The following is a 121,896-nucleotide window of genomic DNA, read 5'->3' on the forward strand; positions in this document are numbered from 1 at the left end:
GCCATGTGAAAATTCATTCTTCTTTACTTCTGTCCTGGAATTATGACGACTGTCGTTATGAATGCCTTCAAAGGGTGAATAACAAATATTGTATTGTCTTTGAAAACAATTCTGTTAAACAAAAGTTTTACAATCGACATTGGGTTAAGAAAAGTGATTCTTTTGGTGGGGTTTGCAGTTGCTTGTGGTCCGCCATTATTTTGACTTATAGGAATGAATTTTAGCCCTGGATTGCTCATATTTTCAACTTCCTCCCCATAAGAAGTACAAAGACTTTAAAGCGTCTTGGGTAAGCTGGAGTGGTATTGTCTAGAAATATCTCTGTCTGTTCATGTCTCTACTGTTGTACCTACATGGGCTTCTGTTTTGGACAAGAAAATGCACATTAACAGAGAATTAAAAAACAAAAACTCAATGCAAAAAAAATACAACTGGCTTTTTTTTTTTGTTTTACAGACATTCCAACACCTCCAGGAAATTTGAACTCCTACCAGAGGGTCTGACATTCATTTGCTGCTACATCTGTACTGGAGCACATGTGCACACACAACAGAGATGGAGCCACTACAATGGAAAAAAACGCCCTGGCCTTGAATTACAGCACCCACATTCTCCTTCCGAAACCACTGCGCTTTCGCCAAGGACTAATTATTCGGAGTCACACCAAAACGGATTTAACCCTGCAGGTCACGAATGAGAAAAACATATTTTCAAAAAAGAACCATTAACTGCAGTTTGAAGGATATTGCTGATGGTACTTCTACGTGACAGCAATTTAAAAGCACAATTAAATATATATTTTTAATATTTGCTTGCCATAATACTATTTGTGTGTTTTGTATGTGAGAAACAGCAAAATCAATCACAACTTAAAACGATTAACTCAGAAGTGCAGTAATCTGCTGGTTAGTGTAGGAGTTCATTTCTACCTACTTTTAATAAGACTTTTTGACACTGCACTGCACAGTGCATTTCACAAATTGGCCTATTTTTATTATAATCTGATTTTTCTTTACGTATTGCTCATTTAAGAGGAATTGATAACAATATCAGCCTATATTGATTAATAACTGCATTTGATTGGACTGCAAATGATAACTGCAAACTCATAACATCATGCACATGCTGTCTTGCATTTATTCATCAAACCTGTGATGTGTGCAATTTTAAAAGAATCCTTGGGTGTAAGAGTCATGTCTAAAGCGTTGGGATTTCGTGATGAGCGCTTGAATACTGACTGAGGCTGGTTTAACTAGAAATGGGCTCTGTGACAAGCAAGTGGGGAGGATGTGTGGGGTGTGAATCATTAATTCTCATGACAGCACAGTTGTCAAAAAACTGAAAAAAAAATAAAGAAAATAACACATGCTAATGATTAATGATCATTAAGACACCCAAAATTCTCCTTTATGTCTCCAATTTTTTTTATACTCCATTTGATGGCAGTGCTGTTCTGTTGAGGACTGATTAAAGAACGACCGCAAGAAATGGCCAAATCCTTGCCTAGAGAAACAGGCAGAGCGAACCGACAGGCTGGAAATCTTCACATGTTCCTCAGCGAGATGGAAATAAGAGAGCAATGATATTGGGGGAGGCGGGCGGGGGGGGGGGGGGTCTTATTTTAAGATCTTGGCTAATTCCCACAAATACAAACAGATGTCTGTAATATTTTAGACGTCAATATGTGTCTTAGTTTAGTGCTATTAGCAAAGGCAATAGAAGGGACATCCCTATTTGCTTATTGATTAAAGATCTTACAGAAGATTCACAAACCTTGGTTCCCCATTATTTTATTACTGACAAATGTTCTTCTGAGTCCCGCGTTTCTTTCATTTGACCACTGACTGAAGTTGTTAAAGTAGATGAAATATCAAAGACATGTCCTGACCTTATCAAAAATTGTTCTTTGATAACGCACTGTTCCTATTCTCTGGAAAAGCAAGGTTTCTGACTACTAGCAGGATAGAAAGGAGCCACAAGGAAGACCTGGTTATGGTTTCTATTTATTCTTACATTGGGTGTACCTGCAGCACACAGGGCGTTAATTGTGAAACAGTAATGGATAAATGTGGGTGAAACATGTAAGATGTTGGGAGTAATTCCATACTGAGAGACCAAAGCATAGCATGTGGGACCTCTAAGCAGTTTTCTTACAATTAACCAACTCTGAATGTAGCGCTGCGCTTCGGTGAAATTTATTGATCGCCTACAGTTCTAATTGGTTGCTCTTGACTTGACCCTGCATAGATGTGTCTTTCAGCTGTTGTCCTCGTGTCTCGCAGGCCACAGCCGGCATAGTTTTGGGTCTTGTGAGCAGTATTTATATAACTGCAATAAATCCTTGGTCGTAAGTTAGTTAATGTCTATATTATATAAATGATTTTGTCAGCATACTGTTGGGTGTAACAGAATACTTTCTAACCAAAGTTTATGTCATTTCCTACTTTCAGACCAGATATTACAGTATTGCTAAGGTAGAGATGCCAAACTTAAGTCTGAGAATAGAGGGACTTGCGCTTAATTTAATTAAAGATGTAAGAAAGAGGCCCTTGAAAGTTAGACAGCTCGGCCAGTGTAATAGAGTTTTCCCCAAACTATGTACCACAAAATATTATGTGGTAATGCCTGACCATGTAATTCTTCCGGAGAAAAAAAAACAGGACTCTTTCTAACGATGAGTGCCACATCCACCAGCCAAAGACCAGAAGGGATCAGCAGAAGAGGACGCCTTATGATTTATGTCTCTGCTCTCAGACACAGAAATTAAACTGGCAATCCGCGTAAGAAAATCTCACATTTATTGTGCTGGTTTAAACATTTTTTATTGGTAAGATTAGTTTCCCTTTCAGATGTCAAAGTTATTTAAATTTTTGTTTTACAGTACCATTTGATGATGGTGTTTTAATTAGGTTTGAATATATTGTTTTCACATTTTAAGGGTCTGCAAGAGTGTGTTAAAAGATTTAACAAAACAGCATCTACTGCAAACTCATAACTGTAGTTGCATGAGTAAATCTAATGAAAGCAATGCTGTAAATATGTTCATGCTGACTACGTGTAATGTTAAGAACTAATTTCTGTTAAGGCTGTCTGATGTGTCATAGTGTCCTGGTACTTGCTGTATGAGTTTTAATTCAGAATTCGACAAACACCATGTGGAAATCATGGGTGAATTGAAAAGACTCACTTGATAGTTATCAAGATGTCAACAAGACCAGTTATTGTAAAATAATAATAGTGAGAGTCAATTTGATGTGTGATACACTTTGATACGTCTATAATGCACTGCATTGTACTGGTACCAAAATAACAGATCTTTTCTGCTGATAGGAATGTAATTGTGTTCACAGAAGAAAAGGTTATGTTTTTGGAGTACTTCATTCCTATAGTCAGGTGTTATCTCTACCATTAGCTACCAAAACTGAAACCAGCTTTTAATGACATGACTTAAAGCTTTTTCACAGCTACTGTATTTCTTTGTTCAATAACCAAGGCTTCCAAAGAATATTTGTACACCACATTTTCATGAGAACATTAATTTGGTTATAGTCTTTATTGCATGTTCTGGGTGGCACAACATAATGAACAAATTCTTTCGTCCTATACAACGAGCTTTGCTACTGCAAAATCACATATGTTTGGCAAAGCCATTTGGAAGTGAAGGGAACAGGATTGTTTGCATTGTTTTTGAAATTCCCAGACATCTGAAGTACATTCTGCAGTCTGGGAAGGGAAACCAATGTCTACCATGTCAATCTCAATACCAGTGTAGGACATGATATTAATATGTATAATGAGTGGGCATCTGTCTCTGAACACCTTTCCAGTTTATGATGTGTTTTAAGAGCAAGCAGTGCCTATGAATTATGGGAATGAATAGTAATTCACTCTCACCCTCTCTTTACATGCTGGAAAGGACAGCTACATTCTCATTCTGCTTTATTTATATAAAGTCAAAGTTAGCAGCTACAGACAACTGTTTTGAAGCTTTGACTGTATACACGTTTATTTAAATATTTAAATAACATCTGCATAAGAACACAATGGGGTTGCAAACATGCAACACTTTGTTAGTAGTTAATTGATCCAAGGGTCTCGGCCAGCTCTTTGTTGGAAGATTCCAGGGTTCATCGGCTTCAACAATATGGCTGGGAAGCTTGTTCCACACTCTCACAATCCTGTGTATGAAGCTGTTCCTCCTGTTCTGGGTTTTTAATGCCATGTCAGGTTGTTTCGATTTGTGTTCCAGGTCCATGTTTCTAGAGGACAAAGTGTGGAACCCAGGACATGAAACCTGTAAATCATGAATGGAGTATTTATCAGATATTTATCAGGAGTGTTTATCAGAATAAGGTTCGAATATATTGTTTTCACATTTTATGAGTCTGCAAGAGTGTGTTAAAAGATTTTACAAAACAGCATCTATGCAAACTATATAATATACAGTAGGTGGAACCAATTTTGAATAGCTGGCTGAAAACACATACAGTACGTGAATTTAGTGACAAAGCTGTGAAGACGGGTGCTTGTAGTAAAAAAAACGTCTTGGCTGAAATAGGAGACAAATTTAAAACAATTGGATAAATCAAAACACTGGCCAAACAAATCACAAATGGGATCTACTATCCCCATGTATTGATCTGATTCTGCTGAAGAACTCACTGACCATGCTGAAAGTTTAGTATTGCCAGTAAATGAAGCCCCGGTTGACAGTGTCAGTATTTTCAATGAGCGAGCAGACTGGATAGGGAGACTGTATTTATTAAATAAATAACTATAAAGGCATGACTGCTATTTCCATGGATTATGGACAGTGTGCTTTTATTCCAAGTATGAGCATTATGCAGAGTTGTGAGCATATTGGGGGTTTACTGATGAGTTCATTACTTAAGAATCTCAAGACGCACAGTGTTTACTTTATGTATGTCTCTCATTTTGGTTTGAAGAACCTGTCTTTCAAATCGAATGCAGATTCCTCGTGATTATTCCTGTTGCATCTGGCAGCACATTAAAGGGAAATCATCATCTAATAAAAAGTCAGACACTGAAACGTTGGCGATCAATGTGTTAGCGTGGTATCTCAAAGGGAAAGACAGTGGAGCAAATAAAAGAATGATGCTGAAGGAGATGCAATCTACCAGACAAAGATATAGCAGGTCTTGCAAATTTAATCCGCTCCTAAGTGCAAGGTTATGTCAAGTACTAGCAACTGCTTTTCGCGTACTGTCTGGCACAAAGGTCACTGAAACCTCTGTGTCCTTCACAAGTGTGTTGGATTGTCTCCCTGAGCTTGAAGGAGACTGACGCACCCCATTTCTCCCACTGAGTTAGGCATCGCATGTGTTTCATTAAAATAGGGAAAAAATCTGACGTCTAGGATAATAAAAGATTGTACAAGACAGGGAAATCGTTTGCAGTCTACCTCCTATCCCATATTTTTTATGCGTCTCAACCTTTTATTTTTTCTTTTGGTATTTCTTCTGGCTTTTGCTCTGGATTTTTTTATTACATATCCTACTTTTACTTTCATCCTACTGGCAATGTACCACCCAGAAGACAAAATAAAACTGAAATACAATTGAAATGAACTAGAGAATTTTACTCCTTTTCCAGCCTAAACAAATAAATCAATAGATCAGTTGAAAGATTATGAAGATGGTCAGACCTAAGGCCACTCTAAATGTAAATTTCAAACTTTTTTCTTTCACATATATAATTATGTATAGGATAATATTTTTAGATTTTTCCTGAAGCATTCCAAGAAACCGATTTATGACTCTGTGTTTAATGATGTCATTAAAAAAGGTGAAATATAAATTGATGATAGACAAAAAGGCACATCTGATAACTTTTCTTCTCTTTTATAAATGTGTGTTAATGAAAATAAATTGTGGATTTAAAATTATCCATGTGAAATTAATATATTCTTGTTAATGTACAATATAAAGCTGATGCCTTTATCAAGGGTGAATTAAAGGAAATGTAAAATATTAACCATGCAAAATGCAATACATAGTGTACGATAAAGAAAAAAATATGACATAATACTGGATCTCATGATGAAATCACTGTAACATAAAATGACCACAACATTTAAAAAAATAATTTACACATATTATTATACTCCAAACGTCTAAAAGTATTGTTTACATGAATGGAATCATAAGAAAAATGATATGAAGCACAGATGATATACTTTTAAATCACGCAATCTAAAGGAAGTGTCTATGTATATATGAATAATAAGGAGCAGAATGTAGTATTGTTTCATATTTTATGTTCAGATTAGTCTAGATTAGTCTTCCCAATGCACATTTATTCATTTATTCATTTTATATCTCTAAATACAAAGTGATATACTGTATATCTGCCCAAAACTCACAACATTCATACACTTGGATAAAGAGCAAACAGCTTTTTTATAGACAGGAAAATACATATAATAGAGGGGAATATTATGCAAATAGCTCATTGCTCTCTCTTCCAAACACTTTTCTTTCCTGGCGAGGGCTGTCCTGTGAACACGTAATAAAATACAGCAAACTTGTGTATGTGGATGCTACAGAAATCAGAAATTTTAATGGCATAACCATTCTTCAACTTGAACATGTTTAAGTGATTGAAATTTATTTGATTAAAACATGCCAGATGGTATAAAATACCAAAGACCGTAAAACCCAGAGCCTTTTTTCCCTGATCTCCTTTCTTGTGGAGAGCACTGAGCAAACAATTCATGCCCTGTTTTAAGTCAAAGGTGCCACAAATTTTATTTTTTAAACTGTTTACAAAAACATGATAGTTAAAAATGATGTAGATTTATAACATATTTACTTCTGAACTCCATCCGTGCATTCTTTTCAACTCTGAAAAAGCTGATTAACTCAGATTAAACCCACGCACTGTTCCTGACACATAAACAAGTCACGAGCAAAATATAATCAGTGTAAATGTTATAATTTTGGTTTCGTAATTAGCACATTTTCAACTAATCAGGCCCTATCTAGTTTAACGTAAACATGGCAATATTGTATGATACAGTCCATTTACAAAGAAAATCGTGCATTGTGCTGTGTTTGATCGCGAGTTTGCAGCGTTATTTACAAGACTCACCGCAAGTATGGTAAGACTGCACAAGTTCTGCTCCAACGTTTGTATCTTTTACCAAAGCTGATTTTAAGGGAGGGAGGGATACTAAAGAGCTTTTTTACAAGAAGAATAACAGAAATACAGTACTTTGTGAAGAATAAATGGATAAATAAATGAGAAAACACAATGTTTCGGCTGAGAAGCCTTCTTCAGAAACCTTGTGTTTTCTCTCTTCTCTTTTCAGCATGGAATAAACCTATTAGAGTGTATTTAAACAGGTGCAGCAGAATATGCAACACAGTGTCCAAAAATGCCCATGTACAGTATAGGAGCTCACTTAATTCCTATCATAATTATTAAGAACCATGCTTTTCAATCTCTCGCAACAAAAATCCACTGTTTCTCTTCATCGAAAGTATGGATCTCAGAATAATATTCCAGCTGAAATAACAATCTCGCATGGAATTGCAGCTGCCCTCGGGATGGAACACAACAGCCATTTCTGAGCCAGGAGGCTGGACAATAGCAGGATCATGGGAACAGCTCCAGCAAGGAGTGGGCTGGGAAACTAGCAGTTAACCAAATCAAGCATGTGGAATTCAGGCCACATGGATTTCTCCAACCTGAACTGGGTTTGGCCATGACACCGGGGACAGAAACCCCCTGCTCTTACGATAAGCACAACAGGATTTTTTTCAGCCCTGAACAATTGATGGGGATCTTGTTTTCTCACTTGACCATTTCCTGAAAGAAACCGTGGTACATGTTATCAGCTACACCAGCATGGTTGAGCAATTATTTAACTTATTAATTAGTCGCATTTATGCGGCATGTTATGTACGTACGGCACAGCAAGTACTGCAGGATCCCTGAGATGGAAAACATTGAAATACCGGACAGTGTGATGTTAAGTCCTCTTTCATAAGAAGCTTCCCCACCCCTAGTGTTCCTCATCTTATCTCCAGTACCTCTCCACTTTCTAACCATTTTATCCAGTACAGGGTTGTGGGGGAACCAGTGCCTGTGCTGGCCGGCACTGGGAGCAAGGCAGGATTCACCCTGGCTGCGTGTCCTTTGCCAGCCCATCGCTGGACACATACTCATTCCAGGGCCAAACTACAATTGTGTCTCTGGACTACGGGAGGAAGCCAGAGCCCCTGGAGGAAACTCAAGCGAACACGGGGAGAACAAGCCAACTCCACTCAGAGAGCACCCCAGGGCCAGAATTGAACATGGGGGGGGCCCGGCGCCCCTAGGCAGCAATGCTAACCATGGTGATGCTGTGCTAGCCTTATCTGTCGTATATTTATAGATGACGTTTCGGCTGTCTGCTTGTGACAGTCCGCACTTGTTGAATGTGTTATCCCAATCTTGATTTGTAGTGTTTGATGAACCTCCAAAATCAGTATCATCTGTGGGCCTGACTACATTAATTACTCAGGAACAAGTAATAGGTTTATATCATGCTGGAAAAAAAGACGAAAGAAAACACAACGTTTCGGCCGTGGAGCCTTCTTCGGGTGTGAACGCTCAGAATGGAATAAACCCATTACTTGTTCCTTTGCAGCCTACGCATGCTGATGCAACTACCCACCTGAACAACATTATTTACTCTACCAGCATACGGATTATGGATATAAATTAGGAAGAGCAGTTGTCCTAATGCAGAACCTTGTGGTACACCACTAATTACATCACTCCAATTTGAGTATTCAGCCTCTTCCCATATCTTCTGTTTCTTATCCGTTATCTGGTTCTCAGTCCAAACTTATGCATTCATTTAAATGCAGAAATTCCGCAATTTGAGAATTAATCTTTTATAAGGACATTTATCAGGTCTTATGAATTTCCGTTTGTATCCAATACTTTGGAGCTTGTTCAAAGAACTCTGACAAGGTAGTCACTTTATTAATCTCTGCATTTTGCATTCTTTTGCAATACAGATGATCCTGTAGTTTAGTTTTAATTATTGTTAAAAAACAAATCTTACAATTTTATACCTGTAAAAGAAGAAATAATTGTGTCATTGCTTGTTTTGGTATTGTCATATTGATACATATGAATGCAAATGTAACACCTTTTATAATGAAATATGAATTACAACGCATTTAAAGTACTATGGATATAGCTGGATAACATCAAAGTAAAATTAAGTTTGTGATTCCAATACTTGAAATTTATTTTTCTTTAACTGTGCCCTGTTCCTTTTTTAATAAGGGCCCATTTTGTAAAATCAATCATACAATGCTTTCTTTCTCCTTATTCCTAAATGTTGTTCCAAGATGATCAAGTCATTACTTCTTAACTATTTATTTAACTCCTCATGAGGTAAGTCTATTCTATGGTTCCAGCGACACAATATATGAACTCTCTGTCTCAGTCCTTCATAATATTCTTTCCTGAAATTATAAACCTGTGTCACTGCATTGTACTCTGTGTAATTCCAAAAAATACTTCAAAGACAAACGACACTATGATCACAGTTCCATAACCGTTCTCTCCCCTCCATTTTCCTTACCCTTTCTTGATCTTTTGAAAACCCATGCTCAATACAGACATCCTCTGTCGTACTCCAACAATGAAGTCTATACGCATGTCTACCAGGCAGTTTCTGCAGCTGACATTGTTTTTTATTTGGTTTTGTCCCAGTCTACTTGAGGAAAATTACATTTTCCCATGATTACCAATTCTTTTGTTCCACATATGTTCCTGGTTTTATGATGATTACACTTCATAGTCCTACTGAATACATTTTAAATATTTTTATTGCCTCTTAATTCGTCTATGTTGACAAAGTTCCTTCCTTTGCTTGACTGCTCTTTATAATGTATAGAGATACACCCCCCTCCTCTTCCATCTTTCCGGTCTCCAGTAATGTTGGTTTCATAACCTTTGCTCTCTATTAGCCATTTTAGTGATTCCAATTAAATCAGAATCATATGCTTAAGCAATGATCTCCATTTGTTGCATTTTGGTATAAAATAATCAAATTCAGTCAATTACCATTATCTTTTCTGTGGTTTTTTTTTCTGTTCGACAACAGTATTTGAAAGGATTTGTTCATTTATAAATATTGAAGATCTGTGTGTCTGTGCAAAGTGAAACAAAACCCTAAAACTACATCCGAGAAGTCAGGGGTTTGTACTCATGCCTTATTTGAAATAATCATGACACAATAACTATATATAATTTCTAAAAACCTCCATTGTCAGAAAGCAGTTTATTCCCCCAGAGCCATGCTCTGCAAACACAGGGCCCAGGCTGGCACTACACACCTGAGGGGACACCAGTGCATTGCAGGGCACACACACACACACGCACGCACGCACGCGCACGCACGCACGCACGCACGCACGCACGCACGCACACACACACACACACACACACACACACACACGGACAGTTTCAAGGCATCAATTAACCTGTCCAGCATGTCTACAGGAGACTGGAGAAAATCACAGCAGCTGGAGAACGTTTTTGGAACATGAGGAGATCCAGCAAGCTTGGCTCAGAAGGTGCATCCATCTCCAATCACACCCAGGACCCAGGAGCTATGAAGGAGCAGTGTTAAGTGCTCTGCTGCCCCTAAAAACTACATGATTGAAATTAATTCTGACTTAAATATGAATATATCAGTAGAATTCATGATATAAAAGTGTCTTTTATTTTGAGGTAAAACGAATCCTAAAAATGGTTAAGCTTAACCTGACCAGTGCATCCTAAAATTACATATGTTTGTGAGGAAAGTATACAAACAATTGCACTTTTCGGAAGAGGAGGAGAAAGTTTAGAATACCAAATGCAAACTACATGAAACAATCAAGACTGATTATTGACTGGAGAGACTGGCATAATTGTTTAAGAAACAAACAGTTTCTGATGCTGATTGCGGGGCTTTCAGAAATGGTAATGGTGTGAGATGCAACAATAACAGCTGTCATTAGCACTGCTTGGGTTTATATACAGTATCTGCTGGAAACTGCACCGTCAGCTCTTGAAAGATTGGTAAGCAAAACAATGTTTATTTGTTTAAAGGGGTGTGAGAACAATGAGCTATGAAAATGCCCTTTTCCTTATAAACAGTTTTATGCCTTTTCAGTGTCACTGACTTCTAATCCTTTACGTGTAAACAAATCTTATATGTAAAAAGCAACAGTGAGTGTGGTTGTAAGCAGAGGGAAGAAATGCACTTTTGCTTTCGATTAAGAACCAGTCTCTCTTCTTATTTGCTTTCCCTTCATAAATATTTCATACTGCACATACTGAAATTTTTAGTGACATCACTTAAGGGCCCATGTGCAAACCTCTCTCCAAGTACGGGTTCTTTCAAGGAAAATGTCTTAAATATCTTTAAAATCTTTTCCTTTATAGACGAATGACAGAGTGGAAACAGTAAGTTAATTGATGCCTAGAGTACTAAAGGTACTCTTGGCTAAATGTCAGAATTTCAGACTCTAAGCAAAAGTGTGCAGGATAAAATTCAATTTCCTCCACAGAATTACCTGGAAAAATAATTTTCACATTCTGTACATAATTTAAACATACATTTCATAGCCACTATTTCATAGTACACAGTACACAAAAAAGCACCAACACTGGAAAATCTTATGTACAGTACTGTATACAACAGTGAACATCCTGTATGAGATACCACACAACACTACACGAACTATGCCATGTTTTAGAGACAGGTTTTGAATTCTGTTCAGAGCAGAACTGTGCTTGTGCTCTTCTTTCTTGTGTACTACACCATCGACTTGAAAGCACTATGGTTTTACTACAAGAAAATTATATTAGGGCAGCGAAGGATGTAGTTTACATGAATCTTTCATTTTTTGTCTGTTAAATTAACATTAGATTTTAACATGAATAGTGATTAATGAATAATAAAAATGATTTCTTTTTTTAAGCAAGCGTGGACCCGAGAAAATAAAAGAGTTTTAATATTTCCCTGCAGAAATTTAATTTCTAAGGATAAGTCATCTAAAATGTCCTATTCAAAAAATATCAGAGAGACAATTGCTCAGTGTTTTGTACAGCATGCTACTAAAATAAGATAAATCAATATATCTGTGTATTCTTTTGTATACCTCTGTTGAATTAATAAAAGCCGGCACACAAAAATGCATACTGTATGTGAAATCCGATGAGGACAAGGACCATACTGTCCCGTATTCAGCCTAATTTCTATGGAATTTGTTTTGGTGTCTTGGTTGCTTTTTCCGTGATTGTTCATGTTGGTTTTGGGACGGGATAGTGCAAAAGAAAAATGGTTACTTTTGGGCAATGAGGTAGAGGGATAGTGTTACGGTGTTACCCAATCTAGGCACGTTGTAGGCTGGGCTTCCTGAAATGTGCAAGAGACCGTATTCCCTCCATCTCTGACAACATCCCTATTGTTTCCTATTGTGTGATTAATGTTCTACTGTAACCATAACACTTACGGGCTTTTTTCTTTCTCTCTTCAGTCTGTTTTGCTCTGGTAGTCCAGACAGTACTGACCCTGGTTGTCTGCGATGCTGCGGCAGGTTCACGCTCCTGCTGCTTCGGGAGAGCTGTGCAGATGGTGGCCTCAACAGGAAGTCCTCCCCCCTTCCTTAATGAAACTCCAGGGACTGCAGAGAATCCTGGAGCCGAAGCTATCCTTCCCTTCCAAGCCCTCCTCCCCAGTATCCCACAGAGCTGAAATAAACTCCCAGCATCGCTTGCACACTTGCCTGGCCCCAGCTCACTCCTGCGGAGCTGTATGGAAAGTGCGGTTTGTTGTTCCCTTACAGAAAAACCGAATAGCCGTGTTACAATCAGGAAGCGAGGTGGTGAGGCCCTGCTTTTAAAGGGGTTACTCTTCAGGTTCGAACTGCAGCCCTCAAAACATGACTTTCTTCATGTGAAGGGCATTAGATCTGCACATTGAAGTTAAGGCCGGACCCATCGTGGACCCTATACGCTGCAGAATCACATGTAGTGCAAGATTTGATTATTGAGTGTGACTGGCTGGAACACAAGCCCTTTAAGGGTGTGGGAAGGTAAACTCCTGAACCAATGAATCACAACGGGTTTTTTTTTTTAAATGTAAAAAAGGCCACAAATCTGTACGCTGTTGCACTTGGCTGGGATAAAGGCATCACTGAGATTCTTTAATTCAAATGGAGAGAAAAAGCTCTGGTTTGTCTTGTGTAGCTAGAAGCTCCTTTCCTGGCGGTGCACTGAGCAGGAGGCATCTGGCTGCTCTCTGACAGTCTGTCAGACTATGGGGCAGCTCTAGAGACGCTCCAGCTAATTATACAATTAAGGGAAGAGCCACAGTTCATGGAAGAGTATTTTCAACAAAAAAGAAAAGATTGTTGGGAGACTATTAATTTTAGCAGGGGAACCAGACGTATTTGTCCAATCCTGGTCGCAGACAGTTCCCAGTGCACTGCTTATTAATAGATCTGTAAATCACAAGTTTAAAACCTTCATAAATACAGTATGGAAGTACTGTAAATGATCAATTTGCATGTACAAATAGGTCAGAACGGGTCACCTCGGGGCATTTCGAGACACGGGAATTTAATTGTGTGAATTTAATGAATCTATTCACAATCTTAAGAAATGGGTAAATTAAGGACAGCGCATAAACCTGATAGATTGAGGTTCTGCTAGTTCAGATCTAGACATCCCCGCCTTGGGTCTCTTTCAATGAGAGGCCTCTGGCCTGGCAAGAGGCACCACATACAGTAGGTCAATAAAAAAAAAAAGAATAGACCAAATGATTCTTTAAAGATCAATTTAAAGTCCCAGAAGGCTTCATTCGTATCTTACTCAAAAGGAACCGTAACTACTGTATAATTCATTTCGGTGATGATTGATTTCATTAGATTTGGAAGCAGGAAGTTATGGGAGTTCTGGCAGAGTCTGTTCAGGGGAAGGAGGGAGAGGGGAAGCCCAAGAAACTTGTGCAAAAGACAATAATGTAATAATTGTAGCTGTCACAAAACATCAATGGAAACACAACAAATGAACGAAGATAATAGTGACTGTATATTAAACAATTATAACTGCTAAAGAGAAAAGAAAGCACACACACAGCACAGAAAGCTACACAGGATGTCCGGTTGTTTTCAATGTGCTGTAGTATGGTCTTCTTGAAGTCTGAGGGCTCGTTGAAAGAGCTGTGTGGCATTTAGGAGCTTCACCAGCATCATTTAACTCTTCTTTCTGCTGAACACTGAGGATACGTTCCGATTAACAAACATCCTCTGAGATATTGTTTCCTTTGCAAAGTATCCAAGGAAGAATATATGTCTGTACTGGTGTTATCTTTACTTTGTCCTTTGCTAAAATGCAGTATGTTGATATACTGTGCTTGAAATATGGAGTGAGACCAGACTGAGGTAAAATCATGTAACTCTTACATAAGGTATTAGTACACTTTTTAGTACATTACATACAACTATTACAACAATATTAGTACTCTTTAATGAATCCTAACTGAAATGATGGAAAACAACTAGATTTGTGAGCTCACATTACTGTCCAGATACTGTGTAATGGTTCAGTCCAGGTCTCCTTCCATAAATGCCTTTTAAGACGTTATGCTCACATCCAGTATATTATTGGATGAATTACACATAACCGCATACAAATTTAAACAGCTTTCACTAAGTGGAATAACATTTGTTCAAAGTGGAAAATCTCAGACTGAGGATTCCCAACTGGAAAAAGAAAATGAAAAAAAAAAGTATGTATCTAAAGAATTCATAAAAAAGGCTTAAGGGGAAAGTTTGGCTTTCTGTGATATAATTAATCTAATTATTTCAAGATGTCAAGACTGCTTCTGCAAGAGCCCCTAAATTCTTGATGGGGTTCATGGGTGTCTACAGTATTACCTTTATGTAAAATTGTTATAAGGAATGTGCCACAATAGTCTTGACTTTGTTTAGGAGGTTCTAGTATTAATCTGATCTATAAATGTAAGAGATGCATGTATCTTGTGAAAGACTAAATGTATTGCATGACAATAGAATGGGATGTCATTATCTTTTTTGATGAATCAGTGAGATCCACTGTGGATCCACAGTGAGAGGTACTGTGTGATGACTGATCTTTGCTGCTGCAGATGTGACAGAAGTGGCTGGCCAGAAGCAGTGCTCTCCTCACTTTACACTGCATTCATGCTATGTTGACTAACATTTCAAAATGTGTCATTGGCTAAAAGATATAAGTAGTTGCAATATATTTGAATAAAACATTTAGCACAATTCAAAATCTAAAAGCATAATTAACAAGATTCAAAATATAATTATAGAATTGGATTTTGCCATGTGTTTTTATGCATTTTTTCCTTCTAAATTAGCCACTTTTGGATGCATCTTCTTGTAAAGGCTAATGAAAACGAATATATTCTTGATGCGGTCACGTGAGGTACTGTACCCTGCATGTGAGCTTCGAGCTGTCGTGAGCGGAGCAGAGCAGGGGGTTCGAATGGAGGGTCCGAATTCCTGCTGTTGTACCCTTGAGCAAAGTACTGTACGTCACTCAAATTCTTCAGTCTGCATTCTGCTGTACGAGGAAGTCTCCAGGTTGTCCTTGTAAATGGTTGTTTCTGTTGTTCTCTTACCTGGCTGAATAAAAAATAAATGATATATTTCTAGATGGGCTGAAAGGTTTCCTCTTGTTTGGATCTTTTTTTATGTGTGTAGAATACTTCTACTGGAATGCAGTAACCACCTTGCATGTAAAATAAACTTATGTTTCTTCATACTGTGTGCTGTAAGCTGAGCATATTTTGCGTTCTGCATAAAATGTCACATAATAGCAAAGAGCTGACGTGTGATTTAGCAATATTACTGAGAGGCCACATCATTTCAATGTAAAGGTTTTAGCTGTGGTAGCAAAATACTGCATCTTTAATTGGAAAAGTCTTTAAAAAATACATTTAAATATGAAGCACGCAAATATTTCAGAAATGGCCCATGATATTGTATCTATTTATACAATATCGTAACAAGTTCACTTCTGTCAAGCCTCCTGGGCTTCCTCATCTAGAAAAAAGTTTGGCCTAATATCCTTCAATTGTTAAAAATTTGCGTCATCGTGCAATCATCTGGAGACCTGGAATTACGAGCTCAATCTTGTTTGATTGTGAAGGGATATGATTGTTCTACATTCGGGGTGGAAATGCTTGAGAACTCTGCTTCCCAATGTGTGTTGTGAATGAAAGGAAAATTGCCCCCCTGAGTCAAGTCAATGACCTCAGTGAGTGAAAAATATGCAGAGGTCAATAAGGTCTATCAGGCAACAGTTAAATGTGACTGACACCGATTGCAATAAACATTCTGCTTTGTGATCGTCCGTTCGTTTTTAAGCACTAGCTTTTCAATACATTATGAACAACCTTATCTGTTTTTATTTCTTAACAAGTGCGCTCTAAAGAAATGAAGAAATGAAGAAATGAAGTTCCCTGGATGAGAACTGTTACATCGACGTTAAAGATGAAAAGTATGATCCCGCATTAAAGATTCAAGCAGGAAAATCCTGTAATATTAAACCGCCCGAGGTGCGACTTCAATGACCCCTTAATGAAATATTTGCTCATGGTGCACTGCACAGAGCCCCACATAATTGTAAATGCAAAAAAAAAATGCAGACTTGATTAACTCGCGCAAAAATGAAAGTTTTTGCGCGATTTAAATCGCTTATCACCAAAGTAATGAAAGGTTCCTATCTGTAGGCAAATCTGCACCTAATCAAGAACCGTAAACTAGTCCTCGCAAATTTAGAAAGAAGCCGACTCCCCACAAAATCTCAGTTCTCTTTAAGAACGCATGCAAGTCTTTTTTAACAGGCATAATCAGGGCAGGAGCTCTACGTATTTTATTATCACTTAATTTTCTTTCTTTTAAAAATTACTCAAAAGATGTTTCTTCACCGCCACATTGTTAAAATCAAATCTTTCAAAACAGGACTAAGAATTCCGATTTTTTTTCCACAAACCACGGAGATGATCAATTAAGACGACACGATTTAGTCCGTGTACCGCCTCTCCACGCTTGCATAGCAAGTGACTGTGCACGCTATGAATAACTAGATGGGGCATAAAAACAGCAGATGCGAGGTAACTGCATTTTATGACAATCGTGAAACAGCGAAGAATCCAAAAATGTCAATGGTTTGGAAACTCAGCAAGGAAAGGGAAAATTTAAACTGGCTCCCAAGACAGATAATCAGACGCACAGGGTGGAAAATAGGAAAATGAAATTGTTTGTTTTCTGGATCAACAGAAAAAGTTGCTCCGCCAAAGACGGAACCGGCAGTAAGACTTAGGAGAGGCAATAAAAAAGGGTTAAAGATGAAGATTGCAACACATGACTGTATAATAATGTTTGTCGAGAACAATATTTTTTTTTCAGTTTGGGAAAAAAAAGTCAGCAGAATAAATTATGTCATTATGTCGTTAGTATTGGCAGTGTAAATTAAGCAGCTTCAAGAAAGAGATGCAAATTAAATTTGAATCTGGGGTGGTATGATAATTACAATATTCCCTGTGAAATAAAAAGGTTAAAAAAAATCAGGAACTCAACAAACTGAATGTAAAACAGGTGACCTTAATTAAAAAAAAGAACTTGTGGTAATTACAAAAAGATTTGGGCCACACTATAAAAAAGGCAAAAGAATGTAACATCACCAAAACTGAAGGATGAAGTACTAGACAATCTGAAAACTGCACTTCCTACCCCAAAACAAGTTTGTTTACACTTTCGGCACATTCAGTTTTGCAAAATCAGTAAATTGTGTAGCGGTGTCAACTATAAATACTAAAAATTAAGAGTTTTACTTGACCTCTGAATTATCCATCTCCATCTCCTGCTACTGTAGGTCCCCCAGGCCAGCTCTGGGTAACTCCTTGTCTAATTGTCTTGCCACTCAGCTCTGCAGCAGTGACTTCCACACACTTTAGGAGGTGAGAAACTGCTTGAGTTCTGAAGCCAGAACCATTCAAGGTAAAGACTCTTCAAAGGTCAAATAATACCAGTACGCTATCACTGCTGCCTACACCTTGCAATAGAGTTATTCATAGCATATGACGTTTTGGCAGTGCAACTTTTGAGAGAAAAGTCAATCTCTTTCCCACCTTCCCTTGCTTCCATGACGTCACCAACGACCCGTCTACACAACGTGTGAAACGAGAAAAGAACCACCGAGGTCTACCATCAGGTCCTGTCCCACGAAACAGGACAGTTTTAAAAAAGTACCACTCCGGAGAGAAAGAGTGCTTCTGACATGCTTGGCCGCTCGTCTGGTTTACCCGATGTGTTGCAGGCTCCGCCCTGCTCTACAGGAGGTTGGGATGGGTGGAACATCTCTCTCGCATGTCGCTTCAAGCCTGCCGGGGCCAGCTGGCACCCAGACACCTGGCCCACTAGACCTGAGCCCACCATGCAGGGGTCAGACTACTGTGTCCTACCCTTTGGGGGAATCCTGGTCACATAGGGTGCCCGTTCAAACCCTTGATGTCAGAATCGCAGAATTCCTAAGACTGGCTTTAAAAATTGACTGCTTCTTATGATTAGTATTTCTCCAATGGCAGCAATCTCCCTGCCATTTATTTTTATTGGTACTGTATGAACACTGTTGCAGACTGATGTGTTTGTCTTTATACTGTATGGCAAAGATTTGTTTTTAAAATAAGTACATCACAGTATACAAGTACAACACATATGGCTGGGTGTCCATTTTATGGACTGGGATAGTTAGATCCAGAAAAACAGACTCTGCATTCAAGGGACCATTCAGAGGAAGTAACCCCGAGGAACTGAGCCAGCTTCTCTAGAAACTAAAGAGACAAGGAAGCTGTTAAATAAAATGTTGACCTCACTTTTCTGAGTTATTAGCCATATTAAAAAGTTATGTTTCACTGGCAAGAGGGAAATACTGGGTGATGCAATTGGCTTTTAGCAAATTCAATACAAGATCGCATAAGGAATCAGAAAACAATACATTTATGCCTTAGTGATATCAGACATAGTTCAAACTGTAATGCTTTAAATAATTTAAATTATTCAGAACTCCCCACATGTGTGCAGTGCTGAGGGATAACTCAGGTATCAATCTGAATCTGAACAGTTTTATTGCCAATTACAATATGTGTCCAGCCATGACCCTTCTTCATGTGAGAGATACATCGAAAATTATCATCAGTACAGGTTTTGTAGATATATCCTGTCACACTCTGTCATGTCACTTAAGTTGAGAATAAATAAATACATTTAAAAATATAAAGCTTTGAAACAGATCTTTATACATGAAATGCCCTCTATGTCTTGTTTAGAAAAACACAATACTGTAGTGCCAGGAATGTTTGACATTCAGCACTTTCATATTTAATAAATAATGTAAGAGCAACAATGTAAGCACTAAAGATAAAATGTCATTATAAGCACTGGGTTTTTCAGTGGTACTGTAGGTTTTGTTAAAGTAGTATATTTATATTTATTTTACAAGATTTAAGAGTACTGCATGAATACGAACAATGTTAATTAAAAATGCTTGTTATCATTGTTTAATAGGCAGGAGTTAACATGCTTAACTGTAGTTAATTTTGAACTGCAGCTGCTGTAAAAATAAAACTCAATTCATCAATAACATAAGGAGGGAAATTAAGAAAAACATAGATCTACCAAACTGGCTTAATACTGTAAATTAAAAAAGAGCATGGATCTACCTGCAAGATCTAGTGTTGTGTTTTTGTCTGAAATGGAATGGCATTTATTATAAATAATGTGACACTGCAAAGGCAAAATAACTCATCAACAGCCATGGCATTCACATGTTATGCTGTTTTTATTCATGTTCATGATCCCATATTGTGACATTTCTGAGGGACGGTTTTCACAGCATTGTTGTAAATATAAATGTAGCAATCCAGCATAAACATTAAGATATTCAGAAGAGCTACTGATGGGATCATGATGTAAACTTCGCCACCCACAGTGAAGGGTGTGCTGCAGAACTACAAGCTGGTGTTGCACACTGGGGTTACACCTCCTGAGTGTAGCCTCTGGGTCCCCAGAGAGCCCAAGTGGCAGTGTGGAGCTCTTGCTGAACTCTGCTATGCTGTTCCTGCTGTGCACCAGTAACCCTTAACACCGGTGGCTGTGGGGCAGTGCGTTATCAATAATGTGTGCAACTGTTTCCTATCCAGCCTGGCAGAGCTACAAGACGCGGGTAGGTCTAGCAATACGCTTGTTTCTTGGTGCGATACCTTCATCTCTCTCATCCCACCACAGATTTTTCCACTGGTCAAGACATAAAAGTTGTTTATCGTTGAGAAAGGGGAGAGTCTATTTTAAATTTGGTATAAATTCTAGTCACTGTGTTTGGCCTGTTAGAAATTTAAAGTCCAGAGTTGTTTTAGTTTGTTTTATACAGTAGGTGCCTTTATTATTTAAATTTGAGAATTCTTATTGCAGAGCATACAAATACATTTTTGCATTTTAAAGAAAACCCTGCAGAACGTACGGAATTTCAATACCCAGGATACAACATGAACTTTCTGAAGCAATAAGTTGCCAATGAGGGATGTCAAAAGACTGTTGCCTGTAGCTCTTGGGTCCTTGGCTGTCCTTGGTTGGAGTTTGCATGTTATCTCCAGTTGCTCAGGTTTACTGTAGCTAACAATTGCTGCACACTGCACTATCAAATTTTAAATATGACTATGTATATCACTATATTTCCTGAATTAGCTGAGATCCTGTGTCATTTGCTCATTTAAATGCACCCCGGAGAACAATGTTTAAGAATTAAAAATATAAAAATCATCACATCTGGAGGGACATATTCAAGGTTCTTTTGTCATACTTTGTATTCTCTTGAAATGAAATCAGCCCCAGGAAGCTACATGCATTTTTAGACCCCACCAAAAACAACTCCCTCACTCTCTCACTCACAGTCGTGCGTGATCTACTGAGCATTGTAAAGTTTTAAAATTAATTTGGATTGAAAACCCATCAAGTGTATTCATCAGGGCATGTTAGGTAATTGATTTGCAAAGGAATCAAGGACTCTATCAATACATCCATTGTTTTCATTTGTATTAGACTATTGCTGTATGCTAAAGAATAAAAATAATGAGGACCTAATAAAATTACTATCACAGAGAAAAGAACATCACTTTTTCAATAATGAGACATTGTGTCTAGTTACAATAGTTTCAAGTGACTAACGTTTCAGAACATTGACATAGACACTGATTCTGCATAGGAAACAATCAGGATTTAAGCACCCAAGTGTCTTGAATACGAGGTTCATGGTTTGGCGAATTTCAGAGTACTGACCGGCTCCACCTGGAGTTCTGTTAATGTGACACTGTAATAAATAGGAAAAATGTTACAAAACTCTTACTCCTGAAGGTACAAAAATAATATTTAAGAGGGAAGGGTGAAGACAAGTGCTATTGCTTTGTTTCGTGTCAGACAACATACACTGTACAGTACATACAGCCTTTGTCATGTCATGAAAATGAATGCGAGCAATTATGTACAGACATTCAAATGAGAAAAGATTTTAGATAAAACAGGAAAAACACTGTGTTTTGCAGTCATTTTTTATGGTTTTTCATGGAAGCTGTTCAGTGTGGAAGTGTACAGTAGGTGGTTACTGTATTTGAAGGAATTACCAAAATGTTTTGCTTGCATGTGTGGAAAAACAAGGGGGGTGCTTTTGTTATTGTTATTATACGTGGTGACGTGGTGACATTACTAATATAATATGTTTTTTTTTATTCCAGCAACCTTTTCGTTTCAAACCTTTTTGCTTCAGCCACATTACCAGAGGAAGCTGTGCTGGAGGAACATTGATTACTCAGAGGTCTCTCGCTATATTTTCTTGATCAGAAATGCCCAACAAACAAACAAGCAAAATAAACTCACATGGTCTACATTGAACTGCAACTTTTTGTTAAATTCGATAATAACTGCATAGCAAAATAATGCATAATCTCCGGTCTTCATTGCAAATTCTTGCGTCTTTGTGTTTAGCTCCTTTGAAACTAGGGGCTCTGAGGACTCGTCCTGATACATGACTTTCCCAGACAGCTGCTGTCTTAAAGTGATATTAAACTTCTACTATTATCTCTCAAGATCTTCATATCCTGATAGACCTACTCCTGCTGTACTGTAGGTAAGAATAAAAACAAACTGAAGCTGATGAATCTCATGTTCAAGTGGACAGAAAAGCTGCTGGTAACTTGTTTTCTGTTTCTATATGGTATTTTAAGGTTTGTGGGTTTTTTTTTCAAGCTGTTGAGTCCACATGCAATTTTATATTTTGTTAACACTGTATTTCATATTTCTGGATATTGAACAGTATAAATGACATATTAAATGTTTTAACTATGACATAGGAAATACTGTACACATATTCAGTTCTGTTTGTGGATTTCTGTTACAAATACAAAAATGCTCTTAGATAATTCAGACATTAAACCATACAAAAAATATTGCTGTAGTAACCAAAACAATTTTACCTCAATTTCTGAAAGTTTAACTAAAAAAAACAAGTTTAAATTTGACATATAATACTATAGTTTAAAATTATTAATGGCTTATTTTTATGCTGATGGTTCTAAATACATTTGGGATATAAACTCGTGAAAGAATATTGTATTTGCTTTAAAAAGAGTCTCATTCTTAAGAGTCCATTCAATATTAAAACAGCAACAATTTTAAATCCTTACATATATTAGAAAAGAATAGCATATTGTCTATATAACATACTGTACTGTATATTATAATGACATTTAGGAGTGGGGGATAAGACAGTTGTTATTTTCTGATTTTTTTATTGCCGTTTTTTGATCGTTAATAAAAATAAGTAATATAATATTTAAAAGGTAATAGCATATAAAGTAAGAGATTTCTCCTCTTTTGTTTGGTAATTTTATTATTGCTTTCAGTATGTGCGTACCTTTTTTTATAGGACGTTTACCTTAGAATTGTGATTTTTATTTGAATCACTAGTGAAGTATTTAAATAATTTATTTTTGCCAAAGGACTTATTTTATCTGTCTCCTCAGAGCGATATCCTGAAAAAATACTTTAAAGAGACCGGTGCTTTGATGGCAAAAGGAGACTGGAAACTTTCTGAATTTAGTTTATTTTACACTGCTTTTCATCTGATGTTTAAAAATGGTAATTAAAATGCACTGAGAACTTCACAAGCACGTATTAAAAGCACATTAGACACTAAAAGAAGGGCAAACAGAAACAACTGTAAAAACCCATCTACAGTAGGGCTCATTTTGTCATTAAAGAAAAATAAGATAGTTCTAAGCAATTAAAATAAGAGTAACCACTGTATTTCCTCATTCAAGTATGCAGTCACAAATCTCAAATCGGTATTATTTAAAAAAAAACAACAAGATTTGACATATTTTCTGTGGAAGTCCTTTGTGAAAAACTGTCCTCTTTTACCTATGCACATAATCATGTACCTACAGTATCATTGTGCTAGAAATTCATATGTAACCTAGGTAAAAAGGTTAAAATTGTTTGCTGAATTATCTTAATCATAAAATATATAAAGCCAGTTGTATTCCTTCATTTGTCATTGTGCTGTTGCTGACTCCTGTTGTACATCAGAAATGCACATAACTCATTAAAGCTTTCTCACCCATCAAGTCAAAAGTTATTTCAGAAAACAATTTCATTTCAAAGTGTATTTTATAGGAGACGGAAGCTTTTCATGAACTCGTATAACTGAATTGTTAAAAAAGCCACCCATTATGTTATATACAGAAAGCCGCATAGAGTCCTTTCTGTTTGAATCTCAGAAGTGTCTCTGTAAAGCAGTACTTCAAATGAATTGAAATAGCACCACTTCAAGAGGAAGCACAAAAATACATTTGGAATTGGTGTGGTTTATTTCGGTTCTTGTTTTTTCGTAATAGAAATGTTCAACAGAAAGTGTTTCTGAACTGCCTATTTGTATTCCGTTCTACACAGTGATATAATCATTCATAAAATGTATAAACTATAATTATGCATAAAATGTCTTATACTTTTACAAGTTTAAAAGTAAAGTTTGAAGTGTGAACTGGTTCTTAATACTTATTATTTTCTGCTTGAATTTAAACGCCTGCTGAATATACAGTAGTCCAAATATGCTGGATTGGCGTTCATTGACAATCTGAAATTTGTAGAAGAAAATTTACAGTAAATAAAAAATACACTAAGTTACAATTGAGCAAACAGTACCTTTATATAAGATGGGCTTTTTTTTGGGGGGGGTTGAGCTTTTAAAAAATGAAATGCACAGCTGGTGCATCAGCTAATGCAATTAAAACGATCAGCTTTAAATACAGGATGTTTTGTTTACAAAGAACGTATCATACAGACTGTAACTCATGTTCTTCAAATTGTTATCACCCTCGCCACATCCTCCCTTATCAAACTGCACACCCAGCAGGCACAGCTGACGGACAGAAGCAGGTTTTCGGGGATGGTGCAATCTGAACAACCTCTAACACTCGGAGCCCGTCAGTGTGTGATGCAGGAGTTATCTAACCTAATATACTGTAACTGAAGAAACATACTCAAAAACATCACAATGAAAATCCTGCAAGAACGGCTTGCTAAAAAAATTTTAATACTCACAAACCCATAACCAGTGCTTTCTTCTTCACATATGACACTTACAAGAGAAATCACTAAAGCTTCAGGGGTAACCACGAGCCAGCAAGAGAAAGTTTAATGCAAGAACATTTCTGATATGCCAAAGAACCCTGGTGAGCTGGATGCTGAAAGAATAAAACCACATGTGCATTAATATGGGACGAATGACTAAATAAACATATAACTTTACGTCGGGACTAATTGCCCTAATTTGTAACGTAAACACACAGTTTTTAACTCACCAGCGTGTCTTGAATGTGGTGTTTCTGCACAGTTTCAGACAACTGGTGGAGCAATAATGAGAAAGTCAATTCTTCAAGGTCTGCAAAAGTAATTTCCCCCCCAAAAGTATTTAATTTCCTTTCTCAAGGAAGCTTCATAAATGTGGTACAACCAAACGATTTGCCTATAGAACTTTAATGGGAGTGCAGTGGCCACGTACTGTATATACAGTACTCATCCATTTGAGGAACATATGCAGATGTGTAGGAGAAGAAAGAAGCCCAATTTAACATAATGTATTACACCACCACCCCATTTTCTAAAAGACTTTTTAAAATGAATATCAACCATTTTAACAGTAGCTTGTGTGGTGTCCAATTTTAAATTTATTGTAAAGGAAATAGCCAGTGTTTTACAGCTTTAAATTTAAAATTTTAATTTAAAAATACAGATAACCTTTCAATAGATGATAACAACGTAATTAACAATATATATATATTTAACTTGATTTCAAGATATGGTACTGTACACATATCTCTTATCAGCAACTTAACTTTTGTCACTTTTTAAGACATGTTAAATTATCACTGCACACATCTTTGGAGGATGTAATCTCCCTGACTCGTTGACAGCTTGACCCGAGAAGCAGTCGGGATTCACATCTGGATTCATGTCACAGAGCTCTTGTAACTGTGAGCAAGGTACTTCACGGGAACTGTTTCTGTAAAATAACCAGCTGTATCCAGTGGGTGCAAATAGCCATAAGAAAAAAAAAAAGCATCAAGCAAACTAAATAACTACTGTAGGGTGCTTTTGGGGGAATAACCCCAATCTTCTTGAACTGGTGCAGGTACTGTATCATAAATGTCCATTATTTTCTCTCAAATGCAGATTGAAATGTCACTACTTTCATATTAAGACAAAATGACAGTAATCTACTCTGTAAACTGAATAAACAATTCAATATACTGTAAGATGTTGTAATGTGTTCTAAATATATTCACTTTATAATATTCATTTTTCATGTAGAAAATCCAATTTGTGTTGTATTTCATTTAGAATTTATAATAATGTTTTAAAAAAGATGCGAGAAGAAGAAATACTAACTCACATCATCATCACACTGAATAATAACAAAATTAACACACTATACTAACGAGTAAGAATGAGATCTAATGCCTGTAATAACAGGTTTAAGTGCAGTAGGAAAGATGTCACAAACTGCATTGGAAATACTTAGAACACTGCAAAAGTCTAATAGCAGTTGTTGTAAAAAAAAAACACTTTTTACTTAAAACCACAAAAGTATTAGCACATTAATGAACTCTTGCGCTGCATTTTCATCTCACACTCTGACGCAATGGTTAAAAGAAAAAAAAAGTGCTACCGGGGTCAAGTAGCCTGTGTCCAAAATAAATTGCATGCTTTTCTAAGGCATAACCATTTTAATATTGCAGATTTATTGTAAGTTGCTTTTTGGAGGCAGATCATATGCATGTGGTCAGTACTGAGTCTCTGACCCAGCCTCCAGCTCACATTACACACTATTTATAACATCCCCTCCACTTTCTCCCCCCTTAAAGCCCTTCCTTGGAACCACCTTCCACTGGCTTCAGCCTCCCTTTCTGTCATCTGAGAATCTCTTCAGCGGCTTATCTTGGGCTCTGTGTTTATCCAAAGCAGCCTGGCAACTGTCGTGAATGATCTGGATTATCTGAGGAGCTCCCTTTTTTGCAGAAAAAAAAGTTTGCCTCTGTCTTTTTCAGGGGGAGAAAAAAAAGTTAGTTGAGTATATGAGGTGAAAACTAAAAAGGGGTGGCGTTATTGGGATCTTTGTGTTGCTTTTTTTTCCCGGTTTCTCGTTCTTTTCCTCTCTGGAACCTCACGTTTGCATGACATGGATCACACGCTGTTCGGCTGCCTGCGCAGCCCTCATGCCCCCGCGCAGGGCTTGCACCCAGCCTTCTCGCAGTCCTCCCTGGCCCTCCACGGAAGAACGGACCACGTTTCTTACCCTGACCTGTCCACCTCCTCGCCCTCCTGCATCATAGCTGGATATTCCAACGATGAGGGCCTGTTCGCCAGCCAGCATCACAGAGGGCACCACCACCACCAGCAGCACCACCACCACCACCACCACCAGCAGCAGCAGCAGCAGCAGCATCACCCCTCCAGCTGGCACATTCCACAGATGCCCTCTCCTCCCGCTGCCACCCGGCACAGCCTCTGCCTGCAGCCCCCGGACTCCGCCGCCACAGATCTGGGGCCCAGCCCCCCGAACCTGTGCGCGAGCACACCCAGCCTGGGCAGCACCACCCCCACGGGGGCATCCTGCGCACCTGGGGACTTCGGCAGGCAGGCGCTGTCTCCCGCAGAGGCAGAGAAAAGGAGCAGTAAAAGGAAAAGCCATGGCTCAGGTAAGACTGGGGGGGCCGCCGTCCTCGCCTCTCCTCTGCCCCCCGACCTGCTCGTTCCCTATGTGGGAACGCACGCGCGCGCTTCGGGGCTCGCCCTTCGGGAGCCAGAGAGTTAAAGAGTATCTGCTGCGGGGAAAGCTCACTGCTGGCATCCAGAATCTCAGGCAAAGTTTCGAGCCTGTCTATTTCAGCTGCATACTGAAGGCTGAGCTCCGCCACACGTATTGCAAATGCGCAGTCGTTTTATGGAAAATATTCTCATTTATGGATTCCCAGGGCTATTGAAAACATTATACAAAAATGTTGTTTCCCTGTGGGGGAATAATACAATATGTCCATCTCTCAATGACGCGATTGTTAACTGAGTTTTGACAGAACATGGAGCCTTGCGTGGCTCAATTTGAAAGAATAAAAAGTGTAGTGTAGTGAGAGATGTAAGGACCTGTAATGGCTGCTCACACACTGTCCTAAGAAGATCTGTAAGGAGTAGTATAAAATATGTACAGTTTTTAATATGTTAGTTTAATTTAAAGAATAGATTTCAGCAGGCAGGTATGATACAAGATTTGGAATATTATCATGCCTGCATCTCTTAGAAATGTTGGCAGGCACCTTGATTCTGTTCTTTTGAACTTAACTTTTAGCTGTTGGTAAGAGTACGTAAAAGATCCTTTCATTGGCTTGTTTCAAGGAGCAGGTACTGTACTTTTTTTCAGCATTTAGTTAGTTTGCAAGTAAACCACTTTGTTGACACTTTCACGTAAAATATTTGATTTCTGATTCATTTTGAGGCACGTTAACACAGAAAATGATGTGGAGTTGTAAAACCTTCTCCGAAAATGTAAAATTTAACACCTGAACATCTTGGGCCTCCTTTAAATTTTTTTCCGACATCTGTGTGTAATGGCTCATACCGTGTCAGGCTGAAAAGACTGAAACTTGAAAGAGACTAAGCATCTGAGGCAATCTGATAATTATTTATGTTTACAGAGATAACTATAGAATTATTCACAAATATTCGAAAGAATTTTGGTATATAGTATTTTAAATAAGATAAAATTCACATTTAGGATTTTTCACATGATAATGCTGATTATTAAAGTCCACAGTTATATTTTATAAATACTGTAGATTTCTAATCAGGTTAACTACGCAAGGGTGTGTTCCCAAGTTTTTACAGGTAATTCAATTATTTTTAATTTGAAATACGATCATGAAATGATGGGCAAAGTGCTTGATACATGTTTTCCTTGCATTTTGCAGTTGAACGTTTAATTTAAATCAAATAGATTAAAATCTGATACACATAATAAAAAAAGGCTGATAAAATCTCACTGATAGAAAGGATAATATGTACTCAATTACAGTATATGCTTTATATCATAGAAATATTCCTGGATTGAATTGGAAAAAATCTATGGCACTGCAGCCCAAACATAAGGGTTATAAAAGTTTTCAGTGCATCTCGGAAAACTATTTTAACAGAAACAGAAGCTCCAATAATGTTTACTATTTGCATCAGACCTGTAAAATTTACACTTTTGTCTGTCATTAGTTAACCTGAACAAAATGCCCCCCAAAAGCATCCATTCCATACAGTATGTACTTCTCTACTGAAGAAAAATTGTAAAATTGTAAACTTACAATTATTCAGTTATGTACATTTAACTTGTCTGGGATACTGAAATAAAGAGGAGATTTTTACACTCTCCAGTTTTACTACTAGAGCAGAATAACAAATAGTGTTACCTTGTTAAATAGGATTTATTGTGAACTGTATAATACACAAACATTTTAAAGCAATGTTGTCCTAAATATTTTAACATAGCGCATTTAATGAAAGAATTACAAATTATATTCTGAATTGTACTGCTCATTTTTGTCTCAATAGATTAAGAAAACAGTTGGGATTAAAAAAAAAAATCTTTGTAAAAACCCCAGGCATCAAATTCAGCACGTTCCATGTCCGCTACAGTGACAAGATAGTCTGACTTCAAAGTCAGCACTTCCTTTCAATGTTATAAATAATGTCACTTAGTGATAGTTAAAATGTAGGAAAACTTTACTAGGTGTAAAATAGGAAACAAAAGATTAATACCTGTACATAGGACTGTAATTGTGAAATTTTCAAACACGGAAGAGCTTTTCTCAAATATTTCATACTTCTATGAAAATAAATGTATAAATTTAAATGGAAGATCAAACTTTAATCAATGCTATTGCAACCCTCTAGCCATAATAGAGTCACGACATACTGTAATAACTCTTGGTTTAAACTAGGATTTCATTTTGGACAATTTACTTTTTACTGAATGTCATTTTATTGCAGACTCTTAATTGATGCACTGAATGTTTTTGTTTCATGAAAGCATTTGTAACAACTATGACTTTCTTATTACATGCACAAGAGTGGCCACAAAAGAGGTGCATTTCAAGGCTTGAAAATAATAAAAAGAAAGTGGACTGCTGACATTAATTCTTTATTAACTCAGCCAGTATTTAGTTCTTACCTCAGACTTAGTTATTGTAAATATTGGATATCTCATCCTAACAAATATCCACTCATCTTCAGAGAAAGTAATGCCTTTTTTCTTCTAATTATTTCAATTATTCTTGTCCGTGGATAACTTTTTCTATTTTAACAGCTTCACTTTATCAAATCTCTTGCAGACATTTTAGTGTACAATATTGTAACTATTTAGATAAATGAAAATAGACTTATTGTGCAGCTGTTGAAATGTTTTGTTATTATTTTAAATGAAATTAAATGTGAACTTTAGAATCTGAGAAAATGCACTGAATTATTAAAGAATTGAACGACAATGATGATTATCAATCATCATTAAAACAAACAAGGCTTGTTTACTATTTGTTTCTTTGCCACTTAAAATATACGTTACTCAAAAAATAAGTTCACAAAGGTCAAATGCAAAGACCTAAGGAAACTCAACTAAACACTCAGCCCCGTGTTAAATGCTAGTGATTGGTGTCTGACCCTCTTTGGTCCAATAGCATTCTTCTGAAACAATTCCCCCTAAAATTGCACTTCATATGGAAAATAAACAGTATTAATTTTTATTAGAATTAATTATAATCTTTCCTGGTCTGAATTAATTTCCATCATCAATCAACAATTTAAGACATGTTTTGGCTTTAAATATAATGTATTTTTTCATTCGGTCTTATTTATTTTTTCTCCTTATTTAGATAATGGTTAATTAAGAGTAGTTAAATAGTTAAGGTTAGGGGGGCTCTAGTGCTTAATGAAAACCACGGCATCTGAAATATAAACTTTTAAAGAGGGTCTCACAACCTTTTTTTCATTTTCGTATTCAAATAACATTCGTGCTCAAAAGTATATACAAGAAAAAATCTGTAAGCCACTTGTTAAAATAAGTAGAAAGTTCTTCAAAGCAATGTATTTTCCTGTGTTGCGTGTTATAAACCTCACGATCAGTGTCTGCTATCCATGCACTTCCATTATCCGTCATTAACATCTAAGATCAACATTCGTTTTTTTCACCTTCACAAAAGCAAAAAGGAAAAGAAAGACTAAAATGGTGTTCACCATGCTCAGAAATAACCCACTGGACTTTATCCTGGAATAACCAACAGCCTTTATCTACCACTAGGGAGAAAGTGGGCATTCAGAAGGTTTTCGTCTCTTCTTTGAAGAAAACTGGGCGCAATATTTCACGAAACATTTGGAACATAAATTATGAAGTTCAGCGAATGTAAAAGCGCTGAGGTCAGGATTGGATCTTGTCTGTAGAGGCATGAGGCCATTTTCACTGAAAGGCTGCAACTGCTGAGAGAGCCCTGCTTGAAATTCTGAAGCTCCAGACTCATTCCTCCATCTTTAACTTCACAATCATGGTTACAGAAAAGTAAACACTTACAGTAGAAAACTGCACAAATTTTAAAAGTCCTAACACCAGTTTTAAAAGACAGTACAAATAGTTGTATTTTCATGGCATCAATTGTAAATCCCTCCTTCTGTGCATTCATAGAAAATTCAAAGTGATTCTCTTATTCATGTTGTAGATTGTCTTTTTAAAAAAAAATAGAATCACTTAATTCTTCAAGTGCCACTAAAATAACGCCGGAGTACGGTACACTCACTTCATCTTCCTCAGATGCTTACAGTCTTGCATCATAGCTTCTACTTGTGGTTTTGTACCAATTTCACAGTTTTTATCTTCACATTCATCACGTTTCATTGAATTGCGACAAGGTTTAAATCTGTTACAATTCACTCATTTGTCACGGATGTGTTATGATTTCCAGCTGTATTTTAAAGATAACAATTCCAAAAAGCACACCTTTAGTTCTGCTTTAGATCTCCAACAATAAAAATGAACATGTTATTTTTTATTCCTTTTTTCCCACTTCAAAAAAGTATTCCCACAAATGTAGTCTGTTTTAATCTCAGAACCTGAATAGTGTTAAGTAGCAAGCCTTTGCGATTTAAACAGTCATTGGTCTCTTATGCCAGGATTGTACAGTACCTATGCTGTTACAGGCTACAAACATTTTTCTGAGAAAACTTTTTTTTTTACTTTACCAGAAATGGCTTCAGGCACTGTTTCACTACAGTAGCCTATTATTTTACTTCCCTTGCACAGCACCACTGCATTTATAAATCACTTTTAAACACGGGGAATTATTAGGAAATTAAGAAGAAAGACTTGATCTGTACAACGGAGGATGTAAGAATTTTATAGCCTGTCTGCTCTTTACACCTCATAAAGTAATCCTTGACTCTTAATGTAAAATTCAGATAAGCGACAGTTGATCATACCAAACCGTTTGTGTGAAGATGAGTTATGAGTTTGAATGTTAAGACTCATACTCAGTCATGTAATAAAATAAATGAAATATTTCTGCGGTTTTTATTTGATTTTATTAAATCCTTTTTCTCTGCCTCCAAAGTAACCTGAAGACAACTATTATACATTTATCCACAGATCTTGTTGTGACCATTTGTCCCAACCTACAGAATAAATACAGTGTTGAACAGTTTTCAATGATCCTTCTGTACATAAAAAACCTTTTCTTACAATATGTGTCTCTAATAGAGAAACCTATGAACGTAAATACAACAGTTTTTTCCAATTGTCATGGAGCCTTTCCCCTTTATGTTCTGATAACAATATACCTTTAAGTCATCAGTCTTCCTTTAGATCTTTTTTTTATATTTTTTTTCTGCAATGAATAGCTGCTTTTTCACATAAATAATAACAGAAAATATTAGTAACAAATCTGTACATTTATGAGATGTCAGTTTAACTAGGAGGTACTAAAGGGGTGTTTTATCAACAATTGAAATGTTAATTCAATTATTACATTGAAGTATTATTTTGAAATATTACCTGGAAATGCGTTACTGACTGTGAATGGGGTCTCCAGTGCATGACCTACAGTCAGCTGGGACAACAGCTGGGAATCTGGTGGTATGAAGTAGGGCTGTATTCACGCTTGGGCTGAGGCACAAGTTCCATGAATTTTCTTTCCGGGCAGCAGAGCGAGCCGAAGGCATCTAGGCCCGGCAGCCGATTTCAGAGGACGTGTGCGTTTTTTTCTTTGGATTCTCTCAACTCAGCTCAGGTTCAGTGTGCCCTCGTGGTTCCATATGGTTTAAGAAGACGGCAAAAGCTGACTGCATTTCTGCTGTCTGTCAACTGGCATTTCTATGAAGGTTTCAATGAAAACATCTAGCAAATCCAAAACAGCAGGGAAAATAATTTAAATGTGGTGCATCAAGCTGTTTTACAAAGGGTTCCCTTTGACTTCATGGACCGTGTAGAGCATGTGTCCTGCTGACGACAGGAAGGGAGGATAAACGCTGCTACACCTCATGAAACTGCTCTTGTTTCTGCAGACATGTCGTGGTCAGTCAGCCTCAGCTTTGACAGTATTCAGCAAGGTGCCCATTTCCCAGCTGGAATGTAGCCTGGTCTGAAACCTCATAAGGAACAATCTAGGAGTATATGTTTCATACTGTATGCCTATACAGTAAACCTATACTTCCATTTTTTAAATTGAAATATCTGAGGAAGGTAAAGCAGAGACTACTGTACCTCCTGCTGTCTCCATGATAAAATGTTGAGTTTTGCTATTTAGCTTAAAAGTATCCTATAAATGTAAGTTGGGATTGCTGCCTGTTTATCTTTATACCATGTGTGGGATGAAAAACAGTCTTCTCTTCAAGTCAGTCTAGTTGTCTTCTAGTACATTCAGATCCATGGAAAATGAATTGCTCTGCTGTACTGTAGGTCTATAGTGTATTTTCTGTTTGCTGTGGTATACAGATTTTAAGATTATTCACGATTTCCATAGTGAGTAACTCTGTTGCATGTCTAATATTTATATTGTTTGGAATGCTTGATAATCATACAGTATATGCTTTATTCTCAGACTGTTCTCTGCACGTTTATGGTATATTTTGAATTGTTATAGGAGAGTCCACACAGCTGTAGATTCTGTGAATGAGGTCATGACGCCAAATAATTCAACTTGCTGTTTCATTGCACTGTAATATTATTCTTTTGTTTGGGAAAAAAAAGGCAGATTGCAATTTGTACTCCAAATCTTCTGAAAGCCCGTCTCTTAAATTCGGTAACTGTCTGCCAGGGAAAAGTGCAGCTGTACTGAAGGCTAAGAAAGAGTTTCCACATCCTAGTTTGTGGGTAATCAAGGGTGTTTTGCAAAACACTGTTGGAGAAAAACAACAAATTCTCAGTTAAGTTGATAAGATTGGATAAAAAACAAAAGGAGCTTCTTGTTCTAATTTATGTGTTTAAACCATTTAGCTCATTTGGAGTTTCAATAGCTGATGGATCGGAAGATCTCATCCAGCCATTTCTTGAATGAAACCAGGGTTTTAACAACATGACTAGGCACAGGCATCTTCCAGACTCCCACAATCCTAAAGAAGTGTCTCCAGTTCACAGTGTGAAATACCTTTGAAATGCATGAACCGTTGTTAACGTTACAGCAACAACCCTATTGTATTAAAACCCTGAAGTATACTGTAGATTACTCAATGCCCACCAACGATTCCTTCAGGTGGGACTGTCTGTCTCGCAGGTCATATTTTTAACTGCTTTGTCAAAGCCTTTGTGCAGTTATCCGAATAAGACTGCTGCTTTTGGTTGGCGTATGAAACAGAATGTTTTATACAGTAGGTTTGCGGAATCCAAAAAGCATGATAATGATTTTTTTTTACTATAATAGTAAATAAGATAGGCTTTTTATCCCAACGGGGATATTGCACTGTGCCTATTAGATATGTTTCTCTTCACACATTAAATTGAATCAAATGATATGGTGGATTATGGTCAGTAGTTACAAAACATTTGCGTGAAATAGGAGCAAATTAACTGTCAAATATAATTGTCCAGGGATTGAGTGGAAAGCTAGCATGCCCGTAACTCTTGTTCCAATTTATGCGTTTTGTTGATGCAGGATCCCTTAGAACGCGGAATTATTGAGCAAGGATTTACTATGGCTGCGCTTTTGTAAAACACACCCACTAAAGAAACGTTTTCATAGCTGAAGATCATTTTATGTTACAGAAGATATAAATATGAAAAATAAGAAATGCCAACGGCAGAAAAAAATAATTTTAGCCCACCCGTGTTAAAACAAAATAGAAAATAATATGTACTATACCAATGGGGAAAAAGCATTAAAAAAAACTCAGGACTAGGCTACATTGTGCTGATGAAACCAGTTCGCAGCCGCTAAATGTTTTGTTTGCTTCTTATTCCTGATATTTTTCTTTTTTTATACTCGAAACATTATTTCATTGTATTCCGATATGTACAGTACAGTATGTATAGATGTTTACAGACGGGGTGATTCGGCTGTAAAACAGTTGCAGATCAAACATTTTCGGTGTACAAAAAATCTCATTTGACTAACCCATCCAGTTTTAAAGCTTTAATACTGTAGTATAAGGTTGTAAAACATAGAACAAAGGTATTGCAGAGATTCGGCCCAGAGGCTAAATGAGCTTTACATTGATTGCTTCATATTCCGTTTTTCTTTTAATATACTCTTCTCAAGCACTTCCAAGAAGAATTCAACAACTTACTGTACGTAAGAAACGAAATGACTACACGGAGAAAGTTTATGACCCAGCTGAACGACCTGGAATTGTGAGCGATTAGGATATATTTTTTTTTATTATTGGCATCGCTCATCACAGACTACAAAAAAAATATCAGAATTTACAGCAAGCACTTGACTCCTTTAAGAAGTGAATTGACGAATCTGCAACTTAAGGAACCTTCGAAGATACCACACGTAAACGCGTCAGCATTTATTTGATTTCTCTGGCTGCTCAAGTAATATTCAGCCGTATCCATGTCACCCAGCGGGGTTTTGGCTTCGACAGCATGGCTTGGTACGGTAGCTAGTCTCAGTATATACGCAACAGCCGCTGGGCGCTGTCTTGAGCTCTGAACGCCCAGGTAAAAGCATGCCATCGTACAGTATAAACGCGTTCACGGCTTTCCTTGAACTTCTGGGAAACTGGTGGGTCCTCTTGCTACAGTGGATAATCTGATATGAAACAGATCGTTTTATCATAATGTTTAATTAGGGTTTATTGTACTACAGTTCTGTAGTCCCAAAATGAAGAGGCAGAGTGTACTGTACTGTACAGTACACACGGCATACACAGTATACGGATCAACGTATAGTATTACATACAGTCTTATATTTAAGACGGCGTAGTTTTGCATGTTCAGAATTAGTCATATTTATTACAGCCCCAAGGTTAATGGGACAGAAATATTAACAAGTTTCGCTGTATATCTTAACCTTACGTTAATCAGGTTAAAATTCAAAATACATTCTGCGTGTTCAGAGCACTGCTGACTACTGTATATTATCTGTCATAGCTAATAATGGGTATTCGGTTAGGATAACTAAGACGGCCCGACACTGACAAGCTGAAGGAACTGAACCTTTTTAATCATGAACAGAGAAGAGTATGAAGGCACCTCATACAAGTGTTCAGAATCCTCAAAGACCCTGAGAGTCTCATGGACTTCTTCGGCAACAACAGGGAAACACAACTGCTGTATGAGGAAGTGCATTTCTAAATAAGAGCAGGAGGCACTTTTTTTGTACAAAGGTTGTGGGAGTCTGGGACGAGCAATCCAGAAATAAGATACCTTGGATTCTTTCAAGAAACAACTGCATGCGATCCTCCCAGCAGGACATGGCACACTTCTTTACACAAAGGGTGGCGGGAGAGTGAAACAAGCTGCAACTCATGCTGTTGAAGCCAAGCTGTTATTCTGGCTGATAGCTTGGATACAACGTCTGGATGAGATACGTGGATCAATTAGCTACTCAAAACCAAACGAGCTAAACAGGCAGAATGGTCTCCTCTTGTTTGTACTGTACAGTATGTTGCTTTGCTGATGGGCTCCATCTCTTCCAGCCTACGCAGGCTGTATCCATTCTCAGTGTGAACGTAATCGGGCACTGTTCTGATTAAGACAGTGTTGTTCTGTCACTGGCAGATGTTTGTTTTGTCATTGTCACCGTTGAAGACCTGGAGTAAATGAATGAATGCACAGCTGTAGCCTTTATGCTTTATATCTTGAATAGCACGATTACATGGGATTCAGTATAGACTTGGGCTTTGTTCTTGATTGGGTATCTGCCATGATGAAATATAATTAACAAGTTTTAATGAAGAATGTAGAAAATGTATTCATTGTACCTCATATACCATGAACTGAAGATGTTTTAATGTACAGTTTGTCTGTACTGAATAGAGGATCAGTATTATTTCTGCATAACAGCACACTGATATGGAAACAATGTGCAACAATATCTGAGAATAGGAGGTACTTCTTTACACAAAGGGTTGTAGGAGTGTGGTACAAGCTGTCCAGCCATGTTGTTAAAGCCAAAACCCTGGTTTATGTCAAGAAATCAACTGAATGAGATCCTGAGATCAATTAGCTACTAGTTACTGAATGGGCTTGATGTGGAAAATGTACTTCTTTTGTTTGTAGTCTTTCTTGTGTTCATAAATAATGTACACTTTCTTACTGAACAATTTACTTTAAACCCTTCATGCCGTCAGTAACACAGAAAATAACCTTTACCTATTTTTTTTCCTTCATTGGTACAAAAACAAATTTAATAATGCTGTTATATTAAATATTAACTTCTGTTATGTTATAACTCCTGATAAATGAAGTGCTGCAGGTAGCTACCCTGAAAAGTAATTTGTCTTCAGTGAAACATGAATCATAACAGAAGTTTAGGTCAAAATAAAAGAAGAAAAATTTTACTTTAAAGTACTGCTTATCATGAATTTAAATAAATGTCATAATTGTGCTTTGGAGAGACTGAATCAACTGATCAACTGAAAACATATAGAGAACACACAAATAACAATGAAACATAATGTAAAACCATGCAAACATTCATTACAGAAGTTAACAGAGATTTTGAGCTGTGTAAGAATTTCACATTTGAACATTTATTAGTGAAATAAGCACAACAAACGTATTGTAGCTCCAATGGAGCTAAAACTCTTGACTCTGAGACTTTATATCAAGCTACTGTACTGTGTATACAGTATAACTATTGAATGAGAACCTTATACAGCTACTGTCATTGAAAAAACACTCTTTAACAAATTAACTGTCTCAATAAAGTAAAGGGGATCACAGAGTTTATTTACAAGTCAAAATAGATGTGAACAGCGTGCAAGTTAGTTTCACAATTGAAGTAGCATGATTGTGATGCAAATGAGAATCAGGTGTGTGGGAAGAGTTTGTACTCCTGGAGCAAGAATGCTCAATTATTGAAAAGGGAAATTGAACATTAGTACCATGTCTCTACTACAGATCTAAACCCAAGTCATAAAAGCAAAAACAAAAACAAACTGTTGTTGTTCCTTGTCCAAAAGACTGGGGAGACATGTCCATCAATTTTGCTATTAAAGAACATCCATGCTTTCCTGCACTTCTGCTTAATAAAATTGACCATAGATCTCTGACACCATTTCAGTCACGAAATTTTGAAGAGCAACTGAAATGAAGAGTGAGGATTCTTGTAAACCAGTTGCCTGACGGCATAGTTCTGATCTGTGGCACAGGGCATGATCTTTTTGCAATACAACTGCATAACAGATTGAAGTAGGAAAAAATAATAATAATAATAATAAACTTTATTTTATATAGCGCCTTTAAAGGTGGCTTCTCAAAGCGCTTAAAAAAGTTTGAATGGTGGGCTTTTCACCATTTTCAACACCCCTTCACACATCAGACTGTCAGTCAACACCAGTGATACACATCCCCGGACTGCACGGGTTTCACCACTGAATTTGGGACAATAAAATTTCAATATTTCTTTGCATTTCCTGCAGTTTTTTAGACAGCTTGGAAAATAGTAAATATAATTTAAAATGTGTGGCTTCGCCTTTTTATCATTTTTGCACCTACTGTGATGTTTATTTGTATGGCATGTGGCCATTTCGTCAATGATTTGGAAATATTGTAGGAATTAATACCATAATACAGTTATCTGTGCTTAATTAAAGCTTTCATATCTAATCTTATTTTTTTTTTCTTTGAGGACATAATATTGTTTCTGAGCCAAAACATTTGAGGGTGTTTTTTAATCAGCAGCACGCATTGCATTTTGCCGTTGTCTAGCCTGCCAAAATGCGTTATTTCTGTCAATAATATTGAATGATAAGGTCAGAACATGTAGTACAATAATTTCAACCCTCCCGAGAGTTTGGATAAATAAAACAGAACTCGGGGAGTTAGTTCTAAAAACAATATCACGGGACAGCAAGAAAAAAAAGTCAGCCAGACTTTAATATTTGCATGAACGGGCTGCTTGTTTCTTGTACAGTACATTGACGTGGCATTAGAGTGTCAGCTGTTGTATTTTTATGCGTTAGGGTGAATTGCATTGGTAATTTAGCACGTTAATGCCAATAGGATTAACACACACTTCACAAATGAACCGCAGATAAATTAGCTTGCAAACTGTGATGCCTTGAAGCGAGATGTGCAGTGTGTGTTTGAAGTGTATAGAGAAAAACTCCAAGCCACAAAGTAATATGAAGCGCAGTGGGGTAGAAAATAATAGTACATGCTGATTTATTTTCCAAGAAGAAAGATAGATAAAAACGTTTGCTAATAATTAATATGCAATAAGGAAAGAAGTAACTGTGCGATGTACATTTCAATGACTGGTAAAACCTTTTCTAAGAGGGGAATGAAGATCCCAAAAAATTGAAAAAATGAAAAAAAAAACACTGCTTTGTTGAGATAGTTAGAAGTCCATGAGGGATACTGAAATGTGCAAATCAACTTGAAGGTGGTTATTCATTCGCATTTTCGGACTCACACAATTTGAACAGAGATGTGATGTTTGTGCTAGCGGTTGATGTGGGATTTTGCAGAATGCTGGACACTGACTTTTCCTACATTGTTTCACAGCAGATGGATGATGTTTGCATACAAGAGCTTCTCCTCCGCTCCTATTTATTTAAGATAAAAGCTCACATCCCTTTAGGTGTGAAGCTAAAATTAATCCTGGCATACAGAGTACAAAAATGCATTGAAAGATGCAGTAAATATATATATATTTAATTTCAGCTTAACAGAGAAGCTTGTCTCAGTTTGCATGTCGATACAATTCTTTGCCATTCTTTTTAGTTAAATATCCTTAACCAGCAGGATCACTGTTTTTGCAAACACATGAATGCAGAACGGATCTCTCTTCTCCACTGGAGCTCATTTGTGCTGGTTATAACTGCTGTTACTGTCAGTGTTTGGACTTGTTGCAGTCAAAGATTTAAAGTTGTGTATGTAACGTCAGATCTGCCATGTGAGAGAAAGCAGAGTATTTTTTGGAAAAACATACTTATACCTTGGCTCCAGCATTTCTATGCAAATCATAACTTTTGATTTTTTTTAAATGTTTTAGCTGAAATACGCTTTATAATATGAAGCCCCCTTTTTTTATAATCTTAGAATAATAAAAGTATCAGATTCAATTTAAATGAAGTGACTCTTAGCCGGGAAACAAAAAAAGCCTGGAGAAGTACAGCTGCCAGTTCCACACACACCACACTAGGCAGCCCGTTCCCTTGAAGTGTGAATAAACTATTCCAGAATGATACAAAAAGTGATGGGGAACCTTAATTGTTTTAGTTACCTGAATTTTTTTTTCCTGCTTGATTTTTTTTTTCAGATGTGCACCTGCAGTTTATCACGATTTTTTTTTTTTTTATGGCGACTGGAAAATGTTCTGTTTTTCATTTCAGACTCCCAAGATGGGAACTTTAAGTCAGACGTAAGCAGCAAACCCAGGAAAGAGAGGACTGCATTCACCAAAGAGCAAATCAGAGAGCTCGAAACAGAATTCGCCCACCACAACTACTTGACGAGACTTCGAAGATATGAAATTGCTGTGAATCTAGATCTCACTGAAAGACAAGTAAGAAATAACAGTAATAATATCCTTCAAATGAATGGTTCTGATTTACCTATTCAACCCTACTGACTTTTATTCTATTTATTTCTGTTAGACCTAAAAACTACCCTGATACCTGTATCCGAATGAATGCATGAAGAACTGATGTTGATCCAGATGTAATTCCTTCATAAGTGACCTGGCACTTGAATCTCAAAATAAACTTTGTAAGCTGACTAGGCAAATTGTTAAGCTACATTTGCTATGAAGAGTTTGTTTTGAAACAAATACCAGAATCCCTGATGTTGCGCCAATTTTTTAAAAGTGTACTGGTGTTGTACTTTTCAACACTTTTTCAAAGTATTCATCTCCACACGTACTGTAGTGTGATCTTGTTTTACTTACAATTGCAGAACTTGGAATGCCAACATACAGTATTTAGCTTTTTCTGATCTAATTTAGATTTTTAGTATATGGATAATATACTGTACAGTAGCCTTCAAATGTATTCATATACTTGATGATCAATAACGCAAAGTTAATTTAGAATGGAAATCTGTGTGTACATTCAAAATTGGATACACATTGATCGTAGAATAAATCTGTCTATAACTTTCAATATGATATGTACAGTATAAGTTGAACATCTGTCAAAAATAGCCACAGAACATATCATTCTAAATGCTTGATGTTCAGATTTATTCATATACTGTACCAGTGATCAGCATTATGTAGTCTCTTCTTTGGCTCTTAAACAACTCATTAGGGATATTTGACAGAACTTGTCCTGCTCCCATAGCTTGTGCAGTGTGCCCATGTCACGTGTGCACATGTACAGTACAATAACCAATCAAGAACACTGACTCTTATGCTCGCTTACCAATTTGGTCATTGAAATCCATTATAGGCTTTACTGTATATTGTTACCCTGTTTGTAAACTCAGTTGTAACTAAGCTTGAGATTCTTGATGGAAGGCACCATTTTGTGGCTAACATATCCTGTTAATATTTCATAATCATCTGTCCCTGAGTTCCCTGAGTTCTACCCAGATCACCAGGACCAGAAGCTGCAAAACAGCCCTGAAGGAGTCATTCTTTCTGGACACAACCTTCTCCTTTCTGAGTTAATCATACCATTGGGAATATTGTCCAAAAACCCAGACAGTGTCTCATCCAATCACATCATTTGTTCATATTTGATTTTTGAAACAATTATTTGGCAATCAAGGTGACTTTCAGAAAGAATCTCTAAACTTTTTTAAGCCTTTATACAACCAGATGACTAAGAGGCACCAGAAAATTACATTTGCAGCATTTATTTTTTGACATATTTACAGAACATGAATAAATCTGAGTTTTGTGTGGTGAGAAATGCATTTTACAGTTCTGATATTGATACTTTGAGTATTCCATTTCATATTTTTTTTTATCTTTTAATTCAGATTTTTTTGAATAAATTCGATATATGCATTTCCTTTGCTAAATAAGGTCCATGGACAGTTTCTCAAAGGTCTGAATACATTTGGAGACTACAACTTCAGAGGCTGAAACAGCACAGTATAAAGCTACATTTTATTTTAACCTACAGTAAAATCAATATCTCTGATAACTGTACTACAGTCAGGAATTTCCTTAAAAAAGAAAATTTCCTCTGAAAGACGTTTTTCCTTTTGACTACTATTATTAAAATAAAACAATTGCTTTCCCAATCTTTATTCTTCCTTGACAGAATTTCTTATTAATTTTAATTAATTGGACCAAATTTATTTTTAAAAGGTCACAAAAATGTAAACATTGTGTACCTCAGAAACAGAACTCCTGCTTCTAATTTAGTGACATTATTTGTACTAGCACTGATTTAATCTGATTTCTGACTTTCAGTCTGCAGAACACTTTCAAACGTACTGTAGCTAGTGAATACTGACGTTGACTGTTGAGGGTAAATCAGATAGAGAAAAAGAGGCACACCCACCAGTTAGAAATATTTAAGATTATTTTGTGTATTCTTACATAAGTTGCAGGAAGGTTGTATTAAGCTGCTTTAAGAAATAAAGTAAAGTAAATAAGACTGAATAAGCATACATTTTAACCAGAGGACAGGAGTCCAGAATTGGCAGTGAAAATTGAATGCCAGTATTTCTCTGTTGTGAAATTCTGTAACTATTTAGTTGTAGAGCACTTTTCATCCTGAAAATGTTGTAATGAGACATTACTCTGACACCTTACTGATGAAGCTGCTAGTCCGAAGTTTCATTGTGCCCTGGGAAGGTTTATCTACACTAAAATACTGGCTGGACAGAAATAAAATCAATTCTGTCCCGGAGGTCTTGCCACTCTTCATCCTTGTGTGAATATTTATTTTCCTGTGTTTCCGGCACATTTTTGGTTTCTATTTTGCGTTGTGCAGACATCTGCCTGCAAGAGTGTTGTCATGGGGAAAGAAAACCTTGCTATTTCTGTGTCACATCGTGTGAACGACTGTGAAAATTCACAGTAAGGGTAAACTGAGCCTGACAGGTTCGCGTGGGGAGTTTGTGTCAGTGTGCGTTAGCTGCAAAGGAACACTTTATGTTTAATTTCAGACTGAAAAGTACAACGATAGAAGGAATGCAGCTTTTCTGCTGTGAAGCCTTCTTCTCCCAAAACATTTTGTTTCTTTCTTTCCACTTTTCACTGTGGAAAAATGTACATTATTCTTCGCCAGTAATTTCTAAAAAAAAAATCTAAACTAAATGGTTACTGCTCCAGATTTAATCCAGATTGAATCAAGTAACGTGCCACAATATCACAATGATCCCTCGGGAATTGATGTTGGGTTTTGTCTGACAAAATATTCAGAATGACTGGTTTATTAATTTAAATACCTTGTCTAAAATCACAGTTATGTAACAAATACTTCTTACACTTAGTTTCTTCGAAAAGAAGCATTTTTACTGTATGTATTCAGGGGTTGACGTAGAACATTCTGATTGCATTGAGGGACAGGATAGAACATTTTCTTGTTGCTTTTTAAGATAATAATAATAATAATAATAATAATAATAATAATTGCTTACACTTATATAGCGCTTTTCTGGACACTCCACTCAAAGCGCTTTACAGGTAATGGGGTCTCCCCTCCACCACCACCAATGTGCAGCATCCACCTGGATGATGCGACGGCAGCCATAGTGCACCAGAACGCTCACCACACATCAGCTATTAGTGGGGAGGAGAGCAGAGAGTAATGAAGCCAATTCATAGATGGGGATTATTAGGAGGCCATGATTGGTTAAGGCCAATGGGAAATTTGGCCAGGACGCCGGGGTTACACCCCTTCTCTTTTCGAGAAACGCCCTGGGATTTTTAATGACCACAGAGAGTCAGGACCTCGGTTTTACGTCTCATCCGAAGGACGGCACCTGTTTACAGTATAGTGTCCCCATCACTATACTGGGGCATTAGGACCCACGTGGACCACAGGGTGAGCGCCCCCCGCTGGCCCCACTAACACCTCTTCCAGCAGCAACCTTAGTTAAAATAAAATAAATATGATCCTATTTGTATTTTACACTCTGGAATCTGACATGATAAATCGTAACAATAAGTATGATAGAGTATGATGATGTATTTTTTCACTCAATAATTGGCAGATCCGCCAGGTGCCTGCTGGGATATGCTCCGGCTCCCCCACGACCCTGAACTGCAGGAAACTGGACGGATGGATAATTGGCAGAATAACGTTACTACATTCGCTTTTTTTCATGGAAATGACACAAATGCTTTTCCCAAGACTCTTTCCTTTCCAGATAATTATAACAAAGCATGCATGAGGCCCCCCTCTTCGGCACACTCCCACTAATAGACCCAGAAACACTCGGCAGTTGTGTTTTACTTTGTGGCTTGTGAGCGGGAGTCTGAAATAAGCTATCTGGTCATGCTGTCAAAGCTGATTCCCTTCCTGCTTCAGGAATTGGATTGGCTGGATGAGATCCTTGGAACAGACGCTATCAAATAAGCTGAAAGGGCCAAATGGTCCATTTTTAAGCTTTAACATTCCTTATCTTTTTATGTCTAATGAATACTTTAATGACTGAGAGAACTGTTATTCCCTATCTTCTATTTTAATGGTGTCATGTGAAATGTTATTATGTTTTTATGTCTAGTGGATGCCTTAACGAGCTATTGTTCCATATCTTATATTTTAAAATTAAAAAGATCATAAAAGTATTTTCTTACTAAATATTAACTGACTGGCAGAGTGTCACCTCCATTTGGGTCAACACGTGTAGAAGCAGATACCGTCAAAATACGTCTGAACGTTTTTTTTCTTTCTCTTTTCTCTTTTTTTCTGTTTTAAAACTACAGTGTTTCTTGTGAAACGTATCATAACAATTGCCAAAGAAAATGGCACATGCAGTATAAACTGCAAAGTTCTTTGTAAAAAATAAGACCTTTTTATTTTTATAAAAAATATACATTTAAACTATATTTTGAATAATCATAAACTTAAATCACTGCAAAAAAAAACACATTGATTTCATTTCAGAAATGAAGAGTTACAAAAGGCCAGCTGATACTGCTGTTTCGGTAATAACAAGGAGTTTGATCTTATGTACATTTAAGTCACCTTAGTGAACTTCATCAGTATCACCGGTGAAACACAACCTGCAGGTTTGTGTATATACTGTAGTAGAAACTATATAGAACTGCTTTGAAATCTAAGAACAAGAGGCAAGTGCTCACACAAAGGCTGGTTGGAGTATGGAACACACTACACTGCCCTGTATTGAATCGAGCTGTTGGACCCAACAAACAGCTGGAAGAGATCTATGGATCGATTAACTACCAAATGGATTAGATGGACCAAGTGGCCTTATTTGTAACACTTGTTACATTAACCTTCAGTAGCCTTCTTACTAGTAAAGCTACTGTATGATGGTGATACCAGGCAGCCAAAAGAATGTTGATATTTCATGGAAACAAAGGAGTGCCAGCACAAAGCAGCCTATTTTTTTATCATTTATGATCTTATTTTTATTATTTATTTTCTGTATTTCAGTTTTTCCACTTTAGTTTCCATAACAAAACAGGTGAGGTCTGTTCTTCTGGTTGCAAAGAGAAAGCCATAATCCAGATTATAGATTATTAGTGGCGACAGGCAGAGGGAATGCTCTAGTATAGCATGTAAACATACGTACAGTATATAATCTTAAGATTTCTGGAACCTTCATAGCATAATCTTTGTAGAAATCCATGGCAGATCACAAATTACAGGGAAGTTACTTTACCTTCACTGATATTGTTACAAAACAGTACCTTTTTCCCAAGGTTTACAAGCTTGTTTTGTGACTTGAATGTAAATTGTTATACAGCCAAGTGATTAAATTATCATTGCTTCCTATAAGGATTTAGGCTGTGAGTGTTTTTTGAATAGAAGGTCATATATTTAGGTCAGCTGTCTTTCTGATGATACACCTGCTATGTGGAAATATTTTTACATTAAAATAGTGCGCTGTTGATATATATATACATTCTCGTAATGCAATACTAAACTAATGTTGTGGAAAAAAAATTAAAAGAAAGTCAAAGGCACTGGCTGTTACATGGTTTTGTTTATTTAAAATTTATTTTATTTTTTATATAAAATAACATTAAAAAAAGTTAATATGTATGTAACATTTGAAATGTGTTTTTAATGTAAGGGATGAATGTTGCATAACAAAGACAGGCATTCAAGAACAACACAGACCTTTAAAACTGACAGTACTGTACAGTACCTCTGTTATTTGAGCAACACAGATTCGTGTAGAGATCAAGTAACTAGCTGTGTGTGGGATTCTGGGCAGATACTCCTGGGAAAACTCTCTCTGCTAAGAGCTAAAATAGTACGGTACAGGAGACCTACCAGCACAACCAAAAACAACATTTTTGGAAAAGGTTGTGTTTAAAAGTTTTTAAATCTTTAAGCCCGTTTGTGAAGTCCTTTCTATAGGTACTCAGCATAGAACATTCTACTGTATGTACTGTAATATAAACTATATAGACTATAGTTTTTAAATTATACAATATAGTTTAAATATGATTTGCCAACTTTGCTGACTTCTTCAGTTCCTGGTACTTTGTTCTCCAGTAGGAAAGAAAACAATGTACTGGTTGTAAATATACTGGTTTTCCCTTTAAAGAACATTTAAATGTGGTAACTTATTTTTGCTTTAATATTAAACTTATTCTACCCCGTATGGTACTTTTTATTCACTGAAGCAGATGAAAGAAACACTTTTTGATGAAAACACACAAACATTATGTACAGTATGTGAAAATTATAACCTCCACATGCTGATCCTTGACTCAGCAATTGGTAGGAAAATATCAATGTCATCATTTTCTGAAAAAAGAGTGTCACAACTGCTTTGGCTGGGCATACATTAAATGGTTAAGCATTAAGCTAGTTTTTAAAGGTTAGAATACCATAATATTTGTTTTCTTTTCAGCACTTGGCAGAGGATGATTTTGTAGGTCAAAAACTTCAACCTGTCCCTGAAGCATGTCCAATCAATAGTACAGCATGTATCATCAAAACCTAACATAAACGTTTATCCTATTAAATTACTTCCTAACCGTGTGATCACAGGGCACAGCGCAGCACTCCTTAAAATAAATCAGACAGAACAAACCTTTTGCAAAGTATCTGGTCCCTGGGAGATGAGCAGTGTGGGTTCACTTCTTCGCCAACCTTTTTAAGCAACAGCTTAATCATCAGTCTGGGAGACGTAAATACTAAACAACTTGTCGACTCAGGGAAAGAAGGAAGAGCTTGATGCCAGAGAGCAGATGTGCCTGATACATCAGCACATAATTGCTGATATAGAAATAGCTCCAAATGCAAGTCTTACAATCATCATGTCCTTACATTTGAAAATGTTTTGCCTATTCACTGGTCTGTGAAGCTTGGAAAGCGATTTTAATAAATGATTCTGAGCTGTGAAGAAGACTAAAGGGCTTTCTTCTTACCATTTATATTTAAGTCAATTAATCCAAGTTTTGTTTGATAAAATCACTCTGTCGTAATGGGATCTGATGTTTTGAGCTTGCAACAGGAATGCAGGAATACAGATAGACAGGAATATGGATTGCCAGCTGTTAGCCATATTATGTATGTTTCTTCTAAAAGGAAGAGGTTTTCCTGCCAGAATACCCTCTCATGCAGAAGAAAACTTTGAAAGAAAAATAAATTCCCTCTCAAGACACTCTGGTACTATTCTGTTTTAGTGTGGACCTTTTATTTCATATCCGCTTCTAAATTAAAATAGCATATGTCAGTCTTGGGGGTGGCTTAGCATAGTGGGTGAATCTCTGGACCCATGAATAGTAGGTGGGGGGCTTGAGTCCCTGCTAGCCCAGTTGCTCCAGTCCACCCAGTTGTAAGTGGGCACTATCTTACCATTAATCCCTGTGAAGGACCAGCATCCCACCCAGGGAGGTGTCACATGCCCTCTAGTTCACTAAATGCTTCAGAAACCAGGATGAGCTCTGGCTCTAATGTGGACTTTGACTTGTATACCTTTCCTTTGGCACTGCATTGCCTTTAGGGCAGATCAGTGGCTCTGTGGCTCAGGATCTGCACCTGTGGCTGGAAGGCTGCCGGTTCGTATCCCGCGGCCGGCAGATGAATCCTACTCTGTTGGGCCCCTGAGCAAGGCCCTTCACCCCAACTGCTCCAGGGGTGCTGTATAAATGGCTGCCCCTGAGCTCTGACCCCCAGCTTCTCTCCCTGTCAGTGTGTCTCATGGAGAGCAAGCTGGGGTATGTGAAAAGATGAATTCCTAATGGAAGAACTTGTGTATGGCCAATAAAGTGATTTCATCTGATCTTTATCACTGTCTTACCTTCACACTTATGGTAATTCATCAAGGATCAATATGATGCTGGGATATTCAGGAGATAGTGGGCCTGCCAGAAGGATCATTGCAAAGCCGCCCAGTCTTTAATATAAGTGCACGTGTGCGAAAGAGCCCAGGTCCTTCTGCTACGATGGCAGCTCTGATGTGTGTTCCTTTGCGTATTTCCCACACAGGTGAAGGTCTGGTTTCAGAACAGGCGGATGAAGTGGAAGCGAGTGAAAGGGGGTCAGCAGGGGGCCGTGGCGCGAGAGAAAGAACTGGTCAACGTGAAGAAGGGCACGCTGCTGCCGTCCGAGTTCTCCGGCCTGGCCGGCCTGCACCCCTCCGCGGACTCCCTGGCCAACGAGGACAGCCGCGACAGCGAGCACAGCTCCGAGCACGCCCACCTATGACGCGCGGCCGAGGCCTCGGGCGCCCTCACTCAGGAAAGAACGACGCGCCAGGGGACGGCGGGCGTCACACACAGCCGTGAACAACAAACAGTGTAAAAATGTACAGAGGAATGATAGATGTCTTTAACCAGACCTATGAGGATTAAATTCTCAATTGTTTTTTTTTTTTACCAGTCTATGATTTGCACCACAGTTTTTAGAATTACAGAATGTTAAATTGCAGATCAAAGATCAAAGAACATTAAAAGATTGTAGAAGTCTATTTAACATGTGAAACAGGGATTTTCAGGGGACACTTTAAAAATCGGACGTCCTTTTATTAGAAATTGAAGTGTAAATAAGAATTAGTGGGTAACCACCTCCTATTCCAGCCTGTTTATTTGTAAACCAAACCTGGAGAAAGTGCCTTAATATAAAATCTGATGAGCCCAAAGCATTCTGAACATTCCACTTTGTGCCTTACAATGACAATGGGCAGATATATGCTCTGGTTTGCACTCTTTAACTCATGCCTTTAACAGTTTCTACTGTAAGAAAGAATCTGGGAAAGCACACAAAGCAAAGACGTGTTCAGCTACAAATATGCAGCAAATATATTCATTCTGTAAATAACTATCAGTATTTTTTTGCCTTCATTCTAACAAACATGTCTTATTAACAGTATACCAGCTCACACAATAATAAACATTGCTACTCTGTCGCTCTTCTGGCTGTGTGTTGTTATTGATTGAAGCCTTAAAAAGACTTTGCTGAAGTTCATATGAAGCAAACGTTAAAAGAAAATGTTTATAAATACTTCAGAGATCTGTTAAGTTAAGCAAAAGTTTCAGATTTTCTTTAAAAAAAACTATAGCAGGCATTGTAATCTACTGTACAGCTTTTGAAACTTGAATTAATTTGGGACTATGCAAAAGGTTCAGTTTGCATGAATGAATCAATATGAAGTCTCCTGTCATCTTTAACTTGAAACAGAAATAATAATCCTGCCAAAAAAAGTGAGGAATGATTTTAAACACCTCCCATTTGAAACGTATTTTATTAAAAAAGCCATTTTGAAAATCATTGTAATGTGTTTGGCTGTGTTTGTGTGAGTATGCATTGTAATTTATAATTTTTTAGCACCTTAATACTTTAAAACTGAAATTTCTTGAGATTCAATACCTCAAGAATCTTTGTAGTCTATTAAGAGAGTTTCCTGGTCCAAAAAAGATTTCGAATGGATTTGTTTTCAATTATGGCCAGATCCATTTGTGTGCTTTCATCTGTAACCTTGATTAGTCTGCCAGATTTCTATATTATCTAATTTGTCCAGCTAGAACTTTGAAACATACTTGATCAAACTGGACAACAAATTGTATCCCCGTGAGAAATTATTCATAGTTAAACTGTCAGCAACGCAAGGGAAATTTATTTGCAATCTTTCCATATTGCAAGAAACCCTCATACTGTGCTAGGTTTTCAAAATACAACTGGGGATTAATATGCAGAGATTAAGTAAAGAGGAAATGTACATACATTTTGAAGCCCACTTAATGTGTGAGCTGTTTTCCATTGAAAGGGCTGAAACCCTGCAGAGCACGATGAAGTATCTCATCATGTCCAGGTAAATGATTTGTTGTCTAGCATTCGGTAAAGGGCAGCACCACGTAAATTTCATATGTTTTCTGCCAGTCCTGTGTGTGGTTCCAAAAATCACAAGTGGGTTAGTGTAGTACAGCATATATACTACACAAACACTCATAGTGTCAGAGTAAAATATAAACATATCCTCATGGGCTTACAGAATGCATGGCAACATCATAAAAATTGATTTAAGCAATAAAGTCTCTAGAAGCATGAGGTGAGATTATAGCTAACATTTTTTTTATTGAAAATACAAATCATTAATGATTAACAGCTGAATTAACACAATTTCATTAATTTAAAAAAACATTCATTTCATTTTCTTCAACACAGGGCTATAACTTGAGTTTGATAGAATGAAACATTTAATTATCCAGTGAAATTGCAAAGGAATTGAAAGTTGATCACTGGAGAAATATGTGTGGTATAATAAAGGCCTATTTCCAAAACAAAAGGTGTTGAAACTGAAATCAGAAAATGGTGAAAGGCATCAAGACCAGGGTCCAGAAGCATTCTGTAGTTGGGCTGGAAGACTTCTTCACAAAACCGGGAGGACCCTCTGTACCACATTGCTATGAACAACGAACTGGGAGATCCAGAAATTAGTGTATTTGAAAAAAACGTGAGAAATTATTTGAATAATAGAGATTAAATGGCGTAGCCTTCACCAAAAACAGTCTTGAGAAAGTCCCTTTAGACAAGCTGTTTATTAAAACAATATTCTGATAGACCCCAAGATTTTCTTTGGCATTCTTCAGTCCAGGCAAAGCAGGGCAGAATAGTTCGGTTTTACTTCAGCATTGTTTAGAGAATATTTCTCAAAGGCAGGCAAACATAAAAACAAGTGTTTATTCACTCACAGACCAATCTGATCTACCGTGAGATCGGATCTGTGGTAGATCCATTCCAGCAAGACAACTCGGAACGCACAGCAGAAAGCAACACTGACTTTTGGAAGAAATGCAAAAAACAAAACAAAAACTGTTCTTTACCAGCCAGCGAAATCACTGGCCTTGAATCTAAATGACATACCATGGACAGGCAAAAGGAAATCAGTAGCAAGTCATTATCTCTGCTTCTGGGATTTGCATAAAGGAAAAATGCCAAAAGAAATGTTCCAACGTTGAAGAAAGTACAGCTATTGAATGCTCCCAATAAGTTGAAAGAGGAGGAGATGAATTTGAACGTGTTAGAACTCTTTTTGTCCTTACTACAGTATACAGTTATTATTATTCTTCCCCTTCCAATAATGTCATTTTTTTAAACTCCAAATTACTTATGCACATTTTTACAGAAAATATTTTGATCTAAACTGGAATAAAAAAACTGAAATATGTTGGGTGTGTAAGTATTTGCCACTCTGAGTCTATACTGGACGGAAGCACCTTTAGTAGCAATTATACTGTAGCTGTAAATCTTTTTAGAAACAAATCCCTGCGAGCTCTGCACACCAAGATGGTGCAGTCGTTGCCCACTGTCCTTCAAGAACTTGCTCAAGCTCTGAAGCTTTGGGTGGGGATTATTTCTGTCCAACAATTTTCAAGTCCTCCTACAGATTGTATTTGGGATTCATGTCACGATTGTGACTGGGGCTCTCAAGGACATTGTTTTCTTGTTAAGCCATTCCAGTCTGCTTCGGTTACATCCTGTAGAAAAGTCAATTTCTCTCCCAATTTGAGGTCTTAAGTGGGGTTTGAAGATACACTTCCCACTTTTTGATGCTCAAATTCATTATGCTCAAAGGGATATTCAGTCCTTTGATGTTCTCTACACGAGTGAGGGACCTTACAGGGACAGTAGTATTTATTCAGAAATCAAGTAAACCACAGAGGCTCTATTGCACACAGCCAAAGGCCACTCAACAAATGGCGTGACTTGTCAAAGCAATTCCCTGCACCTGAACTAATTTCCGTTTACTGTGGCAAAAGGGGTGATTATTTATGTAATCAAAATACAGTATTTTAGTTTTTGATTCTCAGTGTTTTTCTGACATTTAACTTTCTTTCATCATAAATGTGTTCAGTCTGAGCATTCAGGTTTTGATTAAGAAGGTTCACATTTATAAAAATGTGTATACATCACTTGTAATTTAACAAAATTGGACATAATCAGAATGGCTTTGAATACTTTTCCAAAGTACTGTATATTATATGGAGGTTCTTAACTGGCGCTAGAGAGGGATAATGACAGACAAGGCAATCACACCCAGCTGTCTCAAATCACAATCATTATTGACTTTTGCTATACTGTATATATAATACTTGCACACACCTGTTATTGCATTTTTATTACACTCCATCTATGCACAGACCATGTGTGAAACAACATGCAGGAAAGTGAAAACAAGGCAGAACAAACAAGACAATTTGCTGTTTATCTCTGGGTTCTGACAAAGCCTGAAGACACACAGCACTTTTTCTCTGCACCTCTCTGAAGTTCCTAAGAAGCACACTGAGGTCACTCAGCATGCTCCTGTATCTGGAGACGCTATATTTCCTCACAATCCCCTGGTCCACTGCGGCTCCCAACCCCAGGACCTTATTCCCATGTTTCTGTCTCTTCTTCTAACATTCCACCTTATTAGTCTATACTGGAGCTGTTTTTTCTTAATTTGGCTTCCAGTCCTGTTTCTTCTGCTTTTCCTACTTCTCTTGTTTATGTCAGCATCCTGTCCAGACTACTCAGGCCTAAGAATTTCAAGCCACGTGCCCTCTTTTAATGCCCGCCTTCCCTTTTTAGTGTAAAGTCTATATTTCCATCTCACCCGTAGCTTCCTTTTGTCTTTGATTTTGCATGGGTAGTTTTGGGGGCTCACTTGTTTGTTCTGGGGTTCGAGCAGCCCTGAGTTCCTCCCTCTGGGCCCCTGCTGGTCTTGACGCTGTCCCCTTGGCCCTGGGTCTGTCTAGCTCTGGCGTCCTACCTCTGTTCGAATCACCAGGCGTCCCACAGGCTTCAATGTCTTCTCCTCATCACCATAATGTCTGGATTTCCATACTTTGCAAATCTGCTCCATCCATCTCTGTTTCCGCATTGGTGATTTTGGGGTTCACCTATTTCTTTTGGCGGGACAAGCCTCCTCGTCCTGTGGCCAGGAACCTAACACCTAAACCAAACGGGTTTGTCCAAAACCTTCTATACTTAAATAAACATTCAGAAGACATCCGATTCTTGGATGTTGTTATTCCTCGTGAACTAAGGGATTGTGATTTTTTCTATTGTTCTTGTATGTGATGTACTGATGAACTTCTGACATCTAGTTGGGTGAAGTTTAAGAATATTTTCTGTATGTATTTATGAAGCTTATTATATTAATACAAACCTTCAACCTCTTTGTTTTGGTTACCTCGGGACAAATGATTTCAAACATGTTACTTTTCATCTTGGGTGAACCCTCTACCTTGTTCCATTAGGGAAACCCTTTCCTTTTGCCGGAAAAGGCAATATTGTTATAATTACACAGTAAGCCAAAAACAACACACCAAACTAAATACTTTTCCACGCTGTATTTGAATGCTTACTAAGCCTTTATTAAAGAAAACGTTTTGTTTTCACTTCATGAACAACTGTGGTTGTTAAAACAGTATACAGTTTTCTGAAAATCCCAAAGGAAGGGAAGTGTACAGTATGTAGCATCTGGTGGTAAATGAAGGTAAAAGATAAAGCTTTACTGTATATCAAAATTACTTTCTTTCTTTAAAAAGCGAATACCTTTGTTGTTTCATTGCAACAGGTCACCATGTGTAAGAAAGGAAAAATGCTAAAAAATGAAAGACCATTTAACAATCTGTGCAGATAAAAAGTTAAAAAGTTTAAAGAGGAAGAAAAACCTTTTTCATTGCCCTCAGAATGCCTGTATTGAGTTTCTCACAGTTTTCGCAGACGGTTTGGTAAGTTTCCAAGTACTGGTCTTGCCTTTCGTCTGGTGAGGGGAAAAATGCCATCTGTGAAAAATCCAAGACTGTTTTATGTATATCTAGCTAATTAGGCATAGGCTGTAACTGCTGAATCCAATTCAAGTTATAACACACAGTAGACGACAGCCATTAGCAACCTTTAGGAAAAAATGAAATCTTCAGATGCACTTTGAGATTTAAGCGTAACATCCCAAATCCAATTAATCTGTAGTTAACTTGCATGTTTATGTCTAAATCCAATCCAGAAATCTAGAAATCAAGCTTCTGTAGGGGATCTGGACATTTGTCTATAAAAATCTTTAAGTTGCTTATTTAGCATGAAACCCTACAGATGTTATTGTTACGTTAAGTTTGGAAAAAATAAAAATGCTTGTGTGTAGCCTGTTGCTGGTTAGAGGCGTTGATATTGATTGTACCCACCTGAATGTAGACTTAAAAAAAAATTAACCAGAAACTGGCATTGTCCAGTCAAATGGCAGAAAGCCAGATGCCATGGTGAGTGATACCTGCCTTGCCATTTTAGATCCCTTATGTGGTGGCTGCAACCCTATTATCCAGCAGTTTTGGGGAAGTGATCCAACCGGGTTTACAATGAAAGGTGAACCTTTATCCCTGCACCTGTACATCTGCCATTACGTTTTAACATGACAACTGCATGATCAGTCGCACCAAATTACACTTTTATTACAGTACATCCGAGTTGACCAGTAACGCATATACAGTACAGTACATCTTAAACTCACATTTTAATCTCTTATATGACGTGGCAGGAATACACATTTCTACGACATCTCGGAATTAATGAACGTAATGATTTTTTAAACTGAAAAAAAAAAGTTATGCTACTTTTTGTGTGTGAACATTTTTTTAACCATTCGTATCCAGTATTTTGCCCCCTTTTTTTTTTTTTTTTTTTTGGACGGGACACTGTTGAATCAAAGGTATTAAAATGAGTAAATCTCATCTGGAAAAAATGTACTGTAAGGCCAAATCCTATAGGAGCGACCTGTGAAACACAGTGAACTGCTTTGTCACGTGATGACTACCTGTCCCCTGGATCTGCGCACTTTGGTCCGGTGGAGTGCACTTTCATCTACAGTATGGACTATAGCTACTGTAGGTCCACTGAGTGTTGAAGCGCTTGAGGTTACCCCAGCAATAGTTAAGAGGCATACTGTATTTATACCGCAACAATGGCACTCTATGAAAAGCCCGTAGTGTCGGTCTCTCAGGGTATTCGTATGATGTTTTACCTTATGACACCGAATGAAACGTCTTTCGCGCAGAATGACGAGGTTCCGGAATATGTCCAGCAGGTGAGCCCTATTCATAATTCATAACGTGATTTTCAGGTTTTTTGCCAAGTCTCCACGACTCAGAAGTCAGTTTCAACGGAAGAGCAGAAAACCGACCCCATGCCTTCTGTAATTGTGTGCTATTGGTTTAATTGGTCAGGTTTACTTTGACAGTAGTTACACTCCAAAAGTAACTGATTGCGGGATGCCTCTGAGTCTGTTTGATTTCATATTGTACAGCTAACAGTGGTCCAATAAGTGGTCAAGGTATAAGGAAGAAAAATGTATTTCCTCTTTTGACAACAGCTACCGTATTTATCATAGTATGTGTGTACATTTTATTACAACGCTATCGGTAATTATTGACGTCAACCTTTTTATACATAATACACACCAACTAATGGTTTGTTTCATAATCTAGTTTGATTGTTTTTTTTTTTACATATGTGTTTAATTTTTTATGTGGCATGACGTGAACGTCACTATAAAATACTCCAGTAGTTTTATTACATTGTTGGAAAAAAGTAATGTGCTAATTAGTACGTGTTGTGAAAGGCAAATTATGTTAGCAATTATTTAGTTGTTAAAAAAAGTTTAATAGATTTTAGGGATTTTTAATAAAATCCATATTTGATGGTGTTTGAAGTGAATAAATCCGCAGGTCTTTAATGTTTTATGGATTATACAAAGCAGTCTAAAAAATAAAAAGTTTAAACATTCTGTAAGTACTGTATATATTAAGACACGGCCATCTTCTCTTAAGGTGAAGAACATTAGTTAAAAATAATAATTAATCTTGATTATTAGAACACAGCTAACTGAACATGCACAGTCCTTAACTGTGTCTGACTTCATTTCCCTACAGTATCTTCATGTCCATACATGTGTTTATCACAGGACAGTAAACATTTTAACAGGTTCAAATGAACCCTTGCCCCAAGAGAGAAATTTAAATGAGTGTTACATTGTGTGTTCAGCTCGGTATGCTACAAGGCTGTGCTTCTGTGTATCCATTCTGTGTATCCATCGTTTACCAATTTATTGAAATCCAAATTACATAACTTGACCACATATTGCCTTTAAAGAACCACTTTCCAATACCTTCTCAGTGTCTTCTTTGAATCAGCCACTCGTTTAACCTTAACAACTGCTTTGAGAGAGGCACAGTATAGTCACACATTGGTCTCATATCTCTGGTGACCTGGTACTCTTTCACCGGAGAGCAGACATGTTGGATTGAATTGTGGTTGTGTGGCACTGTGGTTGAAGTTGAGGTGAATAAACAGATTTCTTGTTGAGCCTTGAATAAGGGTCTGTGGAATCTGATGAAATGGAAGACGTAAAAAGATTTAAGCATGCTTCATGATACTTCATCATATCTTGTACTGTAGGTTTCACAGGCAGATGGTACTGTATAATTTGCACTAATGTCACTTTGATTGCTGAAGTGATAATACTGCTTTTCACAGTCAAAAGGCAGGGTGGTAGGTAATCAGAGCATCTGCTAATAAAATTCTTCACCACTTAAGCAATTAAAGAACAGTGCAGTTTTTTTTAATAATAAGCAATATGGATGTAATTGTTCTGTAAAATATATATTTAAATATATCACAGATATGTATTTTAAGTAGTTTTTGTTTATGCACTTCTCCATAAAGTTTCCATCATTTTGCAGTGAATGTTTAAGGTTTAATCTTTTGGTTCTTGACACCACCTCACTTAAAAGAGTCTTTTTACACAGGCAAGCAAAGAGCTGGAAACTATAGTGTATTCTGCAAAGTGTTCAACATTTATATTGTACACCATGTCATGATGTTGTTAAACATATTGTAGAAGATTTGTCATTTACTGAAAGTTATTTTCAGTGTGTTATGCAAGGATAGAAAATAAGACAATGTTTGAAATGAATACCCCCCCATATTTAGTTGAATATATAAATATATCATGAGAAAATGGCTTTTCACCATGGGAATGTAAAGGTTAGTGGTCAGACTATTTAGTTCTCTTAGTTTTCATATTGAGCACTTCAGTTCCCAGATGGCTACAATCCCCAAACTCTTAAAAACTCCCATCAGAGGGAAAAACACACATCTGCACTACAAATGTTGTCATATGCCACACGAGATTTCAGTCCAAAGAGCAGCAGCCTATGCAAAAATATCTAAACCTCCCGATATTTTTATGTACCTAAAATGTGACGCTGCTGCTTTCCTCTGGACTGTCCGTGATAGTGGTCAAAAGTATCGGAACAGCTGGAAGTCTTTCTGAAATCCTGAAAGGAAAAAAAAAAGCTGACAGACACAAAGTTTCAGATCCATTTAAAAAGAAAATAGCACAGTGGATATAGGCAGTGTGGTGAAGTGTACAGCACATTCCCTTCTCAGTCAGAGGGCTGCAGGGAGCTTTGAAAGTTGATGGAGGTAAGATTCCTGAAGATGCAGGATGGGGCAGCAGCCCTGGGATATTGCCCTCTTGGGGCCCGTTGTAACCCATCTGTAACCTCCGTTGTGCACTTTGTGGCAGGTGAGAAGGGACTGATACCATGCCTTTACAAGACTAGGCACTGTGTTTGTCATCTCTCTCCATTGAGGCCCAACAAGCCCAAACCATCATGTAAGCTAAAACAACCAAAAGACTGCTCCAACACCGTTGAGGAGAGGTGTGATCCAATAACCAGAAGTTAGAAATGTTTTAGAAACCTAAAATTAACTAGGGAAAAACTGTATGTATGCTGTTAAACAGTAAGAATGTATGACTGTGGAAAAATGTATTTTTTAAGGTTACTGTAATAACTGCGGCTGTGTTTTTTGTTCCTTTTTTTCCAGTAGATACAATGGAAAATGGAGTGATTGCACTGAGGCAGTTTAAGCCTTGCTGGGTCGACGGACTAATTCTTTTTTACAGGAGCTCTGTTGTGTGCTCAGGTTTCAGTGGTGCCTTCACTGCCTGATCCTGGACTTGTGCTCTTACGCCTTAGCTCATTTCACAATACAGGTCCACCTTTCCTCTCTCCGTTCTCTTTAGGGTGACATGTGCGTGCTTATACTTTTGCAGTGTGCCTCAATATTGCAGTAACAGAGGGTCTTGGTAACCTGATTGTCATTTCACTATGGTAAATCGGGGGTAGGAGTGTCTCTGTGTTCTGTGGATCTTGGATAAGACTCACGACTGCTACTGTAAATACCATGAGCACTAATCCACACAATATAAAGATTAATGCATGTCTGTAATTTGCTTAGGCCACACCGTTCTTTGTGGGAATGATACTGCTGGAGCTGTTTGTGAGCTGGGCTAAAAATGGATGGCTGGTCATTAGAATCAATGATGGAGTGACTTCTGTCTCAGCAGGCATGCTGTCCATGATTCCAAAGTAAGTAATCCTAATTCACTAAAGAAATGTGATACTAAATAAAGATAAATAAATCAAATGCATGTCTAGGGAAATGTAATCCACAAATTACCAAGGTTTCATAATTCAGTACAATAGCAACATTAATACTTGAAGTCATCTTTTAATAATATTTTCTTAACCAGTCCCCTAGGTTTCTTTAATTTGGCTCTATCATGTATTCATCAGAAGAGAAATTTCACTTGTAATTCTCAGCTTTATTAACAAAGAAAAAAAAACGCTTTTTGTCCAGCAGAAGGAATAATAAACGATTATAATTTCAAAATTATGCCCCAGTTGTAAAATTACATAATTGTCCCGTGATGCAACATTTCATAATGTTTAAAAAAAGCAGTAATAATATAAACCTATTCGCTATGTGAGCAGTGGTTCAAAACCCGGGTGGAACACAGCTGTGTTACTACTGTCACTTAAATTGCTTTAGTAGAATATTCAGTCATTCAAATGGGTAGAAATGTTAAGTGTTTTTGAATAAAACACCTAAATAAATTATCCTAAATAAATTAGTAATCTTAATGCAAGATTATTAATGGAAAATTCAAAATAGTGTATCTTAATATTAACAATATACTTTATTCCACAGTGAATAAAGGAATTTCTCTATATGAAAGGGGTCATCCAGTAAATGTAATGTATTTAAACAAAGGCATATAGTGTAAAGAGAAGATCGTTTTTAAAAAAGGCATTGCACACCCAGAGAAATCACCTTAAATTCAGTTTGCTACTGATAATGAAAAACTTATGAAAAACTCTAAAGGTACAGTAGTAAAGAACATAACCTAAGCAAACAGCATTCAGAAATGGATTAAATCAGAAAGAGAGAGGGATTTCAGATTTGTTAAGGATGCCAGAGTTATTTTGTTTTTCTAAAAAACTTTCAGGAACATTTGTATGTTTCACAGTGAACACATGGTGAAGCTAGCTTTGTGCTGATTGTGAAGATCTGTTCCTCATCAGCTCTGCTGCAGGCTGCAGTCAGTTTTAATCTACACTTGCTCTCTGGCTGGGTATCCCCCCAGCCCCCGAGTTTTGCACCTGTGCAGGAAAACAGCTCAGATTTCAGAATGGTGGCACTGGCCACGGTGAATTTTCAGCAAGGCCTTCTGTGCTTTTGTTATATTTCATTTCCATGCTGGTTTGCAGAGGGGTCCTGCCGCAGTCCTCCATGTTTCTGTGCTGGTGCACAGGCCAGAGTTAGGGGTGGTGCTCGGAGCAAGAAACACTCCCCAGCTCTGCGAGGAGTGAAATCCTTACAGCAGCATGTGACAGAACATGCACATGTGGCGTGTGCGTGTTCGAATCCAGGATTGGATCAGCATTGATCAGCCCACCTGCAGCGCCCAAGATACATGCTCACCAAGAGCAGCTGACAAACGTGCACCGTGTCAAACCATTGAACTCTCATTGCAAGAGATTTAAATGGTATTTGACAACACAGACCAAACCAGACTGAAGACATTATTATATCAACCTTAGACAGAACCTCAGACAGATATGTGAGGCTTATTACTCATTCGTTACTAGATCTGTTAGGCTGACTTGTTTTGTTCTATCCTCTTTTGTGTTCACATACTGTACTGTACTGCAGGATTCCCTGGGCATTGTGTATGTAACGAAGAGGATCAATGACATTAGATTTTTTTTGCAGAATTAAGAAAGAGAAAACACCATTTGGGCCATCCAGCTTGTTTGGTTAATAGTAACTAATTAATCTAGGGATCTAATCCAGCCACAACAGGCTATATGCTGCACCCATATTATGTAGTTATATATAATGAAGTATATATAGTATGTTCTGTATAGATCAAACTTTGTTGCTGCCTTGTTGCATATAGTGCAATTTCATATTTAAGCGAGCATGTGGTAATCTATTCAAGAACTTTATGTTTTATGACTCTGTGATTTTTCTCATCCATAAAGGAAAAAACACTTTTGGCTCTGGGAATAAGATATTCGTTAACTAAGAAATTTTTGCCTTAGCAGTTTGGCAAAAATGAAGGATTATTGCAAGAAAACTGAAGAATAATGAAAACAAACACTGAAAGTTTGCTTTTCTACCTCTTTAGAGCAACCCCAGTGTCAGATGTAGGGAGGAATATCTGAAAACGAAAACATTTTGCTCTGTCTATTAAAGCTTCTGTTGTTTGATGCACAAACATCTAAAATGCTCCTTTCATTATTTCAGGCTGTTTGTGAGGAGTCTGGAGGTGTGCAGTTATATTTATGTCTGGGACAACTACAGACTCTTGGAGTTGCCCTGGGATTCTCCTTGGACTTGGTGGCTGGCTTTTCTTGGAGTAGACTTTGGCTATTACTGGCTTCATCGTTTCTCGCACGGTAATGGCATTCATGCATCTCCGTCGTTTTTCTTGTACTTCAAGGATTAAAGAACCCAAATCTTTGTTTTAAATTCCATGTGCAGCCTGGGAGAGACAGGCTGCTCCAGAACACAGTGTAACACACCGAGTTTGCTCACAGTGGAAACCAGCACAGATTTCACTGGTTATAATTCAGTTACCTGGTGCTATAGTATTAATATCAGGCATTTGGTGAACTGCAGCAAATTTGAAGCTTGTTTCATCTTCATCTTGAGAATCCTTCAATTATAACAGTGAATAAGAGGTGGATCATTATCCTGCATTTTCTTTTTATTACACCCTGCTGGTGCCAGCCTTTTCTATTTGTAAATACATACAGTGGAAGTACAATCAGTTTGTAAAATATATACTACTATAGTATTATCGTACTTATCACATATCATTCTGAACCAATACTTTCACAAATTGAAAAAGATAACCGCAACTACTCTCATATGTATTTATAGAGAATACTCTGGTTCTCTTTATTTGCATTTTTGAAATGTTTTGTATTTAGAATCGCCAATAACTTTATACCCTCCCAGCTGTTGGCCAACTGGTCTTACTGGAGCAACCTCTGAGAGAGAGAACCTGTGTGCGTACTGCCTTGACACCACCCCCCACACCTGTCTTACACCAATCACACCTCAGACGTCATGAGGGTACCTTTATTCCTGTGCTGTGAGCCCCACTGCGCCTTACGGGGCAGATAACACTGACTGGAAGAGTTGCCTGCCTCACTTGCTTACCCAACCCAAGGGGCGTCTTCTTGTGCTCGTCATAGGAGAATGCTGGTGCAGTCCAGGCTTGAACCAACACTGCCTGGAAGGAATACTGGTCGTAGCTCCCTGGAGTTCTACAATGTTTTAAGCAATACTGTATGTTTTGTGACCTACCAGCTTTGATTAAATATATACATAATGAATGTGAATAATTACAAAGCTCAACCATGGATACAGTAATCTTGTTTTCACTGGTTTGCTCTCTGCTGGATCCTGTGTCCAATTATTTCCATCTACAGTAATTGATGGTTAATGGCTTGCACGACAGGACTTAATTAAATAATGGCTAATATTTTTTAAGCTGCAGCATTTGCAAACATCCAAGTTCACATGCTTTGCTTTATTAGTAATTAAATAATTTGCCAACTAAAATACAAAAGCAAAGCTATTTTTTGGAAAAGTTCTAATACAGCCCCGGCCAATTAATTGTGTAGAGCAGTTGTGTCATTAATGGAAAGAAGACATACTAATCTAAGAACATTTTCTGATATTTTAAACTACTTTAATTTAGTGAGACACATTTTTTTCCATTTTTCCATAGTGTCATATTTTATTAAGGCTTCATTGACTTATACTGGCATTTACTTAATCTATGTTTATTACTTTGTTACCAGCAACACCTGCTTTTGGACAACGAGCCAAATTCATAATGATATACTATAAATTACCTTTAATAAATAAACACAGCTGTCACCATTTTATTTTTCCAAGTACAGCACATCCAGTGTACTTTGCTGTGATGTCTGAGATTTGCCATTGGTCTTGCTGAATAATCATAAAAACTACAGTACGACAAAAATAAACGTATAGAACAGGAGACAATGAGATTTTGCCAGGTCTGGCTCATTGTGCCCCTGTACTGGATTAAGTGGTTCTTAAAAATGGATGGATGGCTATTTCTTGAACTGATGAGTATTTCACAAGGTTTAATCTGGTTGGGCTTTGAAGCCGTGTTTGAAGCATATTAAGTGAAGTATATAATCCGACACTTTTTTCTTAGAGCATAAGGAAATATTGAATAAAAAACGATCAACACAAAAATGTATTAGTTTTACAACGGTTTGATATTCACAGTAAGGAAGGAACTACAGGAAAAGTAAAGAATGTTTTGGTACAGTACATCCCATCAGCCTGGCGGCCGCAGTCCCTACTATTCACAGGGAAGGGCGGTGACGTCACTGCTCTTGCAAGCCGGCTCGCACAACCTGTAATGTTGGCCGTATGCGTTACAATATTAATAACACGGAGTGCACTATTCCTTAATAGCATGTCCATTTAAAATTGAGAGTGGGAAGTACTTCTTTACATGGAGGGTAGTGGGAGTCAGGAACAAGCTACCCAGCCATATTGTTGAAGCTGATTCCCTGGCTTCTAGCAGGGAACAGCTGGATGAGATCCTGGGATCAATTAGTGACCAATTACCAAACAAGCTAAATGGGCTGAATTGCTTGAGGCCGTTCTTGTACTGTAGTTTTAGTTTATTTTAATAAATTAAGAGGCCAGAGCAGAAGAACAGAGCAATAGTATCAATGTTAATAACATAGCTGTATCAGTATAAGTCATTGCTTTCCCTGGCTCAGATGATGCCAATCATCTCAATCATCTTGATTGATTAACAGGCTCCTCATCCACTGACCTGAATGAAAACTGGTCTGAGAAAAATGGAGAAACTGGACAAGAGTTTAAACTCGAGCTCGAACTCCATACAGTGTATGCCTGCTAGTAATATGGTGAAACTGAACTTCATTTTTCCAGCTTTTTTATTCCATCCTGTATGTAAGATTTTTTCTTACCTACTGTACTGTATATGTTATCTTCACCATAAAAAAAGTATTACATAACAGAATAGGGAGGGGAAAAAACATATTTGTTTCTCTACACCGATGAATATTTTTCAGGTTATGGAGTATGAGATTTATGGTACCGTTTTGTAGTAGTTTGTTTTGTTGTAGGTGCTCCCACAGTCCTTACTTTGTTATAGAATCAGTTTGCTGAAAATAGCTAAGATAGCATAATTTAAAACATACAGTATATTGTTGTTTCTGCCTGGATCCATTATTACATGTACAGTAATTTTCATTTTGGTCCATGGTCAATTCAACTATCAAAATAGTAATTATAGTAAAAGTTAATTTGATGCAATGTAAACTGTTTTTTAAAACTTTTAAAAGAGGAACAAAATAATTCTTCATTTCCTTGTTCCAAACAATACATACAAATATTTATAAAGACTGTCAGTAAACAGGTTTCTGTATCAAAATATCATTCCAGAGAACAATCTTGAAAATATATCTATATACATTTTTGTTTTCTAAAAAGGAACATTCAGCTATAAATCTTTGTGTTCCTGTCTAGTCTTTTTTATTACCCAGTGGATATTTTTTACATTTCTTAACGGCCCTTTTTAAAGGTTGTGTAACACTGCACTAAAAAAAAGAGGTTGGTGATAAATGCTTACTTGTTGATTTGATTCGTAAGCAGACTCGGGCCAGTGGGGAGAACTCTCAGATGAAAAAATGCACAACTCTTTTGGATTTACAAAAGGAAATGGCTTACAATGCTTATCCAGATGTTTTCTGACCAGATGTATTACATTATGATTTCTGAGGGCTAGTTGTCCTACCTGTGCCTTTGCAGAGGAAGCAGTAAATAGTAAACATGTTAACTGTGATTTGGCAGGAGCTATGCTGGACAGAATGTTTTCATTTCTTCTACTCACTCTTCCCTCTGGGTTATTATTGCTACCCAGAGAAATACAGATGCAGTCAGCACTTTCCTCTACATATGTGCAAATTAATACTTGTTAAATTATGTTGCTGCTAGAGTGTCAAGGGACAGAACTAAGAGCAGTAAGTCTTTTTATAATATGCCTTCTTTAAATATCATTTCTCTATCGTTTCAAGGAATTGTGCACAAGCATTTTAAAAGAAAAAAAATACTAAGAACTATTACCCTAGACATCCCTGAGAAATCATTTCCTACAAGTGCTAATGGCATTTAAATGTATACTTTTCATCAGGCTCGTTTTACCATTTGTACCAAGAAAAAAAGAGGACATTCTAGCATATTTGGTTGCAAGTGGCTGATAGATCTGTGGATCTCACCCACGTATTACTTTAAAGAAACTATAAATTAGAATTTGTTTGCAAGAAAGAGAAAGAAAAAGATTTCCCTATCGTGAATGAGTATTTTGGGGGCAGCACGGTGGAGCAGTGTTCTCCCAGTGTCCATATGCTCCGGTTTCCTCACACGGCCCAAAGACATGCTGGTACTGTAGGTTAATTGGCTTCTGGTGGCTGGGGAAACTGGCCCTGGTGTGTGCGTGTTTGTGTCTGTTTGCCTGTGATGGACTGGTATCCCTGTCAGGGTATATCCTGCCTTTGCCCGTTGCTTGCTGAGATGCGACCCTGAATTATATATAAGTTGGAAAATGCGTGGATGGAAACGAGTATTTTGACTGTGGCACCACTGGGGATAGGCTACAGAATCTTTGAGGTAAGGGTGTTCTCACTTTACCCTGCTCCCAGATGTGTCAGAAAAGGTAAAAACAATGTACTTTTTTACAATATGACCAAAAACGGAAAACAAACTCTTGAGTCCTTCGTTACCAGAAAGCCGGGCAGCTTAGTGTTTTACTGACACCATGGCAATCCAGAGCCCACAAAACAGGGCTGTTGAACAGCTCTCTCGATTTCTTGTTGGGCACTTGGCTCTTTCTTACACCATGACACGTTTCAGTGCTTCTGCCCTCCGTTCTCAGGCTGCAAATACGAAACAGTGGAAAGTGTCGCTTCCTGGTTTTTAAAATCGTTTCCTGACCAACTGTTGGGCGACGGGTGACTGAGTGCAGCGGTAGTTTCTATGCGCACTTGCAATGTACCCGAGGCAGTGATCTCTATCTTACCACCTCTTAGCCCCTTTGTGCATACACATTTGAAATTGACAACACACACTGCGGTGGGAGGCGAGCACGTTCGATCAGGGGCTCTCAGGAGCCGCTCTCTTCCTGCCACACCACACCTTTCCTCGAACAACGTTTAATCCTGCTGAACCAGAAACACCCGAGCTGTTACCATCGGAGGACCTGGCACCTCCAGATTCTCCTAGAAGAGGGGAGAACGTGTTCAGCCAGACCCATTTCACAAATACATGGGAGAATGTCAGGTGTGCTCTTCTCTGGTTATTAGGTCATTTTAGATGGATGTCGACTAAAGACCCAATTGATTTCTGGATTGGGAAGGTTTTTTACTGGTGCAGGGCCAGCTGGCTCCAAAAGCTGGTTACACAAGGTAGCCTCGAGCTTTCCAGCTACTGTACAAGATGCACTATTGCTTCATGTATGCACTTTGCTTCTACCAAAGCATGTATTACAAAGGCATTCCTTGAACCAGCCACTGATTTTTTAAAAATATCCAGATTTACCATTTTATAACCAGCAATATCTGATAAGTACTATTTCCAATTTTTATAAACAGTTCTTGAGATAGATGTTGAGGTTGTGTGTAATTAGAGCATATCTGTTTTAAAATATCGAAATTGCTCCTAAAACTTTGTTTTTAGTTTACATTATTTAGAAGCTCTCAAATAATAAACAAGGCTGGCATTACTAAATTTGTTTTATTTTAGGATTTTTGTGGAAGCTGGAATAAAGCAGCACCTTTGAGAACTTAAACTTTTCCTGCTTTTGATCCAAAATATTGCGTCAGGGGCTACAAGCAGTCCGTGTTTGCTGAACAGTTTGGTTCCAGTTGCAAAGAAGCAAACAAAGAATTACTCATAACTTTCAGCTAGAATCTTTTTAATAATTTAAATTATGGATGTGTAATGCTGAAAATTAAAATCACCCAGAAAATGAAAATTATTTTTAGTTTTGTTTTCAGATTTTTGACTTTTTAAATATATTTGATCTGAGTGTTTCTCATCAGAGTTTCAGATAGTTTAAGCAGTAATTTATAGCATCATAGCAACAGTTTTGAGAGGAATTTTAACTTTTGGCGTAATCTTTTTCCACTTGTAATAATGGACCATGAATTAAAATGTGTGCAAGCATAAGAAGAGAGAGAAAAAAAATCTACATATTGTTTACAGAGATAGGCATACGAAATAATCCAGCTCTAATTACTAAAATTGTAAAACTTCAAACTGTCATTCTATCATATTTCTGGTGAGCACGGCGGTGGTCCTGCTCTCCAGCATCTGTGTGTGTGGAGTTTGCATGTCATCCCTAGGTGCTTCAGTTTTCCTCTCACCACACAAAGACATTCCAGCTGTGACCAATGAATTCTGAATTTCGTTTCTCCGTGGCCCACAATGAGCTGATGGACCTGACAAGTCACAGACTATTATCATGCTCTCATGCTTCCAGGCTGTACTCTGGTTTGCCGTAACCCTCACCAGGAATAAGGGGCTTTTTGCTGGTGGATATATTCTCTGGACTTCTGCTGCATCGTGCTTTTTTGTGGAATTTGGCAGGGATTCTTTTTTCCTTCAAGTCATATACATGAAGGCAAGGTTTCAGTGTTATGAAATGGAAAAGAGCAATGATTAACTGAGTGGAATAGTTTCAAAGCAAAGAAAACTCTCTCGTAACTGGGTGGCATCGTTATGTTTGGATCTTAGGCGAAGCACACTAGTCTGAATGATACTCTGACAGACAAATGATGTCTTGGGATACTGTATTGTGAAATTTAGCTTTTCTTTTTGTTTTGGTACATAGGTTGAGTTTTTTGCTGTAAGCGAGTGGGATATGTGGTTTATTTTAACTTCTGCATTTTCCTATTTGTGTTGTAAAGTGCTGGATTCGCTCTGGGTTTCCAGCTCTCACTGTGTATTCATCTAAAAAAATGAACTGCATGGCCCCCCCCCTTGTTTTTCCAGATTGTATTTGCATAGACCCATAAAACTTTTATGAGGCATCAGCTATGAGCGATGCTAAATTAGGTGAAATGAGTTTGTCCCTACATGTTGACATTTCCTCATCAGCTGATCTTGTGAAACAGATGTAGCCCAGGCTTCTAAGCACTACAGTTTAATAAAGTTTCTTTCTGCATCCCCACACATTTATTATCTCAGTTCTGCTTTAAAGGACTGGGGTCATGTTTGCTAATTCCATTAGTGGCCTTTTCTCTTTCACTGTGTCTCTGTTTTGCTCAGTTCATTCTTCTTCAGTTAGTAAAGATGTTATATCCCTATTACTCAGACAATGATCCCACACTTTGTTGGAGTGGGCTCTCCTCCTGCTTCCTAATTTACTCAGATGCTCAGCTGCAGTCTAAGGTGCTTTTGCCTTGGCTAGACATTTGTATGGCCAAAGGCGTTCCCCACAGTCGGATGGGTTTCTTTGTAAAATACCACGCCTCTGATAACGTTCACTGTCTTATGCACCTTATACACGCAACCACAGCATGTACTCTGTCATTCTTTCATGTGATGCTGAGAAAGCCATCGTGGTAACTTTAATAGAAATAGATGCTGACCTGAATGGTTGGAATTTTCTCTGTTATAAATATGAAAGTGCTTTCTTGTCATCTTCGAGAGTTGATTTATTCTGGAGTACTTCAGTGGAATGATTCCCAAAACTCATGGAGGGCATGACATGTCCAATCTTTTTGTACGAGAAGGAGCAGTCACTGAGCCACAAACTGGTTGCTGAGGAGGCCAGGGACACCTCAGTTTCATAGTCCAATCAGGAAAGTAGACTCCCTCACAGTATCGTTCTAGCGGCAATAAAAATAACATATGGCAAAATAATATTTCTGCATAAACCACAACAGCTTCCTGACTGCCGTTGTTGTTTGCAAAATTCAAACGGCCATTGTCTTGGAATTGCTGCATCGATTGACTAGCTTGTTCGATGACACCTACAGATGGCCATTCATTCGAGGTACGCCGCGGTACAACGTGGTGGGCACAACTAAACTAAAAATTAGACACAAGAAGAGTAGTGTCTGAATCACTGTGCCCGTCCTCGCTGAACCCGAAAAAACTACAATATATATCTCTAAATATCACCTATGCGGGTTGTTCGCATGAACTTGTATTGAGCAGTATTTCTCCCATTGTGAATGTACTGTATGTACACAGCAGTCCCGCAGGGTGTAGGGCGCAAACCCATGTGAGCCCAAAAGCGCTACATTATTAATAATATCTTCCGTGTCGCATTAACATTGGAGCATTGGAATTATACCACTGTTTGTGCTACAGTACATTAATATAATGATATCGTTATTAATTTCTTTAGATCACGCGATTCCATATTATATTCCCTATTTATCAAATTTTAAAAGTATGCTTTTGTTTACTCCGATAACGAGCGTATTCACAAAGTATATAAACTTAATATGGTCAGAAGGAGCAAGTAAAAACATTTCCGAAATAACCACATGTAAGACTTTGATTCTTAAATGTTTAGGAAAAAATGGAATACTGGTATGTATTTTTTCTTTAAACTACCAATACCAGCCACATACAGTTTACATAATATGTTTATGTTCCTAAATTACTATCGTTTATGACCATCAGATCCGTTATGCTGCTCTTTATTTTATGCTCAGCTACTTAAATTTCCCATCTAAATATTCAAAACTAAGCAGATTAAAATGTGCAGAGTAAAGAGATTAAATGATTAAATCTTTTCACTAACGACCAATGCACCACGAGCCGCAGTGGCTTGTGGGTAGTTGCGTGCGGTACGGGTTTGTACCGCGCAGTCTGAATGGCTGCATCTGTACACGGTGCATCGTGTACTTGCTCCAGCTACTGTAAACCCAGCTTCTTTGCTACAAAAACTGTGTCAAATTAACTCCAAACATTACAGCTCTACAGTAAGTCTAGTGCCAGCAAGAGGGATATACTGTGTGTGAAAATGGGGTACCTGCTGTGAAAGATCCCTATCTTGCCTTGAGTGTTTGGCTCAGGCACGTGAAACCTCCAGTTCAACACAGTTGCAGCACAAGGTCCAGGTTTTAATAACATTTAGCTTATTAAAATAAATTATCCGCAAGCTGAATCTCACAAGCAGCTCTAACTCTTAACTGTTGAAAAAACATTTAAGCTCCAGACCTGCTAGAGCTAATTCTTCCCTTAGCTTACTTGAAATTCACTCACATGAAAGTCAAAGCAAAGGGATAGGGGGCTTGCTTGGAAGCCATCGAAACCGTTGGTAATAATAGACATCTGATGTGTATTTTCAACCCTTCCGAAATGTTAAAAATCATTCTTCGTGTATAATTTGATTTTGATGAGTTCCTGTGCTCTCCGTTTAGCGCTGAGTCTGGACTGTGTTTTTATGACCGTCCTTCCCATTTTTGGGCTTGCAGCTTTTTTCCAGCTCCAAACCCATTTTTCCCATGCCCTTGTCTTTTTCATTTACTCCGCATTTTTTCCAGTCACTGTGTTATTTTCCAGCAGTACCCCTCTTATTCCTGCCATCCCGCCTCTCGTTCTGCCAGCCTGCCACATATTCTTGTCACCCTGCCTGCTTTCCAACCACTCCTGCTCTTAACGGCAGATACAACAGCAAAAATATCATCCAGAGCACAATTTATTGAAATTTTGATACAGCTGTACTAGAAGTAAGCTGTTGCATCCTTTCTTACCCAATGCCAAGGGAAAACTGTTTTTTTTATTTCCCTTTCTATGGTGATATTAGAGTGGTACAATAACAAAAAATAAAGCATATTTCTGTAATTGTAAGCATATTATTCCGATGATTCTTGGTTTATTTGGTGAAAGAGGATATGGGAATAAATTAGTCTACTGTACTGAAGGCAGATGTGTTAAGACCTGTCCTTATGACAGAATCTGGCTGAGTCCTCGAAATGAAATGCAAATAAATTTACTTATGTGCAACAATTGTTCCAGAAATGTGGAAATGAAAACATCTTACAGTTTTTGTAAGATTTTGAGTGCAAGCCGAGCTGGTATGGTTGCAAATTCCTGCAAGCACTCAGTCAGCAGAGTGTATCAGAAACAGCAAAACACAGGCAAAACGCTTGCCAAGAGAGACAGCTGTTCACATGAAAATGAAGGAGGGAGACAAGGGGAAACTCTTTCAGATAGTCTTTTAAAATCAGACTCTATCTAATATTGATATCCTGCATTCAATGCAGGATATACTGTATCTTATAGGACTGCAGAATTACCAAACAGATGTAAGAGAACAGATGTAAAGTCAGATATGTGAAAACTGCCTTAGCAACATCGCAAAGGCTGAAGCAATTCTTGCAGATTCTGTTCACTCACAGAACATCTTTCCAATTTAGAAACTTAACAAATTCTCAGAGGAAGGCTGGACTATTTGAATAGATGACCTTCAGGAAAATTGGATGCCTTAGGAAATGAAAGGCCTCTCTTCCTTTTGAAACAGAAAATGCCTCCTTGAGAGCTGACACTTCAGTAGGAAGTCCCATCTTTGATGTTAGACAATACCAAAGCTCCTGTTTGCTTTGTAATCAGTAGAAAGTCCATCACAGTTTGTAGAGTGCGAAGGCTCCTACCCGAGTCAAGGCCAGTCTCCTTTAGTTTTCGAAAATCCTCGCTGTCATTATTCCTCCTGCTGTAATTAGCCATGACGTAGGAGTCTGTGCCCTCTGGTCCTGCCTTCACCCTTTTACCCTTTCAGTCTATTCCTTGTGTTTCTTCTTCCATACATGCTTTGCCGAGGTGTCTGCACAAATGTGTGCTATTACTGTTTTTCATGATCCACCACTATGAGCCTTTTCTTCATGTTAAAAGAAATGAGCTGTATTGGCTGAATGTACATATACAGTATGAAATGCCCTGTTTAACTTACCTCCCATGATAATTATTTGGCAGCATTTGTCAAGGTGTAACAGGTGTGTGTACAGATGTTCAAACACAGCATAACTTATAAAAAGGAGTGTGTGATAAAGCCTTACTGTAAATGCACTATGAACAGTGCCATGGGAAATGTTATGCAGTTGTCTTACTTTGTAATCTCACTGTTTAGAATATTGTACAGCTGTTCAGATTTCTGTGGTGTAGGGGGAAGTACTGTAGATACTGTACCTGGGTCTGCATGAATATGAAATGATTAGGGGAAAATACCTTATCTTTACAGTTGTATGAGTATACTATCAGACATGAACCCTTTCTTCTTCCTCTCTCTTTATCACTGAGTGAAAGAAGATCATTTATGTCATGTCCCTGAGGTTTTTTTTCAGAGAGCGAAAAGAAAAAGCTCAAACAAAACATGATAGCTTAAGAAACAACATCATTGTCAACCCATGACTGAATGAAATCAGAGTAAACCAAGAGACTGCAGTTTCCTAATACCTACTGACATTTGTCCAATTTGAATTGCTGCCAGTTAAACTACCAGAAGATTTTATTTTTATGAAAAGCAAAGTTTGCTTTGGACTCTTTTGTTTACTAAAATGAATTACCTCCATTCAACATCCATCAACGTTGTTTTGCTAGTGTGCAGAAAAGGAAGATAAAGTTAAATAGTCTGTTCCTCAGCTTCAGGCAAGAAAACAATGCTCCCAATTGTCCAATATATCATTTCCTGTCAATTGAAAACAAATTAATAATTACACCATTGTCAGCTTTGAGTGCTATTAGTTTGCTTTGTATTTCACAAAAATGTTCCAATTTGTTGATTGCAGTTTGTGATTTAAAACAAAGCTGTACAGTACATACATGGAGCAACCTTAAAACTTTATGAGAAATGTAATGTGTTACCTGGACTCTACAGTACATTGAAGATCTTGTGTGACTGCTGTGGATTCTAGCAAACCAGAGCAGATTTTATCCACTCATATTTTGTTTAAAGATACCTAGTTAACAAGCCTTTTCAAACTTCACTTTCTGTTTACTGAAATGAAGTATAGTGAATGTATAAAGGTGTATAATTTCGAGAACTTAATTGGAAACTGCCTACCCTTCCCAGATTCCAGATTAAAATTCTAATGATTACAAAGCTACTGTAGTAAAATGAGGAATGGGCAGACTTTTATTTCCCTTTTTAAAATCCGTATATAGATGTTAATTATTAGGAATGTTTAACACACACGTGGGGCTCATGTCCTCATAGCAGACTGACAACACTGTCCTGGACATGCCTAGCTGGTAGGAAATGATGACAAAGAGTTGATAGTCACAGGGGTCATGGCTATTGAGTCTGAGAGCATCAGATGGACATCCCCCAAAGATCTTGCAGTTATAGTGTGCAGCAGTTGTTAAGACAAACAGATAGCATTGATCCAAGAAGGGCTATCCCAGTGGATTACTAGATGGATGTTATTGTTTTAAGAAGAAATCCTCTGGTGAGAAAGCAGGGTTAACCTTGTTGCTGGGGGCTCCATAATTCTTCCCTTTGACTGGAAGTTCCTGGCCACGCAGGTTGGAGGGCATACAAAAGAATCAAAAGCTCCAGGATGTGAAGTCTCTGTACTGTACATGAGAGGATTGCCTGAGGGACGCTGCAATAATATTAACAATGGCCAAGACTGCAAGGCAGGACTTCAGCTCTCTCTGTTTTCATTCTGCTGCCTAAAATGAACGCTTTTGTACGCTTCAGTGTACAAGTCGTGGGATCTCATGTGCTCAGCTCCTGCTGTCTAGAATTCTGCTGCCCTCATGTGCTGCGTTTGTTTAAAGTTTAAAGTCCCCTAAACATGCAAAACACTTTTCTGGCTTGTTACAGTATGTTTCTCTGAGAAGGGAACCATACATTTAGACTTAATCACAAATATCATTTAAACTATTATTGGGAATGCAAGCATAAAGTAACTTGAAAATAAAGTGTTCTTTCAGTAGAGGCAAAAGTGTTATGCAGTAGCAGATTTGCACTTCTGATTTGCATTTCTGGAATCCATAGTCAGGGCAGATTAAATTAGAGCAGTGACATGATTTTCCTACTTATAATTAAAAATGCAAAAAAGATATGCCTTTTTGTGCTCTTAAGATGAGCTGCTGTTTAATGATATTGTGAATTGCAAAGTAAAGTTCACATTGTTTGAGGGTATAAACAATGTTATGTTAAATAATTGTTTAAATATTATTTTCCTTCACTTTATGTCCAGCGAAATCCAAATCATTTGGTTAGAAAATTTCCAGCTGATACTTGCACTGGTAAATATTACTACATACTTGTATTATAGGCATGGTTATGCAATTTACAATGTATTGATTGTTCATCTTTCTTATAATGCTTTTGTTTCTGTGCCACTGTGCTATAAACCTTTTGGTCTTTACTTACTGTACCTGCTTCGATAAAGGACTAAATAAAGACCATGAATTAAAGCCCTTTGAGGTTTGGGCTCCAGAGCAGATCAACACTTTGAACCATGAAACTAACCCAGTTCTCCATTACAGGCTATTGTGGTGAACAGACAGGACTCCTCTGACAGTCAGAAAAGACATCAAAAAGATTTGCAATTAGTACGTGGGTTGATGTTTTGCTGTTTGCAGGGCGAAAGCAGGATTCCATGTAATGAAAACCTACTTTAATTCAGCAGTAAAACACAAACCAGAGGACATGAATAGAAACTACTGTAAGTGCTCTTTACATTAAGGGTTGTGGGAGCCAGGAGAAAACTATCCAACCACATCGTGAAAGCTGATACCCTGACTTTATAAACAAATGACCGGATGAGATGAGATGAACGGTAGCAATCCTGTAGTAATTTGTGATTAAGTAATTTAAATAATTAGTAATTAATTAGTAACCAAAATCCTCCTCTCATTTGATAATTTGTCAACAAATATGAAATATTAGTAGTAAAATGTTGCTTGGGGTGACTGATAAATATTTAAACGAATAGTACGTGTTCTCATATTATTTCTTAGTGGATTTCACCAGAATACCATCAAATATGAAAACATGATTGATCTTTACACTAAGTGCTGTCCTTAGAAATACAGAACAGTCTGTTTCCTGTTATGTTTCCACTTTCATGCTGTTGTATTATTTTCCCCCTGATGGCTGATGTCTGAAGTGCTTTCATGTGCTATTTAAGGAAAAACTTACCTGTTTTCCTAACTGAAACTCAAAGAGGCTGCTCTTTCTGGAAATGCCAGACAAAAATCTTTAAACAATAATTTTCTCATATACAGTATGGTGCTGAGAAGGTCTGCCTTTATTCATAATCAGATCATTCTGGCAGGGAGTGGAGACAGTGCAAAGTATTGTGATGACAGAACATGGTTTGTCCAGTGTAGCAGAGAAAGGCTGTTGTTTAATTTGGCATTTCTTATGAAGACCTCATGGTAGAAACACTAAACGTTTTTACACCCCATTGATAATATGAGCGACAAGGTGTTCAGTCACTCAGCAGATTACAAATCAATGCCTCATTGAAACTGCTCTATGAAAGCACCAAAGGGGAGTATATTTTTTACTTTGATTATTTGTTTAATTTTGTAGTGTGTTTTGAAATGGACTTCTGTGACCTTAGTGTCAACAGTAAAAACTCTAAAACGTCTTTATTGCTACAACTTTGCAGATTAAAATAAAAACTATTGACTTAACATTAGAAATAGCTGATTTATGTAGCTACAAGTCTGAAAATTAAGGGATGTACTTGCATGTCATGGAAGTTTGTTTTCAAGTGGAGCTCCAGATTTTTTGGTAGGAATAGTGCACATACAGTACAGTAAGAGTGGCATGGTGGTGCAGTGGTTTGCATTGCTCTCCCACAGCATTGTGGTCCTGAGTTCACACACTGGGGGGGTTGTCTGCGTGGAGTTTGCATGTTCTCCCTGCGTTTGTGTGGGTTTCCCCCGGGTGCTCTGGTTTCCTCCCACAGTCCAAAGACATGCTGGCAGGTTAACTGGCTCCTGGAAAACCTGGCACTGGTGTTACTGTGCGCGAGTCTGTGTGTTCCCTGCGATTGACTGGCGTCACATCCAGGGTGAATCCTGCCTTGCTCCCATTGCTTGCTGGGATGGGCTCTGGCTCCCCCACAAGCCTGTATTGGATACAGTGGTTAGAAGGTGGAAGGATGGAAGGTTTGGAGGATGGATGATGCACATTAGGACAGTCTATAAGAAATTGTGCTAACTAAAGATGGTACTCAGGCTTGTCATTGTCATTGGGCTGCTGGTACAGTAGCTTATTTATCCAAGAAGCTCATCCTACAATTCCTTGAAGGATCATAGGGAATCTGCTGGAACAACATGGCTGCGTATGTTGCGCTAGACATCTACAACCCTTTCCGTAAAGCACTGCTTCCTTAGTCACAGATCCTCTTAATTTTCAGTTGTGGTTTCAGGTCCTTCTGCAGTGCCTTGCTGTTCTTATGTACATTATGTTTACAGTCTAAATCCATACGGCTGACAAATTAAAACTCGCAGCAGCAACTTGTTTTGTTTTTAACCTTTTATGAGATATCATAAGGGGAAGGTTCATATTTAACTTGAATAGTCTAAGAGTATTCCCTATATTAGCACTGATTTTCTAAAGAATTTCACCCCATTGCATAGGATCCTGCTGGATAATACTGTCACTTCTAAATTTGTCTTTCATGCTTGTGGTGTAATGATTCATTAATGCTAACAATAGGACTGTTCTTTTAAAGCTTGGCTCAATGTAGAAAAATCTACTCAGCTGGGTAAATGATACAATATAAGGATGGTTTATTTAAATATAGCATATTTAATAAAATGTTCAGAATATTTTCTAGATAGAGATTGGAGAAGCTGCCATTTGTTAGATCTACACAATATTCAAATTTTCTATTTGAAACTAATCAAGTGTGAATTAGAGGCTTTTTTTAGGCTCATTATCATTATCATTTGCAAAATTTTAAAAGATCTATAGAGCCTTGTTACACTCACACTACCAGCTGTTAATTATTATGATTGTTTTGTTTACTATTATATTTTATTTAATTTTATTGCATTTGATGGCAGTTATGTTTGTCATCATTTTTAAATTAAAAATTAAAGATTGTTTCATTGTTGTACAATGAAATAGAGACAAAAAGTGGAAAACACATAAATGTTTCTTTTCACAGTTAGCCATTCATACAGTATTTAACAAAAATCTTAAAGCAAGTCTTCAGCAGTCATATAAGAATAAAAGTAAGTTATTCAAAGAAAGGAGGGCTTTTGAGCAACCTGGCCTGTTTGATAGTGGCCAATTAGGCTTAAATGGTTTCAAGGCCAGTAAAAGTTCTTTGAATAATGCAAAGCTATTACAGTGATGCTCAGTGCAAATTAAGATATCAAAAATATGTTGCAAAGAGATAAGCGTTTTGTGGTTCTTGGTCTCAAAGTCACTACAAATCTGGATGAAGGTATGCTAAGTATGCTCCATATAACGGGATTACAGATTTCAACACAGTCCGAAGGCGGGACGTTCATATACAGGATATGCAATATAATTGTGTTACAGATGGGCTAACCTCAAAGATGAATCAAACATATTCCTTACATTATTATTTATCAACATACTGTATAAGCAGCAACACTGAACATTTGAAATGCACGAGTATGATGTGGGAATGGTTGTTGGACTGTGCAGTTCAAGCTCTGAGTTTGCAAGTGTAATTTATCAATGGTGCATGCCATGCACGTCATGGGATTAACTCGATTCTGTCAAGCTCACAGCTTGCTAGACACCCCATGTACATTCCAGCTCGCTGACCGTGACCAGGCCTCAGTTCTTTTCATTTTTCTGATTTTTTCAAAACTTCTTGGCCCTATAGAAATCTATAAGAAAGTTAGATTTGATATTTATTCTTCGTTCTTTTATTTTGGAACATGAACCTTATTCTATGTGAGTGTGAATTACTGTATCTATTCTCACTCCTTCTTTGCTTCAATACTGCTTTACCAGTTTTTATTAGAAAACTGCTTTTCGCAACAACACTGAAAACAAAATACACTTTCAAAGAAAATATCTATTCAAACATAATCACTTACTGTAGATGTTACACACTCGCCTATTTTAGATCTTTTTATCACTGTCTTTAAATAATTCCATTGAATAAAAAGCCTGCACAACAAAAAAAAAAAAATACTGTCAACAGTACCCTTGACAATACCTTTGACAACAGTTCAGTATGTATCATTAATACAATTTAATATTCGTAAGTTACCTGATGGAAATAAAAATCTAGTTGCTTTTAAATCACCCAGAGCAACATCCTCTGAATTTTGTCTTATGGGTTTGCAGCCCATTATATCTGAAAATAATGCAGCTTGAAATCTCTAGATTTCAGCTTTTCTTCTTTGTGGGAAAGGGTTTCACTGGTATTCATTCTCATCATTAAAGAGCTTCCCATCTGAATATCAGCTGCCAAAGTATGTGGTGTCCTGTTGAGTCAGAGGATCAGGACATGGGTTGCAATGAAGCTTAGCAGTTTATACTTCCTACCAGTGACATGAAGCATCAATCTTTCAAAGGAGCAGTGAGAAAATGAAAAAGGAATTATGGAATCCAACAATGGTTTAATTATCTTTTTCAGTGGTGTATTTATTTTATTTGAATTTGGTTTTGACAAGCGGAGAGGTGAAAGTATACAAGAAAAACGCAATAAAACTTTTTAGGTTTGCTCCCTATTCACGTTTGTTCCTTTCTTAATTCTGTATAGTGAAGCTCACGTGGAGTCATCCATGAGCTAGACCCTAGAGACAATTTGAGATTTACTTATCTCAATATTTCTGCCTCAATATTTTTTTCCAAAGTATCCACTCTCGGGGCCAGCTGTTCCCTGTTCCCCTCTGGCACAGGCATGCAGTCGTCTGTTGAAGGATGAGGGTCACTTTGCCAAGTCTGTGTTTGTCCGCCAATGGGCACCTACTCTGCAGGAACTCCTGAGGGCAATGAAAGAAGCCAGCTCCTGGCTGTTTGTTTTCCAGTCCATGTCTCATAGCTTTGACTAATGGAGAAAACCACTGAGATCTTAGGTTTACCATTCCCCATGCTTTGCAATCAGAGAAGGAAACTTAATGTACCACAGGGAAGATAAGCCATGTGCTTCATCCATGGAAGAGAGCTGCTGCCTTTTGGAGAAAAAATACATTCCCAAGTGTTTGGTTATACTTCATCTAAAGACCTCTTTCTGAACCTCAGCAGATCAACAAGTATCTGAGTATCTGAGTACAAGTTACAAGAATTTGTGTAATAATTCTTCAAAGAGTGGGATATTATTCAAGTTCTTAGACTAAAACAAAACATTTGAAAGAACAGCAGCAATAAGAAAATATTTTAATTTGATTTTTTCTTTATGTTCTGTATAAGTTCTGTTGAATTGCATTTAAGAATATTTGGTGTTTTGAAAACAAATTATATGCTTATAAGAATTAAAAAGTTTTAAAATGTAGCAATAGGAATTTTGTTGCTGCATAATTCTACTGTGTTGTTGTTAAAACACATTATAAAGAATAAATACTATTCAAAGTTTTGAAAACTGCTACAAATAGATGCTGAAGAATGAGAATGCACTGACTGATCTGCACATCAGTTGGCATGTTTAGTTTTATTCAGTACAATTTTATGTCAAATTTGTTTTATATTAATGGATTTTACATTTTTCATATGGTGAGTAGATGATGACTGATGTGATTTCAAGTGCTATTAAGATGCATGAACATTAAGGATGGCACATCATAAAGTATTTACAGCTGTACTGAGAAAAGATTAAGGGGGAATAGTTTCTTAAAAATGACTTTATGATGGCTTCGGTCTCAGGAGACTAAGTTCCATAAATATACTTTCGAAGCAAAAAACTTTTTCTTTAATGTCAAGACCGCCTAAATTTAGTTTTTTTGGCCTTGAGAAAAATAGTCCCATAGTTACCAGTTACCAGTGCATCATTGCCAAACGTTTGAGTCATTTTGTGTGAAGGAATGTCAATCGGAGTGTACAGTAACTGTTGGCTGTGCAGTCACCACTGTAGACACACAGCCTGATTCTCCGGATTGGCAAACTGCCTATGTAGTGAGTTTATTCTGGTTGGGCAGCAAAGTTTGGAAAACAGTTAAAAATGAAGTATCATGATCATAACAGCTTTTGTAAAGTATATTGCTCTCCAGTGGTGAGTTTTGTTGAATGCTAATTATGTCCTTCTTTGTGGCATTTTCGTGGCCATTAAAAACATTTAAACTTTTCCATATCAAACCTATCCGTGTAGTGGTTGGGATTTTCTCTTTCTTTTCACAACTTTGGAATCACCAGTCAACCTCCTGCACCAGCCTGACAGTCATGAATCATTTCACTCACTGTGAGCTCCACAGCGATTCATAGGAGAGTGACTGCTGACTGGAGGAGGTGATTCTTCAGGGAAGCCACTTTCATGACATCATGTACCTTACAGTTAGCTACAGCAGGTTTAGTTTCATTCTGAAAATAAATTGGAGGTAATCCAACCAACCAACCAATAATCCTACCAATTAAAAAAGAAATACTTGATGATGGACATCCATTGTCTTGAAGAAGACATATTTTCTGTTAGAAAAAAGCCCTCATTTATTGGTTTGGAGTTTACAAATGGCTGGTGTGTCAATGTTTGGATCCGTTGGGGCCATCTTTGAGTTGCTCTTCATGCCATGATTGTTTGTCTGAAAGACAAATTATTGTCATGCTATTGTAAATTGTAAATACAGGACAATGCTTGGATGTGCACATGCATTTTCCAATAATGTAATAAAGTGGTCAGAGATCCTTTCTAGAGAATGCTGTTAGTGTTCTGAAATAGGTACTGCTTGCCTTGTGTGACAATAGCACAAGACCTAATGGTGATCTAGGATGGATAGTGAATTTGGGATCTGTCTCAAAAATCAGGATTTTTGGCAGCTCTGAAAATCACATAGCATGTGACTTTGGAATCTTAGACTGACATATGTAAAAAATGCAGTTCATTCGCAGTTATGTTTATTCAGCTGCAGTCCACAGGATTTTGTTACACTCAGTTTTGATAGGCAGGGAATGTTTGTAAAACAACCAAGGAGTCCAGTCTTTAACCTGCACCTTTTAAGTGCCCATGTAAACAGATTCATCACAGAGTTTAACACCTGTAAGCCGATAATGTACTGATTTATTGTATTTAATTTAGTTTAATTACTGACAACTTTCATTTGTGTTATGTCAATTTGAACATATTTCTTTTTGGAATTACTGCTGCCAACTGTAATGTAATAATTTGTAAATAATTGCAAACACACCAAGAAAAAAATCTATGAATAATAAATAGTATAAACAAAATGAATCAAGTCATGGTGGAACAATCCCGCCACCTCCCTAAAATAAACCATTAGAGACTCCCAGCTGTCTCTCTTGTGTGTGAGCACATTTTATTCAAGGTTTTTGTGTGACCACAGAATTGATAAAGACGCATGTCAGCTGAACTGACCAACCAGGAAAACAGTAAAAAGTTTTTTTTTTCCTGTGTTGACTTGTACATGGATTTTTAACTTATGACATTTAAGAGAGATAAAATAATGTAGCCACCTTTCATGAACCTTTTTATTGTTGCTACCCAGTGGGAGTCATAGCTGAGCTTTCCACATCTGAAATGTTTCCTCACCTCTGTTCCCATAATCCCTACTCACATTTTCCACAAGAATGCGAAGTACAAAAAAGCCTTTGTCACATGAACTCTTAATCTACAGACACCTGACTTAAGCACTGCACGAAGATCCAAATATGAATTTCACGCTTCATTTCTGTCATTTGCTGTTTGCTCTAAACACCTTAGCATCGTAGAAACGCAGGAAAAGTAAGAAAGATCTTTTCCATAAAAGCAGCTTCTGGGAAAGCATTTTGAGAGCTGTCCCCCCACCCCATCCCAAGTCGTTCTCTTTGGATCTTTTGCTCTCATGTTGGAGGCAAATGGCACATAACTCTCCCTTGTTCTGCACTACTGTCCACTCCTTTTGCAGAAGAGAATACAGAAGTTTAGGCACGACCCTCTTATTTTCGGAGATTTTGTTTCGTTAAAGATAACCTACAAGGATTTTGTGGGCAGGCTTGAGAAGGAGGTTCGTTCCGTTTAGCAATGCCAAGAGGTTAATTCTGCCAAAATGCACAATGAAGTGTGTGGTCCGGAAATGGTTTCGAGAGGCCAGCGAAATTTAACAAGCATGTTCAACTGGATATGAAGCCCCAGAAAAATGAAGACAAATCCCAAGATTAATGTTGCAATTATAACAATACAGAGGCAATATCTAACCTACTGAATATTTACTGTACAAGTTGTACCATAGTTTGATTCTGTCCCTACATAATTCATTTGTAAACTAAAATGGCTTACTGCTATAGTTTGACATTGAGTCTCATTGATTTGGTGGTCAGTAACGTCAAAAATCGCTAATTTCCAAGAAGTCTTATTATCAGTCTCTCTTCACTGAGGATTCTGAATTTTTGAAAAAAAATATTTATTTAATGCAGTCTTGCATACCCCAATTAAGAAATTTGTTTGGTTGTTTGAAGTCTCCATGAGTCACCATGGTCATTACATGCTGTCTTTGGGGTTTTCTTGTCTCATGCAGCATGATGTACCTCATAAAGTACCTTACATCATAATAATAATTCCTTACTCTTACATAGCGCTTTTCTGGACACTCCTCTCAAAGCGCTTTACAGGAGTGCATGATTGGTAAGGGCCAATGGGAAATTTGGCCAGGACGCCGGGGTAATACCCCTACTCTTTTTGAGAAATTCCCTGGGATTTTTAATGACCACAGAGAGTCAGGACCTCGGTTTTACATCTCATTCGAAGGACGATGCCTTTTTACAATATAATGTCCCTGTCACTATACTGGGGCATTAGGACCCACACAGACCACAAGAAGAGTACCCTCTACTGGCCCCACTAACACCTCTTCCAGCAGCAACCTTAGCTTTCCCAGGAGGTCTCCCATCCAGTTACTGACCTGCTGAGCTTCAGTGGGCTTCTGTTTGTAAGCTGCGGGGTGATATACAGTAGCTGCGATCAGAATATGTTAAATATGTTAAAGCGAAAACCATGTACTGTACATCTTTCCTTCTCTTCCACAGAAGTGAATATAATGTGGGCAGCTCACCAGGTGCATCACAGCTCTGAAGATTATAATTTATCCACAGCCCTGAGACAGTCTCTAACACAGCAGTGCACCTCCTGGGTAAGAGCATGGTGACATGCAGATCACAAAAAAAAAACATTTTGAATTTGGCCAGCATTGGCACCAGAAGAAGTACATGTTCATGGAAAATCAAAACACTGAAGGATTCAACCAAAATGAGAAGAAAGCAATAGGAAAGAGCTCTCAAGCCTCAACCAAGGACAGAGGAGAAACATTCATACTGCTTAGGAAAACCGCAGGGCAAATATCACTAACAGCTGCAGAGAGATGATTTGATACTATAGCAGGAAACGACAGGATTGGTTTGATGAAAATGACCAGATGAATATTGAACTTATTGATGACAAGCACAAGTCTGTCTGTGCATGGCAGAGGGAGCCAAGCTTGAAGCAGAAGAGGCTGGCACACAGACAAGCAAAAAAGAGGACTAAAGGATAATTCATGACGTGGAGAACAGCTGGTGAACAGAAAAAGCAAAGGAAATGCAGATGTCAATGATATCCATGATTTTATTGCTGCCACATGGGTTATTCATGTCCATGAATTATTTTTTACATAAGGTTACAAGTTTTAGAGGTGAACGTATTGGTTTAGAGCTATTTGGTTAGCTTTGGTGCCCTTGTTATGGATGGGTGCTACATTGGTAAGGGGTATTGCCTCTGCTGTGTGTGACTGTTGAAAGAGTTTTGTTGCCTCCCCAATGCTAATTCTATTTGAAACAGAAATTTCTTAGCTTGAGGTGTGTTGTCAATTTTTAGCTTCTTAGAAATATTGACCCCCTATGTCCTGGCTAAATTCCAATCCTGTGTGTTACAGTCTGGCCTACCTAAAGTTCGTACTTAATGCAATTGTTGAATCAATTCCTGACGTCTCCACCTGAAAATGACAACAAGTGAGCCTGTTCCAGAGTCGGCTGTTCATGTCTCTGCTAGGCTATGCTTCACCGATGAAGTGCTTTTCTTTGGAGGATCTGCAGTTCATTTCTTTCACCTTTTCATCACTTCGGTGAAGCTTTATCTTGGTCTCATATTTCCATAAAAAAACCATGCTCTCCTGGCCCATCTTTGTATTTCATTATATCCAAAATTCTGGCTCATATCTGTACTTCCAAGCAGATTCTGAAGCCTGGTGGACGTCATGTCGTGACCTGGCCATGCATGGCTGCCTGTGGAACTGGCTCACTGGTCTTTATTGATAATATGACTAATGATGACAGCAGCAGAGTGAATTCCGAAGCTTACAGAAACATTCTGTCTGCTAATGTACAGCAGAAGAAAATGTTTCCATGCGTATTCAACAGTGCTTTATAAACCAACATGACAATGACCAATGCAAAGAAATAGTTTATCAAGAGAAAAAAAAGTGGACATTCTTTAGGCTGTCCAAAGCTACATCTAGGCTGATTTAAGTGCAATTGACCATGTGTTTTTCCTGCTGGAGGGAAAAAAAATTGAAGACAGGACACCCAAAAAATAGTTAAGATCTCAAAGTAAAAGCATTCAAATTTTTGAGATGCTATAAAACATCAAAAGACCATTGCAGGAAAGAGTGTGGGGAGCAGACTTCATGCTATTATTGTATGCATAGTAGTACCGGAAAATAAAACTAATATTATACTTATCATTCATAATTATACAATGCTCACAAACACAAAATGCAGGACTGTTAATACAAGTACAAATAACGATTTAATTAATGTTTGGAAGGCATTGTGTACATAATGTTAGAATTTTTTAAGAAATTAAAATAAAATCATAAGAAGTAACATTATATAAAATAGCATTGTTAACCAATGTTGTCGGATTTCTTTTCCTCAGGTGTTCTATCTCCCCATGGCCTTGGCCATTCCTCCATCAGTATTTGCTGTGCACATTCAGTTCAACCTTCTCTACCAGTTCTGGATTCACACAGAGGTAAATTACGGACCGACTTTTCCTAATAGTGTTCACTTTAAATCTCTATTGCGGGTTTAACATGGACTGGAGCAACACACTGAAAGTTCACTGTGCCATCGAGTTAGCAATATGAAGCAAGTCTCACGAGAGGCTCTTTTCAGGCCTGTGAGCAACTGCTCTTCTAATCTCTGGTCTGCATTCTAGTAATGACTCACTGTCTGCCTCCTGAGATACTGGCCGCAGTTGTGTGGAAAGTAGTTACTGTACCAGGGATTAAGTTATCTCACAAATGATCATTGTCGAAAGACAATTGACAAAGTGGTCATGCTGCACGTTATACTCCTGCATCATGTCTCTAACATGATTCTGCATAACGGGTATGTGATGTCTCAGAATAGTGGTCGTGGTTTTATGTTCTTTTTATTTGAAAACCAATGTTTTCATTGACCGTGATTTTACAATGTGCAAAAGCTCCTAAATGAGCTTTACCTGGGAATGCAGCTGAAGGTGGCAAAGCGTCTATGCTGTGGGGCTGAAGCCTTGCTCCTGATGAATACCTTTTTATGCATACCTGTTTTTTCACATTGTCTGCAGTATTTATACTGTAGGTATTGAGATTTTGAAGTTTTCATATTGCAAAATCTGTAAAAATTAACAACGTTTTGATCCAGATAACCTAGCCACTAATCAGCCTAACTTGCAGTTGATCAAAGCACTTTGCTTTTTTCATTTTTTTTCAGCGCAGATAGTAATGAATTTCCAGTGTAGGGGTTGAACCCGACCTGGTTAAAATGAATGCACACAGAAACATGAGAAAGAACCAGTTCCTTGTCCTCCAATGACTGAAAAGACACCCCCCCTCTATCTCAGTCTGTTCCCTCCTCTGTGTTTTAGTGGAAGGCTTAATGGTTGCAGGCATAAAATCAAAACCTGCATTTAATAAAAAATAATGAGACTTCATAAAATATTGAACACGGAAGCATAAACGAATTCTTTTATTTTTCTTTTTTTTAGTCTGAGGGTGTATCAGCTTTACAGCCTTGGATAGCAGAGGGAAAAAATGAATCTCAAATGCCGTCTTTTTAGTACTCTATTAGTGAAATCCATCATAATATTAATGATTTTTTTGAAAGGATATAATTTATGCCTTCTGTACGGAGCCTTTTTGATGTCAAATAGTTTATTGGCAATGAAATCCTCAGGCTTAATCCAAAATGAAAGTATAGTATGGCATGCCTAGTTTCATTCAAGATATAACTCAGCTGTTGCCAGACACCAGTCCTTACTGGAATCAAATCTCGGAATTAGAATGCAGTTCTAGAAGTCTGGAATTTCCTCCACAGTCCGCAGCCATGCTGGCTGTATTAATGAGTGTCGCTAAATTGTCCCTGTTTGGGTATGAGTGTGCTCTGTAATGCAGAGTGGAGCTCTGGCTCACTGTCTGTCTACGAATAGATGGATATTGCAGATTGTTATAGATATCGAACTGCTTAGCTCTGGTATGGAAATGGTGGAGAAAAGTGAGAAAATGTGGGGAGGGAAAGGAAAGAGGTTGTGGTGTCGTGGATTTATTTAGTCTGTCCACAGTAGGTAGGTCTGCATGCAATTAAGTCCTACTCTTTCTTTACAGAATGATTTAGCTGCTGTGGTGTGAAAAATCCCTGATACTTAACCAAGAATTAATCAACGTTACAGCGAAAATGATTGGTTTCCTTAGGGGAAAAGTTCTGGAAAACACGGACAAATACAAATTTAGTGATAGTTATTTTTATACCTTGACCTGCTTAAGAGGCAGAAAATCATATACAAATTTAATAGAAAAAATCGCAGTTTGCAAAGCGAAGTGTAGCGTTTAAGTGATTACTCTAAGTTGTTTGTGAAACTGCCGGGTTTTCCTCTCATTGTCAACACCATTTGGAGATTCAGGAGAAGAGAGCACTTGGACCGTTCTCAACTGCACACAAAATAGTATACACAATGACTATAGTGGCAAAAAAATAGTAGTGGCTATAAAAAAAGTGTCTTTTCCTGATCCAACAACAGTTACAAAAGATTAATTGAAGGAGATGAAAATGGAATGGCAATTCATACTGAATGGTCTTTTTTGCAGTTGTTCTCTAAGGAATAAACAGTCAAAGAATGGCTCCATGTAGTACTGATTAATCTGATTATGACAGAGGCTTAAGTATTTTTAAGTATTACAGGGACTAGGAGCACTTAAACAAATCACTGGGGTGTTTTTTCAGTTGTTCTCAAAGCCGTGAAGAGTGTTTATTCATAGCCTATTAACTAGGATATTTCAACAGTCACTTATGACTAACTTTCTGTATAAACAGTACCAGCACAGATGAGGCAAAAGTACTACAGGTACTAGAAGGACTTAGATAAACAAACTTCCAGGGTCTGATGGTATTCTACCAAATAGTACTTAAAGAAACAAGAGCTGTTATTCATAGGCCATTAACACATACCTTCCAACAGGTATTCAAGACAGGGTAATTCGCATGAACTAGACGATTGCAAATGTTTTGCCCTTCCATAAAACAGAACCAACATGTATAGACTAATAAGTCTAACTCTGCCCCTACCACTGGCTCACACTGATGGTTTTCTTCTCACACTGCTTGTCTGAAGTTTTTAAAGTTCTATGATATTTAACTTGTTGTTGCTGCTGCTGTTCTGTTTATGTTTCTGGTGATTCCTTTAATGTCTTTGTGTTTGAGCAGCATACGGTACATGCAAATAAGCATTTCATTGCACTTGTGCACATGACAAATAAACTGAACTGACTTCCATTACATGTACTGTAAAGTTATGGAAATGAAGATTAGAACTATTCAAGAGGACCATCTGTATGGCAGTGAGGCTCTAGGGTATAGTCAATATGGATTTAGAGAAGGCCAATTCAGTTTAACTCGTTGGAGTTTTTTGAACCGAGAACAGCTGTCCAGTAATGAAAAACAGATAGTATAATAATAGTTAGAATTCCTTTATAATAGTGTTTTTTTCTGATGGATACCGATGTGCTTTATATTTAGGAAGGAACATAGTTTGTCAATGTATTGCATCAACCAAACAAGCTACTGTAGATACAGTAGGTCAATGGTTTCTTGTTTGTAACCTTTCTTTTGTCCACAAAAGACAAAGGGTCAGGGCGATAAGTGACTGATTAGTCTTATCTCTGTTAAATAAGTTAAGGGTGTCATAAAGGTCAAAGTAGAAAATTAAATGGTAACAGCTTTCTAGGAGTTAGCCAGCACGGATTTTGAAAAATACTGATTTTATTCATCTTACTAGACATCTTTTACCAAGCAACAGCAACAACAAATAACATCAGAGCGTATCGCATGATACTTTTAGATCTCCAGAAGCTTAATTTAAAGTTCCACACAAACAGTTAATTCTCAGACTGAAAGCTGTAGGGATATAATGCCGTGCATTCACTTGAACTGAGAACTGGTTAAAGGAAACCTCAAATTGGTGTGAGGTTATTTATGACACACCACATACAATAATATTTGACCAAGTGTTCTTATTGATTTATGTCAGTGATCTAGACTGGCAACTTTATTAAATGTCAACTTTGTAAAGGTTCCAAAAGCCTAAATGTTGCAAACACTGTTGCTGCACAAACTGTACAAAAAGCACAGGAACCCTTTTCAGATCCAGGCATATGATCTACACATGCAATACAAATGTCACCACACGCGAAATCTTATCGGCATGGATTTGTATTTCCTATGTTTGTTTGCATGCTTTAGATTCTCATGCTGTGGGGACTGATGAATTAAATATTCAGTTTCAAGGAGCTCTTAATTCAGCAGTGGTTGGGATTCACCTTAATTTCTGACTTCTTCCTGCAGGAAAGTCATATAGTGTACATCTCATGTTTGGATAAACTGGGTGGTAAAATGATTTAGTGTGTTTGGGACCTGCATTCCCCTGCCTCTGTTGTAAGAGAGATATTTAATGTTTTGTCCTAAGAATGAGGGTGCAACATTACAGACCTTCTATGACAGAATGATCTGCCATTTCCCCCCCCCATTGAGTTTTTTCATGATTTTGGTACTTTCCATCTTCTGCAGATTGTTTTACTTCCAATCTATAAATATTGTTCTTTCTGTCTCTGTTTTGGAAATCTGGCTACCTCAGTCTTTCCATGGTTATTTGAGTTGAGAACTGCTTCATCAGATACGAAAACACTTGGGTAGGTATAAATCAAGAACTGAAAAGGACTTCAAAGTTTTACTCGACACCGACATTAAGCTTTCCTGGTGCTATGCATTCCTGAGTAGTCTCTCCCACTGGAAAATCACAACAATCGAACATCCATTGCTATATAGACACTCCATTCCTGCAACCAGTAGGAGGCAGTCTTAGAAATGAACACTTTATTATTGCTAGAAATGACCAAACCTAAGTTTTGTTGTTATGCCTTCAGGAATTTCTTCTAAATACACACCAGTCCTAGTCTCTGTCCACGGAAAGCACTCTTTGTTGCAACAGGAACTGCTGGATCACCTGCAAATGCTTATGCGGCAGCACAACCATAAAGGCCATTTCAAGATCATGTTCGTCCAGCAATCTTAGTAATTGCAGCTGCCATTTGCATTAGAGAAACATGAGGACGACTGGCCGACCGTTTCATGGAACACATCAGAGCCATGAGGGTTAAAGATGCTCCAAGCATGGCTGCACTGTCATGCTGTGAAGGGGTGACAGAAGGAAGGAAGCATGAAGGACTGTCTGTCCTTTCTTGGGGATTCTAAGAGACTTTCTCCAGTAAGATATCAGAAGCTAAAATGATCCTTAAACTGGGTTTGCACTTTACCCCGGTTCTCTCGGAAGAAATTATTGACTCATTTCTTTGCCAATCTCCCTATCATGTACAGATTTCTACCTTTCACACTTATTACACACTGGATTTAGTTCCCAGACGTCAATATCTTTGCACCTCTTCTCTCACACCCCACACATTCTCATTCTTTCATTTCGTTCTCCTTAGTCAGTCCTTTTGTCTCCTATCCCTGCCTTATTTTTCCATGCATCCAAGGAAGACTTCCCAGCTATTACAACATGTGTTTTTTCTCCTTTCAACTTTTCATCATGGACTTTAACCCCTGCTTGTGCCTTCCATGCAGCACACATATTAACACAGCTACCCATATCTACATGTTAATGCATATTTGGGTGTTTTATATCAATACTGGAAGAGAACTAATGCCACAGTGAGCCATGTGTTGGACCTTTTTCGACGTTTCGTCTTAAGTCTGCAGCCATTCTGTTTAATCTCTCTGAAAACTATTATTTAATTTATAGCCTGTTACCTTTCTGTAGGCTTTAAAGAATGAATCAGAGGGAATTTAGACTGAAGGCTTATTTATGTTATCATGTCATTATAACATACTGTACAGTAAGTATATTATTGTTTTTATAAATACAGATGCATGTACTGTACGTGCCAGCCCCACACCTTGGGATATGAATTTAATTACAATTTAAATTTTCTGTGTAATGTGCTTTTGTAATGGCCCTGAAATGATTGTATATTTTCCCTCTTCAGCTCGTTAGTAATCTTGGGCCAGTGGAGCTGATTATGAATACCCCAAGCCACCACAGGGTTCATCATGGTGAGTAAATGAAATGAAATAGATTCTGAGTATGGGAATAAATATTAATTAGCTGTTGGTGTTCCAAAATGCTGAGAGGTCTAACTTAAATTTTGTAGATTTAAATCACACCAAGCTAGAAGGTTTTCCTAGTAAAATAGATACCGTACTGTATATACACCAGGTCCTCTTATTCACAGGGAGAAGTTCCTGTTCACCGATAACAAACAATGTGTATATTAAGAAGAAATTCTCCTATACCATACTGTATAGAGAAACCATGAGTATACTGTACCCAGTGCTCCAGTAAGTCAGATAAGAAAATTCAGTACTTTACTGTTTTATATATAAACCACGCACTGTACCTTTATGGTTATGAAGTGATCTTCAGGAAGATGTGATGAAGCAGCAGATGCAAAGGTTAACACAGAGGAAATCACATCCAATGCAAGCAAATTTTGAATTGGTTTTCTGAGGTGTCCTGAGAAGCTATGGGCCTCTGAGAATTTTCGGGATGATTTCTGGCTTCTGAGGATGTTCTAGAAGCCTCGGACTTCTGGGAATGTGGTAGAAGCTTAGGGCCTCTGAGGATGTTCTAGAAGTTTCAAGAACCCCTGGCCAAGCCTGTCCTGACAACTTGAGCATGCAAAACCATGGATGGAGAAACATCCTATGAGGAGAAAGGCGTGTTATTTATGGTAAAATTTAGCTTTGTGACTTTGATGAGCCATAATAATAGGATTGCTTTAACAAGCTTTTATCCTGATTACCTTTACTGTACACGACAATACATGACATTACATTACATGACAATAACATTTTATAAAGAAAAATACTGAAATTAGAGGCATAATAATACTGTTTTAGCAGAACTTTGTTTACTATTATTCACAGTAAACCCTTCATACGTGGTCATCAATGTACACAGTAAATATTCTCCTGTCAAACACAGGGCGAAATCCTTATTGCATCGACAAGAACTATGGAGGAACTTTAATTATATGGGACCGACTTTTTGGTGAGTTTACACACATCAATGCATTATTCAAAGAAAAGTTAAATAAAAGACAAAAGTCATCTGAAGTAAAAATGTGATCCAGATATAAATATTCCTGCAACCTAAAATATGCACTTTAAAGTAGCCTTTATCTCAATTGTTAGTCAAATGCCTGGCTTTCAGCTAATTGTTTGTTCTCTGCTTACTTCTTGTCCTGTAATAAATTACATGTATTAACATTTTGAAGAGACTTAAGAAGAGGGCTTAGTATACTCTACTTGGTTGTGAACTCTCTTATAACTACAGTATATTGCTGAATTTAACTGTGATTTCCTGCTCAACAGGTACATTTGCTCCAGAGGGAGAGAAAGTTCTTTATGGTCTGACTCATCCAATCAACTCTTTTGAACTCCTTTGGGTGCAGGTAATCCTTTGCATTGTCTATGTTTAGTACTATGAGTAACGTAAGTATGTCTTTTATTTGCTTTTGTCCTTTGGCTGTTCATTGAAATCTGTTGTGAATTAAATTGCCTTATTACAGTTTTAGAATATGCATTATTTTTTTCAGGGGTCAGTTACTTTAGTCTGGGAGCTATTATTAAATATGCTGTCTGCCAAAGAAACACACTTCCAGAGATAGCAAAGGTCTGATATGAGGAAGTTGCAGTGACCTTAGAGACAAGTCCATTTTCCAATTGACCCTTAATACGGACAAAACCATTATGCTATTAGGTATAGCACAGTAGCACAGCACAGTAGGATCTGACATTACTGTAGAAGTCATGAACAGCACCTTTTTGGAGGCATATTTACCCACATTTGTTATGTCAAGTTTGCATCTTTTTTACTTGTTAAATGCGATATGTTGAGTTTTCTGCAGACAGAGATAACAGAGAGATGGTCTATACAATATGTGGCTCTCATTGGTTGTTTCAGTGAGAATGAAACTCAAAAGCCTCTGTAAAGAAAGACAGGTGTGGGTAAAACACTTTTATTCTTTTTGCCAGTAACATAGAGTCTGGGGCAGATAATATTCTGATAATGAGTGCATCAATAAAAACGTATTAATACATTAAGAAATCAAAATAACAAAGTTACATTTCATTTAATTTCTGTGATTCCGATGAAGCCAAGTGGTTAGGAAACCCATTTTTATTTTGAGAAAGTCCAGTGGGAAGCAGTTTTCTAACAAAACTGCATGCATTTAGTTTTAAATTTCCTGAGTACAGAAAGCAATAAATAGCACTAATTTTAATTAGGGAATAGTTAGAAAATGAAAAAATAATGGTGAAAAACATGATGCTCACAACAGTGCTTATAAAATGGAATTAAAACTAAACAATGAGGAATATAATCAATTCCCCCTTTTAATCTTTGTCAAATAGATTTAAATGTACAGTATGCAATCTCCTTGACACCATTGATTTTTTTTTTATGTCAACCAGTCAGTCAATAATCATAATAAATGACTGTAGAATTGTCACGCATCTTCAGACATTGAACATTCTAAGGTGTTATTTGTGTATCTTATTTCTCTGTTTGATTTTTTATTTTAGTTTCATCACTATCTCTATATCTGGGACTCATTCTGGAATACTCCAGGCGTCACAAACAAATTGTCTGTGGTCTTCAAAGGACCTGGCTGGACTCCAGGCAAACCGAGATTGGGGCTGCATGAAGACTTGCCTGAGGTTGGAAGGGATTTAATATAATTACTAATTATGAAGTTGGCATTATTTCATAATTATGACATAGCTTTGGGAATTATGGTGGGATTTAATACCTTTATGCGAGTCAGACTTTTTTTATGGTGCTCTGGTCCCCATTCATTCTACCAGTCATGATGTCGTAAAGCCTGAAAAGTCTGATTCTACCTCAATAAGAACCATTGTTCAGTTCGGTGAAAGCAGAGTGTGAGGATTCTACAATTTGTTTAAAGATAGTGGGGTGTTCAGTTTGGAAATTAATGTGTATTCGTGGCTTAATGGATTCTTCCCAGTGTAATTGTGAATTAGGACTTTTAAATTCTGCTTCAAGGTCCGAGAGGGTTTATTACTGGGTAAAATGAACAGTGCTGCTGTACTGTATAAGTGGTCTTGATTGCCATTGTAAGTGAGAATTCTTAGTTCTCACTTGATTGATCTGATGAAATAAAGATTTCTTAATTCTGTTTAGTTACACTTTCCTCAAGAAAGCTCAATCAATTAATCATCTTTACGTGACACTTCAAGGACAGGGTTCCTAAGCTAGGAGGGAAAATAAAGTGTGGCACTTTAAAAGGAATTTTCCTCTGGTCTAGCAGAGCTTGAAGGGTCTTGTTGCGTCTAGGAAGCAATCTTGACTGCCAGCTTTACAAAGCACAAAAAAGCAAGACTGCTGCCTTCACCTTGTCCACACTGCACTCTGGGATACAAGCAGACATACAAGGTGAAAAAATACATTTGGGTGAAAATGTACCCAGGTGTGAAAAGGACTAGGTACTGTATGTGTTTGTTTTATTCCTGTTTGGGAGTTAACTAACACTGAGGCTTCAGACTCCAAAACTGTGTTCAGGGTTTAACCAGACACTTTAGACAGTGGAGAAGAAACCGGCTGGCTCCAGGTGAGCTTCTGTAGTGCCCTCATGTGGCCTGGAGGGAAACTGGTTACCCCATCATTTCCTCACGTCAAAGTAAAAAGTTAACCACTCTTCTAGCACTTCCAAAATTTCCTGGTTCAAGAAATAGAAAGCTATTAAAAAAAATCGCCTGCTGTTTTGGAAAGAGGTGATGCTTGTGGTGTATTTGGATAGGTTATTGCGGTCCGATTGTAAAAGCACAACTTCCCTTTAAGAAACACAACTTGTGGAAGCAAGAGGGAGGAGCACCTGGTATAAGAGTCAGACTCCTGGTCCTCCTCCCTCAGGTCTAGCAGAGCTTGAAGGAAGCTGGAGTCCTTTCTCCTTCTCTCGGGATTGTCTTCCTGGGATTCGAGTAGAACCTATTCACTAAGAATTGACTACACATTGTGCTTATTCCATTTCTTAACGGCCATTTTGTGAATAAACCAGCACTTTTCCTTAAGTGTGACTCTTAAGAACACAAGAAAACCTGTAAACGAGAGGAGGCCACTCGACCCATCTCGCCTGTTTAATAGTGAGGTAATTGATCCAAGGATCTCCTCCAGCTGTTTTGTGAAAGAAACCAAGTATCGGCTTTAACCACTTGGCTATGTACTGTAGCTTGTTCGATATTCCCACGACCCTGAAGTTATTATGGGTAATGAAGTGCCTTCTATTCTCGCTTGTAAATGCGCTTCAATGTTTGCCGCTTGTGCCCTCTGGGTCATGGTTCACTGCTCGTTTCGCAGACGTCCTCTGGGTAGACTTTATCAGTGCTCTTGAGGATTTTCAATACTCCTATCAGATTCTTGTGGATTTGGCTTTTATTACACCCTGGGCTCCAAGCTCTCCCCTGTTAAAGATAGCCTCCTGACTCATAAGCTGATTTCACTCGCCTTTTCTTTTCAGATGCCGTTGATGAGGCAGTTTATCGTTAGCTGTGAATACCGGCAATAACTGTATCAATAATATGCACTGGCCAGCTGCTCGCCTTTCCCCCCTGGTCTCAGCAAGAGGGTTCTTCGCACTCCTGGATCGTTACAAAAGCTTTGCTCACTTTCCAATTAATAAGAACATTTTATTCTTTTAAAAGCTGCCCTTCCTCTATATGGGGGCGCAGGAAGCTCGTTGATCAGCAGGCATTTTGCCAGTCTGATCTCAGCCCTGTGGATTTGTGCCGATGTGGTTCCCACTGTGTCAGGGTTTGAGGCCGAGGCAGTCATGGCTGATGGTTGTCAGGGCGAAATGCAGGCTGAATTCCCCCGAACTGACAGCTGAAGAACACCGTCGTGCACGCCGTTCATTACAGAAAATACGAACGGCCTGTGAACCTGTATAGAAAATAGCATGCTAAGCTTGGGTCATAAAGAGATCCGGCACACGGAGCACTGTTCCACTTGCTTTTAAACAACTGCAAGCCTGTGGGCACACTCTATGGGATCAAACGCTTTGTGCTCTCCCTCTGAGACAGGGGTTGAGTCTTGCCCCGCCAAGATGCTGAGTTGCCGGCTTTGAAATAGAGCTGACTCTTGCACATATTTTGCTGGTCTTGCTTGAGAGTTAAAAAGTGCCTCTGCAATTAAACGTGCTTAAAACTTTGCATGATGATTCTAAACATGTGGACAGCTTAGGAATTTGAATTTGCAGCAGGCATGGCTAGAAAGGCCACTCCGAGGAGGGCTGCAAGTGCTGGTATTTTTTTATAAAAAAGTTGACTAAGTTGATTTCTGAGCCAGAGCAGAGACCAGGCTGAAATACCTTAAAAAAATCGTTTTGATCTAGAGAAAAGCCACATATGGCTAAACTCAGTAGTCAGCCTCAGAGTGGGCCCCTGTGAAACCTTGTGAGCTTTGACAAAGCCTAAATATAAATGAGGGATGATTAACGTGTAGGCTGAAAAAAAAAACTAATAATAAAAAAATAAAGGAAATGTTGTAATAAATCAATCTATTTAAAAATGTGTTTTAACACCTTCCAGCCAAAAGTGGCCATGAATTTATTATTTTGTCATGTACACCTCCTTCCAGGCATAGAACCAACCAGTGTTATGGCTCTGTAGAATAAATATGGAATAGGATTCATAACCTGACAGGCCTCATAATGCCTGTAGAATACAGAGACTAAAGATGTAAAATACAGATGTATCAAGTACCACATATGCCAACAACAACGTGCATTGTCGTACATGTTTACGCTGCTCTCCTGTGTCCTTGAATCGGTACGAATGGTACAGTATAAGATGCAAATGATTCTAACTGTTAACTCAGGATAAACAAATTCTCTGCTAAGTCAATACAATACCCCTCTTCGTTTTATTTAACAGGGAGGTCGTTATGACACCCTTCAGATGGGGCCGGGGCGTTGGACGAATTAGCACCCTTGACAGGGTCACACAATAGACAGAGCAGAGGAGACAGGAAGAAGACTTTCTGCTGCAGCTGTCTCTCTGTATTTCAGGCATCCAAAGGGGGAGATTTGGGGCTGAGGGAAGGTGGTGGAGGGGCGTATACTATTTTAGTTATTAGTTATCGTTCATAATTTGAATGTCAATTGTTTGGATTGCACACAAAAAAAGAGACCCCACAAAACCAGGCTACAGAGTACTGATGCTTCCAGTCAGGCAAAATGTACTGTACTGTATAGACACGTCTTGACAAATACTGCGCAGTAAGCCTTCAATAATGTTTTAGGGTGGGAAAAGGAGGCTGACTTCTTGCTTTCTCATTCCGGACGTTTGTTTTCAGATTACTGGAAAAGAGATTCCACACAACCCAGCGTGGCCAGCTGCCCTGCAAGCCTATGTTTTCACACACTTCATAGTGTTGATGGGGATTTACAATGAAATCGTCGCTACAAAAGCTGTAAGTATTTGTCTTAACATGAATTTATGAGTTTCCATAAGGTCTGTCAAATAAATCCAACCAAAAATGGAATATGCCTATGGCCACATTCTACTTTAACATAATGTTTAACCTCTAACATCTTTTTTTTTCTCTACTGTGGAAACAGGATGACCTATTCCCAAAAAAAAAAAAGAGTATGTAAATTCAAGTTTTCCCAGGAGTTATCTTTGGAAGTCTTTACTCCCCAGGCATACTTTTGGTTCGCCAAAACTTGCAGCCCCACCCTTCTTGAAAAGTGAAATGGAATGGCTTTCTTACTGTAAACCCTACCTCCATCGTGCTCTTTTTGTGTTGTGGCTTATGGAGAATAGCAGTGAGAGGAAGAACTATTCCCCATAACCACCAGTGACTAAAACAACCGCTGGTGGTCCAACAGCAGATACAAATGTCTTAGCTGTCAGGCTACCCACATTCTGCCCGAGCCAGCTTTCAGAATACATCAGTCAGGGTTCTTAAGCAACATAACATCAATCAAGACATGCCCCAGGCTGCAAAGTAAAGTAAACAGTTACTACAGAATTTTCTTATTTTAGTAAGAGACGGTTCTCTCAAATATGGCGACTAAAGCTGTGTATCCTGTTTGTGTGCTTTGGGGGTATTGCTTTGACTATTTCATAATAAATAGGTATCGTACCTTTAAAATTAAATATTAAATATTATTCATTGCCTGCTAAAGTTCTCCTTAAAAAAGGTGCTTTCACCTTCATGTAGGAGATATGCAGCATTACACCTTAGAATAGAAGCTAAAATTATTATAGTGATTTACCAACAAGGGACAGATTGAATTAAAATGCAGATTGCAGTGCACAATGCAAATACAGTATGTCTTCTCTGTGTTCACACCCATGGGGAATCTTAAAATAAATATTGACTCCTGACATATTCTTTACCAAGTTTATTTTTTACAGAAGGTTAATACTCTTTTGGATAATTGGTTTAATCAATGAGATGTACAAATAAATCAAGGGTTAAAAGAGCATATGATAGGCATTTGTTTTGGGGGAGATCCTAGAACAATTAACATACAGTATTTATTGTCATAACCATCTTTTATGGAGAATTGGATGCAAAGAATGAGCAATTGAAAAATGCAAGATGTAACAGTACAGCACACAGATGGTTTTTGTGGCAGTCAGTTTTAAGTGCAGTAGGAAGTGGATCAGTATGAACACGTACAGTAAATGGATTTGCACACTGAAATCACATGAAAACCTAAGCACGTATTTTCCGAAGTTTTGTCTAAAAACTTTCTCCAAGTTGCAACAGCCTTTTGTTTTAGAAATCCTTCGCTTGGAAACTTGGCATCTGGGATTGTTTCCTCCCACCCAAGTGACATTTGAGGGAATACAGTAGTAATATTTAAGATAAGAAGAAAGCAATGGTTTGGCACAGGGTTGGCCAATCTGTTGTTTTGAGGACAGATTGAGGTTTTATAAGCTTTGACAGTCTTGCTCAACTATGGCTAGAAATACTCTCCCAGTAGTGCAGTACAAAATTCAGTTTCAGCACTTTTCCTTCCAAGCTCCAGAGACCACATTGACATCATGGTGTTCTTCCCACAGTTCAGCTTGCAGTCTGGGGCCTGGGGTAGCTGTTATAGGAATTTCTTCTTCTGCGTTCCCTCTGCAGGACTTTCTCTAGTCTTTTGGCCAGCAGGACGTACACACGCATAATCACAGACTGGACATGGTGCAACCTTATTTTTCTTTGACACACTTAAGCTGGGATGGAGACTTGTGCAGGTTTGTGAAATAGAACCCAGATCGGATCCCAGTATGACAGGTCAATACATAGTAGAGCGCATGTTAATAGCAGAATTGACTGTTTGGTGGATGTTTGTTTTGGCCACGTTAATTCAGGATGAAGATTAATAGCGTTATTTCACGCAGATAATAATTAAATTGAACAACGCAGAGCCATCTGTGTCACTCAGACTTCAAAATCTGCATGCTCATGCTAAGAGTACAGTTACTTGTGAAAGCATTCTCATCTGTGAGAGAAGATAAGGATGCTTGTACTGTGGTGTACAGTATGATTGAGGTTCCTGTGATATATATTATATAGTATAAAGGGGACATTCATGTACTGTACCTAAAGGGGAATTTTTAAAGGAAATGGAATGGAAATCGTACTGTCCATAGAATTGCATATTCTGTACTATAGAGTATATACATACAGTGTAATGTTTATTTCAAATTCAGATTACAATGATATGCCCCCATATACTGCAATTATTATTTTAAATTGTAATAAACATGTTTGGCATTTTCTGTTATGGGTATATTTGTCAGCCTTCTGTGAAAGTACTCGGAATTTATATTTTTACATGCCTTTTACTGCATAAAACCTTCGTGAAAAATGTCCGATTACAAAAGGGAAAAATGTTTTTGGTAACCCGTTTTCTGGTTTTCTTGTTTCCAAAGTAGCTCTTTTATGTTCATACTCCTAAAATGCAAAGAAAATCTAAGGCTAATCTAATCCTTTCCCCCCCCTTAGGATTTATCACAGATAACATTTCTGATGACTACTGGCTTCATTCTTCTGACTTTGACATCTCTTGGATTTCTCATTGACCAAAGGCATGGCTTGTTTCTTATTGTTCTTGATTGATGATTGATTATCTGTTAGTGATATGTTTTCTCACCCAGGTGCCCTGTTTCATGACCAGCCATTAGGTTACAGTACCACCTGATTTTGGCATGGATTTTGTATATTCTGTTCAGATCTATAGATTTCCACAGCACCATCAACAAAGCTTGTGCAATCTTAATCAAATTTCCCACTGACAACATAATACACCAAAGACAACCAAAATGTGCCTTGTGCAAAAATATATTAGGGATAGCTAATGTTTCACTGAGTATTTCCACTTCTTTACAAGGAATTTGTACCATTTTTCATGTGTCTGAGAAGGTAAAATAAGGTTGTATATTTGTGAGAGCTGCCAGACACATTTTTATTAGTGCTACTTACTAATGACTACTGTCATTCTGCTGGCAATGTTGATTTAAAGTAGTGTTCACCTGTTACTGTGGCATTAAAGCTGTGAGATGAACTGTATTTTACTCTGCAGACCGAATGCAGCCATGCTGGAATCTGTCCGATGCTGTGTGTTTCTGGCTTTCCATAGGCTGGGCCATGTGAAAACCATGGTCCTGGCATTAGCTGTGCCCACTGAGGTAAGCGCTTGTTACTAAAGCTTATTCCAGCTGATTTGCTACGTGTGTCTTCTCTGGTCTCCATTGTTTATTCCAGCCTTTGGCACCATCAAAGCAAAGCAAAAATAAATAATAATTCTTAAAATTATGTTAACACCATGCTGCAGCCACCTTGATAGAACGGAAACGCCTACTGTACCTCCCAAATTGATTCTGAAGTCTTTTGAATAGTTCTGCTTTTTTGTTCCTGCTACTGCTCTCTAAAATGTTATTCTATAAATATATTGTGCAGTGATTGTTTGTTGATGAATAGCCTGCATATTATTGTATTATTATTATTATTATTATTAAGTAATATACAAAATTTTTCCAGATTATATAAATTTGTTACCAAACATCTCTGTAATCCTATGTGAATTTGGAATAAATCCACATACTGTGTTAACAGAAATATACATTACCAGTACTTCTGGTCCATTTAGATTAGAGACTTGGTTATAAAGTCTGTGTGCAGTGAAGGTATAACATGAAGTGCGTCTGATGATATCTGGATTTGGTACGGTCACCCCGGAGGCAGTCACTGCTGTCCCTAGCTAAGCAGAAAATTGTGTGCTTCTGTTTCTACAAATTGCCTGGGTATTCACGTAAAGTGTACTGTACATTTCAATTTGTTTGCTTTCCAGTTTGTTATTAGGACAGTAGCAACCATTAGTGATTGCGTTTGGTCCTCTAGGAGCAAGATATGTTACACTAATGTTGTCTTGAATGTTCACGTCAATAATTAAACAAGCTCTTAAGTTCTGTAGCTAGCACTGCTTTGAATAATGTATTTAAAGAATTCTTAAAGCCGTTCAGTTGACTTACTATGTAATCACTTCAGACGGGGTACAGGCTCGTAAAAGTCCAGTTTTACTGCAGCAAAATAGATGCCCCACAGGTTTTCATAATAAATGTAAACCCTTCTCATTGCATTGCACCGGCAGAAGAGGAAATGTAGGAGGTTTAGGGTTTAATTACTTAATTGGGGACATTTCAGATAGAGACAGCAAATGCCAAGTATATGGAACAGGCTTGATTCTGAGCATATTTGACAGACACCCTTCAGTGTATTTGGCCCTTTGAAAGGAAAGCCTCTGTTTGCAAAGCTTCGTAGATTAAGATGGGTTTCGTTTAGGTGTGACAGCAAGTCATTACTGAGTTCCTTGAGCCAGTGTGCGAGCTAGCTCCATTACCAGCGGCTTGAGCTGTGATGTATGACTCCAGATGCTCGGCCCAATTGACCATAAAATTGCTCTTCGTTTCTGGCATTGGAGAGAAGCTCTAGTTTGCAGCCGACCCTCTCATTACTCTCTTCCTTCCCTGCCATCCCAGTTCTAGGGAAACTTCTGGAAGGAATTAGAAACGTCTGCTGTTAACTAAGGAGCTGATGAGATTTGCACGTGAGTTTGGAATTGCTGGGTCTTTTATTGTGTCAGTGGACATCTGCTCCTTCAGGTGGTAAAAGCTGGGGAGAGATTTTTCAGAATGTATTTGTAATACAAGAACCAGTGATTGTTAAATCATTATTAATTGCGTTTTAAACAAATAAACTGTGGATTACTAAAGTTATGTAGACCTATGCCTTTAAAATGCCGCAGGAATTTTATTGAAAAAAAAACTTTGTAAAGCAGACATCAGAAAATAGTGTCCTTTTCAGATTCATGAGTTTTAAGTATGGCTGTATGTGCGCAGATTTTGGGTGCTATGGTCTACTATAATCTGCTTTAAAAAAACATTACAGATACTTTAAATACATTTAATATTATTAAATCAAGTCCCACTATCAGAAACAAAGACTATATCCAGTCTTTAACTTTATATTGACGTTTGTGCCTTAAAACAGGTGAGGTACATACAGTATGCTAGCATAATGAATTTCTACTTACAGGACGTGAGAGTTTTAACACGGAACGTGTCAGTCGCCCTGCATAAAAACCGAAACCGAAATAAACGAATGATATATTGTCATATTGCTTGATGTAAATAGCCAACACTTCTGCTTCAGAAATGGGGTCTTGAAGTCGGTCCAATCGATTAACAGTGGCTTAAGCAGGGAAAAATTAAATTTAATGGCATTCATCATAAAAAAGAGGCAAATGATTTTTTTTTCCTGCAAGTACCTTTAAAACAGATTTCCGTGATATATGGGACCCTTAAAGAGCTTACTGCAATTTATTATTGTGCAGGAGTTTTCCCTAGTAAAGTGCCAGCACTGACCAGTAAATCTCCATGTCAGTGGTCTCTCCCATTGTTTCAAATGGCACACATGGAGCACACACCATGGGGGCGCAGTAATTCTGCTTTAATGATGTAACACTTGGGTTTGCGAGACTGTTTGAAGGCTGCGGGAACGTGGGGTGGTTAAGTGCTTCAGACATTGCATGTCCCACAGTAATTACCGCCTGGTTCCCAGTAATGACTGCTGGCGACGACCCACCAGTGAAGTCATAGCAATTTAAGATGAGAGCTCATAAAAATACACCTGCCTCGTAGTGTAAAATGAGTCTTTAATGTTGGTTCTTTGAACTCTACATTTGCAGCCCACAGTGTTAACTAAATATTGTTCTAATGTAGTTCGTAGGTTAGCATCATCTGAGCTTCTATTATGACCAGACATAGATGTGATTCAGTCATAGCAGTACTCTAGTTACGTCTTTTAGGTGGAATTCGTCTGTGGTGAAAATGTTTCCCACCATATTGCACATTGTTTTTGTTTCATTTTGGCGTTTTTTTTTTTTTTTTTAGAGGGACATGGTAGGAAGGGGTTAATCCTTTTAAAGAACAACTTCAGAAATACAGAGGAATTCTGCTGCCCAGCTACCACTTGCCCTGTTGCTTTCTTTGATGGGAAGTGGGTGTTTTCTTATTTATACTGTGTAGAGGTGGAAGTTTTTAAAATGGATGGCACAGTGGTGTAACCATTAACACTGCTGCCTCACAGCTCTTGGGTCCTATGTCCAGTTTGGGAATCCTTCTGTGTGTTTGAGTTTGCATGATCCCCTTTGCCCATGAAGGTACTCTACAGGTGCTCCTGTGTCTTCCCACAGTCTGAAGACCAGCTGTGCAGGTTAATTGGCATCTCCTGTATGTGGGTGCACCCTGTGGTGGACTGGTGCCCCAACTGGGGTCCTTTCTTCCGCTCTGTGCTGGCAGGTTCAGACCCTGGATCCCTGTGAAACTCTCAGGATAAAATTGTTACTTAAAATGGACACATGGACGTTTTTCAGATGAAGTCAGAACGAATTGCTCTGCCAGAGTTTCTGCAAGTCTTCATGGCTGTTAATGCCTATTTGCCTGTGTGCTTTGAGGCTTGTCAGAATCTTTTTTATTTTGTCATTTTTGTTTTTCCTTCAGTTGGCTCTGCAAGGCAAAGCAAAACATATTACGGACACTTAAGCATACTGTAAATATACATGGTTCTGTCAATTTTAGTCTAATTTCTTTTATTAAACCTTCAAATGATTAATCAAAAGTCATTAGGAAAGCTTCTTTTGAAACAAACAGTATGGCTGTATGTGCTGATAGCTGTAATGGCTTTTATTTTCTAATGGTCCTGGTTTTAAGTTAGTTCTTTAGATGGGGGAAGACACATTTTAATACAACACTTATAACACTTAGTGTTTATTTGATCTGTTCCATTTGAGTAGCTTTTACCATGAGTTACAGGGTATCTGTTGCTGGTTAAGATCACTGCTACTGACTAGAAACACGTAGTTGAAAAGAAGCATAGAAATCACTGGAGGAGGTCAGGAAATAATAGGAAGGTCTGGAAACTTTAAAAATGACATCATTGTGAAGAAAACAGAGCAATGCTCCGAGGAATGGAAAGGAAATCTCTCTTTTCCCAAAACTGAGGAATTTAAAAAAGTGGAGCGCAATTTCATTTTTTCTTCTGGTAAACACTCCATCTACCGCCTACGTATTAATCCAAGTTGAAAGTCTGCTGGCAGGGAAGTTATTAAAATTTCAATGCAGAGTACTTTATTTAGTTTTAAACAAGTTTTTTTAAACAAATGTCTGTTTTGTACAGATTTAGCTCATGAAACATTTTTAATGTAGTTATTTTTTCTATTCTATAGACCCAATTTTACAATTGTAAACAAAAAGAAAATCAACAAAGCAGCCTGGAGAAACCAAAGGCTTGCAGATATCCACATCCACACTTTCATCAGACATTCCTTAAACAATCCCCTGTGAGATTAAAGTGAAATTCTGTAACTTCTATTTGCTTTACATCTAGAGAGTGTCTCTGAAAGGAAATAAAAGCACTCCATACTCAGGGATAGGTACAGTATTTATTGCACTTTTTGCACCACAATGATACCTGTATTTATCTCTCTAGACATACAGTATATAATCATATGAAATTACAATGATAAAGAATTTTTATTTGTATCGTTAGTCAAATAACAAACTTAAATAATTAGTAGCCATCCCATACAAGTCTCACTCCAGCTGACTCACAGTTTGAACAGATTGACTTCTGCTTGACAATTTAATTGCCACATTCTGACTTGAATAAATAAGTACCGGGATTCGTGCTACTAATGGAGGATGTTATTTCATGCAAATTAGTCGTTTCTGTATTCTCAAGTCTTAATAAAAGCTTTTGGGATTTTCACAAATACAAGATCTACAATGTTTAACCCCAGAGAGAATGGAAGGAACGCTGTTTTTGTTTTGGAAACAGTCTGTGAGTGACAGGACATTTAACACTTAGTGTGTTAAATAAACTCACCTGTTATTGCTTTACAAGATAGGACACAGAGCACAACAGTTTTAAACTGCAAAGGCATTGCTGGAAATTTTAAAATTGACACCATATGCTGGAACACAAACAAGGCACTCAGGCACTTTTCTTCCAGTGACACTTGCAGTTTTCATGGTGCACTGTGCAAACTGGGCTCTAGAAATCAAAATGAACACAAGTAAGGCAAAATAAGCCCTCTGCTAGAGTGGAGAATATTACGTGATGAATAATAGGGGGCAACAATGATAAAACTGAAAGAACGATGAGTTTGTGTCATTTACTAAATGTATAAACGGTATGTATTAGCATCATTTTACTTTATGTAGGATAGACTTTACAACTTTCAATTAAAGAATGACAATTAAAAAAAAAAACACATCAAACAAACAGCCACTTCTTCCATAATCTGGCTAGTACCCAGACATAAACCTTATAAAATGTGTAATTTAGCGTGTTCCACACCATTACAGAATACAGACTAACAAATACTCTCCCTGGGAGTAAAATATACAACTCATTTCTTGCTGTATATACAGTAGTGCGATACTTCAGGGTTTAGGGATAGAAACACTCAGGTGTTAGAACACAGAAATCCTGAGTCTCCTCAGTGGCCCGAACAGGGTGAGCCCTCCACTGCAGACATCGCTGGCCGGAGTCAAGCCTGTCACTGGAGTTCTCCAAGCAGGGCTAGTGTTGACAGCAGCCGGCAGGCTAGAGAGGACCAGCTCGCGGCCACAGCAGTGACCCCAGCGGCCTGGTGGGCCCATGTCAGCTGGAAGTCTTGCTGTCTGTGCTGCTTCAGTCCTGCAATCGGTAGTGCTGTCTGGGACCCGCTGTGCGAATAAGAAGCAGGTGGCTCTGGCAGAGCTCGTTCTGGAAGGAAGTGTGGTGCACTGACTCGACATTTCTGACTGGAAAGCTGTTTATCAGTTGGCTGGCTACTGACTGAGCCTATGGATGTAACATTCGGCTATAATTTATAGAGCGCTGTGTTAATGCTGGGACCCGGCTGCCTCTGGTTTGATGAGCTGCGATAAGGCTTTATAGAAGATACCCTTTATAGACACAGGGCTTCCTTCAAGGAACCCTTGAGTGATGAGCCAGTATTTAATAGTTTTTCTTTTTTAGGTGAAATAAAATGTACATTACTCTGCTGTTTTTGACATTTCCCTGGTCAACCTGATAAAACGGAATATCTCCTTGGGCCTCCCGGTGTTGTTTATTGGCATTTTCTACATCTTCCCCACAGTGGGGAGTACAGGGAAAAACTCCTTTATTGGAACTTCTGCCGAAATTTCTGCTGCCTCAGCTCTAAAGAGGAAGTCAGAGCACGAAGGCTTCAGGTTGCTAAGGAGGCAGAGGAGGGGAACGATAGCCAGCTTACAGGCCCCACGGGACCTATAAATCTTTTCCGTTCTCTTTGGAATCCCATTGAACTGATTTACAGAAAGTCCAGCGAGACAAAGGTCTGTGGCTTCGGCTTTCCCGAATGTACCATCAAAGTGCAGAGGGTTAGATTTTGCAAGGCAGATGTCCTCCCCTTGATTTATTTTTTTATCCATGTGTTGGACCCAGTCCCATCCCTATTGCCAACTTTCCAAGGTCTCTTGCAATGGAGAAGACACCCTGTTTATTAACAGCAGCAAGTCATTAATCACAGCTACTCCTAAGACCTCAACAGCACTACAATATTTGCTTTGTTTGTGCCTTGCTCTGCCCTTGCTGGTTAACTCCTAAGTGGAAAGGGGATCAACACTGACAGGCTGTTCTGAAGGACTTTTATGGATCGACTGATAAAAGATTTGATCAATGTCATTTAAATTCTTGAAGATCAATGCATGACACTATGTCAAGGACAATAAATGTTATTAATAAAATGTGCATAAAAGGTATAGTAGTTAATGGAAAGGAAATGAATAGATTATTATGGGCATACAGTATGATGAACGGTGTCAGCAGGCCATTTTCACACTTTGAGTTTTTTGTTTGACACAGCTATTGTTGCTGCAGCTATGTTTAAAGTTTACCAGTGCCTCAGTGGATGTTGGAATCCTTTCCGTAGTTTCATTTTAGGTGAGAGAGAAACAAATATCAGCGTGTAGCATCCGACTGCAGGGTTCCTACCACCAGGGACATTGACAATAGCTTTTATCCACGTGGTTGCCAAACCAGGAATAGCTCTGTGATTTGGGAACCGAGGTGCAGTATTTCTGTATTTATCCCAGCCGTGTGGAACATGGTTCATGCTGTGTTCTTTCTTTATGTAGAACTCAGTTTTGCACAGGTGTTCTCCCACATTCAGACCTCGGGGGCCAATCACTGCTGACCTCCAGAGTACAGGCAGAGCCATTCATAACGCCTTTAATTGCCTGTTCAGGTTCAGTGGTAAAGTCAGCCCCCCCAAAAAATGCGAACAGGCAAAAAAAAAATTCATAACATAACAATAATTTTATAGTTTACTGTATATATCATGTTACACCTTTATGGACCCATAGCTGAATGAAGATGTTTCTAAGATTCTTATTCGGCCTTTGCTTCCTGGTTGCATCCTCCTGGATCTGTACAGTCTGCCTTCACTCATGTTCAACGTCTAGGACTTGGGAGTCTTTCTTCTTAAATACTGTAAATTGATGTGTCAGATGTCAATTAATACTCTCTGAGCTGATCATTGTGAACAGTGTGCTGACAAATCTAAATGGAAGGAAATATTATTATTAAAAAGAAAAAAGCCAATGAACAAATTCAGCTGGACTTCACAATGACATATTGCTTTTGTGTTTCTCTTACGAGACTAACTTATGCTTGCATGTGTATCGGTAGTTTTTTCTGACCGTGGCTGTACAGGATTAATTACATCTATATTTATATTCATATGTGTGATACGTTTTTCTGTGTACTGTTCTGTTCTAGTTTGCTCTTGTGTGTCTGGACTGTGAGTAACTCTTGTATTGTATTGTATGTATTGTACTATTATTATATAATTCGTTTCACTGTGGCTGTGTTGTGTGTGTTAAGCTGCTGTTGCACTGCAATTTCCCTCACGGGATCAATAAAGTATCTTATCTATCTACAACTGAGCAATCTATGTTTTTACTAGTCTACAATCAAGCAAAGGTAGAAACATCCTTTTCGTGCTCTTAAATTGTTAGATATGGAAAGAATCATGCTTCTTTTTTTAACACCTCAGTGAGCAAAACTGCTGTGCCACTGTTGTTAATTTGACAGCCAAGGGCAAATTGCAGAAATTGTACTGCAAATATTTATATTGTGCAATACAACTTTTTTGTGTACTGTTCTGTTCTGGTTTGTTCTTTGTCTGTTCTGGACTGTGAGTAACTCTTCTTAGTGCACTTCTCACTGTACTGATTGTATTGTATTATTATTATTGTATCATTCATTACACTGTTGCTGTGTTAAGCTGCTGTTGCACTGCAATTTCCCTATCTAAATCAAAGTCTCTGTACCCAGCGTGTTTCTCATGTAAACGTGTTTACTTGCTGACCACTAGAGGGAGCTTATCCTTATCTTGACAAAACGAATGGATTAAAGCACATTTCCAAACCACTGCAGGTAACAGCACTGTACCTGCATTTTAAGGTACATAAAAAAACGACAAAACATAACTGATGTAATATTATCGAGAAACTTCTTTCTCAACAAGAATCTCATGCTAATTTAAAACGAAACACATGAAGATGTGACATATTACTGCTAACTTTACTTTTAATTACTGTTAATAATTTTTCCTGGGTCCTAAGACAAGGAAGCATGTTTGATATAAGAGTTTTACTATTTCAAAAGCAGTAATCATACAGTACATGATAACAATCAATATGGCTTGCATCATAAAACCTGTTTTAGTTCTTTTGGTTTCTCTCAGAGAAAATAAAAACTCTTGCACTGACAAAGTCAAGAAGACATTGTCTTTTATTTGCCCAGAGTAGTCAAATTCACTTATTTGTATAATAATTAGAACTACACATACTGTATAGAGTAGCTGTTTTAGACCAAAGTGCACATATTCCACCACTGAAGTGCAGCTTCCTCCAAAATAGTGGAAGCAAATCAGGGGGGAGAAGAGAGAAGTTATTGCACCGATTAAAGTAAGGGAGACTTAAGTGAAGCCAGCTTGTACAAGAGTAGAATCCAGGTAAGATAATAGGGTTAAAACCCCCTACTTTTCAGAGTGCCATGGGGTCTTTAATGACCTTGTACAGTAGTTTAACGTGTCCTCTGAGGGACAATCCCTCCCACTGTGCAGGGTGCCCAGTCACCATGCTGCAGCACTAGTTGGGAAATTCTAGAGCAGAGGAGAGAGCGCCACCTACTGGTGCTCCAGCTCTGCTTGCAGCCTACCACCTGGTTTTCCTACGGTGATTTACTATCCCAGTGTTGACTAGGCCCAGCCTTGCTTGGCTTCTGAGATCTGACCAGATCAGTGTACAAAGTGATCAAGCTGGTTTGTACTGCGTTTCTACTATAGTAGTACATCACTAAGGGAACTTAGCATCGAAGGTAAAAGTAAAGAACCAAAATGTACTTTTCGCTTCATAAGGCTGATTTGCAGTTATTCAAGAAATTCTCAAATATTGTACTGTAGATTTCCCCATGGAGCAGCTTTGCAGTTGGATTAATTACAAAATGTGCTTAGAGCTCCACTACTGCTGTTTTCTAATTGATTACAGACATGCATATGGGCACCCCCTTCTCCTTCAGTGTCATAAGCTAATTCATATTAATATTGTTTGTTAACTTGTATTTGTTAGACCTATTCATCCTTGCCAGTCTATAAAATTTATGAGGAATTATATAATCCTAAATCATAGCATGTGGTACTTCTATAACTGCATCGGATTTTCTAAAGAATTGCTACCCCCTGCTGAGATGAACAGTGAGCGTGCAATACATTTATAGAAGCAAATACAGTGCCAAGAATAAGTCTGTGAACCTCCAATGTCATTATGAAAATTACAATTTTGTACCATGGAACCCCTGTGTCATCAAAACCAGTCTTCTTCAGCAGAAAGGTTTGAGATAAGGTGGTATGCAGTATAAAGTATATAAAAAAGTGCTTAATTAAATGTCAGTCCAGGTGAAATAATACACGAGTCATTAGTTTACTGATCACAATTAAGGGTGTAATTAGAATCAAGTGGTTAATAATAATGATGCCTTACACTTATTTATCTCTTTTCTGGACACTCAACTCAAAGCGCTTTGCATTTAGTGGGGACTCCCCTCCACCACCACTGGTGTGCAGCCCCACCTGGATGATGTGAGGGCAGCCATAGTGCGCCAGAATGCTCCCCACACACCAGCTCTCAGTGGGGGGAAAACAGAGTGATGAAGCCAATTCATAGATGGGGATTATGAGGAGGCCATGATTGGTAAGGGCCAATGGAAAATTTGTTGCCTGGTGTCCTGGACAAACTCCTTCTGACAAGAACCTCAGCCTGACTGTCAGGCATGTTGGTGGGAATGTCATGGTTCTGGAGATCCGGAGAGTGATGGTGGGCCATCCATCTGTCAGATGAAGCCAAGTCAAAAGTGGCTCATGCAGCAAAACAATTATATTAAACATAAATGCAGATCTACAACAGAAGGAATTTTGTATTTTGTACTGGCCACAGTCCTGACCTGAACCCCAATGAGATGTTACGTCAGGACCTGAAGCAGGAGAACCTTCAGTGGTCACCAGCTCGAAGCTTGAATAGCATGACAAACAGTTACAGAAAATGTCCAGATATTGCTGCTCAAGGAGGTGCCTCCACTTACTGTATCTAAGGACTGACATACATATTCACACGAGGATATTTATTATTGGATCATTTTGTTAATTACATAATAAAAAAATATAATGTCTTTGTTATACATTTAATCAAGCTGAATTAATCTTGTATTAATACTTCCCTGAGGACCTAAGTATGTTTAGGATCGAAAATAAACTAGAATACATACCAATCTAGGGGGTTTGCAAACATTTTTTGGCACTGTATAGTTTAACAACAGTAGTTTATTGCACTGAACAAGTTAGTGAATCCCATTGTCGATGATGATGGATGTCAACACTGCCACAGTACTATGAAGACACTGAAACTGTAAGGTCAGATGAAACTGTTGCAGTGTTTTCTCCTACTGTACTGAATGTACACAAAGCTAAACCTGATGAAGTGGTGCAAAAATTCAGCTTTTAAGCGAGACAAAAATAGTAAATAAAATGTTGCTCATTCCCATAAATTGGGGCAGTGATCAATTATCACTGTTAGTCCTTAATTTCATCCTACGGAGAGGGGTATCATAAAATGAATCAGCTCAGCTTGTGGGAGGCTACTTTGTAAGTCATAGTAAAGGAATGGGACACAGATGTTTTGCGCTCCGGCAGTTGCACTATAGGCATTATGTGTTACCTAACGTGTAGGCAGCCATATGGAAGAAGGAGTTTGGAAACATCCCATTACAAGTAATATATCACTGAGCTGACAGCAAGGATTTCGACTTGTTTTGATTTCAATCATGAATGCAGCTGCTCAGCTGCTGTCTGAAGTAAATTTAACCCCTTCTCATGTACTGTATTTTTTGGAGAGTAGTTTTCAAGCCTGTTTTGCAAGCTCATACGTGGTGGTGTATTTTTGCAGGGCTAAACGTACAGTAGATCATTCTCCTTTCCCTGTGCTGTGTGTTTTAGGATGCGAGAGCTCAGTGAAAGGCTGGAGTTAAGCACACGTGAAAAATAAAGTATGAAATGGATTTCTGGAACGCGGCCCTTTCTGTGTTTCGTACAATTGACAACTTCATACTGAGAACAGCATGTTCCTGCTTTTACAATCTGACGAGTCTCCTGCAGCCGACAGATTTGATCTCCAAACAATAGGTTTGCACTTCCCTTCTGGAGTCTATGGCAGGGGAATTTAATCAATGAAGACACAGGAGACAGGGAAGGTAGTAAAGTATCTGAAAGAAAGCCAATGATTATGAGCAAAATGCAAATAATTACTGAGTTTCTGATTATATCACAAGACTTCTCATGAGGAAAGTGTAACATTGCATACTCCTGCTTTTTAAACAAAGAAAGTGTTCAATAATCACGTTTACAGCAATTTGCTTTTGGATGCAGTACATGTCTATATTGAAATACTGTAGCTAAAATGAAATGTAATTAAGTTTAGACATCCATAATACTGTTTTCTGAAGTATGGTATAACCTTTAATTCCTTTAAATCAACTGTGTGTACATTTAATTTAGAAAAGAAACAACAGGACTTATTTAATATAGAAATATTTCACAAATAAGATCAAACGAACAGGGTGATAAGCTAATGTTGATTTTGGCAGACGTTAAGATCAACCTCCAGCTGTTTAATTTGTTTATCTCATAAGTAAATGTTATGGCTCAGGAAGGAATGGTTTCGTGATCACTGAAATGAGGAATATACTGTACACTATGAATTAAACATTAAATACACTGACATTCCATCACCTCCATTACTGTATGTGCTAATTTGGTGAAACTATTTCAGGGGCTTTTATTGATTTATTTTGATTGAATGCCTGCATCTTTGGAACGTTCAAAAGCGTTTATATCGAGACTGAGATTTTTTTTTTTTACTTTAAAACAAACGGAAAACAAGTCACAAAAATAAAAAACAAGTCCCTGAAAGTGAGGTCATGTGAGCTATGCTGTGCTGGACCCCTGCACCTCCCCCGCCCTACAGGGGAACCTGTTGCCAGGACAGGTAGTCAGAAGAGGAAGACAGGGAAAATTCCAGGCATCTGCGCTCTCCTAGGAAAACAGCTGTGGCTTCCAGAGGAAACAACCATTTTTTCCCATCAGTTGAGACCCTTGATAGACAAGGGCCTGGCTTGGCAGGGCTCATTGAGTAGGATGCACTTTATGGCCTAGAAGTTAGAAGAGAAACAGGTTCCGCAGTCCAGCTTTTGGCAGAAGCCTCGTCTATTCCCCTGACGTGAACACATCTACTTGACCTCACGGCAGTGCATCATGGGAGATTCTTTTGCTTCTCCTTGACTCTTATGTTTATTTTCAATCTTACATTGACCTGGTGTCTGCAGAATCTGTAGAGACTACACTCCTGCCAATAATTAATGTATAATAAATAATATGTAATGATGCAGAAGTAAACTAATCATGCTAGTGTGTGAAATTGGGCATGTGTTACAAAAGTTTAAATACTTTATTTCTTTGTTTAAGCCTTCAGTTGACATAGTTGAAACACTACATATTTTACTGTAACTTTCTCAGGATCAAGCACTTACTTTTAAAGCATTTGATATTTTAAGCATGTTAACATCAAGCAGATTTACTTACACATGCACTCTATAATTTATGAGTTAACCTGCAACAAACAATAGTATTGTCTCTTACCAACAGAATTAAAGTTAAATAACCTTTTTTTAAAAATCTAGTATCCATTGAATAAAAGTGTTGCAATGTACTATGATCATAACACACTCAATATAAATAACTTTGTGTATAAATACAGACTTCAAGTAAAGCTTTTATTTCTTATCAAGAAAATAACTAGCGACTGGGACATCGACCATCTCTCTTGGCTCAGATCTTATGATTAATGGGCTCTATATTTAAAACACTTAAGTGCTTTAAAGTCCCCATTGCTTCCTATTGAGTCCAATGTATTTATCAGCATGGCAGCAGTAGCCTGTAATATCCATTAAATGACGTACATTTGATTGTAATTTTTTTTTCTTTTTTCAGGTTTTCTTTCTGCTGAGTGTGGTGTATTGGGGGCTGAAGACATTGTGCATACTGGCTGGCAATGAGAAAAAACACCAGTGAAAAAGTACCTCATGTTAGCAAAATCCTTCCAGCAAAGGCTCATTGTTTAAAAAAAAAAAGAGCCTTTGCTTTTCATAGTGATTTTTAAATGTTTTTTTTCCTTTCTGGAGTGCACTGCACCATCATGTCATCCAACATATTTCATGTATAATCCTGTTGGAATTACAGATGCTATACAGTGACACAGTAAAAATTATTAGGCACATATAATATGTCAAATTATTTATAGATTTAATAAAATTAATTTGCTAAAAAATAGCTATTATGGCTAGTACTAGTGACAGGCCACATGTGACAGCAAAAAACAGTCGTCAAATATACTTTCTGAAAACATTTTAAAAGAATAATTTAACAGTTCAGAAGTGGTTAGCTTCTGCAGCTAAATTTATGTTTCACGTTGTTTAATATTTTCATATATTTCATGATGTTTATTATATAGGAAATGTTTCAATCATGAAGCAAACATATACAGAATCTGCAATACAGACATACTGTATGGTACCTATTGCTTTTACAGTATTTACTGAAGCTAAGCTGGTGTGAGCCTGGTCAGTACCTGGTTGGGAGACCTCCTGGGAAAAACTAAGGTTTGCTGCTGGAAGAGGTGTTAGTGGGGCCAGCAGGGGGCGCTCACCCTGCGGTTCATGTGGGTCCTAATGCCCCAGTATAGTGATGGGGACACTATACTGTAATTTGGATGAGACGTAAAACCGAGGTCCTGACTCTCTGTGGTCATTAAAAATCCCAGGGCGTTTCTCGAAAAGAGTAGGGGTGTAACCCCGGCGTCCTGGCCAAATTTCCCATTGGCCCTTACCAATCATGGCCTCCTAATAATCCCCATCTATGAATTGGCTGCATTCCTCCCCACTGATAGCTGATGTGTGGTGAGCGCTCTGGCGCACTATGGCTGCCGTCACATCATCCAGGTGGATGCTGCACATTGGTGGTGGTGGAGGGGAGTCCCCATTACCTGTAAAGCGCTTTGATTTGAGTGTCCAGAAAAAGTGCTATATAAGTGTAAGCAATTATTATTATTATTATGATGAATTATTACAGTTCCATCTCTAGTCTGCCCACACTCTCTTTCAGGGGAGTCTTGAACTCAAAATGGTGCCTCCACCTTCATTAAAATTCCTATGTCCAATCCAGCCCATTCCACATGGTGACCACTTGTACAGTATGTGTATAAAGTCATTTCCTGCAGCTTAGTCACAGCAGAGCAGAAATAAAGTGCTCATCTGTCCAAAACAAATGTGTCTAGAATGTTATGTAATGTTGGCTTAAAATTAATGATACATTTTTAGACATCTTGCCTCGGTGAGTTTTTCACTATCCATTAATCAGCACTTAATTACTGTGCGATGGTTAAATTTCCTTTCCTAGATTATATCCAAAGCTGTTGCTGATGAACTGAAAAATTATAGTAAACTAAATTGTTCATCACCAGATGGCGTCACTGTGACTCCGTGAACAATCTATGAGTATTGTATCTTCATTACAAATAAATCTGTACAACGCCTTCCATAATTGAAAACAGTGCCTTAGAAATTTCACATCTTTTATAATTAATTTCTTCTGTTATAGTAATTTTATACACTGCATGCCTCTCCATATTGAAACATTTACCCTTTCAAAATATTTTGACAAACTTCACTGTATTCTGACATCAGGAGTCTACACTGGATAATATATGTGCAAATTAAATGGTATTTTAAGTTACTGAAACAGTTTCTAATGAAGAAATAATATTACTTGAGAACTGTTTTGAATTTACAGTCTATTGATGGTTAAAGATGTTTTAAGAATAACGCTCACAGTAGGGTGCCTCTTATTTTTTTAACAGAGGCCTCTTTCTCTTAAAATCTCTTTCATATACTGTAGATCACACCACACAATAAAGGGTACTCTGAATTATTGCTGTATTACCAAGAAACTAAATGACTCAAACAAAATTAAAACAGCTATTCTGCATTCTCTTCCAAACTATTTTTTTCTTTGAGTAATGCTTTTGAAAAGTAGCATTCTGTCCAAAGTAGTCTAGTAGCCCTGTGCAGTAAAGAGAAATAGTATCTTTATAAACAGTTTCACCCAGTTCCAGTGAGGCGTATTCAGGATATAAAGTTCAAGGTATAAAGAATCAATAATAATGAAAACAATAGAAGTACAGGTGAAAATGCTTAAACAGATTTTTTAATATTATGAAGTTCATAGTGTATATGTATTATTTAATGAAGAGCAAAGGCTCTATTTTCCTAATTCTTTGTATTTGTTTGGAATGAAAGGGAAATGAAAGATTAGAAAAACAACAGCGCGCGTCTTTTATCTCCCAGTTAGAAAAACAAAGTCCAACAGCAGGGCCCTTTGTGCACTCCCGCATGTGGTTTGCCAGCTGTGGTTTGAGCAAGCCCTACAGCCCTACAGGAAACCAGATGCAGTCCGTGAAAACACTTCTGAGGGCGACTGCTGGATTTTGACAACTTCTTAAATCGATCGGCTGCCACTAAAAATGGGAACTCTTGACGTCCAATATTATTTCTTGCATTGTTTGGACTTTTCTCAAATGAGTTAGTCCCCGTGCGGCGCAGTGTCATGGCTGTTAAACCTGCTTCATTATAGCTTTGGGGTCTTGGTATCTTAAATCTTAAATAGCGATCCTCCTGTGGGAATCTGCATACTGTTTCCATGTACACAGGGACATGTCTTTCTTCCACCTTCTCAAGGCAGGCTGGCTTAGTTATTTGGTGCCTGTAATTGCCCCTGTGTGCTTATGCAACCAGCTGGCTGATAAGCAACGGGTGAATACGCTGGCCCGCTGGTAAGCAATTAGTCTATTTATTGCGATTTCCTGCACATGTGACTAAGGCACAAGCGTTCCACAACCCCTTTGTTATTATAGAGTCTTTCTTCTCTCACACCCCAGGAAGCTTTTCAGTTTCATGAGTCTGGCGGATCTGCACCTTGGGTCCCTTTCTCTGAAGCTACTGTACCTGGACCGCTGCCTAGAAATGATGTGTATATTTCACCAAGCCGGGGCTGTCTCGGATTAAGTAGCATCCTTTCAAAGTTCAGATTAATCCTGGACATTCTTTAAGTGGGGTTTGTCACCTCATACAGTATCTATGCATCAAGCCCACACATTGAGGGAGAAGTTATAGTTCTCTCTAACTACATCGATTTTCATGTTACTAGGCAGTCAAATGGTAATGTGCGATCATTTAAAAGCTGAATTCTCAGTCATTCCCTCTCCATCAGAAGTGGTACTGGCAATTAAGTGGGAAATAATTTAAACAAATTGTATAAAAATAAGTATCGGTGACGTTAAATGTGTTTTTGTGGTGAAGTATACTTTTTTGTATTGCTAAAACTGTTTGAAATGGAAATATTACATAGGCCTTTTTGTTTAAAGGGCCACACATACAGTTCCTTTTGCTGGAGAAAAACCTAGAACACTTAACTTTGGGGGTAGCCGACACTGCAGTGGGCACGGTCACACCCCTTTATAAAGCGCTTTTAGGTTCCCTTTTTTTAAAAAATAAATCTTGCACACACTCTCCTCTGAGAGTGGTGATCATACTGACCCCCTCATCAGTGTAACAGGATACATGACTCCACATTCCCTTACTTCTAGGCCCTTTGACTTCAGAGTCTCAAGTTCATCCTGTTGTCCTCACTGTTAGGAACCTCCTGCTCCTACTCCATTACATCACTGTTTCTCACACAACCTGCACCTCGGACTCCCAGGTCCACCTCCAGCCCTGACATCCTCTTCCCGACGCCACCAGGTTGGGTTACACAAACACACTACCTACATCACCGAGTCTCTTCCGCACTACACACCGTGCCGAGACCCAACACACTGTCCCTCTCTAACACACACACACACACACACCCTTTCTGGTGCCTCACTCTCACAGCTGCCAGCGCACCTCACTGTGCCCAGCCACCACTGCACTATCCCCCAGACGGTGCAGCTAGATAGACCCCAATCACTTCCCCCAATACCAACGTATTGCCAGGAGGAGGGTCCCTCTACCACACAACCCACTCTGGTCCACACACACACACTAACTCACAACTCACTCATGCAGCGGACACGACAGTCCTGCTCTCACACCCTAGCAGGATGCTGTCCCTTTAAATCTTCTGACGATCATAATGCTCCGTTTCTTGTCAGTCTCCTCAGACTGAGGCTTTCACTCTTTTGCTCTCAGGCTGTTCCTCTCACAACCCTCTCCGGGATTGTCGTTCTTCTCTACCCCCTCACGGGGTTACTACAGCGGCTAGTCAAGACTTTGCTCACTCATACTGTACAGGGCATCACGCCCTTCTAACATCGCCCCGACTAGTAGCGTCTCACAGCCGCTACTGTCCTGCTTCAGCCCGGCTCTCTCACAGCAGAGCCTCCGCATTTCCCCTCCGTTGCATCTTTTTACCTTTAAAACACTTCTTCACCTGCCGTTCATTCACGTCAGGTGTGGTTTCCACTGCAACGCGTCTCCCTTAATCAGGGGCTCCGCCCCCCTTCCACACCAGACAGTCCCTGCATTGCGCCACAACATTTAAAGGGGCAGTTTTGTCACATATACTGCTACAAAAAGGGAACATTCAAGTCCAATGCCACAATCATTATTATAATTATAATATATAATATGTAATTATCATTATGCATAATATAACATATCAAACAAATCACCGAAAAGAGAACACAGTGTAAATATGGATCCAAGTATCTTTCTAAATTTTCAGTGTGAAACATAATACAGTGTAAAATGAAGAAAAAAAATGTTACAAAGTTCAACCTTCCTAAGCATTAGTATACAAAATATAGACCAGATCAGACTCTGGGCAGACTGGTGCTTGAAGCTTCACCGCTCTTTTTCTGCATTGGTGAGAGTGGTAGGAGAATATATGTTACATCACATTTTGACAGGTACCAGGCTCCCGTTTTTGTCCAATGATTTTCAAGTATTCCTCAGGAAGTACCCTCCCACACACACACACACCCCTGCCCAATGGCAATCCGGCATGGAATTAGCTTCCTCAGATTCCCATTTGGAATTTTTAAAGGACAGCACCTTTACAGTATGTCCTTCAATGTTTGCAGGACATCAGTATTTTTTTTTCTTTGACCCAATTACCTAGTTTTATATAAAGAAGGTTATAAAAGTAGTTTACATAGCTCTTTTAGAAACAGAGGTCCCCTGGCTATTAAGCTGATCCTGACCCAATTCTTTGAAAGGCCTTTCAAAGTCTTGTTCGGAAGCACTGCACAGATTGAACGGAAACCTGATATGGCAGAGCATGTTCTGCTGTGATGAATTCTGGAATCAAAAGCTTGTTAAACAAATTAAGGTAAAAATGTTATAAAATGGTATTCCTGTAGAAACCAAGCTGACTTCTCAACCACATTACCTACAGTACCTGTCTTCTACCTGTTTTTGTTGAAACATTTTCTAGGCAATAAACTTGCCAAGCAGCTTGCCTGCAGAATAAGATTTACTGTATATTTTGAAACCCTGTGTTTGTACATAAGCTTGGTGATACCGGTGTTACAGTGCTGTATAAAATTCAAATTGTTTTAAAGACAGGTATTCATGAGGCTTTACTGTCCTCTAGTGCAAAGAAAGACATACAGTCGATTACACATTCAAACAACAGAACCAGGCATGGTGAACATACAGTAGCTGATTTTTTTGTGTCTTTACACTAGAGCTATTTCTTTGGGTGCAGCGATATTTTGATATTAATATGCCTGATACTCGAGTACTTAAAGTAGTACTATACCATTGTACAATACACCAGTACAATGGCATAATTTTCTAATGCCTTCTTACACAAAGTCTACATTTTGTAAGGGCTTTGTCAGACTCACTTGCTGAAAGCACAAACATTTTTGCAACAGACCTCAGCTTGCTCCGTCACAAAGTCCTTTTGTCTCATTGACATGCTGCATGGTGAAGCATGGCCCAATAAGTAAGGAAACATTTTCTTCTACATAAAATGTTTTTGTAAACATCTGCTGTGGCTGTCATTAGATACTTCTCTAGTAAAGATGAATGAGACAGTGTCTAAGGCAACCAAGCATGTCTGAGATACAGTATGACACTACTGTATCTACACGGTGCTCAGAAGTACAATGATGAGCCAGGAGAGGAGATAAGATAAGATTTATTGTCCCCTAAGGGAAATTTTTTGTGGGGACACAACACTTCTGTATATTTAAATATAATGCACCCCCCAAAAAAACATTGCACATCACTCTATTGCACACGTATAACATAACACTTATAACACATTACAAAACATATTGCACACAAGTGGATTGTAAAGATCAAGAATTGTGTTTATCCTTGCCATTTGCATTGACAGCTTTAATGGATAGTGGAACAAAGTAATGTTTGTATCTGTTTGACTTACATTTGGGAACCCCGAAACATTTGCCAGAAGGAAGAAGTTGGTATTCAGAATTGAGGATGTGGGAAGGATCTGACATAATTTTTTCTGCCTGTTTGATTACGGCTTTTTCAAAGATTGTCTGCAGGGAGGGATGCTGTTTCACTCCCATGACCTTCAAAGCTGTTTGGATGAGACGGGTAATTTGCGGTCTTAATTGAACTGATAAATTACCAAACCACACTGTTATACCATATCGGATAATGCTCTTGATTACAGTAAGGTAAAAGAGTAGCATTATTTCCTGTCGAACCCCAAACAGTCTTTGCAAAAAATATAAGCGTGGCTGAACTTTGGAGCAAACACTCTCAGCATGAGTTGTCCAGCACAGGTCACTGTCTATGTGTACACTTAAGTACTTATACTGTATGAATCGACCTGAGTGATAGGTTCATTGTGGATTATTACATGTGAGTGATTACTAACTGCTATAGGATCAAAACCTATTTCTTTAGTTTTATTAACATTCAAAATAGGCTATTGTTGTCGCACCATTGCACAAACCTTTGGATTTCTGACGTGTACACAGATGAACTGTTTCCTCTATGCATTAAGCCAAGCACAGCTGTATCATCTGAGAATTTGAAGATGAAGTTGCTTTGACTACAGCTCGTACAATCATTTGTATAAAGTGTGAACAGAACTGGTGAGCACACACAGCCCCGAGGGGCACCTTCAACTTCAACTTGCTTATGGATGTTGCCAATAGATGCAGCGTATTAATTTTGAAGCATATTAGTTTTGAAGGTTTATGGACAAATGAGACCTAGAAAACCTTGGGGAATGTGATGTAAAGTTTAAACTGTGGAGAAAGAAAAGAACTGGAGATTATCAAAAGAACACCACTTCATCTGTGAAGCCTGGTGGGGGTAGTCATGTAATTTACTGTATAACTGCCTCTGGAACTCATCCTATGGACAGAGCTATCTCTGACAAGAGAAACTTAATAGTAAAATAAAATAAAAACATATTCATAATGTTTCTTACCCACTGTAATAGTGTACATCAGATTGTAAGACATTATTTGAATGGACTTAGCAGACTAGTTTATTATTGATATGTAATTTAACTTGAAATTATTTTAGACAGCATGACATATTGCAGACACCACTTTGTACAGTATATAAGCAAGGCTCGAACT

The 121,896-nt window shown here is 38.0% G+C and overlaps 2 protein-coding genes and 1 long non-coding RNA gene across 6 annotated transcripts; 2 read left to right on the forward strand and 1 right to left on the reverse strand.

Moving 5' to 3' along the window:
* Positions 1–3,538: 3,538 nt before the first annotated feature.
* LOC148650859 (uncharacterized) lies at positions 3,539–12,729 on the reverse strand. The gene is made up of 2 exons (XR_015925516.1): positions 12,531–12,729; positions 3,539–4,294 (listed from the first exon to the last, which is right to left on the reverse strand). It is a non-coding gene; the product is annotated as an uncharacterized LOC148650859 (long non-coding RNA).
* A 13,813-nt stretch (positions 12,730–26,542) lies between these two features.
* On the forward strand, positions 26,543–50,186 carry LOC148650860 (homeobox protein MOX-2-like). The gene is made up of 3 exons (XM_088600447.1): positions 26,543–27,379; positions 40,701–40,873; positions 48,906–50,186. The coding sequence occupies exons 1-3, from the start codon at positions 26,860–26,862 to the stop codon at positions 49,122–49,124; spliced, it is 912 nt and encodes a 303-aa protein (XP_088456573.1). The 5' UTR covers positions 26,543–26,859; the 3' UTR covers positions 49,125–50,186.
* A 5,398-nt stretch (positions 50,187–55,584) lies between these two features.
* agmo (alkylglycerol monooxygenase) lies at positions 55,585–115,836 on the forward strand. 4 transcript variants are annotated; one of them, XM_088600448.1, is made up of 13 exons: positions 55,591–55,977; positions 59,196–59,326; positions 61,551–61,702; positions 83,473–83,576; positions 85,355–85,450; positions 90,996–91,062; positions 91,994–92,059; positions 92,383–92,462; positions 93,595–93,729; positions 97,382–97,498; positions 100,037–100,119; positions 100,614–100,719; positions 114,222–115,836. In XM_088600448.1, the coding sequence occupies exons 1-13, from the start codon at positions 55,855–55,857 to the stop codon at positions 114,300–114,302; spliced, it is 1,341 nt and encodes a 446-aa protein (XP_088456574.1). In that variant the 5' UTR covers positions 55,591–55,854; the 3' UTR covers positions 114,303–115,836. The 4 variants fall into 4 exon arrangements, with proteins under 4 accessions (XP_088456576.1, XP_088456575.1, XP_088456577.1 ...); XM_088600449.1 differs by lacking the exon at positions 91,994–92,059 and having other exon boundaries at positions 55,586–55,977; XM_088600451.1 differs by lacking the exon at positions 100,037–100,119 and having other exon boundaries at positions 55,588–55,977.
* The last annotated feature ends 6,060 nt before the right edge of the window (positions 115,837–121,896 follow it).

Source organism: Lepisosteus platostomus, chromosome 12 (genome assembly GCF_059453375.1).
Source record: "Lepisosteus platostomus isolate fLepPlt1 chromosome 12, fLepPlt1.hap1, whole genome shotgun sequence".
Classification (NCBI taxonomy): domain Eukaryota; kingdom Metazoa; phylum Chordata; class Actinopteri; order Semionotiformes; family Lepisosteidae; genus Lepisosteus; species Lepisosteus platostomus.

What these genes read in the sequence shown, in the direction of transcription:
- LOC148650860 (XM_088600447.1), top strand. Translation starts at nt 26,860, where the DNA reads ATGGATCACACGCTGTTCGGCTGCCTGCGCAGCCCTCATGCCCCCGCG. An exon ending in AAGGAAAAGCCATGGCTCAG is followed by an intron (nt 27,380 to 40,700) that starts GTAAGACTGGGG and finishes TTTTCATTTCAG; the next exon opens with ACTCCCAAGATGGGAACTTT. An exon ending in TAGATCTCACTGAAAGACAA is followed by an intron (nt 40,874 to 48,905) that starts GTAAGAAATAAC and finishes TTTCCCACACAG; the next exon opens with GTGAAGGTCTGGTTTCAGAA.
- agmo (XM_088600448.1), top strand. Translation starts at nt 55,855, where the DNA reads ATGGCACTCTATGAAAAGCCCGTAGTGTCGGTCTCTCAGGGTATTCGT. An exon ending in TGCATGAAGACTTGCCTGAG is followed by an intron (nt 93,730 to 97,381) that starts GTTGGAAGGGAT and finishes GTTTGTTTTCAG; the next exon opens with ATTACTGGAAAAGAGATTCC. An exon ending in CATTAGCTGTGCCCACTGAG is followed by an intron (nt 100,720 to 114,221) that starts GTAAGCGCTTGT and finishes TTCTTTTTTCAG; the next exon opens with GTTTTCTTTCTGCTGAGTGT.